Source organism: Myodes glareolus, chromosome 11 (assembly GCF_982192425.1).
Source record: "Myodes glareolus chromosome 11, mMyoGla1.1, whole genome shotgun sequence".
NCBI lineage: Eukaryota > Metazoa > Chordata > Mammalia > Rodentia > Cricetidae > Myodes > Myodes glareolus.
The window spans coordinates 72,015,585-72,144,618 of NC_142036.1; the positions used below are offsets into that span (position 1 = coordinate 72,015,585).

A 129,034-nucleotide genomic window follows, 5' to 3' on the forward strand; every position below is an offset into this window, starting at 1 on the left:
AGACAAAAAAAAAAAGAATAGTCTTAAACTGTTAATTTTATTATGAATTATTTGAGCCTGAATATCGTCTTGTGTGTTATTCCATCATAATTTGGTTTTGAGATGATTCTGTGTCATCAGTTTCACATTCGCATAAATCTTTGTTGGTAAACAAGACTTCCTTGGGTGCCCTCTGTGCTGCCTGTCAAGAATGAAGCACCCTTAATAAAAGCACTAACTTTTTAAAAGTCATCTTTCTATATATAAACAAACGGCTTGCCTGTCTAGATAGGCACTTGCGGCAGAAATAGAGGGCTTGTGTGGTACTCAAAGCAGTCTTCAGCTCCTCCTCCGGACTAGTCCATTCCCAGGTTCTGGCTTGTGTTTAGAACGCAGCTGCAAATGTTATCAAATTTTGTTCTTTCACCTTGATAGATGAACTTGGTGACCAATCTGGCACAGGATGGTGCTTCCTGTGGTTTTCATCAGGGACTTTGTGGCAGGAACAAACTGACAAACAGACCAAGGACTATTTCTGAATCCTCTCAGCTCCACTTCGGTGATTCCCCACAGACACCAACCTTTTCCCATAGTCCGCTCTGGATCCCATTACTCAGGCTGCTCTCCCCGGCCACTGCAGAGAGAGCACTGTTGCTGCCAGGTCGTCCTCTTGCTTCTGGAATTTTCTGTCTCGCTCCTTGCCCTTTCAGGGTCACTTCCTCCCCATCTCCCAAGGTAGCACTGTGTTAAAGCACCGTGCCAAAGACTGAAGTGCTGCTCTCCCATACTGACGGCATCTTTGCTCTGGCTTCCTAAAATCCCTCTCCCTGGCTTTCTGACTCTAACGAAGAGATGTGAAGTAGGGTGTAGAGGACATGGCACAGGCATGATGGTCCTCTAAGACTCAAACCCGTGGGAAACTGGTCCATGTGGTTTAAGCGCAAGAGAAATGGCAAAGCGTTTCTTCCGAGTCCGTGTCTGAGTGTTTATGAACGGTTGATCACTGTGTGCAACGACTGGAAATTGCATCTTCCTCCTCCTGGATTTCCTGAGACTGTTCAGCTCTGGAGACTAGCTAACTCTGTGCTGTACCTAATAAACACACAGGTTGGAGGGTAGCTGACCTCAGCTTCACTGTGTGAACTTGGGTCTGGGTTTCCTCCATTCCCTCTCCACGCCTAGCCACACACCCAGGACCCAAGCCTTAAGGGTGGCTGTTCTGATACCTATATCTTGATAAAATGCAACTTAAGGGGAAAGGGCTTATTTTAGCTCTCAGTTCAAGGTGGCAGAAACTTGAAACAGTTCCGTCTATATCAAGAGCAGAGAGAAAATGCATGCATGCATGCCTACTGCTCAACTAATGTTCTCCAATCTAGGGTGGAGGGAATAGTGCTACCCACGGTGGGTGGGGTTTTCTGACATCACTTAACATGATCATGACAGTCCCCCACAGACATGCCACAAGCCAACCTCATCTAGATAATCCCTCCTTGGGACTCGCATCCCAGGTGATTCTAGACTGTGTCAAACTGACAAAACTAACCATTATACCAGGTGTAAGGGAAAAGAAAAATCACAGCTGATTCGAGTCATTCTGAAACGGTCCTCACTGTTTGTCAATTATGTGTGTCTATACATAGGAGGTTAAGGTTCCCCTCCCCAATGTGTTGATGATGAAATTGATTTTCCTCTCAGGCTCATGCGGTTAAGTCCTATCAACATTATACCCATAAGTGTTGTTTATATGGCCCAAATCAATGAAATAACTGAGTCTAAAGTCGATATGCCACGTGCATATCACTATTCATAGATATGTAACTGTTGAAAGAAAGCCAAATAAGTGGAAATAATTGTCACGTAGAGGTAGTAGGATTATGATCAAGTTGATGCTGATATTTTAAGATATAATTTCATGCCTATAAAATGCTTTTTCACACTTAAAAAAACTTTTTATTTTAATTTTATTATTTTTGCACATGAGTGTTTTGCTTGTATGTATATATGTTCGCCATGTGTTTGCTTGGTGCCTTTGGGGGTCGGAAGAGGGTGTTGGATTCCCTGGGACTGGAGTGATGCTTGTGAGCCACCATGTGGATGCTGGAAATGGAACGGAGGTCCTCTTAAAGAGCAATCAAGGTTCTGAGCCACTGAGCCCTTGCTCCAGCCCTACAAAAAGCTTTTGAAGAAGGGTTAGTGCAAAACATTTTTCAGAACTTTGAATACATGTGGTCTGATAACAAGGAAAACAGCCAGCAATGATTCAAAAGGCCTAGTTTTAATATTTGAAAATTTCTCTTCTGGAGTCTTACTCCAAACATGCACAAATCGTGTGGCTTTCTGTAAAATGAGTCTTTTTCTGTCCCACCAGCCAGATCCCAAATGATGACACAGGGACTTATTATGAAAGCTTGGCCTTTAGCTTAGGCTTGTTCCTTACTAGTTCTCATAACTTAAATTAACCCATTTATAGTAATCTGCGTTCTAGCGCATGCCATCACCTCTCTTTCATCTCGCACCTCCTGTTTCCTCTCCATCTGGCTGGCGCCCTTGCCCTTCTTCCCAGAGTCCTCTCTGTCCCCGGAAGTCCCGCCTAACTTCTTCCTAGCTATTCGCTGTGCGGCTTTTATTAGAGCAACCACAGCAATACACTTCACCCAGTGTACAAACATCCCACAACAGCTTTCTGGGCTTATTTCTTCAAAATCACAACTCCTCCCTTTACCATAAAGAGCTCTTCTTGTAAGAGTAACAATAGAAAAATGTGAATTTATAAAGTGTAGAGAGGCTCTCTGAACACAACACATTCATTTTCCACAGGAAGAAAGTTCAAAGAAAGAGGTCAAATCCCTTACTTTGGAACAAAATCATAAGTTTCATGCACGTTTACTTTATTTATCTGATGAGAGATTGAGGGTTGGGAAGAAACCCAAGTGCCCTTAGTATCAAGTAGGAATGTAGTTGTAGCCCTTTTCTGTGTAAAATACTGTTAAGTACACTGTTGCAATATTTCCCTTTGCCCAGGCAGCCTGTGTAGAGTTCCTAGTGAATTAAACTGCTTCCTTTGAGAATCAACAGTTCAGGACTACTCACTTGCCATCGTGAGTCAAGTCATGTTGATATGTTTAAATATCTCTTTGGATATTTATAAATGTGCTTTGCCTACTGAGGGAATCCTGCCCAGCTTTATGTTCCTATTGGAATTTTTAAATTTTTTATTGTTTTTATTGAGCTATACATTTTTCCCACTCTCCTTCCTTTCTCCCCTCTCCTCTCCACCCTCCCATCTGCCCCCCCTCCACCATGTTCCCAATTTACTTAGGAGATCTTGTCTTTTTCTCCTTCCTAAGTGGATCCATGTATGTCTCTTAGGATCCTCTTTGGAAATTTTTGCAGTCAGAGAAGGAAATATAGCTGTAAGCATGTGTGTGAGTATATGCATACTGGTGACTCGTGAGTATGAATATATAAATATTTTCTAACTGCATCCATTGATACAGCCTGGGCAGTAATGCTTCTACTGCAGCAGTAAACAAACCTAATGCTGCAAGACATAATTATCCATTAAAAGGAACCAGGGCTTCTCAAGGAACTGTTGCGTTCATCCTGGTGAGCCTGGGCTATCTTAATTATGCCAGAAAGTAAAGGTGTGCCAAGAATATGGAGACATTTCTTAAAGGACACGGAATCTGGATGATTAGTCGAACAGGTACCCAAAGCTTATGTTATATGTTCTAAAATGTTTAGCCATAGAATGCCGGGAAACAACTCAAAACACAAGGACACAGAACTAAGAATGAATGACGCTCCTATTGAGAAAACTTGGGAGAATTTGATCATAAAAAGATTTGAAGGGCTGGGGAGATAACTCCATGCTGCTTTTGCAAAGGACCCTGGTTCAGTTTCCACAATGGACAGCTCACACCCACCTCTGACGCCAGCTCTCATAGCTCCAGTGCTGTCTTCAGGTTTCCATGCGTACACGTCCGTGGTACACATAAAAACAAGCACACATGCGTACATATGAAAGAAACAAAACTGGAAGGACTGAGCCCTGAGTGAATGTACATTGCTGACACGGCCATGGCCATGTCAAGGACCCAAAGCCTCAGGCCCGGGCAGTGACAAAGCCCTCTGCTGGTTCCAGTGTTTACTAATGGTTGACCAATGTGTGAGAAACCAGCAATTGCAGCTGACAATGCTGCCTACAGAGACCTCCTCTAAGACTAACTGGCCCCTCCCCCTGTGCTGAGGTTCCAGTGGGTTGTTGCATAGTTGGTGCCACTGTCAGAATGCTCACCCATTACCCCCACCTTCTCTGCACCTGATCTGTCCTTTCTTCATTCCCTCACTGTCAGAGAAGTGACAGTCAGGTTCCTAGGATTAAACTGCACAGGATGCAGCACAAAACAAAACAAAAAAAGACACTCACTGCTCTTGCAGAGGACCCCAGTTCAGTTCCCAGAACCCACATCAGGGAGTTCCCCACTACCTGTAACTCCAGTTCTGGGGGTTTGATGCCCTCTTCTGGTCTCTGTAGACACTGCATGTATGTGGTGTACATACACACAGGTAGATTCACACACATTAAAAAAAATAAATATAAATGTAAAAGTAAGTAAATAAATAAGATGGAAACCACCGGATCCAGTGTTATAAATATTATTAATTTCTAAACAAGGTTATTTACAGGTACCTTGAAACAAGACTCTTTAAAGACTCTTCCTCTGAAAATACATATTAATTACAAAGATGGAAAAAGTAACTTTACAGTACCATCTGATGGGAAGCAATGAAAATCAAACCCCGACAAATATTAGCACACAGTCACCTCTGAGAATCCTCAAAGACACCTAGTTTAAGTCTAATCGTGAATAAATATCAGACAAACTCTCAGTGGAGGCCATTCTATAAAAACAATGGGCTAATACTCTTCACAAGTGTCAAGGTTGTAAAAGTCAAAGAGAGACAAGGGAAGTATTCCAGGCTGAAGGCAACTAAAGATACACATTGCAGTTTCTAGAACACTTATTTTGGAAATGAAGACCTTTACTATAAAGAACACAATTGAGACAACCAGCAACACGGATGTTTTATGACTATGTAGAAGGTGCCCGGGGACAGTGTGACATAATGTTAGCAACTTAAATCTCAAAACTGTTCAGGGGAATAATGTTTTCATATTACGTTTGCAACCTTTTTGTAAGCTTGTTTCAAAACAAACAAAAAATTACACTCAAACTCCTGATTCTAAGTGGGAGCCACTCATTCCGTATACGATCTTCATACAATCATTTTACACTTTAGTTCCCATCGAGGCTCTTTGGGGTCCCTTCCCCGTGTAAGATTGCATCATTTCCTCCTCCAGCTCCGACCCTGCCTGAAGTTTTCCAGCCTCCTGTAGTGTCTTTGCCTTCGAAGCCCCAAAGCCGCAACCATAGACTCTGGCTGGTGACAAAAACAAAAATAGTCGTGGGCGGAATCTCGGGACAGCAAAACGGCTGCCATCCTAGATGTGACTTCGGCTCAGGCGGCCCCCATCGCGCTCTCGGCAATGGAGTAGTCACACCTGCCACAGCGTGCGCTCTCTGGCTCGGCGGGCGGCTGGCAGGCCTGGGCGCGGGAGGGGCCGGGCTCTCCCAATGGCCGCTCCCGCCGCGCTGTCAGCCCCGCCCGCCCGCTCGGTCCCGCAGTCGCCTGCGGCGAGCCGGGTGCCGCTGTGCTGTCGCGGAGCCGGGAACGTGGCAGAGCCGGGACAGGTGTGAGCTCAGGGCATCCCTGCCGGCGAGCCGGGGGACGCGGAGAGGTGGCTGGGGCCGGCGCGTTGAGGGGCTGGGGCGGGGGCGGCTGGAACCGGGTGGCGCGGGACCCCGGTGGGCGCGGGGCGGAGGCTGAGGACCCGACCGGGGTGGATGCGAGAAGGGGTCCACGGGGTCCCGGCAGCGGCCACAGCCCGGACACAGGGTCTGACTGCGACGTGGCTGGGTTCCCCCTCCGCACAACAGGTAGGCGGGGACGGCCGCTGCGGGGCCGGGAAGCGGCAGGGGAAAAGTCGGGGAGCAGGGCAGGTCGCCTGCCCCGCGGCCGGGGACCCGCCCTGCAGTGCCCTGTGGGGCCCCCAGCAGCAGGGAGTGGATGTCGCCTTAGGTTGCCAGAAGTTTCCAGTTTTTCCGAGGAAGGAAGGAAAGCCTGTACTGGGGGCGTTTGCGTTTTCCCAGGAAACGTCTGTTTGTACTTTTATTTATTTTCTTATTTTACCTCCCTACACGCCTTCGGAACTTCGTAAAGATGCTTGTGGTACTTGTTAACCATGACATTTTCCTCTGGCAAGTTAGTTCATTTGAACGGTCAGGTCAGATCAATCAGACGGCTTGCAGTCCTTCAAGCTATGGGTGTTTTATGTGCACGCTAGGCGCCCTTTAGGAACTTAGAGCCTAGAGGTGGAGAGAAGTTTAAGGAAGTGAAAAGGGCCCTAAACAGTTAGGGACTTTGAAAAACAATACTGTGAGATTCACTTAAGGAACATTAGCGCAGGGCTTTAGAAAGATGTGGCCAGAATTGTCTGGTTTTATTTCCCAAACATCTTACGAACTGTGTTTGAGGATGAGGTTTGATTTACTATTTATTTGAGACACCATCTCAAACCTGGCGCTGACTCCAGAATTAAAGGAATCTAACACACCAAGGCAGAGAGCGAGATTTTAGATAAGCACCCAAACTGAGATTTGCCTGTTTTAGAACCGTTAACTTTTTTCCTTAACAATTATCGCATACCTGTAGGTCTAGTGTTGAGAAGGTTGGAGGCAGGAACAGAGAGAGTTCCCAGCCAACCTGGGCTTATGCAGACCGATCCACTCCGGCTTAGGCTAAGTAGTGGAAACTCAGTTTCAAAAAATGAAATCAAAGAGACAGTTTAGTGTAATCCTAGGAGACGGAGAACACTGGATGGTTTGATTTGGTGTGCCTTGGAATGCAGTTCTTTTACATAGATAGCTGTAGGTTAGGAATGAACTCATGACTTTAACCTTTGGTCCTATTTATGGATCCTAGATTAGATCGCCTTTACTTGTTCTTTGTTTTAATGTTTGACTTTAGTAACAGAAAAATTCAGAATTCCAAAATAACTCTCTGTGTGTGTGTCGGGGTGGGGGGCGGTAGGTGTATAATATGCACATATATGTGCAGGCACTTGCACCCATGAATATATGTTGAGGTCAGAAGACAGGTGCCCTGCTTTCTTCCCCTTTTTTGAAACCCGCGTCTGCTCCCTAACTGGGGAGATAAGGTGGTGGCCTGCAAGCCTCAGCAGGCTTCCTCTCTGCCCACTGCAGTGATGAGTTAGAGGCTGCTACCCTCATCCTCTTTTAATGTGGGTTTAAACTCAGACCCTTGTTCTTACTCAGCCAGCCTTCTTACCTGCTGAACCATCTCCCCAGAATCCCAAAGTACCTCTAAAATTTTTTAATTATTATCTAAAATTAACCTCATCAATTTAAACTAATGAATATACTGTCTGTGGGGAAAATTAAGGTTCTTTGTCTTTGCTGTGTATTTTAATCTTCCTCTCTCCCTTCCTCCCTTGCAGCTTAATGTTGAAAAGGGCAGTTGCTAATGACCTTGATTAGTCTTTCTTATGACTAAACTAAGGAGTTAACTTCTGGACGTTCTAAATTCAACTAGTCTAAATTCTTGATAACCTGTTTAATGACATTTAGTCTTGTGTGATACATTAATATTCCCACAGATCATTGAAGAATTTGAGTGGCTTTTCACTAAGACCATAAAAAAAAGCTAAAGAAAGCCAGAGCTCCCTTGTGAGGCTCCTCTGAATTCTAGGTCCAGGATGGTGCTAGGAGGGTGTGACTTTTCTACTGTGGGTGCCTAGTTTATGGTTAATTCATTTCAGTGGCTTTGGTCTCTTGAGAGTGAAGAAAAGGGGGATACCTTTTATATTTTACCAACTGATTTTCAGTTTTCAGATCGGGTCTGTTTTTTGTTTGTTTTTTAATTTAACCACCAATCTCCCCGCCTCCCCCCCCCCCCCCAGTACTGGGAATCTAGTTCAGGGCTTGAGCCTCATCCCTTGCTTTTTAATATAAAAGTCATGATGTCCAGCCTAAGTTAGTGTTGCTCCTGACTTTTCCTTTAAACATGGCTGATGACAGTGTTGGATTACTAGATCAGTTAGAATATTATTGAAGTGTAAATGTAGACCTGAAATCGAAGGATTGCTTCTTGGCCTTTTGGCTAAGATCAAGTGTAGAACAGAATGGACTGTTAGAACTCTGAAGATTGAGATTGGGTGTGTCTCCAGAATGGTTTGTTGTTTGTTTGTTTAAAGCACCTGTACAGGTACAAAATCTCTCAACTTAATTCCAAATTCCAAAAGGCTGTGAAATGTTTTCTATTAGTCTCATCTGTTAGCATGGCTTGAACTGATTAAGACGCTATTTGTAGTCATTATGTATCTCATTGTATGTGGATATTCTTTATATATATATATATATATATATGCTTTAGAAATAACAGTTTGATCTCAGAGAGCTTCCCACATCAATGTGGAGATTTGATGCAGTAGACTGTGTTTTTACTCTGTAAGATGGGTGGGCCATGACAGAAGCTGCCGGAAGGCAGAAAAACAAGGAGTTATTCCAAGGAGCTGTCATTGCAAAGCAAGGCGTCTCGCTGGACGTCTGGCAGGGAGTAAGAAGCTCTGTCTGCCAAGAAAACCCTCAGGAAGGTGCGGCTCCAAGAGGCCAGACTGTGCAGAGCTCTATGCTGGGTATTCTGAGCAAGTTGTGTTATAGATTACACTGTGGAACCACGGTGGAGAGCCCTGGAGCTGTGGAACCAGAAAGCTGCGCTGGAATGCTGGGCCACGGTGTGGTCAAGGGCAAATCTGCGTGTTGACTAGAGTGAGAGCCATAAACCAGGGAAGGAAATAAACCACATCTAGTAGGGGAACGCGGAAGTTCTAGGTGGCGGATTGTGCAAGCAGCAAGTCCAAGGATAGACTTTGAAAAGTGAGTAAGAGTTCCTGTCCTGGCTTGTGAATTCTGCTGTGCTTGGGGTTGGGGTTGGTGGCATCTCATGTACTTTACAGTGCCTCGTTTCTCTGCTTTTAAAGATGCCCTATTGAATAGTGTTCCATTTCTTCCATCACTCTTAGCTGCCTAGCCAGGATTATTCCTCCTCTCGGGGGATTTGCCCTTTCACATTTAATGTAGTGCACTATTCCATTCTAGCTAAAATTGAGGTAACTGGATTATTAATCATGTCAGAATGGAATGAATAGGCTTTGAAGGATTTATGTCAGACTTATGAGTTCTCAAATAATGAATTGCTGTTTAGACCTCTTTGTTTTTATACTTTGTGGTATTGGAGTTTTGACTAGGTAGCAAGCGGCTAGGCTGCTGGACATTGTGACTGAGAGGAGTGTTGGGGAGAGGCTGACAGGTAACGCTTCCTTTACCTTAAAATGTCCAGAATGAGATCTCCCATCTCAAAATGAGACGGAAGAGTGTGGTATATGATACAGAGATGGTTTTTAAGGAGATAGAAGGCCATGGACACTGCACTAATACTTTAGGTGCTTACAGACCTGCTGTCTGGGTTGAGGAGGATATGGAAGCTAATTGAAAAACTTAGCACTTTAATGAAAAGCTCCAAAGTACTGGAGACATGGCGGAGTGAAGAGAAGAGAAAGAACAGCAGGTTGTAAAGTTTATTAGATGTGTCAGCACCTGTGTAGTCATTGCCATTAACAGCCGCCATTAGCAACAGTGTGGAGTAGATAAAGGAACGTAGATGTTGAAACTGGACATAGATGTCACTTTGTTGCACATAAATAGTATTTTAGCCTTGAGCAGGTTTTCTCCCTCTCTTCTGCCTTGAGAAGTTCTTTTTTTTCTTCATTTTTTCCTTTCTTTGCTAGTGATCAAACCCAGGGTCTCATGCCTGCTATGTAAGAGTTTTACCATGGAGGCACACCCAGCCTATAGACAGATTTCTTAATCCATTGTCTTTGTCTGTACTAATAATATGTAGACTCAGTGCCCAAGTCTGTAAATACTGACTGTTTTGGTGAGCTAAAGAGAGTGAGCTGGTTAGCTTTTGTCAACTTGATGCAAACAAGACTCACCTCAAGTGAAGAATTGTCCTGATTATTGGTTGATGTACGTGGGCACATGGACAGTGGGCAGTGCTATCCCCAGACATGTGGGCCTAGGTTGTATAAGAAAGGTGGCTGAGCAAGCCAGTAAGTAGTGTTCCTCCAGGCTCTGCTCCAGGTCTCCCTTCCCTTGATGACAGCCAACGATGGACGGATGAAGCAAATAAACCTTCTTTTCTCCAAGTTGGTTTTGGTCACTGGTTTGTTGGTTGAAAATCAAGACAGATTTTCACTGTGTAGCCCTGGCCATCCTGGAACTCACTCTGTAGACCATGCTAATTTCGAACTCACAGAGATCCTTCTGCCTCTGCCCCCTAAGTGCTGGGATTAAAAGTGTGCACCGCCACCAACCGGCATTGGTCAGTGTTTCATCACAGCATCAGAAAGTGAACTAGGGCAGAGGTTGGTACCAGAGGGTGGGGTGCTGCTGTCAGGGACCTGGCCTTGTGGACTGTGTTGTGCAGGATTTCAGAAGTTTGGGTTGGAGAAGCCATTCAGTGCTCAGAATCAGTGAGCTGTTGTGGGAACTTAGAAGAAGAGAATGCTGGGAGGAGTGCAGAGGCTGACTTGTGAAATTTCAGAGGGAAGCCAGAGAGTGTCTAAGACAATGAAGGCCATTTGTGTGATGTATTTGAATTAAGAATCTGTGGAAATAACACCTTTGATTTATGGACAATAGATGCTAATTAACTCAGGCTGAAGAAGCAGCTGTTATCAACAGGAGACCAGTACTACTGAGGTGAAATTTTCTGGCGAGCGTTTCCTCAGGGTCAGAACATAGAGGCTGTGGTTCAGAGCAGTTCAAGGCTGCATCTCCAACTCGCAGCTGAACCCAGTGATATGTGACTCCTGTGTAGTACTGGTTTGGGAGGCATGAAAGCGCGGAATTGGAGGGGATATGGCGAGAAGCTGAGGCTTGGCACCATGTAGCAGGTCAGAGTCTCTGAGAGCATGTTATCGCTGCCAGTGCCATGGGATGACCCCTGGGAACATCGGCAGGTGTGGAGTGGAGCTGGCCCGAGCCTGGGAGACAGGTGGTGTGTGTTGCAGGTGGCAGAGCAGCAGAAGTGGAACTAAGGAAGAGAGACGGCTGGCTCCGGTCACTCTGTCCAGACAGAAGCCCTGAAGTGCACAAGGAAGTGTTCTGGGTTGGGGAAAGATTGAACAATAGAAACCAACATTAAGAACATAATAATGAGAAACAGAAACTGTGTATCTGCCAGGCGTCATGGCGCATGCGTTTAATCCCAGCACTCTCACGGCAGAGGAAGATGGATCTCTGTGAGTTCGAGGCCAGTCTGGTCTATAATAGTGAGTTCCAGGACAGCCAGGGCTACACAGAGAAACCCTATCTTGGGAAAGAAAAACAAAACACACCTGCATATCTATTTTTTTTTTGAGGCTTTGCTAGCCAAAACTTTACATTCACTATGCCATTTAATCCTAACATTGAAATTTAACTAAGCACCACCAATGAAAACTGAATTGAACCTAAAGCCCCCTGCACACCCTAGACAAACACCCTACCGCTGAGCTACGTGCCCTCCTTTTACTTTGAGGCAGTCTCATGAATGAATGCTAAGACTAGCCTCAAACTCTAGTCTGGATAGGTTTTGGATTTGTGATCCTCCCTACCCTAGTTTTTTCTCCATTGCTATGATAATATACTGAACAAAACCAGCTTCGGGAGGAAAGTCAGGTCCATTTGACTCCATCCTTCCATCACAGCCCACCTTTAAGCCAAGGCAGGTGCTCCCGTAAGGAACCTGCAGTCAAGAACTGAAGCCGAGGCCACAAAGGAACACTGCTTACTGGCTTGCTCGGCTGCCTGCCCAGGGAGAGCATTGCTCACCTACATCAAGTAGCAGTCAGGATAGCTCTTTAGTTAGGTTCCCTGCTCAGGTGAGTCTCGTTTCTGTCCACTTGACAAAACTAACAACACAACTGACCACTTATCAACCTGACACACAAAGTCTTCTGTATTAAGCCATAACCTTTTCTTTCTTGTTTGTCCCTAAGACTTCATGTTAATTTCACATACATGTATGCACACACACACAGTCCAACCTTAAAAGTCCTCAGTCTTTAAATTTTTCAATGCTTTAAAAGTCCAAGTTCTCTTTAAAAATCCAACATCTCTGCCGGAGACTTGTCTCAGAGGTTAAGAGCACTGACTGCTCTTCCAGAGGACCCGGGTTCAATTCCTAGCATCTTCGTGGCAGCTCACACTTGTCTGTAACTCCAGTTCCAGGGCTTCTGACAGCCACACACAGACATACATGTGGATAAAATACCAATGAAAATAAAGCAAAAACAAATTACACATAAGAATCTGCCATCTCCACTGGGTGTTAATCCTAGCACCTGGGAGTCAGAGGCAGACAACTCTCTGGGAAGCCTACATTGAGAGTGATTTCTCCTCTTCTTTTTCTTTCTTTCTTTCTTTTCTTTTCTTTTTTTTTTTAAAGGATTTACTTATGTGTCTGAGTGTTTTGCGCGTGTGTGTGTGTGTGTGTGTGTGTGTATCGCCTGTATGTCTGGTACTCACAGAAGACATCAGATTTCTTGGAACTCAAGGTCTGGTCACATATGGCTGTGAGCACCATGTGAGTACTGGGAACGGAACCCAGGTCCTTTGCATGAACAACTGAGGCATTAAGGACTCTTAGCAGCTGAGCCATCTCTCCAGTCCTATCTGTGGTGCTTTGAATGAGAAATGTTCCCCCACAGTCTCCGGCATTTAAACACTTACTCCTGGTGGTGTAGCCTTGCTAGAAGTACAACACTGGCGAGGGCTTTTGCGATTAAGTTTGTGCTGCTTTGTCTTAGGCTTTCTATGGCTGTGAAGAGGCTCCATGACCACGACAGGGTGGCTGTTGACAGTCAGGGGTTCAGTCCTTCCTTACCACAGCAAGACATGGCGGTGTGCAGGCAGACATGGTGCTGGAGAGGTAGCCGCTACACGTTGATATGCAGGCAATACATTGGGAATCCAAGGAAGAAAGTAAATTCAGTGCCCACCCTTGACCCTTTCTCTCTCATTTCCTTCCAGTTATCTGTCCATGTGATTCCATTTCTTTCCTGGACCACCCTGTGTCCTATACTGTGGGCTGTGTCCCCCCGGTTCTTGGGGCATTGTGCATGTGCTGTCCCCTGGCCTTGTGTTGTGAAACGGTGAGAAAAACATTCTCCCAAGTTTGAGGAGAGTCTTAAAATCTCTGTCAGCAAGTGAATTTTTACTACATATGTTTGGTTTTTTTTTTTTTTCATTTATAGTAAAATAAGGTCTTTTGCTTTGGGAGTGTGGCAAGAAAACATAGACCTATTTGGTTATATTGGTGAATATTCAGAATTTCAAGAATCAAAATTTAAATTTATGATAACAGACCATTTGCAATTTGGAAAGGGTGTAAACATGCAGTTACTTAAAATAGAAGTACAGGATTTGGGGAGATGGATCAGCAGTCAAGAGTTTATACTGCTCTTGCCCAGGACCCCAAGTTTGGTTCCCAGCACCCACTTCAGGTGGCTCATAACCATCTTTAATCCCAGCTCCAGGGGATCTAATGTGAGCACCTAGAGTCAAAGCTATATACATTTCACACACATGCATAACTAAGAATAATTTTAAAATTTAACATTAAAAATAATTAAAACTTAGAAATTAGAAACAATTTCAGATAGCTGAAGTTGAAGTCAGTTGGTAAAGTGCTTGCCTAGGGTGTTGGAGATACTGGTTCAAACCTTGGCACCTAGTAAGCAGGCATGGTAGTACAAATCTGTGGTAGGTATGATGACTCTCAAGTTGTTGCCGCTAAAACGTCTGTAAAATAATTGCCCTTCTGCCAATTCTTTGACTGCAGAGCAGAAGCAATCGACAGCTTCTGAAGGGATCTAACACATACAGTTTATTTCTCAGGATTTTGAGACAAGGTCTTTCGTAGCCCAGGTTGGCCTCAAATTCTACGTAGCCAAGTGCAACATTGAACTCCTCACCCTCCGTCTCTTATCTCCCACGCATTGGAAATACTGGGGTAACCTTCCACCCCCAGTTCCATCTGCTTTAAAGCAGCTGCCTTAAGTGTCCTCAGATCTTCCACCTCTGTAAGCACTTCTTAGAAACCTCTCAGAAGCTGACTGAGGCCTTAGGAGATGAGGCAGGAGGATCAGGAGTTCAAGGCAATCCCGTCTCAAAACAAACACAAATAAGAAATTGTGTGTCTGGGTGATAGCCCTTGGCAAGTTTGCATGGTGCTTATGATAAAATTCTGCCTCGTGTCTTTTAAGGTCTCTTTTATTGGCATTTTTGTACTTTTCCTCACTGAGGCACAGTGACCTAGTACCTCAAGATATGCACAGTCAACCAGAAAGCCCCTCATTTTTCCCTCGTGGTGAAGCACCACCTAATGAATGCCTCGTGTGCCTTGGGAGAGCCTGTTCTGTGACCTGCTGTACACAGCCCTGATCACAAATGGGGATCAGAGGTGAGAAGGCTTGACTTCTGGCTGTGCTGTAGGTGATTACTGTTGATTTGGGGGTTTGTTTCAGTTTGAAAAGCTTAGATTTGTAAAAATGGTTTATATAGAGTTAATGTTTGTTCAGCCTGACTTTTAACAAAACCAGAGAAACTGAAGGCGGCAGCTGGGCTGAAGCTGCTCCGGTGCCCTTTGAGTAGAGAGAATAAAAGAAACGTGTTTGAAATGTAATCCAAGTGTCGTACAAGACTTGGCGGTTGACTCCTTCTGTACTTGGTTCCATTCGCTGATAGGTGGCTTACAGTACCTTATCTAGTGTCTGATGGGCTCCCGGTTGTTATTATCTTCTTTCCTTTAAAATAGTTTTATTTTATTATGTGTGCATTTAGGAAAGCTACCAGGTTTTCCACTTTCTTCCGCTTTCTCCTTTGTAAGGGAAGGCAATGAAAACACCTACTCCAAGGACTGGAAAACTGACTTGGTGCTTGAGAGCACATACTGTTCTTGCAGAGGACCCGAGTTCAGTTCTCAGCACCCAGGAAAGTTAAAGTGGATTAAACAAGGGGTGGGAGACATGGAATGGCGATTAAAAGTGCACTCTGCTCTTGCAGAGGACCCAGCACCCACTCAGACCGCTACAGCCACCCATAACCCCAGCTCCAGGGGTCCAACGTCTCTGACCTCCAGAGGCATTCACGTGTACACATAGACTTAGACAAATAATAAATTTCTGGAAAAATAACTACCTCATTGACATTATTATTTATACATTTATAAACATTGAGGTTTATTCAAGAAAATAAATGTTACACACTTAAAAGTATTAAGTAACCATCTTAGAAAGTGATCAGATTATATATTAGCAGCTGTTATAATTGCTGCTGGTGTTAGAGCTGGAACAGCAGTTTTATAAAGTCTTATTTCCAAGCGAACTAACTGTACTTTGAAAAATAGATCCCAACTAGGTGCTGCTTGGCTCTCGTCCAAACTGCTCAAGAGGAGAAAGTAGGAGGATTGCAAGTTTAAGGTTACCTTGACTAGCATATAGCAAGACTTCATCTACAAAAAGGAAGCTATGTCTAAAGATGTTGCTATATGTGTTCACTGTCAGTGGGTTAATCAGCTCATAGTCTCAACAGAAATATGAGTGGAAGAGGAAATTGGGAGAATGAAGTTCTTCGGTGTGTGTAGATAGAGTGTGGCTGTATTCCAGTTTAAAGGAGTCAGCACTGACTCTGCAGCCATCTTCCTAACGCCAGACTAGGTCAGAGCCTCTGTCTGCAAAGTGGTTTCCCTTCTCACCTTTGCCCGCAGGTGTGAGGAGCTCAGGAGTGGTGGAGATGGGTGGAAAGGTGAGGTTGCCAGAAGGAATGGGTGGCTGCTGCTTTTAAGAGTGGTTTGTGTGAGGGCTGCATGGGGGGCATTAGTGGGAACTCTGTGCCCTGCTTTGGGGCTCGAGCTTTTTTGCTGAATTATTTATTATCACATTGCGTTAGCTATTTTGCTTCTTGATAGATCATTTTACACCACAGTATTGCTGCTGTCTAAGGAAGGAAAAGGTCTTTGCGGCAGCACTGCCGGCCTCCTGATGAAAGGGGAATTTGATTCTTAAGATTGTCATTCGCCCTGGTGATTGCAGGAACATTTCTCTGTGTGCTAAGGTTATTTTCCCTCTAGAGTCTCAGATATTGAGGACAAAAGTTCTGTGTGCTTATTAGTAGGTTTATTCTAAGAAAAGTATTACGGGCACCTCTAAATTCCATCCTTAATTGTGACTATTTTAGCCAGTTCATTTTGGTAATTCTTTGCCCTTGTGTGAAAAAGCGTGGGAGACATGTGTAAGGGGGCTAAGCAGACAAATGCCGAAGCATGCTGTGATGGCCAGGAGGTGACCTGCCTTGTTCACTGAGGCACGGGCCCGTTTCTCCCTCCCAAAAGCAGGACTAATAGGCAGGTCGCCACGCCTACCTAGCATGTACAAGGATGGGTTCTAGGCTCCTAAATCTAATGATCACGCTTGTGTGGCAGATTCACTAACTACTGAGCCATCTCATCAGCCCCATTCTGGTAATTTATGAAAGGGAAAAGCTTTTTAAACAAGAAACTAGGATTCATGTTATTTCTGTAAAAATTTAGCAACATTGTTCAGATTGTTCTTTTGGTTGGTTTGTTTGGAAACAGGATTTCAGATAGCCCAGGGTGGCTGCAACTTAACTGTGTGTCTAAGGATAGATAATCCTTAGCCACTGCCTCTACTTCCCAAGTAGTGGGGTTACTCTACACCACCATGCCTGGATGTTTGTATTGTTCTTTGCCTGTATTGTGGTGTTCCCGCCAGATGAAATGGTGAACGGACGCTTAAAAGAAATCCCACACTAGCTCAGAACTGAGAGAGAGATAGTTATTTATTTAGGGGTAAACTTACAAATCAGGATTCTCTGCTTGGATGGTGGATGGAGATTGAATCCAAACAATCTGAACAAGCAAGAGGAAGGAGAAAAAAGGGAAGGACGCCGGTTCTGCTTCCACGTGTATAGTATAAGAGGCCGTGCCCCAGTTGGCGGGTAATCACAAGCAGCAGGTCTTCCTATAGCGTTTGCCCTTAAAAGTGACGCTTCTGAAAATAAGCTGAGTTGGGTTTTGTTTTGAGTGACTCTGGGTGCTATGTCATGGACAGTATTAGGCATGTGGGCAGAACTGTTGTTAGGGAAGAGGTCACCGATTGGGAAGATGGCTAAAGCACAGATGTGAGAAGAGATATAGCTGTACAGAGGTAGTTTTCTTCATCAAAGTTATATCCTGAACTCTAGACAGGTCCATAGCAGCTGACGTAAGATGAAGTGTGGAGTCTTCGTAGGTCTTTCTGATAGCTAGGAGTCACGGTCATCTGGTGGTGTAAGTGTGCTGTACTAGGAAGTGCTCAGAAAGGAATAAAATGAACTAAAAGCCTTCTTACATCTCACGCCTCCTTTTCTAATATATCTTACTGGCTCTTCTGTTAAGGTATTTAGTTTAGCTTAGGGAAACATGAGGCATGCATTTTTAATCTTTTAATTGCCTATAGCAGTCAGTCTATACTTCTGTGAAATATTTAAGTCATTTTTTGATGCATTAGAGAACTCATGTGTATGTGTACGTTCCTGTACATACGTGTGCTTAATGTTCTTGATAGCTGCTTCTCCTGTGAGCTGCTGTGGTTTCGTTTCCTAAAACGGGTCTCGCTGTGCTCCTAGCCAGGCCTCTGGCTCAAAAGCTACTCGCTCAGTTGCTTCAGTGCTGGGCTAGAGGTTTCCTCAGCACCTAGTTGTATTTTTGTTTGGTTTTTGTTCTGTTTTGTTTTTTTTTGAGACAGGGTTTCTCTGTGTAGCAGCCCTGGCTGTCCTGGAACTCCCGCTGTAGAACAGGCTGGCCTTGAACTCTGCCTCCCGAGTGCTGGGATTAAGGGTGTGCACCACCATACCCAACTAGAGTAGTAGTATTTTTAATAAAACTAATTTTACTTGGGGTGTGTGTGTGTGTGTGTGTGTGTGTGTGTGTGTGTGTGTGTGAAGTCAGAGGACAACTTGCAGGAGTCAGTCCTCTCTTCCTACTGTGTGAGCCCTGGAACCTGAACTTAAGCCGTCAGGCTAGGTGGCAAAGCCTTTACTTGCTGAGCCATGTCTCCAGCCCGCAAATGGTATATTATTTATTTATTTTGTGGGCAACTTTTAAAAACTGCTTAAATAATCCTTCTGCATTTTATTGTGATCTTTTTAAAGTACAAAAAAATAGAGACTAGTAAAGTGACTCCTCTCGTGTCCACTACTTCTTTGTTAATATTTTGCCATATTTTATGGGTGAATTGATCATTTAAAAATACGTTACTGCGGCATACTTAAGCACAACCTTCCTTAAAAATAAAACCATCCGGGCTGGAGAGATGGATCAGCGGTTAAGGGCATTGCCTGCTCTTCCAAAGGTCCTGAGTTCAATTCCCAGCAACCACATGGTGGCTCACAATCATCTGTAATGAGGTCTGGTGCTCTCTTCTGACCTGAAGGCATATACGCAGACAGAATATTGTATACTTAATAAATAAGTAAATATTTTTAAAAAATAAAAATAAATAAATAAAACCATCCCATGCTGATATCACCTGTTAAGATTAGCATGAATCTCTGTGCTGTGTGCAGTCTAGAAATACTTGGTGTACCAAGATGCCGGTGAATGTGTCTTGTTATCAAGGTTCCACTGGGTCTGGGTCACACAGATGTGACCCGAGCTTCACGGTTCTGGAGAAATCCCCCACGTACCCTCAGAAACATCTGTCACAGCTGAACTCCAGTAAAGTGACTCTGCTGGGTGCTCCTAAAACCCTCAAGCTGCAAATGTTCTTGATGAGACAAGACAGATGCTCCAGAGACCCACACAGGGTAGGTAGGTCAGCTTCTCCACAGAGTTTTAGTAGGATGGCTAGCTCTTTGGTCACTTGTTAAATACCTATGACACATTTTAATAAAAAGGTATCGAGCATGCAATGAGTACTGAAATCTAACACTGACCTCATTAGTTAACCCTGAAACATGGAGAACTTAAGTGGATTAACTCTTGGTTTTGGTGATTTTGTTTTGTTTTTGCCTGCTGGCAATCTGGCCTGTTTGACCCATCTGTACTTTTGAAAATAGATTCTGAATGGGAAGATGAATTTGGGTCAGCTAACTAGAACTTACTATTGGGAGCTTTCTGGGATTCACCCTGCAGCAGTTCTAAAGATAAATTTAGCTGTGCTTTCACTTCTTACAGAAACCTCCAGCACTCTGACTGCCTTCCTTTTACTCACCTTTCATAGTGCGTTGTTTTCCATTGCAGCTTTTGTTCCCTAGGTATCCTGACTGCTTTTATAAGTGAGAAGATTTGTGACCCGCTAAGAGAATTTGCTTCAAGGAATGGAACTAGCTCATAGCCTGCTGCTCAATGAAGAAGCATCCAACCAACTAGGTGAAGTCCAGAAGGCCGAGTTTATTTTCGAGTGGCTGAGATACTTGGAGAAGCTTTTGCTAGCAACCAACAGGGTGGGTAACATCACAAAAGCTGGTTTTGCTCTGTAATGTGCCAGAAATGTTTGGTTCCATTTGTTTTCTAGTTTTGTCTATAGTCCCCTATAGTTTGTGAAAGCTACAGTTTCTTAAGACTTAGCAGTGAAATATGGTAGACTCCTTGCCTCTTCTGAAATGTCACTTTAAACTTTACAAGTTTAAAAAAAAAAGCAAAAACCAATTAGCCACTATTTGTTGTTTTACTTTAAAAATATATGTAATGCTTGAACCGGGAATATAGTGTGCTGGCCTGGCACACGTGAAGCCTTGAGTCCAGCCTCCAGTACTGCAGAGCATGCGCACACACACATCACAACCCCTGTGTATTCTGTTTCATCTTCATTATCATTTGCAACTTGTGTTTCTCCAAATACATGAAGTCCTGATGTCCTGTGGTGCTAAATTATGCCCTTGGAATTTTCAGAAGCTGTGAGACCTGTGAGGAGAATAGGAGCTGAAAAGCTCTCTCTATTCCCTCTCCTAAAGCACATGATACAGATGCAAAGAAAGAAAACCGATTTCTCATGCTCTGTGCCTACACATTTGGACATGCTGCACACGGACAGGAGGTGGCAATCCTAGACACTCCAGCACCTAGCTCAAATGAGGACATTTTATATAACCACAGTGTTGTATGTAATGCAAAGTGATGGGAGCCTCGGTTGTACATACCCAGCATGCACACACGTGCGTCGCACACACGGATACATTTAGGATTTCGTAAAAGATAAATGTTGGTTAATTTAAAACTGATTTTAAATCATTTAAAAACCCTCCGAGCTCTGAAACAATTTATTGTTATCAGGCTCTATAACATATAAATATTTGATAAATTTGCTTATCTTCGAGAAGAAATTAAAAGCAAATTCTAGGTCTGGGAAAATAAGCTTAACAAAAGATAAAATTCTAGGGTTGAAAAATGGCTCAGTGGTTAAGAGCACCAGCTGATCTTCCAGAGGGCCTAGGTTTGATTCCCAGCACCCAAAGGCAGCTTCTAACTGTCTGTAACTCCAGTCCTAGGGGATCCAGTGCCCTCTTCTGGCTCCCATGGGCACTGGGTAACATGTGGTGCACCAGTACGCATGCGGTGCCTCTGCGCGGTCAAAATGCCAATATATTTAAGATTTAAAAAGAGACATCTTTTTTTTTTTTTTTTTCTTTGCCAGACAGGGTTTCTCTGTGTAACCCTGACTATCCTGGAACTGGCTCTGTAGATCAGACTGGTGTCGCTCAGTCAGTAATCCACCTGCCTCTAAGTTGTCCATCTAAGTGCTGGGACTAAAAGCATGTGCCACCACATCTGTCTGGAAAAAGTTTTTTTTTTTTTTTAGATAAAATTCTGTCTACTAATTGAACAAATACTAATTTGTGGAATTGAGGCCGGAGTGAGCACCTGAGTGTCATTAGTGTTGCAGTGACTTTTTCAGAGAGCACACTGTTAGATTTATACGCATTCACTTGTACAAAGAAAATTGCACTCTCTTTAGGAAGACTTGAATACATCAGGAAGCTGCTGCAGGATGAGCTCTTGTTTTGGGCTGTAGGCTGCTGCCTTACACCGATCACATAAGTGAATGGGGAGAGTTGACTCAGTAAGAAGTCACAAATCACGTGTCTTTCAAGTAGACTTAGAGGAAGGAGAACCCTGTCTCTGTTCATGGTCTGCGGTGTGTTTCAGAGTTTCCTTCTTGGTGACAACAAAGCAAAGAACCACTTGTTAGTATAGCACAGAACCTGCGTCTCCAGCTTACTTATGGGGATCCGCATTCAGAATAATCTGGAGTTTTCCTAGGGAAGGTCTGTACCGTGCAGTCACAGGGAGTCCTACTAACTTTCTGTCCTTTGTTACTTCCTTTGTAGGCCGATGTGAGGGAGAAGCAGAAGGCTCTTGTTGAACAGCTCTTGTCCTTACTCAACAGCTCCCCGGGGCCTCCCACACGCAAGCTCCTTGCTCAGAATCTAGCCATACTTTATAGTATTGGAGACACGTTTTCTGTTTATGAGACAATTGATAAGTGTAATGATCTTATTCGTAGCAAAGACGACTCTCCAAGTTACCTTCCTACCAAACTGTAAGTAAACATTAAAACCTAACAATACAAAATACTGTTTCTTTGTATGATTTTTCTGAATTATATATCCTGTTTAACACTTGTTTTGAAATAGAGCATAAATTCACTTTTTAATTTTTTTATATTTTTTAAATTTTTCTTTTATTTTATGAGACAGGGTCTCTCTATATAGTCCTGACTGTCCTGGAACTCCCTACGTAGATTTGACTGGCCTCGAACTCAAAGAAGTCTGCCTGTGTCTCCTGTATTTTTTAATTAAAGTCATTTATCACCTGCCCAGCTTGATTTCTAATCTATTAAAAAAAACAAATAAATAACATTCAGCCACGCAGTGGTGGCACACATCTTAATCCAAGCACTTTGGGAGACAGAGGCAGGTGACTCTGAGTTTGAGGCCAGCCTAGTCTACAGAGCAAGTTCCAGAACAGCCAGGGCTACCCAGAGAAAGCCTGTCTTGAAAAACCAAAACAAAGAAACAAAAGAAGAAGCACAATATTTTCCTATCAAGTAAGTCCTTTTGAACATATTTTAGGGGAGCTGGATAGATGAACCAGCAGTTAAGGTCCTTGTTGCTCTTGCAGAAGACCTAGCTTCCGTCCTCAGCATTTATATGTTGGCTCACAACTACCTGTAACCCCAATTCCAGGGGATTCGATGCCCTCTTTTAATCTCCACAGGCACCAAGAATGCATATGGTGCACATACATGCTTGCAGGCAAAACACCCTTACACATAAAATAATTCTTTAAAAAAAGTCAGAATCTAAGGATATACAACTCAGTAGTAGAAAGCATGCCTAGCATTCAGAAGGCACTGAATTAAGTAACAAGAATAAGATGGGAATGTCATTCATGGCGTAAAATGTACAAAAAGCCTTGGCTTCAATCGCTGATACTGTAATTAATAATAATAAACAAAAAAGACAATTAAGATGTGCCAAAAGTCTAGCTTTGAGTGAAAACATCTTCCTAAGTTTTTGGTAGGTGAGTGTTTAAGAATGTATTTTCAGTTCTTCAGATTTTGTTTATTCTTTTATTAGGTTCTTAGTAGTAAGCTAAGACAGAAGGAAATATAAATGGATGGCACTTCATCACAGTTAAAAGCATTCTAAGGAGGCGGAGAGATGGCTCAGTGGTGAAGAGTGTGAACTGCTCTTCCAGAAGACCTTGCTTGGATTCCTAGCACCTATAGTCAGGCAGTTCACACGTGCCTGTAACTCCAGCTCCAGGGCAAATCTGGTGTCTCCTTCTGCCTCTTTTGTGCACTTTGCTCACATGCACAAACCCAGGAACAGCCATACACATACCCACATAATTTTAAAAATTTTATCATTTGAGGAAACTCCCCCATAAAAAGCAGAACCACCGAGAATGGGAAAAGTTTGAATAGTCACGTTTACATAGTATTAAGATGTCTATACCACCACCTTTTTTGGTCGTGACTCTTTCCGATTTAAATGTTGTTTCAGTGCTGCTGTGGTGTGTTTGGGTGCCTTGTACAAGAAGTTGGGTAGAATACTGGCTAACGCCTTTACTGATACAGTGGGGAACATTCTGAAAGCAATGAAGAGTGCAGAGGTAAGTGCAACCAAAGAGCATCGTATGCGACTGTGCTTTCTGGAGTTAATAAAAGTTATATATTTTTTTAAACATGCAAAGATATCTGTGTAACTTTATCTATAAACTAAATATATCTAGACTGTATATGATGCCTGGAAAGTAGGTTGGTTATCTTACTGCCGCTGGAAAGGAATAAGCAGTGCATAGTTAGAGGGAAAGAGAAAAGGGTTGGGGGCGTACCTGGAGCCCACAGAGCACAGCCACAGCCTTTCCCTCCTGGTACTGCAGCATTGCTCCCGGGAGCACCTCTTGATTTTGAGACTGACTTAATTTAGTTTCCAAGATCCTATAATCTCGCAACAGCTATAGTCTATTTTAAATTAAACTCATCTGTTAATAAAAAAATTTAAGTTCTAGTATTTAAGACTAAATATTAAATTCCTAATATTTAGGGATAATGCTAAAAGATTACAACAGTTCTTTCTTTGTTTAGAGAAGCAGTCTAGAAAATAGCTCTTAAGTCGTTTATATACAAAGATAGACCAACTTCACATTTCTGAAATATTACAAGACAAAACACAAGGAAATGAAAAACAAACACCATTAAATTTAAGATTTGTACTAGAGTCAGAACCATAGGGTCTGAAGTCTGCATCACCAGACTGGTGAGGGCCCCCCAAGCAGATTACTTCCTAGCAGTGTTTTCCAAAAGACTGTAGATGTTTGGGAAGGCTTTCTGCATTGATAAATTGGGTTTCATTTTTGGAAGGGGAGATTCTCAACATGCCCCGCCTCTAGACAAAGAACTCCATACAGCTGATGTGTTCTGAGAGAGAATTAGTCTTCAGCAGTGCTGAGCCCACATCGGTTATCCAAGTGGTCAGCCCTGAAATTATACATATGAGCAAGCATGAAAAGGACTCACCAGGGTGTGAGTGTGTGGGTGTGTATGTGTGTGTGGGGAGGTGTAAAGGAGTCATTTTTATGAGTGTTTTTATTACTTGTATGTGTACCACATTCATGCCTGGTGTTCCTTGAAGGTCAGAAGAGGGATTGGATCCCGTGGAACTGGAGTTACATATGATTGTGAACTGTTGTGTGGGTGCTGGAAACCAAACCCGGGTCCTCTGCTAGAGCAGTCAGTGCTCTTAACCAATGAGCCATCTCTCCAGCCCCCATTCTTTGGGTTTTTGTTTTGGTTTTGGTTTTTGGAGCCTGATGCATGCTATTGATAAGGGCTCTCACTGAGGTGCAGCTGTGGTTCAGGTTTGAGCCTCAGAGTGCTGGGATTCTATTGTATTGAGATATGTACTGATAGTTCATTTTCAATAGAAAATTGTATGATTAGTGTTTGTTTTGTTTTTTGTGTTTTTGTTTTGCGAGACAAGATCTCTCTGTGTAGTCCTTGCTGTTCTGGAACTCGCTCTGTAGTCTTCCCTCTGCCTCCTAAGTGCTGGGATTAAAGGCGTGCACCACAACTGGTTAGTGTTTCCTAATGTCGGAATAAGTTGGTCAGTACATAAAGAAACCTGAATTTTCTTAAATCTGAAATAAATACAGTGTTTAGTGCTGCCCTTTGGGTGACCTTTCCCCGTTATTCTTTGCATTGTTCTTTTCTTTTTGGCAGTCTCAGGGCCGTTATGAGATCATGCTGAGTCTGCAGAGTATACTGACTGGCCTGGGTGCTGCTGCTGCACCGTGCCACCGGGATGTTTACAAAGCTGCTCGGTCCTGCTTAACAGACAGATCCATGGCTGTCCGTTGTGCTGCTGCCAAGGTAAAACCATCTGACTGCCACTTCTAAGCCGTGTACAAAGAGAGTGAGCTCCGCTATGGAAGCATTAGGGTGGCCACATGATGTTAGAGCTGTAGCCTTGGAAATTAGCTTGTGGGGTCTGGTGCTGATGTGAGGAACCACAGGCCAGAGGGTTCCCAGCTGCACCGTGTGCATCACCTGGATAGGAAGGTCTGGCTTCCACACTTACGGGTGCATTCTGCTTGTGTGTGCCCCCTCTCTGCAGGGCTGAACTGGATGTGTGTGTTAGTTATTGTTGCTCCAAATTGTTTTCATTTTTAAAAAGTTATCTTTGACGTAGTCTGGGCAGTAAGTACAGTGAAATCACTTACTGCTTGGATTATTACCACGTTGTCAGGTTTAGCAGGTTGACGCTGGGGGTTTGTTTGGTGTTTTTGTTTTCTTTTTTTTTTTAATGTGCTCTGAGAATTAGTAGGGGGTTGTTCTCTCATCTGAACCTAACATCTATATTTTGTTTTTTTTTTCTTCTTTTTCCTCACTAATCTGTGTGTACATTTGCATAGTGTCTTCTTGAACTCCAGAATGAGGCTGTCTTTATGTGGAGCACGGACCTAGACAGTGTGGCCACACTATGTTTTAAGTCCTTCGAAGGTTCCAATTACGATGTGAGGATTTCTGTTTCAAAGCTACTGGGCACAGTGTTGGCTAAGGCTGTGATTGCTAAGCATCCAGGAGCAGGTAAAGTTATTTAATTATTCTCAGAGTGTCTTCTTCACCTCTCCTCTGTTGATAAATACATGTAGAATTACAGCTACCTATTTTTAATATCTGAAAAGCAGACTATAAATCAGTTGCAGTTCATGAACATTGCTATAGGTCTTTAGATGCCATTCTCAAACAACTCAGTAAAAAACAGAGAGGAAAAAAACCCAAACAATTTTTGTGTGTGCTTTACTCAGTTATTGTCTTTTTAAAAAAATGAATTTTGCCTGGGTGTGATGACCTTTAACCCCAGCACTCGTAGGTGTGGGCAGGCGGTTCTCTAAGTTCAAGGTCAGCCTAGTCTGCAAATCAAGTTCCAGAACAGCCAGGACTACACAGAAAAACTGTATCTCAAAAACAAAACAAAACAAACAAACAAAGAATTTTGATGTAATTTTATTTAATAAGACATAAGGCCTAAAGCTTAAAAGTTATTTTAAGGCTATATTTTGTTATATCTGGCTTGTTAATGTCTAGATTGGTAAAGGGCATAGCTGATGTGGATAATTTCAAACAGATGTGTAGACTGTACTCTGTTTGGACAGTTTTCTTTTGTTAGTGTTGGTCCCTCTTTATATTCTCTGAGCTGTAAGCAAGGAGAGGATGTTTTTGAGAACGAAGATTCTATATACTATATACAGTATGTGCAAAGCGCTGATGAATAACTGAATACTTTATCCTGTATCCTCAAAGATAAAAACGCTCACAGAAATGAAACCGTAACTTCTCTAGACCTTGACTCAGATAACTCAGACCAGAAGGCATAGCCTGAGTGGTTTTAAGATGTGTGAAACCCTAAGGCCCATCCAGTTTAATCTAAATGCTTACTTTATCAGGCACTCTATGTAATTTGTATGTACATTATTTGAAAAACATTAATAAAGAAGTACTTCATTGTTATCTAGAGGGAAAGTCCACTGTTTCTCTAAAACATTGCTCCTCAGCTAGGGGTAAGAGAAGACGGAAGTGGCATCATGTTAGAATCATGGGGGAAACAATAGCAAACCTTTGGGTACAATCATCTCATTCTCCAAGTGAGACCCACAACCCTAACAGTCATAACAGGAAATTTCTTTTCACCGTGGTTTTTGTACTCTTGTGATTCACTCACACATTCTTATTTGGGGGGATCAGGCGGGCTATCCTGGGAAGAAGACACACACCCCAAACCAGAAAGAAAAGAATTGCATTTAAGAGATATAAAAACGGCACTGGGTCTTGTTTTGTCTGCATGTACTAGCTTTCTGGGATCCTAGTCTGTTTGGAAGCTCACCTTCCTAGACCTGTAGGGAGAGGGGAGGAACTTGCACTTCCCACAGGGCAGGAAACACTGACTGCTCTTAGGACTGGAGAGGAAGGAGGGGAAGGAGTTGGGGGGGGAGGAGAGGGAGTGGGGGAAATGGGAGGGTATGGGGAGGAGGGGAGGAAGTGGAAATTTTTATAAACAAATAAATAAATTTAAAAAAAGAGAGAGATATAAAAAGGAAGAAATTGAGGTTAGAACATATGTTTATTCAAACTCTCATAGCAATGTTAATTCCACACCTCCCTAGATTGTCCTTAGCAGTACTACACAGATGGAGTAAAAAGCACAGTGTAGAACTGCATAATAAAAGTGCAAAGAACTTAACCTCTGCCCTCCTATAGAATGAAATTCGACTAAGGAAAGGAAGAATCAGTTGTACCCACAGTGAAACTTTGGCCTATTCTTTTATTGGAGATTCATTTTGCATCTTTAAATTCTACTTTGTTGTGTATGATCTGCAAGTCTTAGTTGTGTTGTGTTTTTCACTTTGTTTTATTGAGAGTATCCCAGGGTAGCCTTGAACTTGTTACATAGTCGAGGATCATCTTGAACATCTGATTCTCCTCCATTATCTCCGAGTGCGGGGATCACAGGCATGTGTCAGCTTACAAGCTTTATGCAGTTCTGGGGATCAAACCCAGGGCTGTGTGCCCTTGAGGAAACTGTTCCAACTGAGTGCCGTCCACAGCCTGACTCACTTCCTACACGAGGTTCTTGTCATCTATCCATGCTTTGTGACACATTCCATAATTCCTTTGTAAAAAGACTCAGTATTATTCTGTTGTGTGTATACACTACATTTGATTTATCAGTGCACTAGTTGGTGGCCATTAAGATTGTTGCACATGTGTCTTAGCTGTTGAGAATAGTATTGCAGTAGATATAATTGCAGTAGATTAGTAGATATACTAATCTCTTTATTGGCCAGGCTTCTCTGAAGGAATGGACGTGATAGAATAAACATATCTATAAAAGGGATTTATTAAAGTGGCTTAGAGATTGTGGTCCAGATAGTTCAACAATGGCTGTCTCCTGACAGAAATGCCAAGGATCTGGTAGTTGTCCAGTCCACAAGACTGACTGCCTCAGCTGTCCTAATCTGGTGCCGGAGTCCCAGAGAGGTCCTAGAGAGCTGCCAGATTTCAGTCCACACTGGAGTCCTGAAGGCTTTAACACCAGGAAAGGAAATGGCTCAGCCACAGAACAGATGAACTTGCCCATAAGAATGAAGACAAACAGACAGAAATCAAAATCTTCCTTCTTCAGTGTCTTTTTATGTGGATGTCCACCAAAGAGGTGGCCCAGATTTATTTGAGGTCTTCCACCTCAAATATCCAAACAAGGAAAGTTCTCAGAATGTAAACATTTTCTGTCGTCAGCTGCTTCCAAATAAACACACTAAGGTTTATATTAATTACAAATGTTCAAACAATAGCTCAGGCTTGCTACTAGCTAACTCTTACATTTAAATTAACTCATATTTTCTTTTCCTTTTTTACCCTTGTATTTCTTGTCTATGCTCTGCCATCTAGCCTGGTACCCTTTCTCACTATGGCATCCCCATCTTGCTGCTCTCTGCATCTGCTGGTGACTCTAGGCGTCGTCCTTCTTTCCCGCATTCTTTGTCTGATGCTCTTGAGTAACCTGATTCTGTTGAGCTATTGACCTGTTAGCTTCTTTATTAAACCAGTCACAGCGACATATATTCATACAGTGTAAAGGAATATTCCACATCACAAGTGGTCCAGTTGCTTGAGTTTTAGTTAATTCTAGTTGTGGGCAAGTTGACAACCAAGATTAGCCATCATACTTTGGAATTCCAGTTTCAGTTCTCTCAAGTAAATAGTTACAAATGGGATGGCTATATCACACAGTGCTTCTAGTTTTAGTTTCTTATTTGGAATTTGTGGGTTTACCCCACCATGCCCAGTTTATAAAGCACCAGCGATAAAGTCCAAGGTTTGTCTGTGCTAGGTAAGCACTACATCCACAGAGCCTTCCTGGGTACTTAGTCCAAAATTCATGAGTCACCTTTGACTCCTCTGGTACTTAGCATCTGTTCAGCTGAACTATAAATTCATCCAGAGTTGAGACTCTGAAGCATGCTTAGTTCTGGGGCAGAGCCCCAGATTCAGGATGAGCCTTGAGCATCTGTAAAACCAGGAAGCATTTGTGTTATAGAGAGATGCGTCCAGCTCAAACCCAGTATCAAAATGGCTAGTGATAGAAACCCTTATAACTGTTGAATAAGAGATCTATGAGGCCATGCTGAGTCTAGGGCACCAGTAGACGGGAAGAGCTGCTTTCATGGGTAGCATGGCGGCTGGCCACTGCAGGGGGGGGGAGGGGTAAGACCTTTCTGCAGTTGTAGTGAAAATCTACACAGGTCTTCCTGGTGGATCCTGGATAGAAGCTATATAGCACTTTCAAATAATCTCAAGGCGAATACATTGAGAAGGCTAACCTTACCCAACTCTTCAAAGCTAAGCTACTTAGAGAAACTATTAGGTGGTTCTCCACCAGAACGCTGATGAAATACCGGACCCGTTGGAATCAGCCATTCTATAAAACAACTGGCCAAAAATCTATTCTTCAAAATGAAAAAGGAATGAAATGTGAGGAGCCTAGGTACAAAGTGTTTGGGAGTTGACTATACCCTTCTTGCAGCTTTTCTCTTTTTTTATTTTTGTAATTCGAGAAATGTAATCTTCTGAGACCCACCCTTCCCTTCCCTGACTCACCTTTGTCCCTTAGCTTGAATTTACAGATCACTTCTAGTGGCTCCATCTCGTGGCTCTGTCCCCTCTATAGTCTAGTGTCACCAGAGCAGCAGAAGGGTTGATAGCATCCTTCTTCTCCTGGCCTCTCCCCTTTGCTGTGCTGATCTACAAGGTCGATGTGCTCTCTCTTTGCCGCGCTCTCTCCCGTCTTCTCCTCTGGCCTGTCTGTTAGCTAACCTTCATGGCTCCATCCACCCTGCTTTGCTCGGACTCAGTGGGTACTCAGTATTGCTCTTTGAAACCTTTTTGCCTAGAAGAAAAGGCCTACAGACTGTTTCCCAGGTGTGCACATGCCTGATTGCCCTGCCCTTCTGCTCAGTTCACACACCCTGAGTCTATCTAGCATCACGCTCGCCGTCACCCAGTGTTCCCCACCTTACCTTCCGTCTCCGTGGCCAGGCACTGTTAATGGACTGTAATGTGTTGCTCGTATTTATTGTTCACCTTCCTGGGGTTTACACGCCCAGGGGAGGAGGTTTGTGCTGTTCATTGTGTTTCTTCAGATTCCTGCATAGATTCTCATTGGCCTCGGCTAGTTTTCTCTTCCTCAGACTCTGGAGTAGATGTTAATGAAAGTTAATTTCTCTGCTACTGTATGGTTTGAGTTTTGGGGTCTGAGCTTTTTACCACTAGTGCTCAGGTGGTAAGAGTAAAGATGGTAAAAATGAGGGTTTTTTTTTTTAAGGTCTTCTTTTTAAGGTGTTTATAATTAGAAATTCAGAAATATAGACAAAAGACATTCTTGAATTCCTGCCCTAACTGGCCTTTTCATTGTTAAAATCTAAGAACCAATTTTAGTAGTTGTTATGATCCTACTATTTCATTTAAGGGACTGATAAAATAATAAAAGTCATATTTGCCAGTTGAGAAATTTTAACAAGAAAGCATGATGGTTACCTTGTGTAAATTTTGTGAAAAGTTATAGAATATTTGGAAAAATTCATGTTTTGATTTTAGTATTTCTGTTTTTTAAAGATTTTTGTTAATTAATATATTTTTGGGGTTTTGTTTGTCTGTTTTTTCAAGACAGGGTTTCTCTGTGTAACAGCCCTGGCTGTCCTGGAACTAGCTCTCTGTAGACCAAGCTACCCTCAAACTCACAGAGATCCACCTGCCTCTGCCTCCCGAGTGCTGGGACTAAAGGCCTGCGCCACCACTGCCTGACTACTTTATTTTAATTGTGTGTTGTGTGTGTACAGGAGTTTGTGCCGATGAGTGTAGTTCCAGAGGCTTTGGAGTTGAAGTTACAGCCCCTACAGTGGCTGCTGGAACCAGTCTTGGGTTCTCTTAGAGCAGCCGTGCCATCTCTCCAGTCCCTTCTTCAGCTCTGCAGTGCGCTATCGCGTCGCGTCTTCATCTGTGATGATGCGTGCGCGTTTGGTTGGAGTTCCTCTTGTGCTGAGATCACTTGCTTGCCTTTTCATGTCTTTGAGGAAAGGAAGCCGTGGAGCAGGATCACGGAGTGGCGTAGCATGAAGATGTCCGTCAAAGGGCTTCGGGCTCTTTCCCCGGGGCTGAGGATTGAACCTACAGCTCTGTGTGTGTTCTAGGCAAGCATTGTACCGCACAGTACATCCCAGACCTTCCAGGGCTCATTCTGATAGACTGTTAAATCGTCATGTGCCTTTTTCTGTTTATTAATATATGGAATCTCCTGTGGACTTTGCATTACATTTGGATTTTTACTTTTTCTGTCAATATGCTTGCTTTGGCAACTAGAGGCCGTGTATGCCTGGCTGGAGGTGTAGCTCAGCAGCTGAGCATGCACTTAATGTGCACAGGTCCCTGGATGACTCTCCAGCCCCCAAAATAAAAGGATTGCACATTAAAGTTGAGTCTGTAAACTATGAATTGCTCTTTTGTTCTTTGTTGTAGCAGCCTCGAGGCAAAGTGCTCGCAGAGTCTCTCTGGAGGAAGTTCTGGAATTGCTGGGAACAGGGTTTCTGCGTGGGAGTTCAGGATTCCTCCGAGCCAGTGGAGATATGCTGAAAGGAAGCAGTTCGGTCAGCAGGGACGTGCGCGTGGGAGTCACTCAGGTCGGTGACCTACGGGTAACTCCCACTGGCCTGCACTGACAGTTTTAGTATCTGAGTCCATGGTGCGAGGTTGCTAATTATGTTCACCTTCACAGAGAGATACGGTGAAGCAAAAGTAGTTTTTGAAAACAAGGTTACAAGTTAAGAGACTCTTGTAACCCAAATATGATTTGTCATAAAAAGTTTTACTTATTTCCTTTAAATTATAATCAGTTTTTCCTCCTGGCACTGTCATGTATCTTAAGGCTTAACATCTCTTCCTCTGTGTTTATGTATGCTCATGCAGTACAGTTCAAATAGTAGTACTTATCATTTAATGTATCAAGATAACATGATTTTAACCCCTACAAAAGATTATGGTGTGCAGTCTATATTTTTGCTCTGTAATTTTCCATCCTAAGCACAAGTTTGGTTTTTTTTTAATATTTATTTATTTATTATCTATACAATATTCTGTCTGTGTGTATGCTTGCAGGCCAGAAGAGGGCACCAGACCCCATTACAGATGGTTGTGAGCCACCATGTGGTTGCTGGGAATTGAACTCAGGACCTTTGGAAGAGCAGGCAATGCTCTTAACCTCTGAGCCATCTCTCCAGCCCCCTAAGCACAAGTTTTAAAGCTAAATCCTTAGAAAGGTTTCTCATAATAAAACAATGCAAAAGGCACTGCATCCTCCTCCCAAGTCTTTTTCCTAAGTGTCATGATTCGGGAAGTTCATGCTGGACTGGAGGTGAAGCTCAGCTAGCAGGGGCACTTCCCTGCTGTGTACAGAGTCCTTGGCTGAATCCCTAAAATTTACTATGTCCAGCCAAAAATGAAGTCATTGCATGCTGAACATTTTAAATGAACAATTTAAAATAAACTAAATATCCACATGCTTCCTGATGGATTGTGCTGGATGGCCAGCTCCTGAAGGTGTGAGCTCTCCAGTGTGACTGTACTGTTTCCTTGTCATGTACTTCTTGAGAAGACTGCTGTCTTTGTACCTGGAGTCAGTAACTGTTGGCATTCTGGAGAGAAAGAGCAGCAAGATCTCACTGCAAACTCTCCCTCGCTTCTAGAACAATCCTTAGGAGTTACAGTGTTGGGGGTTAGCTCATACAATGTGCTCCTGTGTTTGAATTCAGCTTGCTTGTTCAGAAGGTTAAATAACTTCCAGCCTTTGTTCCCAGAAGCTAGGGACACATTTTACAAAGTATCTGGCAGTTTCTCTCTACTGAACATTAAACAGAGCCTGACAAAGTAGAGTAGAGGCACCACGTAGGTGGAGTCCGCATTGAGAGACTGGCGCGTCAGTCTTGCCATAGACAACTGCTCATGCTACACTAACGTCTCCCAAGTGACTAAGTCAGAAAGGAATATGATGTGTAGGGGAAATTCTGCACATTTTTGTGAACAAAAAAAAAAATGTTAATTTGAAATTGCTTTCTTTTTAGGCTTACGTGGTATTTGTTTCAACATTAGGAGGAGCTTGGCTAGAGAAGAATTTTGAAGTCTTTCTTTCTCATATCCTAAGCCTTGTGTCCCAGTTGAATTCTAAAGCCACCCAAACTCAGACTGATGCTGTCTGCTGTCGCCGTTGCGTTTCATTTATCCTTCGAGCGACTGTAGGAGGCCTTCTTGGAGAAAAGGCTCAAATTGCTGCTGCGAAGGATATCTGCCAGGCCATCTGGAAGCTAAAGAAAGTTGTGGGTATGGATCTACTAAGAGAGTCTGGCTCACCAGTATCAGACGCACCACCCTTTGAAAAAGCAGGGCTGCCATATTACTATAACAAAAATATTTTTAAAAACAGTTTATAGAAAAATATATAGCTCAATGAAAACAATAAAAAAGAATGAAAAAACCAGTTTATTATTTATTCGTGTGTATGTATAGCCGTATTCATGTGTGCTGTGTACACACATGCATGTTGAGTGCCCAAGGAGGCCAGAAGAGGGCATCAGATCCCCTGAATCTTGAGTGGTTGTGAGCCACCCAGCATGGGTGCTGGGAACCAAGTCCTCTGGAAGAGCAGCAAATGCTTTTAACAACTGAACTAACCACTTCTCCAGTCCCTTTACAAAAACTTTAAAATCTGGTCGTGACAGTTCCTCAGGATTCATGTTATGGTTCCTATAAAGTTCAAATTGCTGTTTTTAAACAGGCCATTTCAGGTTTTATATTGTCCACTCTGATCACCCTGATTTTCTTACACTTGGTCTTGGCTTAAAGGTGGAGAAGTATTAATCCTGAGTTTTCTTTTCCATTGTCCATAGCTGACAGGGTAACAAGGGATCTGATCATGTTGCTTGAATTGAATCTTAGTTTAGGGGCTGGAGAGTTGGCTCGGTGGTTTAGAGTCCTTGTTGTTCATACAGAGGACCTGGGTTCAATTCCCAGCACCCACATGGTGACTCATAACTGTTTGTAACTCCAGTCCCAAGGGATCTGACACCTTCATCTGACTTCAGGCACCAAAGCACATGCATGTTGCACACATATACATGCAGTCAAAGTGCTCATATGTGTAAGATAGTAAAATCAATGATCTAAAAAATTTTTTTCAAGATTTATCTTATTCCAAGGTCCGTTAATTTCCTATGTGATTGTGAATTTAAACACTCCACTTACCCTGGGTTTCCTACTGATCAAGTGGGTGTCCTGAATCACTTTGGCCCTTATGCCTTTTTGCTCTTATCGCTGACTTCCTATAACATTGTGTTTATAAATGTGATGCATAAGTGATTCCTGTGTTTCCATCAGATGCTGTGTTGAGTGATGGTAATTTGGAAACCCGGCTCAGTTCCACGGATGTAGCAGCCAGCCAACATGCGCTGGTTTGTGCATTACAAGAACTTGGAAATCTCATACACGGTCTTGGCACTACAGCCGCACCTTTGCTGCAGGAGTCCAGTACAGGTAACTGTTGCTTGTGACTATCTCAATACTGTATTCCACTTGTACTTGAGGAAGAAATCTCCTTCATATGAGTAAGCTAGAGCAAACATAAAGCAGCCATAGCTGGTAGCTTAGAACCACGAGTTAACTCAGCTCAAGGGATCTGATGCCCTCTTCCTGCCTCCAAGGGCACCTGCACATACACTCACACATAACACACACACAAAGTAAAACTTAAAAATGATAAATAAATGTTGTCCTCTTTTTTAATGGTTGTTGACTGAGTTTTCTGTTCTGCCCAGTTCCCACAGTCATTAGGTCCCAAAGAAAATCACACAGAGGTCTACATAAGTTATAAACTGATTGGTCCATTAGCTCAGGCTTCTTATTAACTCTTATAACTTATATTACCATTATTCTAGTATATGTTAGCCACATGGCTCGGTACCTTTTTCAGCAGGGCAGGTCACATCTTCCTTCTTCTGTGTCTGGACAGCACTGGGGAGGAATGGGCTTCCCAGAATACTCCTGCTCTTATTGACCCGCCCTCTACTTCCTGTCTGGTTGTCCCACCTATACTTCCTGCCTGGCTACTTGGCAATCAGTATTTATTTAAAACATAATTGACATATAGACCATTGTCCCATACCAAATGGTTTCTTGTAGTGAGGGGCTGTGGGCAGGCCTGCTTTTCGCCTCACCCGGCTCCCACACGGCTAGCTTAGTCCCAGAAAATAACAACACACAAATTGTATTCATTAAAACACTGCCTGGCCCATTATCTCTAGAGAGTTAGTTACTGGCTAACTCTCACATCTTGATTAACCCATTTCTAATAATCTGTGTAGCACCACGAGGTGGTGGCTTACCGGGAAAGATTCAGCATGTCTGACCTGGTGGCTGGCTCCATGACGTCTGGCTCATAGCCCTCTTCCCAGCATTCTGTTCTGTTTACTCTGCCTACCTAATTTTCTGTCCTATCAAGGGGCCAAGGCAGTCTCTTTATTGACCAATGAAAATAACACAATAGACAGATAACCCTCCTCCATCAGTTTCTGCCTTTTAATCTACAGCTATCCTAGTCTGCAACTGCAACTCACCTGCTCCCAGCAGTGGCTAGGCCACAAGAGCCTCAGCCTGGGAAATTCTGTTCCCTCAGGCACCAACCCTTTCAAAACTAAGAGAATTTATCTAAATCTCTGTCTCGCTAAAGAACTCAGATTCAAAGGTTGAGGTAGAATCCTGCTTCCCAGAGAGGCTGAATAGCAGTTCATCTCACATCTATCTCCCAAGGAGTCCTGTGCTTTTTCTTGCCCCTCCTTATAACCCCTTCTGGCTCCTCCTACGACTTCCTGTCAGCTAGTCACTGACTGAGCCTCTGGACTGCAGGTGAATTTTATTTAACCAAACACATCTTTGCATCATTAAACAAATGTTCCAGAGTATAAATAAAAGTAACACACCTTAAAATAATATTCTACAACAAACTAATGGATGGGTGGATATCTGAGGAGCTTTCTGTTGCTTTTTTTTTTTTTTAATTTGGTGGTTCGTTTGCCTTTTTCCCCTTTTGTAACTAAAGGTTGTTCTTTGGAGAGGTGTGATGAGATGCACACCTTTAATCTCAGCACTCAGAAGACAAAGGCCTCCATGGTGAGATCCTGTCTTTACAAAAAGATGAAAAAGTTATTTTCTAATTCTCCTCATTCCTCTTTCTGAAGACATTTACTGTAATGGAAAAACTTAGAAGAAAGCCTAGCCCTCTCTCCGCTGCAGTGGAAACCATACTATCTGTAGGGTTCCTCTCATCGGTGCCTCAAGGATCTTTATATAATAAGTAGTCTTCTGATAATAATTTTTCATATTTTAGAATAATTTGTCAACATTGTCATATCTTCAATAACAGGAAGTCCGCTGCTTTAAATAATGCAACTCAGTGGTTTCGAGAGTTCACAGTATATGATTACCACCCCTGCTTAACTACAGGATGTTTTTATCATCCCAAAAGAGAATCTGGCCCTGGCCATGCCCGCCGGCCCATCCCAGCCCCTGGTGACTCTACTTCCCAGTGCTGCCATTCCCTGCTTAGGGCCTCTCGTGTCACTGAATCCTGTAAGATGTGGTCTGTAGTGACTGGTGTCTTTTCTGTAATCCTTCCTGTGTCATGTTCCTGCTGAGTACCTTTGTGTTTGCATCATGTTTGTGTCTGTAAGCTCTTTAAATTTCTGTAGCAGTCGGCAGGAAACGTCCATATCTCAAAGGTCTGCTTGAATCATAGTAAAGAGAAACTTGTTCCTGTTCACTGTACTCTGTCATTTTGTAATGGGTTAGCGGGTTAGACCACCAAGGTCCTGGTGAAACCTCGATTTTAGAAGTTGCTCTTAGATAAGAGCCATGTGGTAAATAAGAAGCATTTTACCATGTCTGTAATGTGCTGGAGAGAGTTTTTAGAGGAGTAAGTAAGCTGGGAAGATGACTTAGAGGTGAAGAGAGTGGAACCCTGAGTTCCAGCCCAACACCCATGCAGGAAGCTCACAACTGCCTGCAACTCCAGCTCAGGGGATCTGGTGCCTCTGTCCTCTGCAGGCACCTGCACTCACATGAGCACACACATAATTAGAAACAGTAAAACAATCTCTTTTTAAAGGGGGGTTTGGACAAGGTCTGACTTCTTAAAGGTGATTTTGTTATGTACTGGTAATTTTTATGTTACTAGTACAGTACTGAATTACAAATGATCTAAAGGTAAATTATGAAAAACAGCAAGAAATAAAAGTTTTATTTGTGTATTGACTTGGCATAAGCCTATTTTAATGAGCTAATACGACAAGTGACCTCTCCATTAAAAAACAAAAACAGGTCAGTGGTGCTATGGCCTTTGATTCCAGCACTCTGGGCAGAAGCAGGTGGATCTCTTGAATTCAAGGCCAACCTGGTCTGCAGAGTTCCAGGACAGCCGTGGGTATTACACAGAAAAACCCTGTCTCAAAAAAACAAACAAAAAACAAAAGCAATTTAATTACATCTCACTTTTTTCATTGTAATTTGGTTTTTCATATAAGTAGTATATTTTATATATAGGTGGCTGTCTATTCTTTTGACTGTCTGGCTTAAATGAGTTCTGTCTGTGTACATAAGTTGTTTTGCTCTGTCCCTCCAGGCCTTCTGGATGGCGTCATTTCAATGACTCTGCACCCCAGCATTTCTGTTCGGCTGGCAGCAGCTTGGTGCTTGCACTGCATTGCTGTGGCGTTGCCTTCCCAGCTGACACCTCTCTTAGATCGTTGCCTAGACCGGATCACCTCACTTAAGTCTTCACCAGAAGCAGTGACTGGCTTTAGTTTTGCTGTGGCGGCTTTGCTAGGTGCAGTGGCACACTGTCCTTTGGGAATTCCTCATGAAAAGGGCAAGGTAATGATTTCATTCTCTATGTAGAGATACGTTCAGATTTTCCTGAAAATGGGTGGCTGTTGGTATGTCCCCAGTTAAAGTCATGTGCAACAGCTGTCTTAAACAACTGCCTGGTTACTCCTCATGTTGAACACTAGCAACAGTCTCTCTGGAAAATAATGGTTGTCCTCACTTTTCTCAAGGAATACTTCCTGACCTACAATGCAGGACTCACAGATGAGTATTTGTGTGGTGTGCGCAGGTCCTGGCTTTGACCCCACTGGGGTGGGGGAGGGGTTATGTCCCGTGCTTTGATTAGAAAGATCTCTGTGTAGTAACAGACTCTGCAGTATATCCAGCCTCGCCATGTATGTCTGTTTAAAATCCCACTGAATACTCTGCCTTCTCAATAGTGTATACATCTCCTGCTCTTTAAAAATACCATTACAAGCCTGACTGTGCTTACCTGTAAGGCCATAAGGATCAGGAGTTGGGGAGTAGCCTGGACTATTTAGTGGAACCCTGTCTCAAAAAAAAAAAAAAATGTAAAAGACAAATAGATTTATGAAAGAAAACCTAAGTGCCATTCAATAAACTTAGTTATTGTCAATATTGGTGTCGTCTGAATTAGTTTACATATAGTTGTATAAAGTAGATAAATAATTAATATTTTTAGGAGCTAAGATTTTCCATATAAAAAAAAGATGATTGCTATAATTACAGAATCAAGAATGTTAAATAGCCGAGCGATGGTGGCACATGCCTTTAATCCCAGCACTCGGGAGACAGAGATGGGTGGATCTCTGTGAGTTCGAGACCAGCCTGGTCTGCAAGAGCTAGTTCCAGGACAAACTTCAAAGCTACAGAAAAACCCTGTCTCGGAGGTGGGGAGAGAAAGAAGAAAGCTAAATAAAAGTTTATAAGTTAAATTGAAATTATCGCTGTGAACTCATAATTTTATTTCTTCTAAATAAATACTTACAGCCTCATTCTTTCTACTAAGCACCTAAAGCAGTAATTAACCAGTAATAGGGAATAGCTTAGTGATAAAACTGAGACTTGAAATGTCTTTTTCACTTCCCTCCAAAAGTAGTCAGGGTTCAGTGTGGTGGTGGCACACGCCTTTAATCTCAACACTCAGGAGGCAGAGGTAGGCAGATCTTTGAGTTCGAGGCCAGCCTAGTCTACAGAGTTAGTTCCAAGACAGCCAGGACTACACAGAGAGATCCTACCTCAAAAAAACAAACAAGCAAACAACAACAACAAAAGGAATCAGTTCTATTAAAAAATTCCAAACATCTCGTTAGTATTATCAGTGTCATTATAACAAACTAGGTAACTACTTGGAGAAGTACCTTTTCAAAATTTTCCTTTATCTTATATCTTATTTGTATGAGTGTTCCCCTGTCTGTGTATGTGTGTGCACCTCATTCATGCCTGGTGCCCACGGAGGTCAGAGGATAGTATTGGATCCCATGAAATTGGAGTTATGGATGATTGTAAACCACCATGTGAGTGCTGGGAACTGAACATGGGTATTCTGCAAGAGCAGTAGGTATTCTTACCTGCTGAGCCATCTCTCCAGCTCCTCCTCTTTTTAGTTATAATAGAGCTAACATGTTATCATCATTGTGTGTATTAATGAAGTTCGTCCTCAAATCTCATTAATTTTGACCTCATACATGTGAAATTTCTTCACATGCCCTCTTGTCCTGATTTGACTAAGTTGGACGTTTTGGCCTTTCTTTTTCTGAGTGTCATCTGTGAACTGTGGAAGCCGTGCTCAGCCTATAGGAACTGCCCTCTAGGAGCTGTGTATGCAGCTCCTGTGCTGCTGTCTGTCCAGATTGGTAGCAGAATCTTTCTCAGGCTCGGGACCCTTTAAACACACAGGATGCTCACCTTGGAATCCCTGATTATTCCCTGTTGTTTACACCATCTGGTTTAGAGACTTTTAATGTAATATTTTGTGGAATTCTGCTGCACTGCTCTTGGGAGGGCCATTATGAGCCTTTAAAGTCTCAGGTTTGTGTATAGAATTTTATAAAGGGAAGCTTCTATAATGAAGCTTTTCTGGTAATTACTGATTAAAGAGGTTAATTGCTTTAAGCGAAGTAAATGAGAAATCTAGACAGCAGTGTTTTGAATAGCCTACAGCATTGTCACGCATGCTTACAAAGAATTGTGCCTCTCTGTGTACAGTTTAGTCTTCTAGTATTTAACCTTGAAAACAATTGTTTGCAATTTCCTGTGTGCTCTCCTCCTATCATGGAGCCTGCACAGTTGGCCACTGTTGTACTTTATTATACATAAGAGTCCGTTTTCCCAGAGATTGTACTTAGTTTCTTTCACTTGCCTACTAATTTGTAAGCTGATTTTTATTACTTTGTTCTATACACAAACAGGTTATCATGGCATTAGCAGAGGATTTGCTGTGTTCTGCTGCTCAGAACAGTCGCCTGTCGCTACAACGCACACAAGCAGGGTGGTTGCTGATTGCTGCTCTCATGACGTTAGGTAACAGTGCCTTGAAGAATGTCCATAATAAGGAAATGATTTTGTTTTCTGGCTCTAAGGGTTGCTTTTAGTGTATATCAGGATTTAAATAACCAAACAAACATTTATCTTGCACTGGCTTTAAGAAGATGGCCAGGCTGGGCAGTGATGGTTCTCCCCTTGATCCCACACTCAGGAGGTAGAGGCAGGCAGATCTCTGAGAGTTCAACAGCAGCCAGGGCTTCATAGTTCCAGGCCAGCCAGAATTTCCTAGTGAGACCCTCTCTGAAAGAACACCTCCAAAAGATGCCTGACACAAACCAGAAGTAGCCTAGAAGCTCAACAACAGCCTGGGTAGCATAGGATGATCTCGTCTCAGACAAACAAGAAACCGGGTGAGCACTCACTACTTTACTCCCTAAAGTATTTGCAGATATCTTCCAGTTTCTCTGCTAGACCACCTTATCGGCCATAAATAGGAGAAATACATTTGTTTCATTTTTCAGAATCATACATGTCTATCTTTATAAGTTTCTGTAGTTAGAAGAATAGGCAAGAAAACTTCTCATAGCTTGGCAGTCTTCCTGCTCTGTGGCTGTTTTTTCATTCCTAACACCCACTGAGGTTCTATTCGGTATTAAAGGGTTGGAACTTTCTTAAGTTCCATTTATTAAACATCACTAACTGTTATATGGGTGTGGCTACTTACATCCAGTAACTATGAGACTTTAAATGTTACTACTCTGTCACAGTTAAGTTTCTAACATGAATTAGTGGAAGGATATGAAATAATTTGTAAGTTTAGGTAAATAAGTCATTGTGGATATGAAGTAATTTGATATAAAAAGAGCTTAAATTAAATAAGTAGTCTTCAGTAGAGAACAACTTCAATATTTTTAAGATTATTAAAGAAACTTATTAGACTAAAGAATCTGTTGAATCAGGTTTACCTGGCTTCCTCTGTAATGTGGACTTGTTTTGTTTTGTTCTATTTTGGTTTATTTGCCCCCTGATTTTCTGCCGTCTGTGAGCTGAGTAATTGCAGGAGTGTGTGGTATGGCTCTGGAAGTGTAAGGTGTTTACAGAGAATGTTGCTCCCTAGAATAAGTCTTCATTTTGCAATGTTTATTTGGTGTTTGGTGTTGTACTTGCCATGGTGATGGTGCTGATGGGTTAAAGGGGAAAATAAGTTTTTGTAAGATTTACTATTTGTTTTTTGTGTGCAGATATGTCTGTGTACTATATGAATGCCTGGTTCATACAGAGGCCAGAAGACGGTGTTAAATATCCTAGAACTGGAGTTGCAGATAGCTGTGAGCTGCCTTGTGGGTGCTGGGAATTAAACCCAGGTCCTGTGGGACAGCAGCCAATGCATTTAACTGCCTAGCCCACTTTCTGAATAAGTTATTTATTACTGTATTTTATGTGCATGTTTTGTCTCCATGTGTGTCTGTGTACCATGTGCATGCCTGCTTCCTGTGGAGGCCAGAAGAGGGTGTTAGAGCACCTGGAACTGGAGTTAGAAATTGTTGTGAACCACAATGTGGGTGCTGGGAATTGAACCCAGATCCTCTGGAAGAGCAGCTGGTGCTCTTAACCCCTGAACCATCTGTCCACACCCCCATACTCCATTAAGTTATTCAAAGTGTGGTGTGTGGATGTGGGGCTGGGGGAGGGGATGTGTGTTCGGTTGCAAAGACCTCAGGGAGCCTCAGGTATTTTCCTCCATTTTCACACCTTTTCACTTGAGGCTGGGTCTCTTTGAACCTGGATCTTGTGGGGCTTTTTATTGTTGTTAAGCTGACAGCCAGCAAAACCTGGTGATCCTCCTTTTCCATGAACTCAGTGTTGTAGTTCTAACCCTGGGGACATCTTCATCTTACATGGTCCTGAGACCCAACTTCCAGCCCTCATATGTGTGCAACAAGAACTCTTAACCCCTGAGTTTTCTGCCCCAGTAAATACACTGTCTTGAGAAAGCATTGCCCATGCAGTGTCATTGCCTGGAGGAAGGTTATACAGGGTTCTTTTCCTTAAAGCAAAAGAGAGGAGGAAGCCTGGCATGGTTGCAGAGTGGGCTGAGCTGAGATAGGAGGATTGCATATTTGAGGTTGGCATGGGCTAGTGAACAAGAGTTTATGTCAGAAAGAGGAGAGAGATTGATTTGTACATATTTATTGTATATCCATAACCACTACATAAAAATTTTAATTTCTTATGAATATTTAATTATTGTGTTTCCTTGGGCTCTATTTTTTGCGTTTGTCTCCCCACCCTTGAGTGTGTTAGATTTGTTGGGATGTGTGTGTCTTGGGATATATGTATATATGTTTATGTATATGCACACTTAGAGGAAGTGAGCATGAGTGTAAACACTAGAGACTGACATCTTACCTCTGTCAGCCACTAAAGTGTCTTTAGAAGCAGTGTATGTCACTGAATCTGGAGCTCACTGTTTGGCTGGACTGGCTGCCAGCTCCATAAACACACACTCACACACTCACACACACACACACACACACACACACTCACACACACAGAGAGAGAGAGAGAGAGAGAGAGAGAGAGAGAGAGAGAGAGAGACTGGGTAATACATCTTGCCCAGCTTTTTACATGGATGCTGGGTATCCTAAAGAGATCCTTATGCTTGTTCTGCAATTGTTAATAATTGAGCCATCTCCCTGGCCCCTACTCATTTCCTTTGTTATCAGTTTTTAGAATATTCTAAAATCCTAAGGCTAGGAACTCACCTCATGGTAGAGAACTTGCCTAGCATTCATAAAGTGCTAGGTTCAGTACCGAGTACTGCAAAAAATAAATTCATGGAATATTATATGTTCCTATGTTTCCAGTCAGTGCAGTCACTATTCCTTCTGACCCTTATCTTTGGCCAGCTGAAGGACCTGCAGTTTGTTCATATGTCCTTTTTTTCTTTTCTTTTTTACGAGACAAGGTTTCTTTATATAACAGCTCTGGTTGTCCTAGAACTCTCTCTGAGAACCAGGCTGCCTCGAACTCACAGAGATCTGTCTGCCTCTGCCTCCAAAGTGCTGAGATGAAAGGAAGTGTATCACCACTGCCCAGCTGTATGTCTTTTTTGAGACAGGATTTCTCTGTGTAGCTGTGGCTGTCCTGAATCTCACTCTGTAGACTCAGCCTCAAACTCAAAGATCCACCTGTCTCTATGAATCTTCAGACTGAATGAGTCAGAGATCCTGTCTCCACCCACCTTATATTCCTATTTCCATCTCCCTAGTGCTGAGATCAAAGACTTGATCCTCCCAAGTACTGGATCAAAGGCATGAGATCCCAAGTGCTGGATTCAAAGGTGTATGCCACCACTGCCTGACCTCTGTGACTAACTAGTGGCTAGTTCTGCCCTCTGATCTTTATGCAAGCTTTATTGGAGCACAGACTGTCACCACAGTAGCAGGCACCTTTACCTGATGAGCTATCTCGCCAGTCTGTTGTTGCTTTCAAATTTTGACCTCAGAGCAAATTGCTGTCAACATTTAACACTGGAAAGCTTGGCAGTGTGGTCCATGCCTGCAGTCTTAGCACTGGGAGGCTAAGGCAGGAGGATCATGAGTTCCAAGCCAGCCTGAGTTCCCAAATGCACCTCCCAAAATAAACAGGCTAGAGAGATGGCTCAGAAGCTAGGAGCGCTTGTTCTTACAGAGGACCTGAGTTTGGTTTCCAGCTCCCACAGTCGGGTAGCTCACTACTGCCTATAACTCCAACTTCAGGGATCTGCAACCTCTTCTGGCTTCCATGGGACACTGCACTTATATGCATACCCAAATACAGACACACAAATATACTTATAATTAAAAAATAAAACAAATTTACTCTGAGGATTGTCACAATGCTACTTGTTGCTGTAGCAATTGTACGTTCCACTTATATGGTACTTGTCAGTTTTTTCAAGGGCATTGAAATACATTCTGTCAGAGGAGACACAGTAGCTGGAAGTTGACACCCCAGCCCAAGCTTTGCTGTTCCATTCCTTGTTTTTTTTCTGTGCTCCAGCACTTCTAGTAGTGGTTCATTCAGTTGTAGATTCATTTGGAACCTGAAAACAGAAAGATACAAAACATTGCAGTTGTGAATTAAAATGCGTTCACCATAAGAGCTTCAGAGTCACCTTAGGTTCCTTTCACAGGCCCTGCCGTGGTCAGCCGTCATCTCGCTCGCGTTCTGCTGCTGTGGAAGTGTGTCTTTCCAGCATCTCCCAAAGATCTAGAAACAGAGAAAAGCCGAGGAGATTCGTTTACGTGGCAAGTAACCCTGGAGGGCCGAGCTGGCGCTCTCTGTGGTAGGTTGGCTGTCATCTCTCTCTCCTTCCCTTTATCTGTATGACCTGTGTGCTTCCTTTCACATAAAGAACAGGGTTCTGACTAGGGTCTCCATACCTGGATGAAATTGGTTAGCTGGTGACGACTGAGAGTGGCAGCTAGCCACATTAGAGAGGGGTGCCCTAGACTGAAAACTGTCAAGTACTGGGATTAAGTGCTTGGGCCACTATGCCCAGCTTTGACTTCTTTTTCTTTTTTTAAACTTCTGAGCTCCAGGGTAAATACAGCCCCAAGACAACAGCATTTTGTTAATTTACTAATTTCTTAGGGATCCCAGCATTTTTTTTAAATTATCTCATACAATACATATTGGCTATAATTTCTCCACTCCACTCCTCCATTTCCCTTCAGAAAAGAGCAGGCCTCCCAGGGGTGTCAACCAAACCCAACATAACAAGATACAGTAAGACTAGGCATGGGGCTGGAGAGATGGCTCAGCGGTTAAGAGCATTGCCTGCTCTTCCAAAGGTCCTGAGTTCAATTCCCAGCAACTACATAGTGGCTCACAACCATCTGTAATGAGGCCTGGTGCCCTCTTCAGACATGCACATAGACAGAATATTGTATACATAATAAATAAATAAATATTTTTTTAAAAAAAGACTAGGCACAAACCCTCATATTGAGACTGGACGAGGCAACCCAGTAGGAGGAAAAGGGTCCCAAAAGTAAGCAAAGAGTCAGAGACACCTCACTCCCATTTTCAGGAGTTCTTCAAAACACCAAGCTGACAACCATAGCATACATACAGAGGACCTAGTACAGATCATGCAGGCTCTATGATTGCTGCTTCAGTCTCTTTAAAACCCTATGAGCCCTGCTAGGTTAAGTCTGTGGGCCAAGGTCTCATGGTGTCCTCAACCCCTCTAGCTCCTACAATCCTTCATCCCTTTCTTTTGGGGTTCCCTAAGCTCCACCTAATGTTTGACTTGGTTCTCTGTATCTGCTCCCATCAGTTGTTGGTGATGATTGGGCTTGGCACCTATCTGTTCTTCTGCCTGACCAGAAAGTCTTGAAAAATATAGAGATGGAAGATACTAGCTTCCTTTTTAGCATTAGAATTTCAAGATGTTTTTTGTTTTGAGCAGTAACGTTGCTGATGGTATACATAGCTGAATGTTCTTGTTTCATGGCTGATTACACCATACCAAGTAAATGTCTGTTCTCATTTTCAGCTGTCAAGAGCCTCATTTCCCACTGTGGTGATCTCCTTACTGAGGAAGTAATTCAGCGCCTTCTGCCGCCACTTCCCTGTGCTGTGGATTTGCTGACTCAGTAAGGATTAACTGTTCGGACTGGTAGAGTTTCCTAAGAGCAGTTAGTTGCCCTCTGTATGCTATCCTAGATACATTGATAAGACAAGCCAATATGGTTGGTTATTTTTGCAGGGTAAGGCTATCATTTAGATGTGTGACTTTTCTTTTTTTTTAGGCTAGGATCTTGAGAGGAAATGCATATTAAAAGGGAAGGAAAATTACTTGGTGAATAATATACCTTCCATACAGGCAGATTTAACGAGAAATTAAATCTTAAGCCTGCTAACCTTTGCAGGTATGCATCTTATTGGTTTGTTAGTGCTGTTCTGTGTTCCTGAGTGCTAGATGCTTGTTAACACTTCCAGGTTTCTGTGTGCTTATCCTTCTCCTAAGCTGATTTAACATCTCTCTGATAAAGCGCAGGGAAAAGCCAGCACTTTTTATAGCATGTCTGTAAGTGTGAATGAGTGAGTGTATGTGTATATGTATATAAAACTTCCAGTCATAAGCACTAATTTCTAGATTACTAATGTATAGAGAAAAATCTTTCCAAAGGTTTTTAATGATATACTATTTTATGTATAAAGAAAATTACATTTAGGATATGACCTGTAAAGTACAATAATAGAGTAAACATCATTGAATCAAACACGGGTAGAGCAGGGGCCACAAACATTTGCTATTAAGGGCCTATTAATTTGCTATTAAATATATTTAGCTCTATAGGCTATAAGGCCTGCACTGAAATTGCTCAGCTCTTACAGCTCAGAAGGAATCACATGAGATGTGAGTAGAGAGACAGCATGACTTGACTTATGAGACGGACAAATGAGAACATAAGCAACAGGCGTGCCTTTGCTTTTAGGTTGTTTGTCCTCTTTGATTTATATGACTTTTTAGATATTTGCAATACTATTGCTATCCATTAAAATACTAAAATGTTTTTTATTAATATGTTCTTAAATGTCACATCTTTTACTTGTTGTTTTTTGGGAGGGAGGAGGTTGATTTAGGTGTTTTTGTTTTTTGATAGGGTCTCTCTATGTATCCCTGACTGTCCTAGAACCAGACTGACCTTGAACTCACAGAGATCCATATCTGCCTTTTCTCTCCAGTGCTGGGATTCAAGATGTGTATCACACACCAGCCCCCATCTTACATATTTTTGCTTTGATTTTCTTATATTTGAAGTTTTATTTTTTTATGCTTTACTCCATCTTAAGTTGGAGTTCCTGCTTAGAGTGAGGTAGAAGTCTGTCCCAGTGTATTTATACTGCTGTTCCTAAACGCTCAGCCAAGCCGACTCAGAGAACAGAAATATGTGTTTGCAGTGCTGGGGACTGCGAGTCTGCATCCAGGAGATGGCAGAATAATGTCTGGTAAGAACCTGCTGTCCATGATAAATTCTTCCTCCATCCTTTGAAAAAGGTGGATGGCATGTCCTCCTATGGCAGAAGGAACAGAAAGTCAAAAGGAGCAAACTACCTTTGTCAAAACATTTCATAAAGTCACTAATCATTCATGAGGGCAGAGGCAAAAGGCCCAACTGTAAGCAGAGACTGCTCATTTGTTTCCCGGCTGCCCAGACCTGAATAACGAAACTTTATTAATTACAACACGGTTTAGTCAATGGCTCAGACGTATTTCTAGCTAGCTCTTTATCCTAAATTAACCCATTTCTGCTACTCTGTGTATCATCACGAGACTGTGGCTTACCGAGTAATGTTCTGAGTGTCTGTCTCCTTTGGCAGCTATATAGCGTCTCCTTGACTCCTGCCCTCTCTATCTCTGTTCAAATTTCCTGCCTGGCTTTATTTACTCTGCTAAGCCATTGGCCGAAGCAGCTTTATTCATCAACCAATAAAAGCAACACGTATACAGAAGGCCATCCCACATCACCCAACCATCCAACAGTATTGGACTTAGAATTTATTTTTTATTAGTTAATTTCTTTGGGCTTAATGAATAGCATTTAATTAACTACCTCTGTGTGACTTTAAGCCACCAAGGCGCATTTAATCTTCTCTCACCTCTTCTGGAGAATTTGGAACCAGAAGTGCTGAGGCATGCCCTAATCCTAATAGGCAGTGCGGGTACCTCTATTTGCCCTTACCGCTCACTGCCCAGCACCCTCAGCTTAGCGAGGCTAATGCAGGCAGAGCTATGGACCCTCTTCAGCAGGAACGCCTTACAACAGCTTTCTCAAAGTCGCCTGGTTAACACTTGTGATCCGTATCCGTAGCATTCCCTCAGCACCTGGGTCTTCTGGTGTTAGCAGATGTGGCTGAGGCTACCCTCCTTCTGGATGGCGTGTCCACTGCCGAAAAAGGCAGGGGCTAAGTAAATGTTCAACACATGAGTTTTCAAGGACAGAAAATTCAGGCCAGGCAAAAGTCCGGTTTCATTTTCTTTTTCATGTGGGGAGCTCACTGTGCTTCACTTTAACAGTCTGCCCTTCTTCTGTGATTGCCATCACTCTCTCACGACTGCCTCCCGAAACACACGTGACTCTCTCTGTGCCCTTCATTGCCACCGCTGGTCTGCTTGCCTGCCTTTTTGTCAACACACCATCTTTGTAATGAATTACACCTTAGAGCAAGCCCTTCAACCTTCTTAAGATTTTTGGCATTTATACACTTTGGATCATCTCCTATTGAAATTTTTTTTGTAAACTGAATCTATACATAAATGTGAAGAAAATTTAAATTTTTATAGTACTTTGAACTTGATATTTCTCTATTATCGGGGTGTCTTACAAATAAAACTGTTATACTTTTAAAGACTCAGTTACCAGCTACTTTTGGTTGTTGCAGTTATTAAATAAGTGGTGTGTGTTTATATGATCTGTTCATTGGTACTGTATGAAAATGTAACTGAGTCACACGGCAGTGGCATACACCATTAATCCCAGCACCAGGAGACAGAGGCGAGTAGATCTCTAAGTTAGAGGCCAGCCTGGTCTACAAAATGAGTTCCAGGTCAGCGAAAGCTACATAGAAAAACGTTTTCTAGAAAGAAAGGAGAGAGGGAGGAAGGGAGGGAGGGAGGGAGGGAGGGAGGGAGGGAGGAAGGAAGGAAGGAAGGAAGGAAGGAAGGAAGGAAGGAAGGAAGGAAGGAAGGAAAAGAAAAACAATATATCTGATCTGTTTGTCAACCACCTTTCTGATCATTTCCATGTTAAAAACGAATGTGTAGGACTGGACAGATGCCTCAGAGGATGAAGCACTTGCTGCATGAGCACGAGAGCCAGAGTTTGGATCTTCTGATCCCATCCTAAAACCAGGGAGGCACACTCAGGAGGAGAGGTGGTGGGTCCCTGGGGAGAGCCATCTAGTTAGAGGGGCTAGAACTGGCAAGCTCTGGGCAGAGAGTAAGAAAACACTTGTTACCTCTACATACTCATGTACACACCAGTGTACCCACACATGTGTTGACACATGCACACACATAATTGTAGATCTAGATTTTGCCTCTCATAGTCCTTACTGTCATATTGTGTCTTCTAAGTGCTTATTCATTCTGTAAGTGCACTTGGCCACTTCATAGAGGCAGTGTGGATTTACAGGTAGAGCACACTTACAGTTCCAGCACATAGGAGGCAAATAATCACCACAAATTCAAAACTAGCCTGCACTCCAAAGCAAATTGCAGGTTATCCTGTCTTGCATAGTTAAGATCATGTTTTTAAAAAGCATACAAGTGAGTTGGGGAGATGGTTCAGTGGTCAAAAGCACTGGCTGCTCTTCCAGAGGACCCAGGTTCAATTCCCAGCATGCATTTTGCAGCACAAAACCATCTGTAATTCCAATTCCTGATGACTTGATGACCTCTTCTGGCCTCTACAGCACCAGGCATGCATGAGAAAATTTTGATTTATATTAAATTGTTAAATGTGATAAACTTTAAGAAACTTACTGATCAGTTTTATGAGCTTCTGGATATGGTTTTGTTATGGATTTCTTTATATGTAGTCATAGGTATTCTGTCCTGTTTCTTTCTTATATTATCTTTTCCATGAAGTATTGAAATGTTATTAACCCCATAGAATAAGGTTTCATCGAGAGAGTTTGTGTGTGATTAGAATGATCTGCCACATAAAAATTACTGAGGCCATCCATTTGAAATGTCTTCATTTTTTTGTTTGTTTTTTGTTTCGTTGTTGTTGTTTATTTTTTGTTGTTTGAGACAGGGTTTCTCTGTAGCTTTGGAGCCTGTCCTGGAACTAGCTTTTGTAGACCGGGCTGACCTCTAACTCAGAGATCTGCCTGCTTCTGCCTGCTGAGTGCTGGGATTAAAGGTGTGTGCTACCACCGCCCAGCTGAACCAGCTGAATTTTTTTTTTTTAATAATGCAAAATCCATTTCTTGTTTCTGACTTTGTAAGGTCTATTTGGGGAATGTTCTGTGCTCTTTGTCTGTTTCAGTAAAATTTGGCAAGTAAATTTTTCTAAAATATTTCCTAATACATCGTTATCTTTGGAGGTTTTGGCATGAAGTTGTGCCTAACGTTATCTCTTAAAATCTTACGTTTAAAGTTTTCTGTAACTGTAGTGTCCCTTTATTCTGTAGAAGTTTTAATCATGCTTTTTCTTGTCTTTCCTGTTGAGTCTCACTAAGGGCATACCTGTTAAGCTTTCTGAAAAATAGCCTTGTTCGTGTTAAAGTTTGGTTTTTTTTTAAATATTTATTTATTTATTTATTATATATACAGTGTTCTGTCTGTGTGTATGCTTGCATGCCCGAAGAGGGCAGAAGATCTCATTACAGATGGTTGTGAGCCACCATGTGGTTGCCGGGAATTGAACTCAGGACCTCTGGAAAGGCAGTCAGTGCTCTTAACCTCTGAGCCATCTCTCCAGCCCTAAAGTTTGTTTTTTATGTCTTCATTTTCCGTAACTTCTTTTTCTTAAACTCTTGTTCTTTTTTAAAAACCTTAGTTCTTTCATGACTATCAAGATGAAGTTTATAAAATAAAACCAATGTTCATTTTACTTTATTTATTGAATTAATTTTCTACCTAATAGATCTTTGTTTCTGGCAAGTGCCAAGTTGTAACTTTTGAAATTTTATAATAGAGTTTACGGTTTCCAGTATAATAAATACTTAACAGCCTTTGAAATAAAAGCTGACTTTTTGGTTTCACTTTATGAAGTCTGTCAGAAAAATTATTATTGTCGTTGTTTTGTTTGATTGTTTTGTTGGTTTGATTGCCGTGGCAGGAATAAAACCCAGGCCACATATGTCAGACAGGCACTTTACCCCTGAGCTGCATTCCTAGAATTTCGTGTAGACTTATGATGTCACCTTATTTTAAAACCATAAATTAGCACTAATGTTCATTAGCTTGTGTTTATATGTTGACCTTTTCCATGTTTATACATTTCCATATAACATACACACTAAGATACACTTTTTCTTTTGTTTTAAGGCTTTCTTCAATACTAAAAACATATGGAAATTCTTTGAAAACACCATCAGTAGTTTATAGACAGAGGCTTTATGAACTACTGATTTTATTACCTCCTGAGACCTATAAAGGTATGTGCCTTAAACCAAAATGTTTTGTTGTTTGTGACCAGTTTGATACCTAGAAATCAGTAGATGTTAAATGCTGACTGAGTGAATGAACAGTGATGGTTATTGTTTTTCTTACGTGTGTGTAGCTGAGGATGACCGTGAATTCCTGATCCTCCCACTTCTGCTTCCTGTGTGCTGGGATTGCAGGTTTGTGCCTTGTGTAAACCGTGGTTTTAAACCCGATGATGGTGGTGCACACCTTTAATCCCAGCACTCGCAAGGCAGAGACAGGTGGATCTCTGTGAGTTCAAGACCAGCCTGATCTACAGAGTGGGTTCCAGGACAGACTCTAAAGCTACAAAGAGAAACCTTGTCTCAAAAACCAAAAACAGACAGACATGGCTTTAGGATAATGCGTTGCTGCTCTAACTGAATAGTTGAAGGTGTTTATTTCAGAAGTTGAAACTTGACGTTTATACTCCTGGGACGTCTGTCTTCTTTTGAATACTTAAGCCATGTTTAGTTGCATGTTACTTCCTGCATTCTTTATGAAGCTCCATGTTTTTGCTCATCTCCTTTTACACATTAAAGTAATATAACATATGCCACATTAATTCAGAATACTAATATACAACACACTGTCTTGACTTTCATTATTATGTTTGTGTATGTATATACCAAAATGTTCACTATTGCCATGTGGGTTAAATGTCCTTAGAAAGAACTGCCAAAATTAGTTCATCACCATTACTCAGGAGCTATCAACTAACTCATTGTTTTATGTTCAGTGCTGCTCTAGAAATAGTAAATAACCATTACTTCATTTATCCTAGGATAATGTGATGGTCTGGTTACATTTTCCTCTCATGGTAAAGGCTTAGAGAGTTTATGAGTGTACTCAAACTTGTATCTAGTACATGGTGGGATTGAGACTGATGTATGAATTTGTCGGCTGGGTTTAGTGGCACACATTCTAATCTTTGAACTGGGAGCCCAACCTAGAATTGAGGAGATTGTGAGTTCAAGGCCAGCCTGTACTGCCCTGTACTGCATGGTGAGCTCTTATCTTAAAAAGACAAACCAAAAAAAAGTTTGTTTCATACTGCACTGCCTCCGCTAGAAACCTCAAAGGCAGTCCTATAATGCTGCCGATGTTTTTCTTAGTCAGTGTGTAGTGTTTTCAGTCTCTGCTGTGCTGTAAACCAGTTTGTTCCTGCTTATCTGTCTTCCTTTTTCTTTTGAGATGAAATGATGGTGGGTGTCCAGGAAGGCTTCCTTCCATGTCCTGGCTTCAAGCAATCCTCCTGTGTCATCCTCCTCCTTAGATGGAGTATACCACCTTGCCAGGCTAAATTTTTCTTCCTTGATGCTAATGAGTGAACCTAGGGACTTAAACATGCAGGGCAAGTGTCATAGCACTGGGCTACATACCCAGCGTTTTCAGTTGTTTTATTTTGTATGGAGATAACATCTCTATAAAGCCATGGCTGTCCTAGAGTCCCAGGCTGGCCTCAAACTCAGAGATCTGCCTGCCTCTGCCTCCAAGTGCAGGGATTAATACCATGCCCTGCTAGGTGTAGGTGTTTAGTTCTACAGATGTGTTTATACACAGTTATTAAATGCTTAAGGCGTGAAAGAATTGGACTCATGTACTTTTGTTCTTCCTGTAGTTTTATTTTAAGCAGTGGTAACATGTACTAACTGCTGCAAGTATAAGCTTCACGTTGTCATTTCACTATTGTGGATAACAGCTGAGCTGTTCATGTGTGGTGCAGTTACTGAAGATGAGAGGTAGAGTCTTAGGCTGTGAGACTTTAAAGTCGGTCAACCTGAGCTTTCCTTTATCCCATACTCTAAGGACAATAGCTACCAAATTGCTAATTGTTCTTTTTCTCTGACTCTACAGGGAACCTCAGTGCTATCCTCAAAGAGCTGGCTGCTGAACTGACTGCCCCTGACGCCCAAGCAGCAGCCTCTGCATGTTTACTTCCAGCCCTTTGTCACCCAGATGACCTTTTGATATTGAGTCCTTTGCTTCAAGAGACTGACCACAGGTTTATTGAAGAACAGGTATAATGGCTTTAGAATAATTCTTGAGGAGATTTTTGTCTTGAATGATTTTTTTTAACCCTTATTTACTTTTTCTGCCCCCATCCAGCTCCTGCTTGGTAATGGTGTTGCTTGTGGAAGTCTAGAATACGACCCTTACTCCATCTATGAGAAGGACGTAGGAGGAGACTCCGTGCCTAAGCCCCTGCCCCCAGCACTATCGGTGTCTAACTCCGCATCCAAGCTCTTCGGGGTTGTCTGTGCTAATGTAGAAGAAGCTGAGGGGTAAGTCTCTTCTGTGACTGCTTATCGTGAAGTGTGGCGTCTGTCTAACGAACTCAGAGGTCAGTCTCTTCTGTGACTGCTTATCGTGAAGCGTAGCGTGTGTCTAATGAACTCACTGCTGGTGGGGGAGGAGTGCCGTCAGAATGTCACCGGCGACGGGTGAGGTAAAGTCTGTTTTCACTGTAGATAACATTGATAAGAAATTACTAGATGCATCTGCCATAAGCCTGGCACACAGGAAATGGGGTTTTGAAAATACCAAAGGCTAATGAATGATTTCTCATTTAAGATGCCAGGTTCTTACCTGGTGACCTGGGCATAAACCTACGTCAGGGATCAAAGTCCAGTGCTCAGGAAACGCTGTTCTCAGAGAAACTAGACGACTGCGCTGATCGGGAGTTTACGGATTATCCCTCTTACCCACTCATGTTTTCTCTCCTTCCCTCTTCCCCCAACGTTTCACTCTAGACCACGACGCATTTGACTCAGATCGTGGTCTCTATTCTGTCATTTCATCTCATCGTGTCCCCTAGTGGATAGCAGTTCGATCCCTTGGTGGAAACTTCAGCAGTAGTCTGGCCATGGAGTAGTTTCTGAAGCAAGTCCAGTAGTTTGCTATGCATGGCCCACGTCTTCTGCAGACCTTCTAGTACCAAGAATGTCCTTCCCTTTACGACAGAGTGACTTTCTCTTGTAGACAAGTTTCTGATGTATTGTCTAGTTAGAGTTTCAAGGAGATGGTTTCTTATTTTATTACATTTAATGAAGTTTAAATTATTCTCGTCTTCCCTACCTAGGTTATAATAATATAATGAGTATTCAAGTATTTGAAAGGAGGTTTTATTTGTTGTAATTAAAATGTTCAGATATAACAAAAACAAAACCTGTTATCTGTTTTGATTTTTTTTTTTCTGTTTTGATTTGATGTGAATAAAAACAGTAGGCCATAGTTTGTGGCTTTTTGTTTTTTAAAGGAAATGGCATTGCAGGATCCCAGAAACAGAAAGTAGGTTGGCATAACTCGGTGGCTGTCATTAGAGAAACAGGAGAGATGCTGGTGACTAGAGTACCTGGTCTCTTGTGTCCCACTTTGGGCTCTCACTCATGACCGGTCTGACTGGACTCGTGTCTGTACAGGTGCATGTGCATGCGTATAGCGGCCAGAGGATAACCACCAGGTCATTTTTCAGATCACAGCCTACCTTCATTAAGTCTCTCAGGATGGGGGAGCCCACAGAGACAGCTGACCTGAGCTTGTGGGAGCTAATGGACACTGGACCAACAGTTAGGGAGCCTGCATGGGACCGACCTAGGCCCTCTGCAGGTGGCTGACAGTCGTGTAGCTTGGTCTCTTAGTAAGACTTCTGACAGTAGGAGCAGGCTCTCTCCCTGGCAGTTAGCTGACTTTTGATCACCTGTTCCCCATACTGGATTACCTGGGTATAAAGGGAGGAGCTCAGTTCTGCCCTGATTTGTGCCATGCTTTATGCAAGCCCACAGAAGGCCTATCCCTCTCTAAATGGAGATGGAGGAGGGGTGGATGGGGAGTGGGGTAGATGGGAAAAGGGAGGGGACTAGAGCAGAGAAGGGCAGGGAAACTGGTTGGTATACTAAATAAATGGAAAAAATGTTATTTAAATAAAATTTAAAAAAAAATAAGTCTCTCACTGGCCTGGAACTAGCTAAGTCGACCAGAGACCTTCTGTCTCTGTCTCCCCAGCACTGGGTTTCAGGGCCACCACTGGTTTTATATAAGTGCAGGGCACTAAATTCCTAACTGAGCATCTCCTCACTACAAATGCTTTCTTTTTCTTTTTGTGTTCTATTCTTATATTTTTAGAGAAGAGTGAGCTTAATTAAAGTATCTCTACTTAGCCAGTGTGGTGGTGCAGACCTGTGATCCTAGTGCAGGAAGGCTGAGGCAGGATAGTTCTCAGTACCAGTGGAGCATGAATAGACTGGGGGACCTTCTCCCCCTGAAAATACCAACAAACAGGCCGGGCGGTAGTGGCACATGTCTTTAATCCCAGCACTCGGGAGGCAGAGACAAGTAGATCTCTGTGAGTTCGAGGCAAGCCTAGTCTACAGAGCAAGGTCCAGGACAAGCTCCAAGCTACAGAGAGACCCTGTCTCAAAGAACAAAAAAAAAAACAAAAATAAAAAACAATCAACAAGTAAAATGAAAAAAGAAAAGTATCCATTTTTCAAATGTTTCAGAGCTTTTTATTCTTATTGTGACTGGTATTATGTTTAAACAGTAAGATTATTCTAATTTTAAAATAAATTCTTTACTGTATTTATGTACTTATAATTGAAATTATTGGGACTGGAAAGATGCTCAGAGATTAAGAGTGCGTATTACCCTATTAAAGGACCAGATTGTGAACCCCAGCAGCCACATCAACAGCTCCCAAGCACCGTAACTCCAGCCCCAGGAGTCTGAAGTCTGCTTTTGGCTCCTCACATGCTCATGCACAACATGTCCAGACACATATAAATAAAATACATTTTATACGGTGGGAGTCTGAGGACAGTTTGCAGGGGTCACTTCTCCTCTCCACTGTGTGGGAAGGGATTGCACTGGCTTTCTCAGACTTGGTGGCGAGCATCTTTACCCACCGAACCATCTTACTCCCCCAATCTTTTTTTAAAAGAATCTAGTATTATTATTTCATTCCGTTAGTTAGCGGTGAGGCGTGTGGAAATCAGTTTCTCCTCTGCCACGTGAGTTCCAAGGATCAAATTGTGATCCCATCTGTCCTGATGGTTCCATACGTTCCTGAGAAGGGGAGTGTGGTTTGAGGAAAGAAATAGACGAGGAACAGACAGAGTCAGAAGGGCATCCAGTGAGTACTGTGATCAGCCCCAGGTTTATTCCTCAGAGTTCTTATAATACCCGATCACGAGAGGAGGGCACAAGACTCCCGTGATACATAGAGCAAGCAAGTATAATCACCTCCCTACAAGTCAAAGCATCCTGTTGACTGGCCTTTGAAGAGTAAGGCATCCAGTAACCACACCTTTAGTCAAACATCTTGTTGTTTAACCTTGAAGGAGCAGGAATAGGTCTGAACTCTGACCTTTAGTCAAGATGGAACAGATCCACTTCTGTGGGCTCCACAAGAGTGAAGGCAACAAACTTTCCTTTATCCTCTGTTTATCTCATGGAACGGAAATTTTCTTTTGGACTAGGTGACTGTATTCTAACCATAGAAATCTAAAAATAAGAAAAGTTTACATTGCTAGTACTAAAGCACAAATGTTTATGTTTAAAGGGTGGGGTGGTTTATGTTGTTAATTTTGAGAGAGTCTTACTGTACCGTCCTGGCTACCTGAAGCTTACTGTGTAGCCCCGGCTGGCCTCAAATTCAACAGTCCTTCTGGGTTGGCTTCCTGTGTACTAGCATTGCAGTACCACCATAAATAGCTACCATATTTTTTATTAAGAAAAATTGCTGCCGAGCAGTGGTGACTTACGCCTTTAATCCCAGCACTTGGGAGGCAGAACCAGGAGGATCTCTGTGAGTTCAAGGCCAGCCTTGGCTACAAGAGCTAGTTCCAGGACAGGCTCTAAAGCTACAGAGAAATCTTGTCTCAAAAAACAAAACAAAAAAATTACAAATGGGATGGCGGCGGCGGCTGGGAGCGGGACGCCCAGAGAGGAGGAGGCTCCCGGAGGGGAGGCCGGGGCTACGCAGGCCCAAGCCCAGATGACTGCGCCCGGGGCTCGGCTCTCCAGGCTGCCTCTGACCAGAGTGAAGGCTCTGGTGAAGGCGGACCCTGACGTAACGCTCGCGGGACAGGAAGCCATCTTTATCCTGGCGCGTGCCGCGGAACTGTTCGTGGAGACCATCGCAAAGGATGCCTACTGCTGTGCTCAACAAGGAAAGAGGAAAACCCTCCAGAGGAGAGATTTGGATAATGCAATAGAAGCTGTGGATGAGTTTGCTTTTCTAGAAGGTACCTTGGATTGATTACGGAGCTGGATGACTCGGTGAGCCTTTGCTGCGTCCTTCATCTTTCCCTGTGCAAGCCTCAGCTTTGGAGAGAGTCTGCGCGTGCGCACAATCTTCTTCTTCTACTTTCCCCAAGCTGCAGAGATCTCCACAAAGTCTTCCCTTCCTCAGTCTGTCTTCCACAGCCTGGATGTAGCTGATGCTGCTTGGGGCAGCCATGAGAGGACTGTTCCGCATAAGTGTGGCTCAGTGAGTGAGGAGACCAGAATAAAGGTCTTTGGTCAGCTTCATTCCTGTGTTTTATGGTCCTGCCTTTGCTCTTGCCCTGTGACTGGAGAACCCTGTGGTCAGGCACAGACTTTTCCTCATCTACCAACCATCCTGAGTCAACGTTTTTATTAACTTTGTTCTTTCTCAGCATGTCATTGGAATGTGGGTCTATAATTTATGGGATACTGTACTCTTAGGAGTACAAATCAATAATTCATGTGTCATAAACAATTTCAACTGTAAAGTTCAGTGTTTTTTTTAATATTCATAGGTATATATAGCGACATTTTGAACATCTTGTGAACAGATTCACATGAGTCTTTTGTTTGACAAGATTTAGATTATGTTATTTAAATTTTATATATGCTATCGTATGTATTTGTACCTTTTCCTTTAAGTTGTGAGATATACATAATATAAAGCTTCCCATTTGAGCTGCTTTCCAGTGTGTTGCTCGGTGGCATTGACTATAGAGTGTCAACCGTTGTCCTCCTTCGCCTCCGGAGCTTTGTAGTAACGTTCTCAGCCTGGAACATGAGGTACATGGAACAGGGACTTCCTTTCCCTTTCCTTTCCTGTGCCTGTGTGAGGTGTGGGTGGTGTGTATGGAGTACTTAGAATGTTCAGGAAGGCAGCAGAAAGCCTTGGCTGGTGCTTCTTATAGTATTCTACAGTGTAGATATCTTTTAATACCAAGTCTGCAGGCTGTTTTCTCCAGAATAATAAACTCAGTTTTGTAACATGTTAAAAATAAACTTTCAGAAAAATACTAGGTTTATAGAAAAGTGTGTTTGGGTCCTGCTTACAGAGTTCCCATGGTGGACATTTCAGTGTTACCAGGAACTGACATTAATGGGTTACTGTTTGTTCAGTTCAGGTTTTTATTTGAATTTTGCTACTTTCCCATTAGTATCCTTTGTTTGGAGAGCTAATCCAGAGTATTAAATTATTCTTGCTTCTTTTGTCAAAAAAAAAAATTACAAATGGTCTCAAGCTCTCAAACAAAGACATTGGCAAAATAAATTATTCTATTGATAGACTGATACTAATATTTACTTAAAAGTGTTTTTCTGTAATCATTAATAAAATGGGGAAATGTGGGACAGTATGCTTAGAAAGAAAAAAGTAAGTCATAACACTGAAAAGTGCAGTGTAAGCCCAGTTTTCTGAAAATTATTTCCATAATCCTGGAGTGGGGGTCTAAAAATAAAAATAAAGATTCTGAAATCTTCCTAGATGCCAGGGTTGGAAGTGAACTTTGGAGTAGTGAGATGCTCTCAGCCCTTGGTGACCTGCAATTTTTATTAGCCTTCTTTTTCCATCAAACTTCCTGCACTTTTGGGCTTTTAAAAAGATCACACCCATATCTCCTTTACTTTGATAACAAAATTGCTACTGGACAGAACTGTAAGCCTTGTGACCTCAACACTCTGATAGAGATCTGGCCTGCAAGATGACTGGGCGTTGGGGGAGGGGTGAGGCCCCTCGCTGCTGTATTGACATCCTGAGTTCCATCCCTGGGATTCATGTCTAGGTGGAGAAGAGAGCCTGAAGGGCATTTCTCTGACTACACACATGCTGTGGCATACATATGTACTCCTCGTAAACAAGCAAATGGGAAGAAAAATCTCAAGGTAGAAAGAGAACCAGCACCATAAAGTTGTCCTGACACCCTTGACACACACACACACACACACACACACACACACACACACACACACAAATACACAAATAAATGAAGGTTTTAAAATGACAGAGATCTGATTCAGCACTCAGGGACACCCGAGTGTGGTAGGGTCTCCCCAGCTGGCACTGTTTGTACCTTCCTGATGCAGCTCTTTTATGCTGGTGTGATGGGTGCATGACCTCCAGCCACATCCCTAACACACGGGACATTTCAAGGTGCTGTTGCTGCCATCTTAATTCCAAGCCTACAAAATACTTCTTAGTATTGTTTCTGCTTTCTTAATTTAAATGGAGAGAAAGTGTTAACCCCAGAAACAGTGTTTTAGGGGGAAATTGATAGGGTGGTGGTATGGCTTGCCTCACAGGTAAAAGTCTTGAATCTCAACATAAGGAATTAAAACTTCTTTTTAAAAATTATTTATTTTATATGTATTGGTGTCTTTGCCTTCATATATGTCTGTGTGAAGGTGTTGGATCCTGCAGAACTGGAGTCACAGACAGTTGTGAGCTGCCATGTGGGTCCTGGGAATCGAACCCTAGTCCTCTGGAAGAGTATCAGTGCTCTTAGCCGCTGAACCATCTCTCCAGCCCCCAAAACCTCTGTTTTTAAATGGCATTAAAAAAAAAGAATGCCTTGAACTCACTACACAGCCCAGGCTGGCCGTAAACTCAGGATCCTCCTCTCTCATCCTCCTGACTATTAGAGTTGCAAACTTTGTGCCTTTCTGCCTGGTTTACATGAGCTCTTTGTAAAGAGGCAAAATTCTGTAATATTAAAGAGGTCATGTGTTACAAATGTTTGTGTAATTGTCAACATTGAATATATGAATTAGGATATTCTCAAATAATAGCATTCAGTTGGTCAGCTTTCTCTGAGTCTAATAAATACCTGTGATAACCAATTTATAATAAAGAACGTTTATTTTTGCTCACAAAGTGTTCAGTCAGTGGTTGATGCATGTCATGTTGGGACTGCCTGCCAGGGCAGAACCCCTACCACACAGCCAGGATGCAAAGGACTTGAAGACCCCGGTCCTTAGTCTTCTTGGAGGAGACAGCAGTGACCCAGAAACCTCCTAGTAGTTCCTACTTTACCTTGGCTCTAAGCTTGGGACCACGAACCCCTACCACACAGCCTTGGGAGCACCAACTACTAGAGTGTGTTCTCACAATTACAGCTACCGCAGGTAACCTAAGGAGCATAAAGTATGAGTTTTGAAAATGTTAAGGACTACATTTAAAGAGTTTTCCCCATGTTTCATAGACTGAAAGTCAGGAAGAGTGGGCAAAAAATTGTATGTAGATTACAGGTAATGAGTGAGGTAGCTGAATTTCCCAAGGGAAAAATAAAAAAATCTCTTGAGACAAGACAGTAGTAGTCTTTTTCATAAAACAATGGTTTTTTCCCCTGCTGCTGGAGTGGCCCTTTATAAAAATATTTTCCTATGGTTATGATGTGTCTTTTTTTTTCCTTGAAATGTTTAAGGTGTTGGATAACAGCTTCTCACTTTAGTAGTTGCCACCAAACAGGAACAGAATCAGCAGGTGTCCGGCGGCTCCGCAGCTGGTTGGCCAGCAGTCTCAGCTGCAGTTAACTCCTGTGGCTTCTGATTTCAGGACTCTGATACTGGAGCAGCTCTTGACCAGCATAAAGCACAGCAAAGGAGCGCGTCAGCAGACAGTTCAGTTGCATGTTGTTTGTGCCGTTTCTAATTTATTGAAGGTAATTTTACTTAAATTACTATCTACTTGGTATTTTGGAATTAAGTAAGTTTGTAGCTAAGTAGGCTTTATTATGATGCGTCTAGAGAAATTTATTATTCATTTTTCTTAATTTCTGATAAAAATATTTCAGGATGGAGAGTTGTCCTTTACTTTTTCTTCATATAAAACTTGTTAGTAAGCCAGGCAGTAGTGGCGCACACGCCTCTAATCCCAGCACTTGGGAGGCAGAGGCAGGCAGATCTCTAAGAGTTCAAGGCCAGCAAAGAGTTTCAAGGTCTGCAAAGTGAGTCGCAGGACAAGCCTTGGTTACATAGAGAAAACCTATCTCAAAAAAAAAAAAAAAAAAAAACAACAACAACAACTTGTTATCAACTGACCTTGACTCAGTGCAGCACCTTAGCTGACTAAACCTGACATCCTAGAATGGGCACCTGTGAGCTGTGGTCTATGGACCAAATCCAACTGCTGCCCTACAACATCTTACTCAGTAAAACATGATAGTGTCCATTTATTCATTTTATGGACCTCGTGAGTAGTGATTTCTGTGTTCTGTGTTTTCTTAAGTGATGAACTTACTTGATTGACAAGAATATATATTTCAAACTAAATCAGAAAATTTGCTGTAATTATACATTTTAATTGTTTTTCATCTACTTTAGTATGTGGCTGGCTCTAAACGAAGTTTAGGTCCAGAAGTAAGAAGACTTGTCCTTACATTAGTGTTGGGAGCCCTAGAAAGTCCCAACCCCCTTTTGAGATGTGCGGCTTCGGAAGCATGGGCTAGATTGGCCCAAGTGGTTGATGATGGAGCTTTTACAGCCGGATTAGCTCAAGTTAGCTTTGACAAGTAAGTGCGTCTCTTAGAGTTCCTGGGCTGTTAACAGAATGGGGTGTAGTCTGCTGTTTAATGGAACTCGTAAGAGTGTTGGCCTGCACTTTAACTAAAAAAGAAAATGTGTTGATGTGGATGTTATCAGATGAAAGGAAGCATCTTGGTCTGAAGACGGGAAGCTTTATGTGGATGTTATAGTTGGCCATATGCAGTCAGTAAATAGACTCTAGGCCAGTGGGGCAGCTCTGCCACATAAAGTCCATCTGCTACATATCAGGAGTCTGTAGGGAGGGAAAGCTGTAGGCTGCAGACCACAAGACCTTGTAGCCTTGGGAGGTCACTTTGGGAGGTTCAGTTATCTTGAACCATTCTGACGAGGCGGTCAGTAATATGATCCTACTTATTTAAGACTGTTTATTGAAAATGATACTAAAACAATTACAAATAAAGTCCATGATTATACCGGGTGTGGTAGCACATACTCATAAACTCCAGAAACAGAAGCCAGGCAGTGCTAGCACGTACCTCGGGAGGCAGAGGCAGGCAGATCTTTATGAGTATGAGGCCAGCCTGGTCTACACAGCAAGTTCCACGACAGCCAGAGCTACACAGAGAGATTCTGTCTCAAAATAAAAAGAAAGAAACAGAAGTAGAATTGCCACTGGCTTCCTTTCAGACAACTCCAGGCCTCATACCAAGACCCTGTCTCCAAAATGTTCATGCTTCTGAGTTTACTGTAAACACAATCAACTTGTTAGTAGCTGTGGTGGTAATGTGAGTACTTTGGCCCTGGCTCCATATTACTCTGTGGGATTCCAGCTGTCCTCTTAAAATGCAGCAGTGACAGCATAATCTCAGGGCCATTTGGAACAAAGCCAAGGAGCCTGAAGAGCATGTGAGACAGTCCCAGTAAATAATAATTTCCTTATAGTTTTACTATCAGCAGTCCTGAATTGAAGTGAGGGAATTAAAATGTAACCAAATATTGAAATATTACTAATGCCTACCCTATAAACTATGTATATACATATATACGTCACATATGATGTATATTTGTAGGTATGTTGTATGTAGTGTGTATATATGTGTGTGTGTGTATAGTGTGTGTGTGTGTGTGTGTGTATATATATATATCATGTAAGCACATATACTAAATTGTGTATATCTCTGAAATGGTATGGTGAGAAAATGGTAGGCTATGGTGGTGCACACCTTTAATCCCAACACTTAAAAGCAGAGGTAGGCAGATCTCTGTGTGTTCAAGGCCAGCTTGATCTACACAGTAAGACCCTCTCCTCTATTTTGGGGGGTGGGGTGGGGGACAGGACTTTTTGAGACAGGGTTTCTTCACGTAGCCTTGGCTGTCTGGAACTAGCTTGTAGGCTCACCCTGAGTGCTTTCATTAAAGGCATAGTCGATTAAAGGCATAGGCCACCACCTCCTAGCTTGAGACCCTGTCTTAAACTTTTTTTTAAAAGGAAAAGAAAATGTCTTACTTAGGGTTTCAATTGCTGTGAAGACACCATGACCACGGCAGCTCTTATAAAAGAAACCATTTAGTTGAGTGGCTTACAGTTTCAGAGGTGTAGTCCTTTGTCATCGTGGGAGACAAGGCAAGTGCAGGTAGACATGGTACCGGAGTAGGAGCTGAGAGCCAGCCCTACGTCTTGCACAGGTAACAAGAAGTGGTCTCTCTCACTGGATGTAGCTTTGGTATATATAAGACTTCAAAGCCAGTCTCCACAATGACATACTTTCTCCAACAAGACCACACCTATTCCAGTAAAACCACACCTCCTAATAGTGCTACTCCCTTTGGGGACCGTTTTCCTTCAGACCATCACAAGAAAGATACCTTTCTACTTTTCTGATGTGTGTGTGTGTGTGTGTGTATGTAGTTTTTCAAGACAAGGTTTCTCTGTGTAGCTTTGGAGCCTGTCCTGGAACTCACTCTGTAGACCAAGCTGACTGGCCTCAAACTCACAGAGATCTACCTGCCTCTGCCTCCCGAGTGCTGGACTAAAGGCATCGCCATCACCCAGCTTCTAATTATTCATATGAAAAGTTTCTAGGGTTAAACTTGGATAGTTGGCCCTCCCAGGCTAAGCCCTGCAGGCACTTTGGTTCAAGTTTATCTTTTCTGTACTTGTTTATATTTTTATTTCTGTAATTGCAGATTGAAGTCAGCAAGAGATGTGGTTACCAGAACAGGCCACTCGCTGGCCCTAGGATCCCTGCATAGGTACTTAGGGGGCATAGGGCCTCAGCACTTGAGCTCTTGTATTGGAGTCCTTTACACTTTGTCTCAGGACAGTACTTCTCCTGATGTGCAGGTGAGTCTCCTCACGGAACAACATCCTTTGAATCTGTGACTTCTTCATTCAGATTCTGCTTTTACTGACAACTGATACTCCATGTTAAATGTCAAAGCTGCTGTTAAGTTGGATAGATTTTAAAATTCAAATCTCTCTTCCACTCATACTCATGAGAGCCTAAAGTCAATCACATTCAGTGTCTTTGAAAAAGAAATCAGGGGCTGGAGAGATGACTCAGAGGTTAAGAGCACTGACTGCTCTTTCAGAGGTCCTGAGTTCAATTCCCAGCAACCACATGGTGGCTCACAGCCATCTTTAATGAGATCTGGTCCGCTCTTCTGGCCTACAAGCATACAGACAGACGGAACACTGTATACATACTAAATAAATAAATCTTTAAAAAAGAGAGAGAGAAAGAAGAAGGAATCAGTCTTTCATTAGACTAATAGCACTGAGCTTCTTGGGCACAGGACTGTGCAATGTTCTTCCAAACACACTGGTGGAGTTAGTTGGTCCTTCATGGGCTAGTTGGTCCTTCATGGGCAGGAAGCTTCTCCCTTAGAGGGGATCTGAGGCTTTCAGAAGCTAAGTACTTCTTCATGGCTGAGAACCTAATTGTTAATGAGATTTAAAAAAATAAAAATAAGAGATTCGAGACTGAAAATCCACTTTGACCAGTATACCATACATTTGTGTGTATTAGACTGTTTCTATCAACGTCACCATTCCTCTGGCATCTTAATCAAATGTAGAGTGATCTCTGCTCTCCTAATGGCCGTTCTGTAGTCTCACTACGTAGCCCTGTCTGACCTCACACTTGTAATCAGCTCTGCTGCCTCAGCCTCCTAAGTATCCCGCACTCTGCCTGTCTTCCTTATCCCTCCCACTTGTACATGTCCCTAATTTTCTCAGTAGCCTTCTAAAGGACCTTACTATTTTTTGATTGTTTGCTTTCCAGTCCTTTCTGAATGCGAAACCAGATTTGTCTAAAATGTTTTATTTTGTAGCCTCTCTGCTAAAGAATTTGTTAGGCTGCTTGTGACTTCTTTTGGTTTGTTGGTTTGGTTTGGTTTGATTTTTTTTTTTCAGGTGGGGATTGAACGCAGGGCTTTCTGTATGCCAGCAGCCCAGTGCTCTACCAATGACCCACATCCAGATAGGTACTCATTAAGTTCCCCAGGCTGGCCTTGAACTTGTTACTCTTATCTCCCAGCAGCCAGCTAGAAGCTCTTTTGTAGCAGTTTAGGTTTTGTAATACAAAATCCAATTGCTGTGATGACGGAGGGGAAATGTCCTGTTCACGTCTGACAGAACTCTTTGTTCACTTTGTATAATGAAGAGTCAAGCATTCACGAAAGTAGGGAAAGCCTGTGATGTACCTATTTCCTTTCTATTCAAATTCAGAAGTTAGCAGACAAGGCCACTTTGGCTCCTCTGTCCTAGAATATGCATTGTTATATGTGAAGGCACACACCTGTTATAGTGTACATGTATTAAGTGTACATGTCTGTGAAGAAATGCATAGACTGAAAAGCCATCACAGGCAGCTGGATCAAAAAGCTACACTCCGCTGGTGCTGTCTCATGGTGAACTGTCTGCCCCACAGAGATAACAGCTACCCTGTGTGAGACAGTCAGACTAGCTTTATTGTCTTATAGTTTACATAAATGGAATTATACAGAGTATACTCTCTGATGTCCAGCTTTCTTTGTTCATTCTTATTATTTATATGAACAGTAAACAAAGTATATTTATTCAAGCTGCTAGCCAAAGTATCATTGTCTTTGATAGTGTTACTGCTCGGCTATCTCTAGGTGTATCATTCTAAATTTGATGATTGTCTGAATTGGCTTTGTATTTGATATTTAAAGATAAGGATTTTCTTGGCTAGAGAGATGGCTCAGTGGTTAAGAGCAATTGTTTTTCTTATAGAGGACCTGAGTTCAGTTCTCACCACTCACAACCATCTGTAACTCTTGTTCTAAGACACCCTATACCCTCTTCTAGCCAATCTGGCCACCAGGTTTGCATGTGGTACACCTATATACATGTAGACAAAATACTCATGCACATGATATAAAAATAAATAAACTTGGGGCTGGAGAGATGGCTCAGAGGTTAAGAGCATTGCCTGCTCTTCCAAAGGTCCTGAGTTCAGTTCCCAGCAACCACATGGTGGCTCACTACCATCTGTAATGAGGTCTGGTGCCCTCTTCTGGCCTGCAGCATACACACAGTTCAAATATTGTATACATAATAAATAAATAAATATTTATAAATAAATAAACAAACAAACAAATAAACTCATAGGGTTCACTTATTCTCTTTCCAAATTAGCAGTGACACAACCATCTGCTTTTTCCATTGCTTTTTAATTTGCTAAACAAAGACCAGTTTGGTGCCTTTTGTGTTTTGCGATGCTGCTATGGCATGTTTATTTCCTTTCTGCCTTTGCAGACCTGGGCCCTTCATTCTCTCTCCCTGACCATCGACTCCGCCGGTGCACTCTATCACGTCCATGTGGAGCCTACCCTGTCTCTCATCACCATGCTGCTGTTAAATGTGCCTCCAACACATGCCGAAGTTCACCAGAGTCTTGGCCGCTGCTTGAACGCCCTTATTACCACATTAGGCCCAGAGCTACAAGGTATGCAGAGGCCGTTTCCATGGTGTTTTACATGGAGGTACACACATGGAGATAAGTTCACGTCTTAGTCTCTGTGCTTAGCATGTAGCAGGGGCTCGATATGTCTTGTCGGATGAAGTTTTCAGTTCAATCGGCCTGTTGTCTCTCTCCTACCCTGAAAAGATAAAAGTGCCATATTTAGAGAGATTTGTCTTAAAAATACTTGCCTAAATAATTTAAGTGGCAAATATGAAGTACAGTAGCATAAAGAACTCTTCTCTCTGAGAAATAAATAAATCTGAAGACTCAGATAGTTAAACCTCTTCAAATCACATGGAATATGATTATAATGTATGAAAATAACACTCAAATAATACCAGCAATGTTCAGTTGATTGGCAGTGTCTAATTCTACTTTTTACCAAATTTTGCTTTTCATGAATATTTAATAAAACCTGTAAATAGTTTTGAATTCTTCTAACAAACACTTCATTTAGAACAAACTCATTAGGCTGATGAGATGGCTCAGAAAGCAAAGGCACTTCTTGCCACACCCCTGAGTTTGAGCCCCATGATCCGTCTGGTGGGGAGAGAGGACCAGCTGCTCCCCAGGTTGTCCTTTGACCTCCACACACTGACTGTTACATGCTCACCTGCCCACGTAAATACGCAAAAAAAGAGTCATTTTTTAAAAAGGTTTAAGAATAAGATAATCTATCAGTACTATCTTACTATTCTTCATCTGCCGTGTGTGTGTGTGTGTGTGTGTGTGTGTGTGTGTGTGTGTGTCATACAAAGGCCTCCCACATTCTAAGCATATGCTTAGCCATTGACCCATGTCCCAGTCCATGTTTCTGCTTTTGAGGTAGAAATTTGATTTGACAAATCTATGAAGTAATTTTAATGAATTTTAAAGTCTTATATATGTTTAAAGACTAATAGTTTTATAGGCCAGTAATTATTTTAAAAAAAAAAAAAGCTCTGGCTTTTAATAACGTCAGCTTTTGGCTTTTACTGATTTCAGGTAACAATACTTCCATGTCTACCTTAAGGACTTCCTGTCTGCTGGGTTGCGCAGTGATGCAAGATAACCCAGGCTGCCTGGTCCAGGCTCAGGCCATCTCTTGCCTTCAGCAGCTTCACATGTTTGCTCCACGGCATGTCAACTTGTCTAGCCTGGTCAGCTGCCTCTGTGTGAGTATGAAACGAGTTCCTAGTTTGTGAGGCTTGAATTTATTCCAATTTGATTATTTTCTAGACTGTGTAAAAAATATGCTATACATATGGCTGTTAGTTTTAGAAAAAGGAAGGGCCACTTTCATGTATCTGCCTCTAAGCCTGACATACATGGGTTCACTTTTCTGCTATTGGTGTTGAACATAAGTCCTGGAATATTCATTCGTGAATGGGGACACTTACCGCGAGTGTTTGTGTGGCCTCTGCTGCTCTGAGCACATCACAGTTCTGTCTCAGAGCGGTGACGGAGTTCGGAGATGGCAGAGTGGGTGAGAGTGCTTGCTCTGTGAGTGTGAGCACATGAGTTGAGCTCACCGCACCCACATGCAAGCTCAGCTGCAACTCTGGCATAGAGACAGGTAGGTCCTGGGAGCTCACAGGCCAACCAGTGCCACTGAAATATCAAACCCTAGGCTCAGTGAGGCTCAAGGGAGTAAATGCGGTAGAGCGTCATAGAGTAGGACACTGGAAGCTGTGTGATGACCTACAGCCTTCCATACAGTCCCACACACACATACACAGAGAATGAGAATGAGAAAATAAAATACCTTTCTGTAACATTTATATGTAACACATCAATATCTGGGTCTTTATCTAACAAATGCAGAAAAATAAAGCCAGCCAACCAGAAGTTCTGATCAAGTGGTTCATTAACCGTCTTCACTTTTATGATTTTCTTTTGGCATAGCCAGTGTCCATCTAAACTTGCCTCAAAAATTGAGCTCCAGGATATCAATAAATATGGTCCAACACAAAATTGCAAGCCTACCTAAAATGTTATTTGTAGGTTCTTTTTGTTGTTGGAAGGGCGTTGTTTTTGTTGTTTTGTTTCTATCTTGACTGTGTAGTTCCAAGCATGGATGTCGTAGGCGGTGTGTCACGGCGTCAGCTTTCATTTCAAAGCTTGAGGCAAAGTATGTAGTATTTCAGAGCTTAAAAGATGCACCTAAAACTCTGTTAGATTATCCCATCTTTTGTAAAATGATATGTGTATGATTAAAGCAAGTCTTTAAAGGATAGTCTGAGAACCACAGCATCAAGCCATTTACTAAATTTAGTCATGGCTTAGTTTGCTCTCCTCTCTCCTGAATTCCTTGCCCAATTGCTATCTTCATTATTTATTACTGTCCTGGTAAGCTTTATGGCCTGATCATAGGCATACTTTTGTCACTCCCTAGTCTTCCATACCCTCTTCCAGGCTTGGCCATGTCATTTGTTAAATCAAGGATTACACAGATGCTGATATAGTGAGACATGGACTACACATTGAAATAGCATTGGCATGTCTGAAGCAATGCATAATATTAATTATTGATGCTAATTGTCATATAAAACTTTAAAAAGATAATATGACTAGCAATGATATGATATGAATCTGTTGTGTGCTGGGAACAGCAAGGGAAAAGATTTTTATCTTCACTATTCAAAAGCAAGTTCTCCCAAGATATTAATTTCTACATGCAAGGAATTTTTTCAGACTTGTTATTGAAAAAAGTATTTTATTTATTGCAAGTTGATCTGACATTAAGGAAATGGTAGTGCTTCTGTATTTAAATGAAGATTAAGCCCCTGCCTGATACGTGAACTCTTTTACTGAAGTTTACTAAGAAGCAGAATAAGATTACCACCCACTAATCCATGATGACTGAGGCCTCATCAGGGTTATTACCTTTTTCCTTTCTCATGCCAAAAAAAAAAAGCTACGTGGCCAGCAGTGGTGGCACACGCCTTTAATTCCAGCACTTGAGAGGCAGAGGCAAGTGGATTTCTGTGAGTTCGAGGCCAGCCTGGTCTACAAGAGCTAGTTCCAGGACAGACTCCAAACCTACAGAGAAACCCTGTCTTGAAAAACTAAAAAGAGGACTGGAGAGATGGCTCAGTGGTTAAGAGTATTGCCTGCTCTTCTGAAGGTCCTGAGTTCAGTTCCCAGCAACCACATGGTGGCTCTCAACCATCTGTAATGAGATCTGGTACCCTCTTCTGAAGTGCAGACATACATGCAGACAGAATGCTGAGAATACTGTGTACATAATAAATAAATAGATTTAAAAAAAAAGAAAAACTAAAAAGGAAAAAAAAGTTACATATGGAAAACAGTCTGCTACATTTAAAATAGGAATCATATTTTAAAATGGCTTTCATTATGTTATATTAAAGTAATAATTTGATTAGCAATTTATTCTAAATTTATAGATTGAATTTATTATATTTTACAGTATTTCCCTAAATAAAGAAATTGTATGACATCATTGGGCAGGAGTCATACACTAAAGGATCCCTGCTAACTACACGCTGTCTCTCTTCTGTCTGAACTTGGACTTGGCGACACTAGCGCTTCTGAGCACTGTGCTGAGGTGAACTGTGTAAGCGCAGTCCAGCTTGCTCCTCCCACACGTCTCCTGGGCCTGCTTTGGCTCTGAGGCATAGGAGCTTCAGGGAGAGCCTTATTAGTAAAGTGGGCATTCATCCAGTCCTTGCCTGGTTCATATCTTTACATCTGGAATTTGTAATTCATCTATTTTCAAGATCTTAGCTCAACTCTTACCAAGTTAGAAAATAAAATGTTTGTGGCCTCGTTTTTAGACTGACGCTAAGCCATTTGAAGGGTAGCTCAGCCTTTCTATTTGAACGCTTAGCTGATGTTGTCATAGTCGTCCTAATACTTATCTTTTGATTTTGTCATGACTGGTCTGTCATTTGTTTTTTGTGCAGGAGATCTTGTTGGATAATTCTGTGTTGGTAGGTCCCTGACCCCTGACCCCTGACCTTGTTGAGATTTGCAGTGCTGTTTTTCATATTGTTTTGGTTGCAGATGTTTTCCCTGCATTTCTGTGTTAACCATTAATGCACAAGCCAGTATGCATAGCATGTTTCTTGGTGTTTATTTAATATTCGTGTCAACAAATCCTTCCTAACCTTCTGCAGCTGGTACACTTGCTCCTTGCACTAAATTTTGCAATATTTTATTTAACATATTCATTTCATAAAGAAATTATAATTATGGTTTGATTTGATGTCTGTGTTTTGCCTGCTTCGTTTGCCTGCCGTAACCCAGCCTACATTTCTTTTCCCAGTTGACATGCTGGAGAATGACATAGAGATGTGAAGCCTCTCCTTTGCTCTGTGTGATCGCCCCCAACTTCTTTTATGAAACACATGAAGAGTATTTCTCAGCATGCTTTATTTTTTAAAGGATTGTTTATTTGATGAATGCTGCACCTTCCTTGTGTTACATGCTCGTAAAATTCCAATCAAAATAACTAATATATTATTTATTTTTACTTAAATTTTCATATACAGTACTGTTTCTAATCATTGGCGTTAACTACGACAATAATCTGGGGCACGAGTAGACTTGCTCTTTGTGTTTTAACTTCTGTGTGGTTCTGTATAGTAGTTCTAACAAGAGAAGCCTTAAACCTGACTGTGGTGGCATTACCTTGAGGAATCTGTGTTTCACTGATGACTACCTAATACCTTTGGCTTATAAACTTAGAACCGGGCCTTCTCTGCATGTGTTCCTATACAGCGGACAGAACCTGCCACCACCCGTCTTGTTTTCCTCTGAATTTAGGCTCACTTTCTGCAGCAAATCCACCCACTTCAGTCCTGTTTTCCTGCATACACCACATCACCAGGTCTCTGTCATAGCTGTGCCATGTTTGTCGAGTTTTCACGTGAAAATCACTGTGTCAGTGCGCAGTGAACTGAAGTGAAGCTCTGCAGAAAACACACGTGAGGCTCTGGGTCCAGCCTTCCGCTCCTCCGGACATAAGTTATTGTAGGGAAAAATACATTTTATGTTACTCAGGAGAGCCTTAAGTCAGCCTTTGTCTCCAGGATTGGGGTTTTAAGTAGAGGCTGAGACAGGAAAATTGTGAGTTTAAGGCCAGCCTGGGCTGCATGGCAAATTCCCACTCAAAAGAAAAAAAAAAAAAAAACTAGCCCAGCAGTGGTGGCACATATCTTTAATCGCAGCACTTGGGAAGCAGACACAGACAGGTATCTGTGAGTTTGAGGCCAACCTGATCTACAGAGTGAGTTCCAGGACAGCCAAGGCCACACAAAGGAACTCTGTCTCAAAAGAAAAAAACAGAAAAAAAGAAAGAAATTTGTATCCAGAAACTTCTGACTTACAATTGATTATTTGAAGTACACTGCCAAGCTTATCATTTGCTACAGAGAAATATATATAGCTGCTGCCAAACCCATTGTGATTTTCATATGTTATCTGTATACATATGTTACAAGTATGTAGACATGTATGTAAAAGTTGCTGTTCTTTGGTGTTACTAAAGCATTTTTTCTGAGAGACTGGAGTACTGGCTGCTCTTCCAGGGGACCTGAGTTCAATTCCCAGCACCCACATTGCAGCTCACAGCTGTCTGTAATTGCAGTTCCAGGAGATCCAGCACCCTCACACAGGCAAAACACCAGTGCACACACAATAAAAAGAAATAGGTCGTTTTTAAATTTTTTTAATTTAAATATTGTTTCTGATCAATTTTCCTGAGTGAAATTTATTTGAAAATGCACTTTCTCTGTGATACTGTTGTGAGGAGCCACACCTGTCAATCACTGAGTCTCGAGTGTCCCTGTTTGTGGGTCCGGTGGCAAGCACTTGGCATGTTACTCTATGTTAACTCGGCAGTAGTTCTGTGGAAGTAAGATCCAGAGAGGCTAAATAGCTTGCCCAGGCCACACAGTGAGCAAGTGATAGGTGGAGGGTTCATACTGAGGCTTCCTGACTCCAGAGCTTCCAGCTGAACCCATGCACTGTTTTGCCTATGTCACTGTGAATGTGTTCACTTCATAGGGAGCCATAAGCATAATTGCATGAATACAATGTGTAAGTCCTTCCCATTGTGTTTCTTTTATCTCAAAACTATTTTTATCTTTGCCTTCTAAGTTTGTCATAGCTGTTGCTTGGGTGTGTGTGTGTGTGTGTATGTGTGTGTGTGTGTACTGAATAATTTAGTATGTGTATTATTCTGAATACTCATATTCAATGTGTATTGAGCTGTTTTGAGTTGTAATTGTGTATTCTAGAACAGTTGAAAAAGTTTCACTGTATTTGATAAATTGTGTCCAGCCCACTAATAAGCTAAAAAGAATCAGAAAGTCCAGTGAATATGTACTGAGTGCCACCAAGAGTCTTAGCTTTCATTCCCCACATCTCATCTTTCAGGTGAATCTTTGTAGCCCCTACCTGTTGCTGAGAAGAGCGGTGCTGGCTTGTTTGCGGCAGCTGGTGCAGAGGGAAGCAGCTGAAGTTTCAGAGCATGCGGTCCTGCTGGCCAGGGACAGCAGGGACCTGGCTGCAGGTGATTCTTTTCTTCAGTAATAAGGATTTCCATGTATACATGAATTTTCAAGTGATGAGTGTCTTAGGGTTTCTCTTACTGTGAAGAGACACCATGAGCATGGCAACTCTTATAAAGGAAAACATTTAATTGGGGTGGCTTGATTACAGTTCAGAGGTTTAGTCCATTAGCATCATTAAGGGGAGCGTGGCAGCGTGCAGGCAGACTTGGTGCTGAAGAAGTAGCTGAGAGTACTACATTTTGCAGGCAACAGAAAGTGGTGTGAGACACTGGGCGGTGTCTTGAGCATTTGTGAGACCTCGAAGCCCACCTTTAGTGATAGTAGCACAGTTCCTCCAACAAAACCACACCTGCTCTAACAAGGTCATACTCCTAATAGTGCCACTCCCTTTGGGGAAACAATTTCTTTCAGACCACCACAACTTGTAAAGGCTGGGCAGCGGTGGCGCACACCTTTAATCCCAGCACTCGGGAGGCAGAGGCGGGTGGATCTCTGAATTTGAGGCCAGCACTGTCTACAGAGTGAGCTCCTGGACAGCCAGGGGTATACAGAGAAACCCTGTCTTAAAAAATAAAAACAAAACCACAATAAAGTATATGTAAAGCTTAATGCGTAGGGAGTTTGAAACCCGCTGCAAAAGTAACCCCTTACAGTTACCATTTCACCTCGTGACAACAGCGGCTTAGACCAGTGATTCTCAAATTGCGGCTAACCAGCAGTGTCTCCCTCATGTGAGAACTTGTTAGAAATACCTATTAGTTCTTAGCGGGGTGGTGGTGGTGCACACCTTTAATCCCATCTGGAAGGCAGAGGCAGGCAGATCTCTGTGAGTTCGAGGCCAGTCTGGTCTACAAGAGCTAGCTCCAAGACAGGCTCCAATGCTATAGAGGAACCCTGTCTCAATCAACAAAAAGGAAAAAAAGAAAGGGGGGGGGGAGAAAAGAAAAAAAATACCTTTTAGTTCTTACCCCAGCTCTGGACTTGAAATCTGGGAGTCAGAGCCCGGCGAGCTGTGTCTCTGTGAGCTGTGTCTCTGTGAGCTGTGTTTCTGTGAGCTGTGTCTCTGTGAGCTGTGTTTCTGTGAGCTGTTTTGCAGTCCTTCATTGATAGCTCAAGGATCCTGACTGACCTCAGGGGTTGTTCACAGCAGCAGGATGTCTGAGCAAAAGGCAATTGCCACCAAGCCTGATGACCTGAATGTGGTCTCAGAACTCATACAGTGGAAGGGAAAACTGAGTCCCGCACATTGTCCTTTGCCACACATGCACAGTTGTGCCTAAACAGCACTAAGTAGACAAACATTTAAAGAATTGATAAATGAAATTAGTCCCCAAATAATTTTTCATACATGCTTGCCTTCCACCAAAACAACGCTTTAATAAAATGGAGATGAATCCTGCTATACGTTAAAAGATTTTTTTGTCCCTTCTTCATTGTAAAGCAGAATTTAATATTGTTTAGTAAAATTTGTTGGTTTTCTTCTTTATTTATGCGCAGCAAATGCTCTTAACTATAGAGCCATTTCTATAACCTCAGTAACATTTAAATATATGTCCAGTTTTATTTTGTGCATTGCTAAGAATTGAACCTAGCACCTCAGGCATTCTGGACAAGTGCTCTGTCACTGAGTCACATTCCTGACCCATATCCCTCCATTTTAGAACTGATAAAAGTAACTCAAACTCAATATAATTTTAACTGTAAGTAATAATGTTATCATATTCTTGTATGTATATTTCCAAAAATACTGTCATACATTTCAAAAGTCACAGCTTTTGCAAAGCTTCCCAGCTAAAACTTTCAGGTCTGTAATGTGTTTATCAAAGCCTCTCCTGATTATTCTGTTAGTACATTGAAATGTTTGTGCTGGGTGACGGTGGGTCTGGAAGGAATTAGGGGGACGAGTGGAAGGGCAAATATGAATCAAAATTGTTGCATGCATGTGTGCTGGCTTTTACACGTTAGCTTGACACAAGCTAAAGTCACCTGAGAGGAGAGAACCTCAATTGAGAAATTGGCTCTATAAGATCAGGCAGTAGGCAAACCTATAGAACATTTTCTTAATTGGTGATTGATTGGAGTGGGGGTATCCACCCATTGTGGTGGTACCATCTCTGAGCTCATGGTCCTGACTGCTATAAAAAGTCAGACTGAGCTAGCCAGTGAGCAGCACCTCTCCATGGCCTCTGCATCAGCTCCTGCCTCCAGGATCCTGCCCTGTTTGAGTTCCTGTCCTGACTTCCTTTGTTGAGGAACAGTGATATGGAAGTGTGAGCCAGATAAACCCTTTCCTCCCCAAGTTGCTTTGGTCATGGTGTTTCATCACAGCAACAGTGACCCTAACTAGGACAGCATGTGGGAAATTCTTACAAGTTAATAAAAATAGTACGTTTTGGAAAAACTCTGCTGACTTAGGTTACTCAACATGACTGTTGAGTTGTATTAACATCAGATCTTTCCCCAAAGGAACTTTTTAGTTTTTATTTACAACCAAAATTGTCCGTATCTATTGCTTTAGCTTTTGCTGGTGTAAACATGTTCTTAGTAGTATTAAGTTATGTGCGCACACACGCATATACATACAAACATACACAGAGAAGTGGAAGAGGGAGTAGTTAGGAAGGCAATTTGTTGTTGTTGTTGTTGTTCGAGGCAGAATTTCTCCCTATAACAGCCCTAACTGTCTGGGAACTCGCTCTGTAGACCAAGCTGGCCTTGAACCTCAAGTGCTCGAATTAAAAGCATGCACCATTACTACACACACACCCCAGGGGGGCAATTTTCTGTATTTTTTTAAAAGGATGTATTTATTATGTTTTATTTTGTGTGTTTGCAAGTGAGAGAGAACATCAGCTGCTGAGCAAATGCGCGTCCTCGGCGAGAGCAGCCAGCGCCCTTACCCTCCAAGCCGCTCTCCATCTCCAGAGCCTTCATTTCTCTTTACATTTTTTTAAAAATGCTTTTTGGCCAGGAAAAAATAAAATACTGCATTAGCTATGTGAGTAAAATTACAGTGGGAAACTCATTTTCTTATTCCTTTAAAAATTTTTAATGCTTGGTGCTGGAGAGATGTCCAGCAGTTCAGAGTGCTTGTTCTTACAGAGGATCCAAGTTCAGTTCCCAGCACTCACATGGTGACACACAACCATCCATGACTCCAGTCAATGGATCCAATGCTCCCTTCCTGCCCCTACAAGCCCCAGGCACGCATATAGTGCATACATAGACATGCAGACAAAACACTCATACATATAATATAAATCTAAAAAATTTCTAAATAAAAATTTAATATTTAAAACTAATTGAAAAGTTAAAAGAACCATGCAGTGAATACATAATTGGCCTTATCTAATATCTTTATGATGCTCACTGTATATGTGTCTCCATCCATATTTACAACACTGATTTTTGTCATGTCATTTCAAAGCAGGCTGTAGGCCTCACAGTTAAGTCTACATCCTTCACCTTGCATTCCCAAGAAGGGCATTGTCTTCCACGCAAGACCCTATTTTCCAACCCAAGAAAATCAACAGTGATTTAGTACTATCATGAATTTATAGTCCCAAAGCCCCAGTCTGTGACTGTCTTTATTCAACATTAGTTAGTATATCTTCTTATGCTAATCTGAAATATCCCTACTGCTCCCTTTTGATCTTTAAAAGATAATTCTACTTTTAGAATGTAAGTGATTTCATAAATGCTAAGCTGAGCTAAATCTTCAAGAGAAACTCTACTGGTTTTTGACTTTTTCAGAATTAAAGAAGTAAATGAAAGATTGAAGCTGTTTTTCTCCTTTGAGTTGCTGTGTTACTCTTTGGTGGGAATATTGTATAATGATGTATATTAATTCAAAGGTTGAACCCTATTCACCAATAAGTAGTTGTTTTCTGTTTAATGTGTTTAAAAAAAAATTAAGGAACTAGCAGGGTGGTTCAGTAGGGATAGGCTCTTGCCGCTAAACTTATGGCCCGAGTTCAGTTCCTGGAACCCACACTTGTCATCTGACCTCCACACGTGCATGATGCACACACAACCACTAATTAACTAATTAATTAGATGTGATTTTTTAACTATTTAGATCCTTTAACTGGATTTGGTGATACAGTCCTGTAATTTGCCTACTCGGGAGACTGAGGCAGGAGGATCTCAAGTTCAAAACTTAACCTGGATTCATTCCCCAGTCGCACTCAACAAATCAGAGCCTGTATACTAGAACAAGGAAACTTATTGATCGTGTTTACTGGTTTGAATTTAACTTTAAACCAAAAAATAAAAGAATTCTAATCAATAATAGATAAAATATGTGTATGCATTCTGAATTGCTACATTGATCATTAATTAGATAATATTTACTTAATTAAGATGACATTAACAACTTTAAAATTTTTTCATTGCACTTATATGTGGGTTTGTACACGTGTGAAAGTCAGGTGTTCTCTCAATTCACAGATAGTCAAGTGGTTCTCTCATTTCCTTCATGTGGGTTCCAGGGTCGTCACACTTATCAGCAAGGATCTCTATCCACTGAATTGTCTGGGTGGCCTTATATCATTAGCTCTTAAAAGAGTTAATAAAGTTTCTTTTTTTTTTTTAACGACTATGCAGGATTGTAAGTAACACCAGAGGTCGACTGTGAATTAGTTTCAACTTCAGTAGATTAAGCACAATGTCTAGGCTAATCTTTGAAGTACATTGATAGGTTGTATTTAGTAACCGCTGAACTTGTGTGCTTCCCAAATGACAGTTCTGTCTTCTGTGTTACTTAGATCATCGGTTTTCTTCTTGGCAGATGCTAACATCAAAGAAGTGGGCCTTGAAGGGGCGCTGCTGGCCTTACTAGATAAAGAAACAGACAAAAGCTTATGCCAGGATATCAGAGAGACTTTACATCACATGCTGACCTCTATGGCAGTGGAGAAGCTCTCCTTTTGGTTAAAACTTTGTAGAGATGTGCTTGCTGCATCAGCTGGTGAGTACTGGGAATTGCTAATTACAGCAGTAAAATCAGAAGAAGAAGCCTAGTTGGAAATGGTCTGCCATTGACAACTGTTTCACTTCTCTGTTTAAGTACTGTGTGGTCATTGCTTTCTTCAAATGCCGTATCTTATTAGAGTTCTCTTGAATTTCCACAACATAAATATAATGATTAGCTTGTTTTTTTCTTCTTTTGTCTTAAATAATTTTTTTCTGTAATAATTTTTTTGTCTTTTTGAAAAAAGATTTATTTTTGTATGTGACTGCGTAGGGATTTGTGCATGTGTGGGTGTAATGCTCTCAGAGTCCAGAAAAAGGCATTGGGTCCCCTAGAGCTGGGGTTGCAGGTGATAGTGAGTTTGGGTGTTGGGAACCATTTTTTTTTTTTTAAACCAAGTCTTACTATGTAGGCTAGTCTCACAGGCATCTGCCTGGTTTTGTCTCCCAAATGCTGGAATGAAGGTTGTGTACCACCACACTTGGCTTTTTGTTTTTGTTTTTGTTCTTTTTGTTTTGGTTTGGTTTGGCTTGATTTGGTTTGGTTTTGGTTTATTTTATTTTGCTTTTAGAGACAAGGTTTCTCTGTGTTCCAAACAGCCTTGATTGCAGGAACTGACTTTGTCAAGCAGGCTGACCTCAAAATCAGAGCTCCCAGGCCTCTGCCTCCCAAGTGCTGGGCTAAAGGTATTCTCCCCCAGGCTGCAGAGATGACTCAGAGGTTAAGAGCACTGACTGCTCTTCCAGAGGTCTTGAGTACAATTCCCAAGGTGGCTCACAACCATCTATAATGAGATCTGTTGTCAAGGCATATATGCAGACAGAACACTGTGTATATAATAAATAAATAAATTTTTTAAAAAAAAGGTATTCACCACCATGCCTGGCAGCTTTTTTTGCTTTTTGACCAGAATTCCTGTTCCACAGGCAGGCCTTAATCTGTGTGACTCTTGAGCTCCTCACCTGCCTCCACCTCCGGCAGATGGGGCTCTAGGAATGCACCGCCATCAGGGCAGGAAGCATGACAGTGTGCAGGCATACAGGGTGCTGGAGAGGGAGATGAGGGTTCTACATCTTGATCCACAGACAGCAGAAGGAGACTGTGTGTCACGCTGGGTGTAGCTTGAGCATAGGAGACCTCAAAGCTGGCCCCACAGTGACACAATTCTTCCAACAAGATCACAAGAAGACCACGTTTCCTAATAGTGCCCCTCTCTATGGGCCTATGGGGGCTATTTTCTTTCAAACCACCACATAGTTATATCATTTCTTTGCATATATTATAAATTATTGAGAGATTGCTACATGTCATCATAATAGAAGAGTTACCATAGTTCACATTTTGTGATTCTGTGAGGCCTTGTGCTGTGTAATGATTCGACAGTACCAACACCCAATTACTGTTTTTTGTTTTGTTTTGATTCTTTATTCTTTGGGTGCCCACCACCCAGCTTCCAAATAAATCACATGGAGTCTTATTCTGTCTTTATTCTTTCTTATAAATGACTTAGGTTGGCTTGTTTCTAATCGTTTTTTGTTTGGTTGGTTGGTTTGGTTTTTTGAGACAGGTTTTTCTCTGTGTAACAGCCCTGACTGTCCTAGAACTAGCTCTTGTAGACCAGGCTGGCCTCTAACTCACAAAGAACCACCTGGGTCTGCCTCCTGAGTACTGGGATTAAAGGCAGGCGCCACCACCACCCTTCTCTAGTCAGCTTTTCTTAAATTAGCTCATCTACCTTTTGCCTCTGGACTTTTACCTTTTTCTGCTCTATATTCTCTTACTCCATGTCTGCCTTACTGGGTGGTGGGGTGACTGGGTGGTGGGGTGACTGGCCCCACGTGTCCTCCTCCTTTTCTTGCTCCTCTATCTCTCTTCCCAGATTTCTCCTCCTGTTTATTCTCTTTACCTGTCAGCCCTGCCTATTCTTTCTTCTGCCTCGCTATTGGCTGTTCAGCTCTTTTTTAGGCCAATCAGGTGTTTCAGATATGTTCCACAGCATAAAAGAATGTAACACATCTTTAGCTAACATTGCACAACACTCAGTAGTTGACATTTTGAACAGTCTGCTCTCTCCACAGTTAATTATGATATTTTCAAATGGTGTTAGATCTGTATTAGTCAAGAGTAACAGGATTTGCAGAATGATCCTGTCTATGTGTATATATAGAAAGGAGATTTACTAGAATGGCTTGCAGACTGTGGTACACCTAATCCAACAATGGGAACCTACTAATCGATAGTTCAAGAATCCAGTAGTTGTTCAGTTTGCGAGGCTGGATGTCTCAGCTGATCTACAGTGTATGCCAGAATCCCAAAGAAGTAGGCTTTGATGCCACTGAAGTAGCCGACGTGCTAGAAAGGTGAGAGCCAGCAGGCAAAGAGCTGCAGCTTCCTCCTTCCGTGTCCTCACACAGGCTGCTAGCAGGTGTCGCCCAGAGTAGATCTCGATTAAAGGCTTGTCCTCCTACCTCAAAGATCTGGATTAGAAGTGATAGTCATTCTTCAAATTAACCGGAAATCCCTCACAGGTGTGTCTCCCATTGTTGGGTTTTAGTTGATTCAAGATGTAGTCAAGTTTACACCCAAGAATAGCATCACAGATGCCCAATGTGGGCTGCATGCCTGTGATCCCATCCCGTGGAGATACTGGCCGAAGGATATGGACTTCAAAGCCAGTCAATCTCAACTGCATAATGTGTTTGGGACCAGATAGTCTACCTGAAACACAAACAAAGCTGGGATGACGGCGCATGCCTGTAATCGCAGGTCTGGGGAGAAGGAGGCAGGAAGATCAGAAATTAAATGTCATCCTTAGCCACATAGCAAGTTTGAGGCCAGCCTGGGATGCATGAGAGACCCTGTCTCAAAAAAAATTAAATTAAATTTAAAAATAAAATTAAAGAATTCAATAAATATTGAAAACCATGTTATTTAAGTAATGTCTTAGCTTAATAAAAAAATGTGTGTTTGAGGTCTTAAACTGTGTCTCCTTAATTTAAGTGAAAATGAGAAGAGAAAAAAAATTTCATTGTCAAAATGATTTTTTTTTATATGCATTAGTGTTTTACCAGCATGTGTGTCTGTGTGAGGATGTCAGATCCCCTAGAACTGGAGTTACGGTTTAAGCTGCCACGTGGTTGCTGGGAATTGAATTCAGAACCTCTCTGGAAGAGCCGGTGTTCTTAACCACCAGTCTCTCCAACCCCAAAAAGTAATTTTTTTAATCTAATGTATTTTTTTTGTTTTTGTTTTTTAAAATATTTATTTATTTATTATGTATACAATATTCTGTCTGCGTGTATGCCTACAGGCCAGAAGAGGGCACCAGACCTCATTACAGATGGTTGTGAGCCACCATGTGGTTGCTGGGAACTGAACTCAGGACCTTTGGAAGACAGGGCAATGCTCTTAACCTCTGAGCCATCTCTCCAGCTCCCTTGTTTTTGTTTTTTGAGACAGGGTTTCTCTGTAGGTTTGAAGCCTGTCCTGGAACTAGCTCTTGTAGACCAGGCCTCGAACTCACAGAGATCCTCCTGCCTCTGCCTCCCAAGTGGTAGGATTAAAGGCCTGCACCACCACCTCCTGGCTCTGATTTAGCCTTTTAACTCACCCTCTGAATAGGCTGGATTATTCCCTTTTACGGAGGAAGCTTTCTTGAAGAAATTAGTAACTTACTTAAAGACACAGATTCAGCTTTTTCGTTGTCTGTTTCACTTTCAAACCTACTTATTTTCTCAGTGTCCCGACACCTTCCAGTGTAGTCAGCAGAGGTCCCTCGTGGGTAAACTATGTGAAAGGAAAAAGTACTGTGGCATTCCTAGAGATTTTATCTGTTTTGTCTGATTTGACTTCTTTTTTTTATTTTTTTAATTTTATTAATTATATATACAGTATTGTGCCTGCATGTACACCTGCATGCCAGAAGAGGGCACCAGATCTCATTACAGATGGCTGTGAGCCACCCGGTGGTTGCTGGGTATTGAACTCAGGACTCTGGAAGACCCAACCTCTGAGCTATCTCTCCAGCCCCAATTTGACTTCTTAGTGGTTGATCCTCCTGTGACCTATATGTCTATAACTTAAGACCTGGTAAGGACTTCTGCTTTGAAAGAAAATGTAGCTCTGGCTGGGGATCTAGTTCAGTGGTAGAGCACTGCCTTCCACATGTGCTAGCCCGAGGTCGTCCCCAGGGAACGAAGAAAAGAGCAGTCTCTAATTTGTGGGGACAGATGGTTCAGAGTCAGGTTCGTCCTCAGCTACATAGCGAATTCATTGCCATCCTGGGCTGCATGAAACCCTATCTCAAACCAAAAAACTTAATTTTTAAAAATATGTACATAATTAGATTTATTTTTTTCTATTATTTTTTATATTTAATTTTTTTCTGCTCTTTCTGCCTCTACTCCCTGACTGGGATCCTGGTGTGCACCACCATGCCCAGCTTTTCTTAAGTTTGAATTTGTATTCCCTGAGGCTCCCGACTCAGCTGTGCTTTGTCAATAACATTTCATTTTGTTTGCTCTGGCACCTCCCTGACCAAAAGTCACAGAAAAGGATCCCATACCTAACGTTTTCATTCAGTAGCTCATGGCTTCTGGGAACAGTAGCCATCTAATACCTAAGCAGGTTACCTTCGTTCAAACTCATTAACACACACATACACACACTTAATTAACAACCCAAAGAAGGTCACTTACCATGATATATATTTACTATCCCTGCTTCGACTCCTTTTCCCCCAGTATTTTCCACCTCTGCTTTCATATGACATTTGTTCCACTCTCCTCTCACCCTCTCAAGGGCCTTTCTGAACTCCTGGCATCTACAGACACTCCAAATTAAACATACAAATCTCAAAATTTGAAACTAGGATCCTTATGAGAGAGAACATGAGCCATTTGTCTTTCTGGACCTGTTTCAACTCAGTATATTTCCAATTCTGTGTTCCTACAGAGTTCATAATTTCATTTTTCCTTTCAGCTGGATAAAATCCCATTTATACATACACTGTATGTATACATACCACATTTTCTTACCCATTCATCAGCTAACAATATCTAGACTGACAGAGCAACAGTGAGCCTGGGTGAGCAGGAACCTCTGTGCTAGGACATGGAGTCCTTGGGGTAATTCCTAGAAATGGTGTAGCTGGATCATCTGGTAATTCCCTTCTAGCCTTTTAAGAAAGATACATGCTGTCGGGCAGTGGTGGCGCAGGCCTTTAATCCCAGCACTCGGGAGGCAGAGGCAGGTGGATCTCTGTGAGTTCGAGGCCAGCTTGGTCTACACAGTGAGTTCCAGGACAGGCTTCGAAGCTACAGAGAAACCCTGTCCCGAGAGAGAGAGAGAGAGAGAGAGAGAGAGAGAGAGAGAGAGAGAGAGAGAGAGAGAGAGAGGGAGGGAGGAAACTTCCATGCTGATTTCCATAGTGTCTGTCTGTTTGCACTTTTGCTAACAGTGAACAAGGTTCCTCTTTCCCCACGTATGTGTAAGAGTGGAGATTAAAGAACAGGAACCAGAGGTGGGAAGAATACTTAGGGAGCTAACTGCTGCCATCGTGGGAAACATAAGGTCTCTGTGGTTCTAGCAGACTGCATCTGGTACTGTGTGAGGGGCTGAGTGGATACCATGTTCACTGCAGCCCTCTTTTGTTCTGGCATGTGGAACGGGGGGGACTATAAATCTTTTCCTGGTGATTTCTTTATACCCCTGCCTTCTATCTTGACCTCTTTTGATACTGCAGGTCTGGTTTGTTCTCTCATTGGTGTTTTGTCTTTTTATTAATGCTCTGTAGGTTGACTTCATCCTTTCTTATTGGGAAAATGTTTTTCCATCTCTGTAAACTGTTTTTTTGTTTTTGTTGTTGTCGTCGTTGTTAGTGGCTTGAACTCATCTGCTTGTCTCTATCTTCACAAGGAACTTTCTGGTTCTCATCACCACATCTGGTTCTGTATAGACTTTGTATTCACAGTGTGTTCTTGGCTAAAACTTTGTTAGTGAGTTCTTTGCTATTCTAACACACACCAAAAAAAAATGTGGAAAATATTGACACATACAAGATACTTTAAGAATAATAGGTTGGGGGCTGGAGAGATGGCTCAGAGGTTAAGAGCACTGGCTGCTCTTACAAAGGTCCTGAGCTCAATTCCCAACAACGACATGGTGGCTCACAGCCATCTGTAATGAGATCTGGTGCCTTCTTCTGGCCCGCAGACATACAAGCAGGCAGAACACTGTATACATACTAAATAAATAAATAGTCTTTTTATAAAGATTAATAGGTTGGTTTGTTTTATGGCATTCATTCCATTTAGTTTATGAGGTTAACAGTAGCCAGTTAGCAAGTGCAGGCTTGATGGTGTATGTCTTTAGTCCCTATACCCTGCAGGCAGAGGCAGGCAGATCTCTAGGAGTTCAGAACCAACTACCACACTGACCCTGTATCAAAAGAAAAAGTTAACAGTTAATAAGAGACAGTTCCCTAGTTGGTAACTAGAAACTTTGAGACTATAATGGTCAAACAAAAGTGTGTGTGTGTGTGTCCCCAGACTATTTCAGTAGGTTCAAGAATCTCCTTAAACCCACTTAAGGCCTTAATGTTGAGATTTTGAATTTTATTAAGTACAGCCATCTTCATGCAAGGGATTAACAATTATCACAGAACGTGGTAATTTTGTCAGCATTATTGGGGTGTGTGATGATTGGGGTGCACATGGACAAGTACACATCTGTGAGGTCAGAGTGACAGCTCATACTGTTGCCAGTTGCTGTGAGACCTAATTATCTCATGTTATCATGAAGTTCTATGATTGATTAATAGTAATTCTAGTCTGCATTTGGAGTTGTGTTTTATGTTCTTTAATAGCTGTGTCTTCCAATTAATTGTAATTACTTATGTTTTCCCTTGACGAAGATTTCACAGCTGTAACTTGCCTGGATACAATGCAAGAGGAAGACGGAGACAGAGGTGACGATGCCTCGGTTTTGACCAGCAGAAGTGATGGGAAACCACACCCTTTCAGTAATCCTAGATGGGCCACCAGAGTCTTTGCTGCCGACTGTGTCTGTAGAATAATTAACCAGTGTGAAAATGCAAACCGCGCCCATTTTGACATCGCTTTGGCACAGGAAATGAAAAAAAGTGATTCGAGAAGTAAGTGGCCCGGGAGCGGAACAGCCGAGGTGAAAGCAGAGAGCTGACTGCTGTGGTTCCCACCTAAAGTAAAGCCTCGGCACTGCCGGGCCTTCTCGCTGGACCAGCCCACCGCCTTCCTGCAGTGTATTCAGATAATAAGATATTATTACAGGTTCAGTTCCTGGAACCTGTGTGGCAGAAGGGAAGAACCAGTTCCTGGAGGTTGCGTGCACTGTGGCACACTTGTCCATGATACACATGTGCACATGCACACACACACACATTAGGAAATGTAGTATTTTTTAAAAAATTTAAATCAAAATGTTGATATTACCAGTCTGAATATACATTGTGTTTATAGTTTTCAAGCAAGCATTTATTTATTTTTATTTTTTAAAAAAGAAAGTAAACTATCTTTTTTCATTACATACCAATCCAAGTTCCCACTCCCTCCCTTCCTCCCATTCCCTCCACATACCCTCCGACCCTACCCCCACCCAGTCTTCAGAGAGGGTAAAACACATTGCTTTGGGGCCGGTCCAAGGCCCTCCCTACTATATATAGGCTGAGCAAGGTATCATCCAAAGGAAATCAGTTCTCAAAAAGCCAGTACACGCAATAGGGATAAATCCTGGTGCCACTGCCAGTGGTCCTCAGTCTGCCCCAGCAATTCAACTGTCAATCACATTCAGAGGGACTAGTTTGGTCCTATGCTTATTCCCAGTCCAGCTGGAGTTGATGATATTTTCATGTATGTTTGGGATGAATGTAGTTTTAGACACTAACGATACAAAATCAGTGTGCTATTCACTGATACTCTCTGACTCCATGCTAGAAATGAAGACTGTAGTTGGCTTTTACTAAGAGGTGGTGGTTTTTATTGTGGACTCTAACATGTTTTCTAGGTAAACGCTGGTTTCCTAAGTACTACTGGAAAACTTAAATGATTTACTTTTGTTTCTTCTCAGAATTTTTATAGCAAGAATATGCTTTAGGAATGAAAGGAATTTGCATTTTTCATTTCTGTAGCTAGAGTTGTTTTTATATATTTCTGTTTGACAAGACATGAAAAACATAATCCATATAAAGAGCTACATGGAATGTTTTAAAGTCCCTTGTCACCAACTTGGCATAAAGAGAATGAATTACTGCCAAATTTGTCACAACCCAAGCTCTGCTAAGTACAATTAATGTGCTTTTATCAGACAGTCTGGACAAAGTGTTTATTGAGGAAACTGCTAGCACTTGTTCTTAAAGACTGTTAATTCTGCTTTGGGCTTTTGCATAGCTATATATATAGTTTTTTGGTTTCAGATGGTTTTGTGTATATTTGAGTGTACATTAAATTTAGCCTGAAAGTCTATTTAACACAGGATGAAACAGAGCAGTAAATCAAATCAAGAGAGCCTAAAAGCAAGTGTGGGCTGTGAAATAAGGAGAGAACATTATCACGTAACGCAAATCTTAGTTTCAGCTTATTATTCATGATAATGCAGATTTATTTATCTTCTAGATGATTTTTTGGTGCTCCATCTTGCTGACCTAATTCGCATGGCTTTTATGGCTGCGACAGACCATAGTGACCAGCTCCGTCTCTCTGGCCTTGACACGCTCTTGGTTGTTATTCGGCGGTTTGCAGATATTGCAGAGCCCGAGTTTCCAGGTCATGTTATCCTGGAACAGTATCAAGCCAATGTAAGCGTCACCTGTCCAGGCTCTCCTGGTACTACTACTAACACACCGATGACAGCTACGAAGTCGTCTCATGTCACCTTTTAGTTCATAAAGACTCTCTTCTAACCGTGGTCCTTAACCAGTGCAGAGAAAATATAGTATTTGTAGAAAAAGTCTAATAGCTAGTGTTTGATAAAAGCTTCAAGTAAAAGCAAAATCACGTGTTTAAAATAGTAGCTTATAACCTTAAGGATTAATTTGTATAACTAAAACCTTTTTAATTTACAGGAATGGACATTTTTTAGTAGGAAATTTTTTTGCAAAATTTCTGAGTAAGCAACATAACAATAAATAATCAGGCTACGTACATGCTTTGCCTTCCTTACTCTTAGACTAGAGTACTACATGCAGCCTCCCTTGGGATTTATTTTTCTACATTTAGAAAAGAACCTGATTTCATCTCTGATGTTATGATCTTTCTGTGTTTAATAGTCCAAAAATAGAGGTAGAACCGCCCATTTTGTAATCTGTCGGTTGACTGACAGGTAGTTTGTGATGGTTAGAAGTAAGCAGACTTCTGTAGAAGTCTCAGAACAGTTCTGAGTCTGTAGAACAGTTCTCAGTTGGGTGACCAGCTCCATCACTTCTTCCCAGCAAACAAAACCAGTGTGAGCATGGGGATATAGCCAAAGAGAGGGGCTGCAGTGCATGGAATTACCATGTTGGAACAGTACTATACCAGCTTGGTTATGTCCTCACAGAACTCCAGGTGCACGAAACACAGTTTGGCAAGAAACTGGGGGATTCTCCACTCTGGCTTTACTCCAAGTACACTCCCACACACACACACATACACACACACACACACACACACACACACACCTCTGATTGGTAACAAGACGATTCTTCCCACACTCAGATCTTTACACAGAAAATAATCCCTCTTTAGCAAAAGTCTTGAGAGATTTGGGTACCTGCAGCCAGTTACTAGCTCCACAGCAAAACGCAGACCTTCCCTAAAGGCAGAAATGTGCTGTCCCACGGGGCAGACAGGAGTAATGGGCCGTGAAACCTATCCTGAATGGATGATTTCCAGTGTTGATGTTTGTCAAATCCTTTGATTCCTTATCAGGTTGGAGCAGCTCTTAGACCAGCCTTCACTTCAGAGACACCACCTGACATCACTGCCAAAGCGTGTCAGGTAAGCGGTTACAAAGTGGAAACTTAAGAGGCAGAGTCCAGAGCCAGCCTGGGCTACGTTCTGAGTTCCAGTCTCAAGGCTGTTCCTTACAGTCTCAGAGTCACATCGGTACACCCTTTTCCTTTCCTTTGGACATTTGGGAAACAGCCAGCTTCTTCCCCAGTGATGGTGCCCCAGGCTGCGAGAGTCCCAGTTTACCAGAACAGTGTATGTTGATGAGCTTGTCAGTGTTTCTTCTGTTCCTGTCACAACTGGGTGTGGTGGCGCATGCCTCTAATCCCAGCACTCAGGAGGCAGGCAGATCTAACACTGATTTCCAGGCCAACCTGTTCTACACAGTGAGTTTTAGGACATCCAGGGCCAAAACCCTGTCTTGAAAAACCAAAAAATAAAGTAAAAATATTGCCACAGTAAGTCATCCCGCATAGGGCCTGTCAGTGGATACACTACAGAAAAGTCATCCCGCATAGGGCCTGTCAGTGGATACACTACAGAAAAGGGGCAGATTAATAAAACACACCAGCAATGTATGCAAGCAAGCACCTGCTTTCCCCATTATCCAGAGCTATGTGATACAGCTGGAAACAGCAGGCATCCTTGGCATATGGTGTCAGCCACTTAGTGTCCAGCCCATTAGGCGACCTGAAGGAATAAGTTATAGACAGAACACAGAAACTTAGCTTGCAACAGTTCCTTCATCTTTCTTTTTCTTTTCATTATTCTTAGAGGATGTCTCATGCTACAGTTGAGTGCGGGCCCTCATGTGTGCCATCTACAGTATGTGTTCTAACACCGAGAAGCCTTCCCAGCATCTACCTTGTTTTTATCTGGTTGAATTTTGGAGCTATTTGAGTGCAGTCAGTATTAAGGAAATTTTGTTCAAAGCCCTTAATTTAGCATCTCTTTGTATGAGTGTTCTTTTTATAAACCACCTGAAATCTTAGTAAATGAGACAAGAATTAAATAAATATATGTAGGCTAGGTGGTGGTGGCACATGCCTTTAGTCCCAGCACTCAGGAGGCAGAGGCAGGCGGATCTCTGTGAGTTCTAGGCCAGCCTGGTCTGCAGAGTGAGTTCCAGGACAGGCTCCAAAGTTACACAGAGAAACCTTATCTTGAATAACCCCAAATGAATAAAGGAATGAATGAATGTGTAGGTGTTCTTCTCTATGTAAATAGAGTTCTCTTCTGAGCAGTGGTGGCACACACCTTTAATCCCAGCATTTGGGAGGCAAAGGCAGGAAAATCTCTGTGAGTTCTAGGCCAGCCTGGCCTACAGGGTTCCAGGACATCCAGGGCTATTACACAGAAAAACTCTGTCTTGAAAAACAAATAAACAAAATGGGGTTCTGTATCAAGGACTCTATCACAAATAGAAAATACATGTAGTGCCTCAGTTCCAGCCGCTGTTCCTGGGCACCAGAGCAGCTGACTTGCTCCCCTTGTGATGGTGTGATTGAGAGTAGGGCTGTGACTTTCTGCCTCCTCCCAGAATCACAAGAGTAGATTTGTGCTCCCTGTTGGTAGAAAGTACAGTTTTTCTTAACTTACTGCCTTTGCAAATAATAAAGTTTAAAAATAGCTAGTCAGAGCAACTGTATATGGACAAGGCAAAAATATTTTTCTCTAGAAAGAGAGCTACCATGGCATCTGGAAAAACACAAAGTCCCTTAAAAATTTAGCAAACTTTAGTTAGACATTGCAGATTTTACTCCCTCTGGTTTTGCGTTGTGAGTTTGTCAGTTAGTTTAGAACCAGGGTCTCTCTCTGCTGTCCTGACTGACCTGGACTCACTATATAGGTCAGCCTGTCCTCAGATTCACAGAGATTTTCCAGCCTCTGCCTCCTGAGTACTGAAATTAAAAGCATCTACTTCCAGACCTGTTGTAGCCCTGGCTGGCCCTAAACTAGCCAAATCTGACCTGAAACTCCTGCCTCTGCCTCCCTACTGCTGGGATGTAGGCATAAGCCACAATAGTCGACCTGCATTGCAAAATATGAATAGTGTTTAGTTGTGGTGATTTTGACTTGTTTTTTAAATAAAAATAAACTGTTATTAGAAGGATCAAAATCTTTCTTAACATCCAGGATTGTTGCTCAGTAAGAGAACACTTGCCTGGCATGTGTGAGAGTCTGCGTCCAATCCCTCGCACTGCTAAAACAAAAATGAAAATGAAGCCTTCCTTGGAGTGTTGTGTTTTGTTTTGCTTTCTGACGGGGTCTCACTGTGTAGTTCTCATGACCTGGAACTTGCTATGTAGACAAGGCTGACCTCACAAAGATCCCCCTGCCTTTGCTTCCCAAGCGCTGAAACTAAAGGCATGCACCAACACACCCAGCTTCGTCAGGGTTCTAAATGTTAAGTCTTTGTCTTTTAACTAAGTCACATTAGTTAACTACATAGTCTCTTAATTTTAAATACTGAGATAAGATACTAAAGATTAGAATGTTATTTAAAATATTTATCCAGAAGTTTGTGGTTATGGATTCATGGTTTACTTTATGTGTATTGTCTCTCACGCTCTTCATCTTACACCCTAAAGAGCACTGTTTTATTGCTTCAGCCTTAGTCTCTGTTCATTTTTGAAGTCTCAGCTTTTCTTTTTTTTTAATATTTTATTTAATTTTATGTGCATTGGTGTGAGGGTGTCAGATTCCCTGCAACTGAGTTACAGACAGGTGTGAGCTGTCATGTGGGTACTGGGAATTGAACCTGGATCTTCTGGAAGGCAGCCAGTGTTCTTAACCACTGAGCCACTTCTCCAGCCCCCGAAGTCTCAGCTTTTGATTCTTTGTCTGCTGCATTCTATTAGGTTTTTTGATTTAAAAAAAAAAAATTTGGACTGGGAAGATAGCTCAACAATTAAGAGCACAGGATGCTCTTCCTGAGGACCCGGGTTCAATTCCCAGCACTCACACCTGTGTGTAACTCCAGGTCCAGAGGATCTGACATATTTACACAGGTGTAGAAGCAGGCAAAACACCAATGCACATAAAATAAAAATAAATAAATCATTTAAAAATAAAGAAAAACATATTTCCATGGCTAGTTCCTAAGATTTGGGTGGGCTCTGCTAAGCTCACTACTACTGACTACTGCTCTCCTCGAAACCAGGTTTGCAGCGCGTGGATAGCCAGTGGAGTTGTACGCGACCTCAGTGATCTCCGCAGAGTCCATCAGCTGCTTGTCTCCTCCCTGATGAAAGTGCAGGCTGGGAAAGAAGCTCTCAGTCACCTGTATAACGAGAGCGCTTCCACCATGGAGATCTTGGCTGTGCTGAAAGCCTGGGCGGAGGTTGGTGTTTGCAGTGGGAATTATGGCAGGTGTCAGACACCCGTAAACACTGTGGGCTGTAAATACAATTATACAAAGTCCTATTTGTTAGGATTCCGGATGGGAGGAACCTTGGCAGCACGTGGGAGCCCACAGCTAGTGAGGGACAGACAAATATGCTGTGTATACAGAGCTTATGTGGAGAATTTATTGAGAGAAGAGGGAAGGGAAGGAGAGAGGGATGGGGGGGGTAAAGACCTGCTTGCAGAAAGAGAGCAGGAATGGGTGGATCTTGTCTCTTAAAGGGACCCTGGTCTGGCCAGGGTGCTGCCTCAGTGAATCCTGCCAGGTAGCAGGGGCCAGCATAATGCTTGAATCCTAACACTGTTGGCAGGGGAGGTTTCTTGTTGATCTCTATGTGTTTGCCAAGAATTGAAGCCAGGTCCTTGATTGAACCAGGCATGGTAGGTAAAGCCCATAATGCTGAGCCATACCCTAACCTGGGTTGGTTTAGGGCATTTGGTTTGGTTTGGTTTGGTTTGGTGGTTGTTTTGGTTTTGTTGTTGGTATCGTTTGGAGTTTTCGTTTTGTTTTTGAGGCAAGGTCCTCCCATGTAGCTGAGACTGGTGAGGAGACTGATTCTTTCCTCTGCCTCTCCAATGCTGAGATACCACCTGTGTCACAGTGCTGAGTAGTAGCCAATTGCAAGGAAACCAAAGAAGTCTAAGTGAGATGTGCTTATATATTAATTGACAAGTGGCAAGCAGTCTAAAGAGTCAATGAATTAAAGCAGTTATGAATTAAAGATAAACTATAGAAACCCGGGTAGTGGTGGTGCAAGCCTTTATTCACAGCACTTGTAAGGCAGAGGCAGGTGGATCACTGAGTTCAAGGCCAGCCTGGTCTACAGAGCTAGATCCAGGACAGGCTCCAAAGCTACAGAGAAGAGAAACTAACTGAATTAAATTCGTCACTTTTTTTTAAGTTTTGTTTTTGTGGGTTTTTTTGTTTGTTTGTTTGTTTGTTTTTTGAGACAGGGTTTCTCTGTAACTTTGGGGGAGATCCACCTACCTTTGCCTACTGAGTGCTGGGATTAAAGGTGTACGCCGCCATCACCTGGCAAATTTGTCCAATTTGCCATTATTTTGGCGTAACACCACGTACGTATTTCACAGTGTTTTCATTTGTTTTGTTTCAAAGTTAGCTCTTTTAGGTTTTAGTGTTACAGGACTAAAGTTATTCTTTAGTTCATGAATCTACTTAAATAAACCTTTTTATAGTGGCTTAATGGTGATTTTAGTAAGCGTATTTTCAGCACCCGCAGTTGAATAGAGAAGTGGCTGTCTGCAGCCACGTGACGAGGGGATTAGGTTAACCTGGAGTGCTGTTGTTTGTAGCTGCCGTGGCTGTTGAAGTGCATGGTGGCAGGATGTGTATGTGATGTATGAATGTTTTGCCTGCATGTATATGTGTTCACTACACGTGTGATTGTTGTCTGTGGAGGTCAGAATAGTGCATTGGCTCCCCAGAACTGGAGTTACAGATCGTTGCAAGCTACCATATAGCTGTTAGGAATTGAACCCAGGTTTTGCAAAAGTAGCCAGTTGTAACATGGTGGGCCTGCTTATTGGGGTTTCTGTCCTGCCCAGTTTCCACAGCTGGCAATTCCCAAAGAAAATCACACAGAGATCTTCATAAGATTATAAACTGATTAGCCCATTAACTCAGGCTCCTTATTGGCTCTTATCACTTATATTAGCCCATTATTCTTATCTATGTTAGCCACATGGCTCGGTACCTTTCTCAGTAGGGCAGGTCACATCTTGCTTCTTCCATGATCTGGGTAGGACTCGGAGGAATGGGCTTCCTCCTTCCCAGAATTCTCCTGTTCTCATTGCCCACCTCTACTTCCTGGTTGACCCACCTATAGCCAGTGCTCTTAATTGCTGAGCCAACTCTTCTTTCCCAGAAATGATTTTTTTATCTTTCTACAATCTGTATGTATTTATACATACATGCCTTTTTTAAATAATTTCAACACTTTATTTTTGCTAATCATAATGATGTGTGTTTCTTTTGAGTGTGTGCTGCCAGTGCATGTGTGGGTGGTGGTAGATGCCAGAAGAGGGTGTGAGGTCTACTCACTCCCGCCTCCCCCCCCCCCCCCCCCCCCGCTCGAGTTACAGGTAATGGTGAGCCACTTGATGTAAGTGTTGGGAATCAAACTCAGATCCTCTAGAAGTGCAATGTGTGCTCTTAACCACTGAGCCATCTCTCCAACCCTACATGCCTTCTTGATACCACAGTTCATTTCAAGTTGAATGTTCTCACATGATAATATTGTATTGCTTCATCAGATACGAGATTTTACTTCTACCTATAAACTTTTAACAGGTCTACATAATTGCTGTACAAAGACATAAAAGTCACAAACAAACTTCAAAGACTCCTATTAACTCAGAAGACAGTGTGAGAAGTGGGTCCCCTTCCGCTGATGGTCTTCTTGACTTGGTCTGCACAGACCTGGGCACACTAAGCAAACTCTGGCTTGCTGCCCTGCAGGATTTTGCTCTCTTAACTTTGCCTGCAGAATTTGCCTCTCAACTTCCTGTTGAAGGTAAGGAGGTAGAATAAGTTGCTAATTCCTAGAGTGACAGTAACTTTTACCCCAATATTTCTCCTAGAGTATGCGCGTATGTGATGCTTAGCTGAAATATTTTCCCCCGGGACAATGTGTATTCCTGGGGTAAGCAGCTAAGAGTTGCATTAATGTAGACAACTAGAAATTTGCTCTATTTTGTTTTTTGAGACAGGGTTTCTCTGTGTAATGTGGCTGGCTGTCCTGGAACTCACTCTGTAGACCATGCTGGCCTCTAACAATAAGATGAGTCGGAAAGCTGGGCATTGGTGGCCCGTGCTGTTAATCCCAACAGAGGCATAAGGATCTCTGTGAGTTCAAGGCCAACCTGGTTTATAGAGCGAGTTCCAGGACAGGCCCCAAAGCTACAGAGAAACCTTGTCTCAGAAAACAAACAAACAAACAAAAAAAGAAAAAGAAAAGCAGATGAGTCACCAACAGAGTATAGAGAAGGTTTATGTGTGTCAAGCCTGAGAACAGACAGCTCATCAGTGCTGATAAAATCAGAAAGTACCTCCTGGGGGGTGGGGGAGCTTGGGCACTGCCAGGGAGAGTTACAGAAGCACTTGCTGAGCAGCAGAGGTTAGCCACAGTCTTTCCCTGTTCCCACCTCTGCTTCCTCCTTTGGCAGGCGGTACTTTCTACACAGCGGAGACGAGTGAAAACGCAAAGCTGCATTACCACAGCTCCTGGGCACTCATCCTCCATGCTGCAGCGCTGTGGCTCACCAGCACAGGTTTCACTGACCCCGATGAAGGCGCTGCCAATCTCTCCAGGCCTGTAACTCCTACGTCCATGTGTCAGGGCTCATCGTCGTCTGGGGCTGCGGTGAAGTCCCCGGAGGATGTCTACACTGACAGGTTCCATCTGATTTTAGGTCAGCAAAGGGGCTGGCAGTGCTAGAGGACTTTCCCTTGAGTTGTGCCTCCTGCTGTGACTGTCACCTCGTTCCTTGCTGGGTGTTAGTGACATCATTAATGAAACTAGGTATTGTGTTGTTGGGCAGTGGTGGCACACGCCTTTAATCCCTGCACTCGGGAGGCAGAGGCAGGCAGATCTCTGTGAGTTTGAGGCCAGCCTGGTCTACAAGAGCTAGTTCCAGGACAGGTCCCAAGGCTACAGAAAAACCCTGACTTGAAAAAACAAAAACAAAAAAAAAGAAAGAAAGAAAGAAAGAAAGAAAGAAAGAAAGAAAGAAAGAAAGAAAGAAAGAAAGAAACTAGGTATTGTGTATATTTTATAAAATTAAAAATTGTATTATAATAAGTCTAAAATCCTATTACAAGTTGGCTTCAGTGTCAAGTTGATAAATAACAGAAATTACAAGAGAAGTTTAGTCCCTTTCTACAAAAGTTTTGTTTGATTGGTCGAAGAGGGGGGTCGTTTTGTGACAGGATCTCAGTATGTAGCCCAGGCTGACCTAGAACTCCTTCCTCATCCCCAAGTCTGAAATTACAAAATTCTGCCACCCCATCCGGCTTTCCTTAGTTTTGTTTGTTTTGTTTTATGTGTATGTATGTGCGTGCCTGCCTGCTGTGACTGTTGACTGTGCCTGTGAGCGTGCACGTGTGTGCGTGCCTGCCTGCTGTGACTGTGCCTGTGAGCGTGCACGTGTGTGCGTGCCTGCCTGCTGTGACTGTGCCTGTGAGCGCATACACCCACTGGAGCCAGGAGGCAGCTCTGGTCCTCTAAAGGGCATTGTGTGCACTTGACCACTGAGCTGTCTCTGCAGCCGTTCCACAGTTTTTACAAGAGGAGTGCTCCTACTGATATTCTGAATTTCTCACTATATACATTTAAAAAAATGGAATGTACAGGCATGTTTTCATTGTGTTGCTCCGAAAAGTTTCAAAAACGTATGCCCAGTGACTTTTTAAAAAGAACATCAGGAGGCTCCATGGTTACAAGCTATTGCTGCTTCTCTAGGACCTAAATTCAGTTCCCAGAACCAACTTCAGGCTACCGACAGTCGCCTGTAACTCCAGCTCCGGGTCTCTGTAGGCTCAGCACGTGCGCGCGCACACACATGCACATACACACACACACACACACACACAGATGCTTTTCTAATTTTAAAATTATTATTTTATTCTATGTGTACGGTGTTTTGCTTGCATGTATTCTGCCCACCACTTATAATCCAGGTGTCAGCTGCTCTGGAACTTGAGCTGTAGTCAGTTGTGATCGCCATGTGGATGCTGGAGATCAAACCCAGGTCCTCCGGAAGAGCAGCCGGTGTTCATTAACCACTGAGCCATCTCTTCAGCCACTAAAATTATTTTTAATTAATAAAGAAACAAAGAAAATTATCCAAGTGTGGTAGCATATACGTTTAATCCCATCACTTGGGAGGTAAAGACAGCAAGATGCGGAACTGAAGACAAGCCCAAGGCCAGCCCCGACTGGGTGACTGTGACTGCATGTCACACCCACACACAGATCTAAAGCTGTCTTACTATTTCCTTGTGTGAAGTCGCTGCGTGTGTCTTCCCGCACTGCACTTATCCAACAGTCTGGACGAAGACTCAGACTTCTTCTCTGCCTTCCCCAGGAATCAGCGTAGAGTTCCTGTGCTCCCTGCGCTCAGATGCCGCCATGGAGAGCATCACCGCCTGCCTGCGGGCACTGCAGGTCCTTCTCGATGTCCCGTGGCCCAGATCTAAAATCGGCAGTGACCAGGTGATACATTGTGCTGTGCGTAGGCCTCTGTGGGCTTCAGAGGACAGGAATGTGTTCGGGTTACTACGGTAGGCGAGCTCAGCAAAGACCACTGAAGGAAGAATGGCACAGCTGGCCCTGCCATGCCACGAGGACTTGGTAACCCGGGAACAGCCAAGCCTCTGGCCGTGCAGGGAGGACCTGTGTTGCTTTGTCCAGCATAGTAGCCACTGTTGTGTGTGGCGATCATTTTTCTTTTCTCTGGACCCCAGTCTGTTCACTGTCTCCAGCTCATCGTGCATTTCCCCTCAGAGACAATGTACATGGTGCACATCGCTGTCCCTTTGAAAATACCCGTCGTCCGGGTCCTCTGCCTGCTCTTCAGTCTGGCTATGGCACGAGGATGGCTGCAGAGTGCGGCCCTTCCTCTGCTTCTTAGAGGAAATGGGGGCTGGGGAGGCACTTTAGCAGTGTGTACCGTTTGTCTTACTGCTGGTTCTGTGATTTTCTAAGCTCTTACTTAATTAGTACTACCACTACTTAAGCTTAAAGCACGAGTTGGAGTTTTATCTGAGTTAAATTGACCTTGACTAAATTATAAACTGTGTTGTGATTATTTCCGTTTTCTTTTTTTCTGGTGGGAGGTGGCTTTTTTTTTCAAGATAGAGTCTAAGTAACCCTGGCTAACCTGGAACTCACTATGTAGACCAGGCTGGCCTCGAACTCATAGGTGCATCTGCGTCTGAAAGATGTGTGCTTCTGCATCTGGCTGCTTTCTGTATGCATTCAAACAAATATTTTTTTACATTATTTGTAAATGGGAGCCCTCAGAGGTATAGGCCCTTGTGAGCAGCCCAAGTGAGTGCTGGGAACCAAATGCCAGTCCTCTGCTGCAATAAGTACTTTCAACTCCTAAGCCATCGCTCCAACCCTCAAACAAGCATTTATTAATGACAAATTCACTCAGTTTATTCCAAAATGAAAGACAGCAACCAGAATAACTAATGACAGAGAAGGGAGGTGCTGGAGAGAAGGAGGCGCTGGAGAGAAGGGAGGTGCTGGAGAGAAGGAGGCGCTGGAGAGAAGGGAGGTGCTGGAGAGAAGGAGGTGCTGGAGAGAAGGGAGGTGCTGGAGAGAAGGAGGCGCTGGAGAGAAGGAGGCACTGGAGAGAAGGAGGCGCTGGAGAGAGGGAGGTGCTGGAGAGAAGGGAGGTGCTGGAGAGAAGGGAGGTGCTGGAGAGAAGGAGGCGCTGGAGAGAGGGAGGCTCTGGAGAGAGGGCTCCAGTGGTTAAGAACATTTGCTCGCTGTGCAGAGACCCCGGTTCAGTTCCTAGCACCACTCACAACCACCTGTTCCTCCAGTTTCACGGGATCTGATGCTCTTTTCTGACCAACTCCAATGCCATATGTTGGTTCAGGTGAAATATTCATACACATAAAATAAAACTCAAGGCCAGGCAGTGGTGGCGCATGCCTTTAATCCCAGCACTTAGAAGGCAGAGGCAGGCGGATCTCTGTGAGTTCGAGGCCAGCCTCGTCCACAAGAGCTAGTTCCAGTACAGGCACCAAAAACTACAGAGAAACCCTGTCTCGAAAATCAATCAAAAAAAAAAAAGAAAAAAAATTTAAAAAATGAAACTCAATAAAATCTTAGAGAAAGGAAGGGGACATGGAGCAGGGATTTCCCAGGGTGTTATAAAGAACTACTTTAGCATTACTTCTCCTTTGTTCTTTATTACAAGGAAGCTTTTATATTAGCCATAGAGTCTATGTGGCAGGCAGCCTTTATGCATTTGTCTGTGACTCCAGTATCCTTTTCGAACTTGAATGGAAACGATCTTTTATTATAGTACCATCTCCCACCAAAATGAGCCAGGAAATGTTCTGAGATTGGTTAAAATGTTACAAACCAGACATGGTGATGTACACCTGAAATTCTAGCATTGTGGGGACAGAGGCAGGAGGATTGAGAGGTCAGGGTCATCCTTGGCAAGTTTGTGGTCAGGCAGGGCTACACAAGACTGTCTCAAAACTAGCAAAAGAAGTGTTGATATCTACCATTATTGCTATGGTAATAAATTTATTTTTAAAAAAGAATTTATTGGGGCTAGAGAGATGGCTCAGGTTAAGAGCATTGGCTACTCTTTCAGAGGTCTATGTTCAATTTCCAGCAACCACATGATGACCTACAGTCATCTATAATGAGGTGCAGTGCCCTCTTCTATGGTGCAGACATACATGGAGGCAGAATGCTGTATACGTAATAAATAAATATTTTTTTTTTTGTCACGGCACTTAGCGTTGTTACTTTTGCACACACAGAAGTGTCGTTTCCAGTAACGTCCACATCCACTCTGTGTTCTGACAGGACTTGGTTAGCATTGTTACTTTTGCACACACACAAGTGTCGTTTCCAGTAACGTCCACTTTGTGTTCTGGCAGGACTTGGGTATTGAATTGCTGAATGTACTACACCGAGTAATTCTGACCAGAGAGTCGCCTTCCATTCAGTTGGCTTCTCTTGAAGTGGTAAGGCAGATTATCTGTGCTGCTCAAGAACATGTGAAGGAAAAGAGACGAAGCGCAGAAGGTAAGTATTAACTCTTAGTGACACAGCACCCCCCGTATTCCAGTTCTGGAGCTGCAGTCAAACCGAGCACTGTACAGTGCAGTGCAGCGGTGTTTTTAGGAGTATTGCTCGGTATTGTTGTGCAGTCTTAATCCTGTTAGAACTAGGGCAGAGGGAGCATATGCAGAGATAGGCAGCGAGGGACAGGGTACAGCTTCTAATGGCGTCAGAGACATGGATTCTGATCTTAGTGTGCAGCCTCTGTCAATCCTTAATTTGACAGAGTCACCGTTGGAGTTACTATTGTCAGGTTCTCATTTGTAACGAAAGGAGCTAAGTTCAAACCAGCACTGTTTAAGGCTGAATGAATTATAAAGATTGTTTTGTTTTGTTCTATCCATTGCAGTGGGAAGTCATAGTGAAGGCAGCACGTTTAACTTGAGAACTGCTTTTTCCTTCAGCTTTTCACACCTCACACTTGAGCCACTACATGCATTTCCCTCCAGAAATAAGGACATTGCCATCTACTTGAAGCCAAACAGCAGCATTTCTCAAGCCACTGTTCCCTGTCTTTTAGTTGATGATGGAGCCTCCGAAAAGGAAACCGTGCCAGAATTTGGTGAAGGGAAGGACACAGGAGGACTTGTGCCTGGGAAGTCGTTGGTCTTTGCGACCCTGGAATTGTGTGTCTGCATCCTCGTTAGACAACTCCCAGAACTAAACCCTCAGTTGACAGGTAGCCCAAGAGTAACAGCTGCAAAGCCACAGACCCTGTCAGAGGAAGGAAGTAGACTGGTCACAGCTGCCCTGGTCATCCTCGCTGAGCTCCCTGCGGTGTGCTCTCCTGAAGGTATGCTGTGTAGTGCAGTTGTCCCCAGAGCAGTGGCTCTCAGCCTTCCTGATGCTGGGCCCCTTTAATAACAGCTCCTCATGCTGTGCTGACCCCCAACCATAAAATTGTTTCATTGCTACTTCATAACTGTAATTTCTTTACTGTTATGAATTGTAATGTAAATAACTGATATGTGGCCCCCAGTGAGGCTGTGACCCACAGGTTGCAAATCACTGCCCTAGAGGGCGAGAAATGGCCTAGTTGCTGGTTATTTCCCATTGAATGACTACAGATCCAACTATTTGAGTAGTTTTTTATAATCTGATAAGGTTAATTTTATAGTTTTTGTTCCACCAAAAAGTAAAAGTGAAATAAGTATCTAATATGACAGATGAGCACTTTTGCTGTGAGTGACATTGTTACTCTGGCGCAGGCACTGAACCCAGGTCTGACAGTATCGTAGATCAAGCAGTAGTCCTGGGCATCCTTTCAGTGCACAGTGTCTGGTGGATAGTTCTGGCTCGGCGATGACAGATTTGTCCCGGTGCCCTGTTCTGTTGGAGACCAAATCTGTTCAGGTCTTTCAGAGCTTTTAGGGCTCTCCGTAGGTGCTGCTGAATCCACTGCGTCCCAGAAGGCTTCTCTTCATCCTGCTGTTTGCAGGCGTTCATGCTCTCTGTGAGCCAGAATGGCCTAATGCTGGGTCAGGGAGGCCCACTCGGCCACCACATACGTGCTGGTCAGAGACAACTTTTTGGGAGTCCGTTCTTCCTACTCTGTTCCTGTCACTGTGGTGTGTCCCGTAGGCAGCTTATCTACAAGCTTCAGGTGACTCTGCCTCCATCTCGCTAGGGATGTTAGAGCTGCACATGCCCACCACTACATCCAGCTTTGGTTATGGTTCTAAGGATTAAGTCCAGGGCATCAGGCTTTTCAAATGTCTTCTTTCAAGGTTCAGCTCCAGTCTCACTGTATAAGAAATTGTTTCCCTGAAACCTGCTCATACTGAGTTTTCTTTGTGTGTATATATGCTATTTCTATTCCAAGATCTATAGTGTTCTCCAACATGTAAATGCATTATATGTAGCTAATGTATATAAAAGTTAATATGTATATAAATGTATCTTAATTCCAATTAAAATTTGTGTTCTATACCAAATCTAGCACAGGAACTGAGAAAGTCACTCAGTTGGTAAAGTGCCCGCCATGCAAGCCTGAGAGTTGAGTTTAGATCCCCAGAACCCTCATAAGAGCTGAGCATGGCAGGGCAGTGCACATCTGTAACTCAGAAGAGCCAAGCAGGGCAGTGCAGTGCGCATCTGTAACTCAGAAGAGCCGAGCATGGCAGTGCACATCTGTAACTCAGAAGAGCTGAGCATGGCAGTGCAGTGCACATCTGTAACTCAGAAGAGCTGAGCATGGCAGTGCAGTGCAGTGCACATCTGTAACTCAGAAGAGCTGAGCATGGCAGGGCACATCTGTAACTCAGAAGAGCTGAGCATGGCAGGGCAGTGCACATCTGTAACTCAGAAGAGCTGAGCATGGCAGGGCAGTGCACATCTGTAACTCAGAAGAGCTGAGCATGGCAGGGCAGTGCACATCTGTAACTCAGAAGAGCTGAGCATGGCAGGGCAGTGCACATCTGTAACTCAGAAGAGCCGAGCAGGGCAGTGCTCATCTGTAACTCAGAAGAGCCAACATGGCAGGGCAGTGCACATCTGTAACTCAGAAGAGCTGAGCATGGCAGGGCAGTGCACATCTGTAACTCTGAAGAGCCGAGCACAGCAGTGCAGTGCACATCTATAACTCAGAAGAGCCAGCACGGCAGTGCGCATCTGTAACTCAGAAGAGCCAGCACGGCAGTGCGCATCTGTAACTCAGTGCTGAGGGAGAGGGAAAAGGCAGAAACAAGGAGACTGCAGGAGCTCATGGGGCAGCCATCCTAGCCGTTGATGAGCTCCAGGTTCAGTGAGGGACTGTCTCAGAAAATAAGGAAAGAAAAGATACCCAGTATGACTCTGGGCTACACACACACACACACACACACACACACACACACACAAATATTTTTTAAATCTGTCACATAGTGTTGGTAAAGGTGCTTTCCACCAAGCCTGACAACCCAGAGTTCAGTCCCAGAACCAACATGGTAGAAGGAGAGAACTGATTTCTGCAAGTTGACCTCTGACCTCCATATGCACACTGTGGTGTGTATGCACCCCTACACATAATAAATAAATACAAAAGAATTTTTAGTTTAAAGATCTGTGGGCCAGCAGTGATGGAATCTCAGCACTCAGGAGGCAGAGGCAGGTAGATCACCAAGTTCAAGGCCGGCCTGATCTAGAGACAGGACAGCTAGAGCCATACAGAGAAACCTTGTCTAGAAAAATGGGTGGGTGGGTGGGGAGAGAAAGAGAGACAGAGAGAAGAGTTGAGTTTTACTAAGAAATGGCCAGAAAAGTTTAATTTGCTTTTTCCTGGTACTGTCGGGCTTCATGTTCTTGAGACAGGTACCTGGCCATTGTGATATATCCCTGCTCTCTCCCCCCACCCACCCTTTTTTTTTAACCTACATTTTGAAACAGGATCTCACTAACTTGCTTATGTTGATCTTGAATTTTGTCTCCAGCTCAAGCTACAGAATGACTCTGTTACCTCAGACTCGAGTGTCCTGTGCCCCCATGTTAACATTAAATTGACCTGATGTCAACTCTTTAGTGGCTATGAAACCTGTTTCTTTGCTGTTTTGTTTTTTCTCAAGACAGGGTTTCTCTGTGTAGTCTTGACTGTCCTGAAACTCACTCTGTAGACCAGGCTGGCCTCATTCACAGAGATCTGCCTGCCACTACCACCCGGCACCAACTGTAAAATCTTAGTTGATGGGGAGATGGTTCAGATGAGCAGATGATTGTCTTGCAGGCTTAAGGACTTGAGCTGGATCCCAAGAACCACATTAAAGAGAGCTGGGCATGCCAGCACACACTCGTAGTACCAGTACTAGGAAGGAAGAGAAGGCTGGGGGCTAGCCAGTGTAGGCTGATGACAGACTCTTGTTTTTGTCTTTTTAATTTAATTGAGTTACTGAATTCTGTGAACGGTTGTACTTTATACGAAATGCTCTAGGGTTTTTTTCTGTGGGTGGTGCTGAAGAACAAACCCACAGCACATGTGCAGTAGTGCAGAGCTGTGTGTGCTCTGGGCCCAGAGACATGGTAGCCGACACAGGAAGCCTCTAAGACTGGTACTCCTTGACAACTGTTTTTCTAGCTGTATGTATTTCATTTTATGTGTATGGGTGTTTTGCCAGAACATATATCTGTGTACCATGTGCATTCCTGGTTCTCATGGGGGTCGGAAGAGGGCATTATCCCAGGTCGGTGCAAGAGCGGCAAGTGCTCTTAACTGACGAGCCGTCTCTGCAGTCCTCCTTGAGGACTTTAGAAAACATACCTGCTGAAAGGCGTGTTACTTCTTTCTTTCTTACAGGAAGCATCTCAATTCTCCCTACTATATTGTACCTTGCAATTGGAGTCCTCAGAGAAACTGCTGTGAAGTTACCTGGGGGCCAGTTGTCCTCAACAGTCACAGCCTCCCTGCAAGCTCTGAAAGGAATATTAACTTCTCCGATGGCCCGAGCAGAGAAGAGCCATGCAGCTTGGACCAGCCTCCTGCAGAATGCCCTAGCGACCGTGCTTGACTGTTGGAGTCCAGGTCAGCAGAACTGTTGGCAGGTTTGAAAGGGAAGGGCGCAGCTCAGCTGATTACATTTGGTAGATTGTGTTGTGTATTCAGTGGATGTGGAGGAGTTCAGAGATACCTTAGCCCCGCCTTCCCTGTCCTCTTTCCGGTTGGCATGATTCACTCAGTTTGAGTTTGGGCAGCAGGAAGAGGACCCAAATCAAGATGGGAAGAGATTCAAAAGAATTCAGTCCAGAAGCCTAAGGAAAGAAAAGTGCTGGCGCAGGCCTTTAATCCCAGCAGAGAGGCAGGCGGATCTCTGAGTTCAGAGGCCAGCCTAGCCTGATCTACAGAGAGTTTTCCAGGGCTACACAGAGAAACCCTGTCTTTGAAAACCAAAAGAAAAAAGATAAATAAAAGAGTCAGAGCAGAGTGACGAGCAGGGGATGCTTTGGTGCAGGTGAGAGCTGAAGACAGAAGTCCAGATGGGCTCCTCCTGGACAGACCTCAAAAGGAAGACAGATAGGGTCGATGTGTTGTTGTTTCCCAGAGACAACCAGAGTCTTGCTGTGAACTCAGCAGCACCCGGCTTGGTGCTTGCATTGGAGGACCATGTCATCACATCTGGCAAGAAGGTTTTATGTTCAGAGCCCCACTAGTGAAACTTCATATTTAAGAGATAAAAGGAGTTGAAGAATGGACTGAACCAGGATTAGAAAGCAGGATGGAATAAAATACAGCACAGTTTGACTAAATTGACAACACATTGAAATCGTTCCCCTCTGCCAGCATAAGGGAGGAAGGCAGGGAAAGAGAAGAGTTAGTTTTCATGTTATCCATCATAGCAAACTTCCCTTTCTGCACAGATCATAATATGTTTGCTCTCAGCTGTGTATCAAGCCAGGACTTAGATATTAGACCAACTATTAACATCGATTATTAGGAGCTGATCATAAATGGTAAGCGTTTGCCGTGTGACAGGTCGCTTCCCAGCTGGGCCTACTGCTATCTGTCTTCCCAACTTTTGGCAGTAGAAGCAGGAAAATCAGGAGTTCAAGACCATCCTTGGTTAAACAGTGAGTTCAGGGCTAGCCTGCCCAGGCCAGACCCTGCCTTATACAAACAAACAGAAAATAAATAAATAAGTTTAAAATTTTTTTTACAAAATTAGTGGCATAAAAGAGAAAAACATGTATTACTTATTAGGCCCAAGACTTGACCTCTCCTGAAGTCACTACTAGGACCTTGGCCTGGTTGCCCCTCGCAGATCAGATTCCAAGATGACTCACTCAGAGAACTGTTGGCAAGGGACTGTTCTTTACTTCGTGGACCTCAAGAGAGGCCCACAGCTAAGCACACTTTACATCCATCCCCAGTAAGTGAAGGGCCAGTAGGGGAGATTAGGCATGGGAAGAGGACCCAGGTGATGTTAAAGCTGGGCTGATGAGCTGAGGATGCTGCAGTTTCGGGTTGCTGCTGATGAGGAGCAGGAGAACCACCTGGAGCCACTGTCTTCTCTGGAGTCAGACTACTTTCCTGCCTTCGTGTGTCGTGAGCAAATGACCAAACTTCTGTTTCTCACACATAAAGTGCCGCTGCTGGGGTTAAATGTCACCTGGTACCTGGCAGCACTCAGGCCCTGCCGTGTGGTTTCCTTTGCTGCCTGCGTGCCGATTCACTCACCCATGAAATGCCCTTTGATGGCATTTCTGTCTCGGTTGTCCGCCTCAGTGGTCCCCTCCAGACTCCATTCACCCGATGTAGCCCTGGCTACCTTTGACTTCTCTTGCAGATGGCCTTAAATTCCAGACTCCACCACCCCAGCCTCCCAAGTGCTAAGATTACAGGCTTGAACCGCACATTCCTGCTTCCTGTGGGTTTTGTTGTTGTTGTTTTGTTTGTTTTCATTTGATTTGGTTTGGTTTTTCAAGAGAGAGTTCTTTGTGTAGCCTTGGCTGTCCTAGAACTGGCTCTGTAGACCAGGCTGGCCCAAACTCGCAGAGACTAGAAACTGCAGGGTGTTTCTGGTTTTTGTTTTTGTTTTTTTTATGTTTTATAGGCATGGACCTTGTTACTAGATGAACCTGAAGTCAATATTTGATCCCCACTTGATAGTGAAGTTGTAGTCTCATCGCCTAAGAGGACTGAGTGCCTGGCGCATGTTTTTTAAGTATTTATTGAATTAATATAACCGATCTATGCTTATGCATGTCATTTGTTTCTATGCAACGACCTTCTCATGGGCTGGGTGTGCAGCTCAGCTTATGGAGTTCTTGTCTGACATATATGTGCCCTGGATTCTGTCCCTGCACTGCATACACTTGCCATGCTGGCCCCACCTGTAAACCCAGCACTCAGGAGCTGCGGGAGAGGAAATGTCATCAGCCACATATTAAGGCTATGTGAGACCTTGTTTCCTTGGTGGTGGGGATTGTTTTTAAATCATATCACTTGATCTTAGGCAGAAGCCCAAGAAGCTTTAAAAAAAAAAAACTTAATTTAGTAAGTTAAGTTTGATACTTTTCCCTTTCAAAATAATATGTAGCTACTTCACTAAAAATATTTAATTAGAATATCACTATATTTAATTAGAATATCACTTTGAAAAATGAAGATAACTTATTTAAACAAAAAATGGTACACACCTGTAACCCTAGTCTAAGCACTGGGCAATGGACAGGAAGACCACTGAAAACTGAAGCCAGTCTGGTATGTGTATTGAGATCTAGCCAAGGCTACAGAGGGAAACCATGTCTCAAAAGTAGACCACAAATGTAGGCTAGTAGGCTAGCATGCATGAAGCCCTGGATTCAGTCCCAGGAACTCATAAACCAGCTGTGGTATTATATACTTGTAATCTCAGCATTTGAGAAATGAAGACAGGAAGATCAAAAATTCACTTCTTTAATCCTAGGAGGCAGGCAGATCTCTGAGTTCAAGGCCAAACCTGGTCTACAGAGAAACAGGGTTATCCTCAGCTACAGAGCAAGTTGAAGCTAGCCTAAGCTACATGAGACCCTGCCTCAAAAAAAAAGAAAGAAGGAAAGAAGGAGAAAAAGAAATTCATTCACACCGCAGTGTGGCCTCCACACTCCTGAGGAGTGGACTATGTAGACAGAGCGCTGAGATAATTACCCGGCGCCAGTATTAACAACATGCGGAGGAAATACAGAACAGTGGTGCAGGCACCAGCAGGCACCTACAGCAGCGACAGCAGGCCGTGTGTAGTGATGTGTATGTGCCAGTCACCCAGGAGGATCTACTGAGGCCTGCATAGCCCATCTGTCTCAGAAACAAGCAAAAACTCACATCATAGAGCACTGTACTAATACATGGGAGTAACATGTAACCTACACATAAAGGTTAGCTCACCCAATCCTCATGTCCCACTGACTATGAGAAAACTGAAGATAGACATATATGTCCAAAGTCAGCCGGTCTCAGATGTGAGCTAGTCCACCCCCACTCCGCGCACCCGAGAGGCTTAAAAACCTAGGGCCTTGCCTGTGCCATCATACTTCACCATGGAGCTGCACCCCCAGCCTTCAGGGGTTCTTAGAGTCGGTTTGTGTGGGGGGGACAGAAATGGAGCTACCAAACTAAAGAGAGACGCAGCAGTGAATAGGACCTCCTAATGCCCATTTCTCTTCAGTGGACGGAGCGCGTCAGGAGCTTGATGAAGTCAGTCTTCTTACTGCCGTCACGGTGTTTATTCTGTCTACCAGTCCGGAAGTGACGACCGTCCCCTGCCTTCAGAAGAGCTGCATTGAGAAATTCAAGGCTGCCCTGGAGAGCAGAGACCCTGAGGTAAACATCTTTTATAGTAGAGAGCTCTTTCCAGTAGGAATCTGTCTAGACGTGCAGACTTTGTCTTTATGATTGTCATACATACACTGTGCTTTGTGATTTTGCTTGTTTCTACAAAAAGTATCCCGGGAGGACTGGATTTGTGGCTCCATAAGTAGGGTGCATCTCTAGCACACACAGCCCTCGGAGTGATCCCCAGCACTGTATAAATACAGCATGGTAGCACAGGCCTGCAATCCCAGCCCTAGGGGATAGAGGCTAGTATCGGAAGGGAGTTTAAGGCCAGCCTAGGCTACAAGAGACTGTCTCAAAACAAGAGGAGCCGCTGGGCAGTGGTGACACATACCTTTCTTTAATCCCGGCACTCGGGAGGCAGAGGCAGACGGATCTCTGTGAGTTCTGAGGCCAGCCTGGTCTGCAGAGCGAGTTCCTAGACAGCTAGGGCTACACAGAGGGACCCAGCCTTGAAAAAGAAAAGACAACAAACAAACAAACAAAATGGTGTAACTTGCCAGGAATGGTAGCCATTTCTGTAATCCTAGCTCTGGGGACACTAAGAGGAGGAATGAGGAATGCCCTGGACCCAAGACCAGTCCCGTCCACACGGGGTGTTTCAGGCCAGCCAGGATTCCCTCCCCAGTGAAAACTGTCAGGGGAGGGGAGATGGCTCAGCAGTTAATAGCACTCCCTGCCCTCCCAAGAGTTCAGTTCCCAGCACTCACACTGGCAGCGCACAGCATTTGTATCCCCAGCTCCAGAGGGCCGATGCCTCTTCTGGCCTCCATGGACACTTCACTCGTTCCCATATCCACACACATACACACAATTAAAAATATAATCAATCATTCATGCGGCTTTTTAGATTTACAGTTTATTCTTGTCTGACCTCACTAGGTACAAATGAAGACCTATCAGCTCCTACATTCCATTTTTCAGTATCCAAATCCAGCCATTTCCTACCCGTACATTTACTCTCTAGCGTCTTCCATTGTGGAGAAATTGCAGGAGATAGACAAGAGAAAACCTGAAGACACCGCGGAACTGCACATCTTTCAAGAAGGAATAAAGGTCCTAGGGGCTTTGGTCACCGTTGCCGAAGAACAGCACCGTGAGTGTCAGCGCTAAGTCCCAGCTCTCTCCCCGGTGTCTGTGAACACACTATATTTCTTGTCCTTTCCTCAGAAGGCTCTTAGGAGAGACCACAATGGCCTCTGTAGTTTCTCAAAATCTAGTTTCTCAAGTGCCTGGGGGAGCAGGATCTCTTGGGGCTAAGGGTTTGTCAGGACCCTGTCTCAAAAACAACAGATAAAAAAGATCACCAGAGCCTGGTGGTGGTGGTGCACGCCTTTAATCCCAACACTTGAAGAGCTGGTTCCAAGACAGGCTCCAAAGCTACAAAGAAACTTTGTCTTGAAAAAAACAAAAAAATAAAAAAGATCACCAAGTATGGTGGCACGTGTCTGTAATTGTAGCACTCTTGAAGTGGAGATAAGAGGACCACCACCAACCTGGGCTACAGGAAGAGGCTGTCCTAAAAAGGATAAAGGGACAGGGCGATCTCAGGGGGCCCAGCCCTAGATGCAGAGCTACAAGCAGCTAACACTGAGAGAGTACACTCAGTCTTCCCTAGAGATGAGCCCCCAAAAGCAAGTGCTCAGCCCTGAAAACATTATGTGCGAGCAACATTAAATCGACTCAGCAGGTTTTATTTATGTATTCATTTTTGACGTGTACACACACACACACACACACACACAAAACAATTTTTCTTAAAAAGGAGCCATGACTTTGAAATAGAGTTGGGAACATGGGAGAGGCTAAAAAGAAATGATGTGGATATAGGAGACATGAAATTTTTAATTAAGTTAATTTTTAAAAGAGAGAGCTGGAGAGCTAGCTCAATCATTGAAGTTCTTGCCTTGCCAGCGTGAGGACCTGGCTTCAATCATCAGAGCCCAGTAATCCCAGCGCTCAGGGGATAGGAAGCCTTCGTGTCATCTTCGGTGAAGTTGGGGCCAGACTAGTCCTGAAACCAGAAAAGGCCGGGTGGTATGTTGGTGAAGGTTGCTTGTAATCCCAGTGCCAAAGAGTCAGAAACAGGCGATTCCCAGGGCTTCCTGGCAGCCTAACCTACATGGTGAGCTCTGGCCTCCACCTGCCATGTGCTCTAAACACGCATGCCCACACGCACACGCACCATAAGCAGGTATGATAATCCCATATTCAAATAATATAATGTGAGGAGAGTTGGGGTTATTTTCGCCCCAAGTGAAGCTCATTAACCTTCCTGGTTCCCCCTTCCTCCCCCACAGGCTCCCAGCTGGTGGCCTGCCTTCTGCCGGTTCTTATCTCCTTCCTTCTGGATGAGAAGGCGCTGGGATCCGCATCTTCAGTTAGGAGAAGTCTGCACGACTTCGCTTTGCAGAATCTCATGCAGATTGGGCCTCAGCATTCATCAGTGTTTAGGAATGTCATGGCTTCCTCCCCAGCCCTGAAAGCCAGGCTGGAGGCTGCTGTGAAGGGCAATCAGGAAAGCATCCGAGTGGAGCCGCCTTCTAAGCATGCCAAGAGCCTGGGCAGGAACTCAAGCATCCAATTAAAGACTAACTTCCTGTGACGCTGCTCCTCTGGAACACTGGGCACCTTAATGTAACACTTGATTGTTTCCTTGTTCGGGGGACAAAAGTGAAGCTGGAGACACAAGTGCACTTGGAGATCTGACCGATGGCTCTAACTCAGGAGTGACTGAAAACTGAACATTCCCGGCAGGTTTGGTTTGGTTTGGTCTCCCCTGACTGAGACCATGGAGCTGTCAGAATTCTTGCCAGGCATTTCAAGAAAGTGCCAAAGATCCCAATTACTAAGTAATCCACAGGTTTGCGAATGAGGGAATTTCCTCTAAGAGTCCGTCTGTCCGACTCTGACAGACGTCAGTGTACTGTCTCAGCTCCCACCCCGCACCCCAGTGCTAGTGTGAATCCTGCCCTATTCAGTACTAGCATCAAACTCCATTGCGTTTCTCAAGCCACATGCAGGATGAGAGCAGGGAATGAGGCAAAGTTCTACACCAGCTGGCTCCAGACCAGCTAGGACTATATAAGACTTCCCGCAAAAAAGAAATTAATTAACAAACAAGCTCATTAATATTAATAATGGCAACAGTAAATAAGTGGTCGAAACACTATTTCAGAACCAGCTCTAGAATTACCCACAGATATTGGGGCAGGTAGCTTCAGCGTCCCCGTAGGGCTTGAGGCTGCGCTCTCTTCAGCCAGTGTACACAGGGCTTTTATATTTGTAAGCCTCCCGCCCCCCGCTGCTCCTCAGTGGATTTCCTGTCACCTCTGTTCCATTCGTTTGTCTCCCATTCGTGGAAGTCATTCATATTGAGAGCTTAATGTAGATTCGTGTCTATATCGATATGGGATTATATGAATGTCAAATTTAGTACGGCAAATTTAGAATTTCGATGAATACAAATATGTTTTTTAACACAGAATGTATTTTAATATAAAATATAATGATAAAATCATATTGGTGGAAAAATATTTTTGGCTGTGTTCATGACCACTAACTTGCCTCCACTTCAGTATTGTACTGCGTGAGTCAGCCGTGTATCAGAGCAATGCAGTGTCCTGTTCTGATCTACAGACTGTAGGACAGGCATGCGCAGAGCTGAGAAGACTGCTTCGAGCAGGAGCCACGCGATGGACTCTATTTTATTGTTTGTATGTAAATTCTGCTGTAAAGCTTTCAGAGTACAGAACATCTGATGGACTCTAACACTACGGTCAACTTTTCTATGTTCCACAAATAAAGCTAATTTCTGTAATGTTCTTGTGTCTTGAATTATTTCATCCAGGAAAGGTGACCAGTTTTTCTCACAGGCTCATAGCAGTCCCCCTTAACTTGGCTTTGGTCCCCCAGAGAGCCCTCTGCAGTGGTGTAGAGTGTCTTCCTGTCGGGCTCGGAGATTGGTTTGCTGTTCTCCTCATCTGAAATGCCCTTCATTCTCCCTGGTTCTTTCTGTGGCTGTGGAATCCATCTCCTTCCAGGCCTGGGTTAACGGCGTCTTGTGTTGTACCAGGTTTAACTTCTAACCTCACCCGTCTGTGTTGCTGTCTGTCACTACTCCAGTATAGTCCATCAGTCCAGTGTACTGCCAGCTTACCTCCGTCTGGATGGCTTCCTCAGAGGGAGAGATTGTGCCCAGTAATCCTGCCTCTGGGTCATCAACTATGGGCATCATTCTGAGTGATGGATGACCAGCAACAGCACCTACATTGCTCTGGTGTGAGCCAGAGTTGGGCTCAGGAGCATACCCCTTTACTAAGAAGAGTGCAGCCTTGGTGCTCTCCAGATAGAATCTGTTAGTTTGGCTGTTAGACGCTGTCTTAGTGACTGTTCGCTCACTCGCTGTGAAGAGACACCATGAGCAAGGCAATTCTCATAAAAGAAAGCATTTCACTGGGGCTTGTGTACAGTTTCAAAGGGGTAGGGTAGTCCATTAACCTCATGGCAGGAAGGATAAACACGCATCTGGAGCAGGGACTGAGAGCTACCTCCTGCTCCCCAGGCAGCAGGCAGAGAGACATTGGACAAGGAGTGACTTTGGAACCTCAGAGCCCACCCCCCAGTGACACACCTCCTCCTCTGAGGCCTCACTGAATCCTTCCAGACAGCCCATAGAATGGGAACTTAAGCATGCAATATATGAGCCTGTGTGGGGGTAAAGAGGCTTTTATTACTTTATCCATTTTTAATTGTTTCATTTGGTTAATATTATGATTTCTGCTCATTTTGGTGGCATAATGCTTTTAAATCCATCATCTTAGTTGACAGTGCTAACTCTTTAGATTTATCTGAGAATATTACTGATAAGAAAACTGTTAATGGCCGCGAGCTTGAACCTGTCTTTACTGTGCTGGCATCCGCAATGGAGACTTGCAGCATGACCCTATCAAACTAAGGCTTCCTTTAGGACAGCTGTTCTCAACCTGGGGGTCACGATCCCTTTGGAGTCTGATGACCTTAAAACCATCAGAAAACATAGATGTTTACATTATGATTCATAACAGTAGCAAAAAAACACAGATGTTTACAGTAGCAAAGTTACAGTTAGCAATGTAAATAATTTTATGGTTGGGGGCATCACAGCATGAGGAACTATATCTTGAAGGGTCCCAACATTAGGAAGGTTGAGAATCACTGTTTTAGGGGCTTATGCATTCCTTGTTGAAGGACTTTCAGTGAACTATCTTGGTCAAACTTTTCTTTTCTTTTTAAATATTTATTTATTTATTATGTATATAATATTCTGTCTGTGTGTATGCCTGCAGGCCAGAAGAGGGCACCAGACCCCATTACAGATGGTTGTGAGCCACCATGTGGTTGCTGGGAATTGAACTCAGGACCTTTGGAAGAGCAGGCAATGCTCTTAACCTCTGAGCCATCTCTCCAGCCCCTCAAACTTTTCTTGTAACCAAACTTTCTACTAATAAAGTAGTTTATTCTATGTAACCCATTGCTTAAAAGTTTGTCATAGAAGCCGGGTGGGTGGTGGTGGTGCATGCCTTTAATCCCAGCACTCGGGAGGCAGAGGCAGGCAGATCTCTGTGATTTCGAGGCCAGCCTAGTCTACAAGAGCTAGTTCCAGGACAGGCTTCAAAACTACAGAGAAACTCTGTCTAGAGGGGAAAAAAAGAAGTTTGTCATACAAAGGGTTAATATTGGGTATACATACAAATTTCTACTAATAAATCATGGAAACAGAATTTTTAATTCTGCAAAGTAAACAGTCACCAACAACTTGTGAAAAGAACATTAAGTCACTTTTAAAAGGAAAAGGGTAAGGGACTAGAGAGATGGCTCAGCGGTTAAGAGCATAGCCTGCTCTTCCAAAGGTCCTGAGTTCAATTCCCAGCAATCACATGGTGGCTCACAGAATATTGTATACATAATAAATAAATAAATATTTAAAAAAAGGAAAAGGGTAGCCTGGGTACAGTATGTGATGGCACACATCTTTAATCCCAGCACTCAGGAGACAGAGACAGGTGAATCACTGTGAGTTCAGGCCAGCCTGGTCTACCTACCAAGTTCTAGGAAAGCCAGGGCTACACAGAAACAACAAAAAGGAAAGGGGCTGAGGATGTGGCTCAGTTGGCAGAGCGCCTGCCCAGCATTCCTGAAGCTCAGGGTTCAGTCCCCGGCTCCAAATCAGGAGAATCAGAAGTTCAAGGATATCCTCAGCTACATAGTGACTTAGAGACCACTAGGAAGTCTGCAAGGATAGAAAGGAAACTGAGCCTCCGGAGAAACTGCAGCGAAATAATTCATAGGATTGAGTTTAGGGAGCAGCACTTGGTGGAAAAGACTCCAAATCCAAGAGCCTTTGCTACAGTTTGCAAGAGAATCCCCTTTGGCTTCTAATTGTAGTATTGGCTTTGGTTATGAGGGAAGAAATTCTTTTCTTAAACTAAACGGATACAAAGACTCCAAAAACCTATAAAATTAAAATGTATCAGGAGCTGGAACGATGGTTCAGTGTTTAAGAGCCCTGGCTGCTCTCACAGAGAACCCAGGTTCGATTGCCAGCATCCAGAGGGTGGCTCACAAAGTCTGTAACTTCGGTCCATGAATGTAGCGCCCTCTTAAGACCTCCTTGGGTACCGCACCTGTGTACACAAGAGCCTTTTTTTGTCAAGTTGTTTTCCTTCCTTATTTTTACATTTATTTAGTGTATGTGCGCATGAGCAGAGGTCAGAGAACAACTTGCAGGAATCAGTCCTTCCATTGTGTAAGTCCCAGGGATCAACAGACAGGTCTAAAGGAAGCGAGCTAAAGTGCCTTGGCTTGAGAACCACCATTTTGACTCCATTTTACCTGCAGGGTGAAGTAAAACTCAGGTTCCCAAGCTCTAGGGGAACTGAGAACTTTGCAGTGATTGACCAAGCTCATCCTGAAGCCATACGAATGTCATTGGTTCTCCAGAGGCATTGTGGCTGTTCCTAACATCAGAAAGAACAAATGAATCAGATTGGTTGGACAGAAAGGCCAACTGTGTCTGCTGACAATGATGGAACCCACAAGGAAAGTCCCAGTCTTTGATTCATGATTAGGAAAAATCATAACTGTAACTTGGAAACAAAGGTTTGTGGGTTTTGTGCTTATAAGCCCTGCTTCTGCTGCTGCTCGGGTCTGCTGGGAGAAGCAAGGTTCCCGGGTCCTTGGCCTGGAGCGCTGATTGATTGGTGACTCACTTGTGTGATCATTATTAAAATCCTTAGAAATCTCTAAGTTTTGTCACTCTTCCTCATGGCACACAACAGGCGAGGTATAACAGACCATCAGGCTTGGCAGCAAGGCCTTTGCCCTTGAACCATCTCGCCAGCCAAAGCCTTATGTTTTATAATCAATCAATCACGACGGACTGGGGGTAGGAGGCTCCCCACTTCTTGAGCCATAAGGGACAGCAGCTAGATTTTGTTTCAACCCAAAGCTTTTCTAAAAATAGACCCCCTAGCTTAGGGAACTAACTGCTTTTGCTTTGCTGATCAACAGGCCTATTGTGAGCCCACATCAGTTGGAAACCAGTCAGGCCTTGCCCTCGAGCCCGGATCACTGCGGCTCTGGTTGCTGGGCTTTCAGGGCAGATTCTCTTCATTGACAGCCATTCTTATTTATGAATCTTGAGAAAATTTTCCAGGAACTGGGTGTGTGTGGTGGTTCATGCCTGGAATGTCAGGAGACCGAGGGTAGGGAAGATCACTAGTGTCACCCTGACTAGCTTGGAACTCACTACATAGACCAGGCTAGACCAGGCTGGCCACAAACTCAGAGACCTACCTGCCTGCCAAGTGTTGGTACTGAGGGTCTGTGCCACAACATGCAACTGGTTTGCAGGTTTAGGCGAGGTGAAAACATATTGTGTACATAGGAGGCTTTTGTTAATTTGTTTACATTGATTTATTATGTACGTATACAGTGTTCTGCCTGCATGTATGCCTGCAGGCCAGAAGAAGGCGCCACATCTCATTGCAGATTGCTGTGAGCCACCATGTGGTTGCTGGGAATTGAACTCAGGACCTCTGGAAGAGCAGCCAGTGCTCTTAACCACTGAGCTGTCTCTCCAGCTATATATAGGTTTTTACCAAAGTCTAAAGCTGTATTGCTTAGAAGCCAGTTTTGGTAGCAAGCGGATAGCCTACCTTTAGCTGCCTTGCTCAGTGGTGCTATTTCAAGTCTAAAACACAACCGCTCCTGTGCTGTCTTCCTATGCCTGATAACCACAGTATGGTGCTGCGGCTCCTTAGGGCACCACCCTGCCTTCTGAGTTTCACTGTTCTCATCTTCTGACTTAGGGTTCCTACTGCTGTGAAGACACACCATGACCACAACAACTCTTAGAGAGGAAACATTTCACTGAAGCGGCAGCTCACAGTTGCAGAAGTTCCGTCCATTACCATCATGGTGGGGAGCACGACCACATCCCCACAGACAAGATGCTGGCTACGTCTTGATCAGAAGGCCACAAACAGGAAGTCACTTGTGACCCTGGGAATACCTTGAGCATAGAACTTCCTCCAACAAGGCTGCACCTACTCCAACGAAGCCACACCTCCTAATAGTGCCATCCGCTGCCAGCTTATAGGGGCCAATTACATTCAAACCATCACAGCAACGAAACATTTGTCCATGTCCCTATTTAATAGTGGGGGTTCCTTGAGACAGGGCATCTGAGAACACTTAGCATCTGAAAACTTACTCTCCCACTGCTGTGAGCTACAGGTATGAGCTGGGCTGTACAGAGGACCTCAGAGCCCCGTTTATAAACATGCCTGAGAGCAAGAATGACCTGGAGAGTCATGCCACCCCACCCCATAAGGGACATGTCTGAATCCAGAGATGCCTGACACAGCGCACTGCTGAACCCTTCCTATACATACAGCTCCCATAAAGTTTAACTCATAAACTAGACTTGGTGAGATATTAGCAGTGACAATGTAGAACATTTATAATAATGTAATGGTCACTGAAAGTGGATAAATCGTTTCTGTAGGGCCAGTGGGATGACTTGGCAGGTTAAGGCACTTGCCACCAAGTCTGATGTCGTGGGTTTGATCCCATGGAACCTATAGAGTAGAAGAAAAGAATGAACTCCTGAAACTTGTCCTCTGACCTCCACAAGTAAGCCATGATACATGTATATACACAATAAATCAATGTAAAAATAAAGATTTTTAAAATGGTCATTGCATGGTGATGTATGCCTTTAATTCCAGCACTTGAGAGAAAGAGGCAGGCAGACCTCTGTGAATTTGAGGCTAGTTGGGGCTACATAGTGAAACCCTATTTTTAAAAATAAAAAAGCCAAATGGTAGTGGTCCATGCCTTTAATCCTAACACTTGGGAGGCAGAGGTAGAGGATCTCTGAATTTGAGACCAGCTTGGTCTACAGAGCGAGTTCCAGAGCAGCCAGGGTTACACAGAGAAATCCTTTCTTGGAAAAAACAAAAACAAAACAAAAGATTATTTCTAGAGTTTTCCTTTTAATATTCTAGACTTGTCAAGGATAACAACAAGACATTAGAAACAAAACCTGGGTGAGGGCAGAATGTAATTCTAATAAATAAATCAGGAATTCACAAAAGTGAGTAAGTCTCTTTTTCCACTTTTGTTGGGTTGTCCCTTGTTTGTTTTGCTTTTTTTGTGACAGAGCCTTATCATGTAGCCCAGGCTGAAACTCCACATCCTCCTACCCAAGCCCAGGTTCTTATGGGACACTTAAGATCCCAAAGATAGGGGTTAGAGAGATGGCTCAGAGGTTAAGAGCACTGACTGTTCTTCCGGAGGTCCTGAGTTCAATTCCCAGCAACCATATGGTGGCTCACAACCATCTGTAATGAGATCTGGTGCCCTCTTCTGGCCTGCAGGCATGGAGGCTGAACACTGTGTACATAATAAATAAATTAATTTAAAAAAATCCCAAAGATGATGTCTCTCCCATGTTGGTGCGGATTTAAGCATAGTATGCCTGGGAAATCTTAAAAGACTTATTTCATTTTCTTGTAGATGTCTTAGTTAGGGTTTTTATTGTTGTGAAGAGACACCATGATTATAGCAACTCTTTCTGTTTGTTTGTTTGTTTTTCAAGACAGGGTTTCTCTGTAGCTTTGGAGCCTGTCCTGGAACTCACTCTATAGACCAGGCTGGCCTCGAACTCACAGAGATCCATCAGCCTCTGCCTCCCGAGGGCTGGGATTAAAGGCATGCGCCACCACCACCCAGCTAGATCATGGCAACTCTTATAAAGGAAAACATTTAATTGAGGGGCTTGCTTACAGTTTCAGAGGCTCAATCCATTATCATCATGAAGGGGAACATGGTGGTGTGCAGGCAGACATGGTGCTGGAGTAGATGAGTCCTTCATCTTGCAGGCAACAGGAAGTCAACTGTCACACTCAGGGAAGCAAGCTTGAGCAAAAATCATCTCAAAGTCCACCCCCACAGTGACACATTTCTCCCAACATGGCTGCACTTCCTAATAGTGCTACTTCCTTTGGGGGCCATTTTTTTCAGATCACCAGAGTGGTGGTAGTGGGTTTTCCTTCTCTCTCTCTCTCTCTCTCTCTCTCTCTCTCTCTCTCTCTCTCTCTCTCTTCAGACAGTACGGTATAATTGGGTAGCCCTGACTGACCTACAGCTGGATAGGTAGCCCAGACTGGCCTCCAACTCAGAGATCTCCCTGCCTCTACCTCCCAAATGCTGGGATTACATGATGGTGCTGCTACACCTGACTGAGGACGCAGTTTAAAGGAGAATAGGCTTGTATGTTCTGAATGGTACATTGATCTTGTGTGTGTGCGCATGCACTTGCCATGGAGCACACATGGAGTACATGGGGTTCTCCCATGGGGTTCTCCCCTTCTCCTATGGCTTTCAGATCAAACTCAGGGTGTCAGGCTCAGCAGTCAGCACCCTTACCCATCTCACTGGCCTGGATAGTTCCTTTAGACTCCTGGTTTAAGGATAGGGCCCTTTGAGGCAACCATAGCACACAGCTGCTTAAGGTAGATCAGGAAGCAGGGAAGTGGATGAGAGTGGGCTCCAAACCTCAAAGTCCCCAGTGACCCATCTCATCCAGCTAGGTTTCCCCTCCTAAAGGCGTCACAGTCACCCAAAGCAATCTGACCCACTAGGGACACGGTACTCAGTCAAATGTAGGAGCCTATTGGGGGGGCATCTTAGATCCAAAACTGTAATACTCTGACGCTACTGCCATGAATAAGTTCAAGTTCAGCCTGTACAATTCAGAAGACCGTCTCAAAGAGTCACAAGCATTCTGGGGATGCGGCACTACGGTAACCCTGATTAGGTTTGACGGTCAATTTGACACAGCCTAGAGCCTTCTGAGAAGGGAGCTTAGATCAGATTGGCCCTTGGGTATTACTGTTGGGAGTTGTCTTGATTGCTTACTGATATAGAAGAGCCAAGTTCTTTGTGCATGGCAACATCCCTAGGTACGCAGTCCTGAACTGTGTAAGAAAGGTATCATTTAAAAAAGAGAGAGAGAGAGGTTGGGCAATGGTGGCTAACACCTTTGATCCCAGCACTTTGGAGGAAGAGGTAAATAGATCTCTGAGTTCAAGACCAGCATGCTTTACAGAGCAAGTTCCAGGATAGCCAAGACCACACAGAGAAACCCTGTCTTAAAAAACCAAAATAAATAAATAAATAAATAAAAAAAGGAAAGAACTGAATAGAAAAGGAAAGAACTGTCGGGTGGTGGCAGCACGTGCCTTTAATCCCAGCACTCAGGAGTTCAAGGCCAGCCTGGCCTACAAGAATGAAGCACGATCCCCCTCTGTATGCTGTGAAAATGTTTTATTGCCATTGGTTAATAAAGAAGCTGATTTCAGCCAAAGGCTTGACAGAGTAAAGCCAGGTGGAAAATTTGAATAGAGATGTAGAGAGAGAGTAGGCAGAGTCAGGGAGACACCATGCAGCTGCCAAAAAAGACAGATGCCCCGAACCTTACAGTAAACGACAAGCCTCATGGTAAAATGCAAACTAATAGGAATGGGTTAATTTAAGATGTAAGAGTTAGTTAAGAAGAATCCTGAGCTAACAGGCCAACCAGTTTTAATTAATAGAGTTTCAGTGTGATTATTTCGGGTCTGGGCGGCCGAGAAACGAATAAGCAGCCTCTGCCTACACAAGAGCTAGTTCCAGGACAGGCTCCAAAGCTACAGAGAAACCCTGTCTGGGGAAAAAGAAGGAAGGGAGGGAGGGAGGGACGGAGGGAGGGAGAGAGGGAAGGAGGGAGGAAGGAAGGAAGGACAAGGAGCAGAAGAAAGCTGGTTGAGTATAAGTGGGCCTGCCAGTGAGCCAGCAGCCAGCAGGCAGCATCCTCCGTGATTTCTGCTGTGCTTCTTTGGGTGTGAAGTGAATTCCTTGGTTGGAGGTAACATGCGGACCAGTATGCCACCAGCCTTCAGTTCCTCCCTTGAGTTTCCTCAATGATGGACTGTGATCTGGAATTATAAATTGAAATCAACCCCTTCCTCCTCTAAATTGCTTCTCACAGCATGAGAACAAAACAGAACAGTGGTGCGGCCTTTGCCCACCAGGCATAATTGCCCTGGGTTCAACTTTCAGTGACAGAAAGAAGGGGGGGGCGAATGGGAGGGAGGGAGGGAGGGAGGGAAAGAGGGAGGGAGGGAGGGAAAGAGGGAGGAAGGAAGGAAGAAAGGAAGGAAGGAAGGAAGGAAGGAAGGAAGGAAGGAAGGAAGGAAGGAGTAAATAAAGGGAAACATACCCCCACACACACACCAAGACACTGCCAAGCTCACCAAAAACAAGGACAGGAAGCAACCTGAAGAGCTGCTGCATCCATGAGATGCCGGAGGAGACACAGGGCTAAATGTTACGTGGCATCCTCATCGCTAACCTGCATAAAGTGTGAGCACGGATTCAAAGGCGGCAAGGGCACTATAGTACCGTGAGATGTTAGCAGTAGGGCAAGCAGGCATGTGGTATATGAAAAACTTCACAATTTTCTTTTTTTCTTTTTTATTTTATGTGCCTTGATGTTATTTTGTCTGCATGTGTGTCTGTGTGTGCATGTCAGATCTTGGAGTGACAGACAGTTGTGAACTGATATGTGGGTGCTGGGAGTTGGATCCAGACCCATTGGTGTTATGCCCAAATCCACGAAGTCCCCCAAAAGCCAACAAGGAGACCGAGTCCTGTGTGTAAAAGCAAAAGAGCCTTTATTTTATGCAAGTTTGCAAACTTGGTCTCTCCGTATGTCCAACGTATAAATGGAATTAACGGACAGCCCCAAGCTCAGTTAGAATAGGGTTTTATAGTAGTAAAGGTGGGGGTGAGAGATTTCTGAGGTTCAGGACTCCTGATTGGCTGACATTTGTCTAGGGGTGTCCTGGTGAGTGTGTGCTGGCAAGTGGTCCTATCTACAGCGTTTGGAACGTCAGGCATTTCCTTTGGACGGTCTGTTTTTGGGTGGTGCTCAGGTAATCTCAGCTTGCTCTTCCTGCAGCCAGGTATTGCTTCAGGGTAAACTGAGACTGAGGCCTCTTATTAAACTGAGTCCTACTCTGGCAGGTGATAATGGTTGGAAGTAAAGAACTTCCTTTGGGTGGTCTGTTCATATTTAGCTTATCATGGCTGGCTCCTACAGCTGGAAGAGCAGCCAGTGGTCTTAACTGCTGAGCCATCTCTCCAGCCCCCCACAACTTTCTTTTCCTTCAGCACTAGGAAGAGAGGGTAGTGTACATGCTGGTTCTGCCGCTGAACTATATCCCAGCTCCTTTTCATTTTGAGAAACAGTTTCCTTAAGTTGCCTAAACTGACCTTGAATTTATAATGGTCCTTGCCTCTGACCCTAGAGTAACTGGGGTTTCAGGAGAGTACTGTCAGGCCAGCTTCCGTACAGCCTTTCTGTAAACTGGAAACTATTCTAAGTGGAAAAGCTTGGGGGTTTTGTTTGTCTGGTTGGTTGGTTGGTTGGTTGGTTGGTTGGTTTTTCGAGACAGGGTTTCTCTGTAGCTTTGGAACCTGTCCTAAAACTCATTCTGTAGACCAGGCTGGTCTTGAACTCACAAAGATCTGCCTGTCTCTGGCTCCTGAGTGCTGGAATTAAAGGCGTGCACCACCACCGCCCAGTAAAACGCTTGGTTTTTGGAGTGCTGACTCAGCACACAGGTTATATTCTGCTGCCCTTTTACCTCACCCGTCTTTTCTCATCCACCCGCCCCCAACTCCACACACACCCCAGTGCTAGGGATCAAACTCAGGGCCGGTGCAGGCTAAGCAAGCGCTCTACCCCTGAGCTACACGCCAGACCCTGTTTGCTTGTGATAGGTCATCCCAAGCTCACTCGTTTTGTATGCTGTTGGTAGCTTTTAGAAACAAAATCTTGTGTAGCCCAGGCGAGCCTCAACCTCACTGAGGACTCTGAACTCTTGATCTTCCTGCTTTATCCCGCAGCATCAGGACTGCAGGAATCTGCCACCACACCCAACTCCACAATCCCATTCTTTCAGTACTGCCCTAAAGTCGGCGGCCGGTCCAGGCATCCACCCAAAGCAGTAAAGCTGCCTGCTAAGTTTGCTGATTGACATCATCACACGGATTTGCAAAGTAGGTCAACTCAGTTTCTGTTCACCCGCATTGTCAGAGATTAGTCGGAACGGGTGACCTGTTTCAGGTCACCAGCAGGAAAAGGTGTGGTGGGATGGAAAAGGAGGTACTCCGCTTCCACTTGAGGAGTAACACCCCAAACAAGTGTCAGAAGACCTTAGTCACTTCCAGTTTGTTTACACCGCTGCCTTCAGACGGATCGCTTCCTCGGGCTTCCTCCCAAATCAAAACCAAGTGTCATGCCATGATAAAAAGTGTGTTCCCAACCCCTGGCTGCCAACAGGCGTTCTCCTGGTTTAATTCCCAGCAGGTCACATGTCTCATGCCTTGCCTGTTCCCTCAGCGCACATGGCGCCGTGCCTCTCCAGGCAAACAGCCCAAACACACGCACAACCTCAGAGAGACACAGCGGTGCTCAGTGAAGGGATGGTAAAGAGCCCTGCATAACAGATTAGTGATCCCTTCGGAATCCATGCTGCTTTGTGAAATCTGTGTCCAGGGGAGAAAACTGACAAAGAAAACATCAAGCCCCAGATCTGGAGGGACAAAGGGTACTGCTGGGCTCCCTCGCAGACCTCAGGAAACACGTGCACATGAATGTCAGGTGATAACCATGTCTCCTTACGTGGTCATGACCACATGGGGGTGTCTCCATGGTTACCTTTCTTCTCTTGTCAGAAGAACTACAATGCTTTTCTATTGACCATGTTTTTTCTCTGAGCACAGGAAAATAATACTTCCTTGTCTTTGGTGTTTACGCCCTCCGCCATATTCCTTTGTGTGCTCTGCCGTGGCGTTGCTCGGCACGTAGTCTTTGCACAATCCTGTTTGCTTACCCACTGCTGTTACTCACTGAGCTGCCTGCTCCCTGCTCACACTGTTTTGTTCCGAGTCCAGAAACAGACTTCATTTCACCGTTGCCTAATGAGTACCTGAGTGAACTCCATCGCTAATTAGGGATGAGTGTATCTGTGATAAACATGTCCCTGAATGTTGAAAACAACCAGGACAGAACCATGAGCCCCTGTTCTGTACAGTGCTCCACTGGAAAACAAGAATGTCCCAGCATTACAAAGAATGTGAACCCTACCACCCTGGGATCTGGCCTCTAGACTTAGGTCTGTTGATGCCAATTTGTACTAGCGTGGGCAAGTGGGCCTCCTGGCTTGTAGTTTCTTTTCTGCAGAAGAGTTGAAGGCTGGCCAATCATTTCAGGTTCCGAAGGCTCCTAGTTTTAGACTAAAAGGTCTGTGTATCCCAAGGGCCTTCTCAGTCCCAGCTAAGCTTGCTCGGGGCAGTGCATGTGCTGGGTACCAGACAAGCAGAGAATCTTTCTGGTTCTGATTCTTGAGAATCTAAGCCACAGATGTTTCTCCAGGCAAGCTGGGCAAGCCGTGGAGAGGTGAGCTGAGTCACAGGGAGGAGGTTTGGTGGCTGTATGCAAAAATCTTGGAAGACGTCCTGCCCCGTGACCTCTGACTCACCTGGGGCAGGACACCGACACGTCACTAACATCTTACAGGAAGAGATCAGTGAAGACTGAAATGCTCAGGCAAAAAGGGCCCTTGGGTTTTCCAATAGAAAAGGAATTCAAAAACAATCGACTAATATGTTTGTAAGAAAGGCGGCTGCTGGCCTCCTTGCAAGGGATCCAATAACCTCGGAGGCTCCATCTTCAACTGGCTGGTATCATGGCCTCCATCCCTGGGAAGGTTCCTTCCCCTGTTTAGACTGTACTCGAATGGCTCAGCGGTTAGACCTAGCACCCCCAGACACAGATGTCAGCACAAGAGATTTCTAATGGAGGCTAAAGTGACCAGACAGGCAAGTGAGCGTCGGCCGCAGTGTGGACAACTGAATCTGTTGTCCTGTTGACAAGACTTTTGGCATCCAGCTCTTCGGGTGCCTTGAATCAAGGAGCAAGACAGCTGAAGTCAGGTTTTGAGCAGATTGTCTACTCTGCAAGGAGCTACGGAGTTGCCAGCTGGCCCTTCGTTGGCTGGAAGAAATATGGCTTGCCTCCGATTCATATTTAATTTAAGAGCAAACTTCATAATCATCTTTTTCATTTTCTTTGTGCCTGATCTAATTTTGGCCTCCTGCTTAAGTCAACTCCTCATTTCAGTCTCACCTCATAGAATAAATCTGGCCCAACTGGCTCCTCAGAAGGTCCTGCAGCAGCTGGATCCCAAACAGCCCCCCGATTATTGAGCAGCAGTGACAGATCGCTCACAGCTCGGGGAGAAAGTCAAAAGAGAGAGATTAACGCCAGCTATTTAAGGAACCAAGTAGCAAATCAAAGAACTTTTGAAACTCAGCAAATTAAAGTGCAGCTATTTCAAGTCTCTTCCCATTCCCTGACCAATGTGAGACACAGTTTAAAAAAAAAAAAAAAAAAAAAAAAAAAAAAGGCAAGTCAAACTGGTTCAAATGCACAGTAAAATCAAGCCAAACTGGTTTCGGAAGCAAGCAGACCGAGTCACAATACTGTCCCCAAGAAGCGTTTCCTCACCTCCTTTTCTGTGAGCTCAGTGTTAACAAAATCTCATGTTGCTAGCAGAAGAAGCATTAACCACCAAAGTCCACGAGTTAATTATCTGGAGACCAATTATGACTCAAATGAAAAAGCTTGTTTACCCACAACCAAGATTAGTCCAGAGGATTCTAGACAGTTCCTTCTTTGGTCAGCACAGAAGAGACAGGCTGAATGAGCATGCTAGGCATTGAGCACATTCCGTGTTCCCTAATGGACTGTGAACATAGTAAAAGGAACCTCGTTCACAGGCTCTGCGTACCCAGGCTGCCAAGGTTCTCATCATTGGCAGGATTGTGCTACCTTGTGCCACCCTTGAGCTTTTCATTCCTCACCTGTGGTGATGAGAAAGCATCTTTAAACCCCTCTTCAGAGCCAGGAGGTGGTGGCTATGCACACCTTTAATCCCAGCACTCAGGAGGCAAAGGCAGGTGGATCTTTGTGAGTTCAAGGTCAGCCTAGTCTACAGAGTGAGGTCCAGGACAGTCAGGACTATGAACAGAGAAACTTTGTCCTGAAAAACAGAAATAAAACAAAAACACTTGTTCAGTCATGTTTCTGACAGTTAGAGGACTGAGCAGTCCTGGTAGGGAGGGCCTCACCAGATCCACGCCGGGGTTTGTGCTGTTCACATTTCCCTCTGAGGTACGCTGATTCCTGCCCATCTGCTCTTCCTGAAAGATTGAGACCGTGGAGAATGAGCTCATGAAAAGTCTTGGTTTTCTCAGCACATGGATTGCTTGTTTGAGATGTCTCATGTAGCGCAGGCTGCCTTTGAATTCTCCATCTTCTTGGCTCCCCTTCACTGGGCTTATGAGCACCAGTGAACCTGGTTCCATCTAGAAGCCCTGAGCCACTGCGTCACCCAGAGCTGGAAACAGTAGGTCTTGAGTCGGTCTTTCTACAGTGAATTTGTACTCTTCCCTCTCTTTGGTTTTCTCTGAATCCAGGGTTGCTCTGAGGCTTTTTTTGTTTGTTTATTTTTTGGTTTTTCTAGACAGGGTTTCTCTGTAGCTTTGGAGCCTGTCCTGGAACTAGCTCTTATAGACCAGGATGGCCTCGAACTCACGGAGATCTGCTTGCCTCTGTCACCACTGCCAGGCAAGGCTCGATTTTGTAGTGAGTCATGTAATTGACCCTGACGTTGTTCATCCACCCTTTACCCGAGCTATTTCTCCATTTCGTTGGTTGGTTTGTTCATCTGAGGAAGGTGTTCGAGTCTAGATCTCTCTAAGACTCCAGAGGCTGTAAACCTGGAGCATGTTTTAAAAGCAGATGTTAATCTGGGTAACAGGAAAAGGTTGGGACCGTCCTGGGCAGTTTCACGTGACAGCCTTCCTTGTTCAAGTCACGTCCTCCTGTGTTTATGCCTACATGGGCCTTACACACTGAAGTCAGAGAGGAGGGCCCCATGGAGATTTTCTCTCTCTACCTTCCTAGCCGGCTTTAGAAACACCCTCCACATCGCTTGTGTTTTGGTATACAGAATTTAGGTCTTTCTTTTCCAAGGAGTAGTTTCGTCACCACGGTCTGTACTACCTAGCCTTTCGACCAGTAAGTGGAACAGCAACAATAACAAAAAGACAGTCGATATGTCTAAAAGTTGTGGGGTTTTTTTTTTCTGATGTAATGAACGGGGATGGGAGAGGGTGAGGCGGCTCAGTGGATAAAGGTGCTTGCTATCAAGTCTGAGGATCTGAGTTCAGTTCCCAGAACCCATATAGTGGGAAGAGAGAGTCAACTCCAAGTGACCTCCTTACATGTCTCCCTGACCCCCCACAAATAAATCAACAAGTATATATTTTTAAAAGGATATGCATGTGAGCTGTTTCTTAAATCATCCTGTTTTTGTCTTGTGTGTTCTGCTCTTGCGTTTCCTCTCTCTCTCTCTCTCTCTCTTTCTCTTTCTCTCTCTCGCAGTGTTTCTCTGTGTCACAGTCCTAGCTGTCCTGGAACTAGCTCTTGTAGACCAGGCTGGCCTTGAACTCATGGAGATCCATCTGCCCGAGTGCTGGAAAAAGTGTAAGGCACCATGCCCAGCTTTCTCTTGTCTCTCTTACCTTGTGGTTTCTTTCGCCCATTTTTTTTCCTTTTTTCACCAGGGGCATGGCCAAGGCTTACCAGCCATACTAGGCAGGAGCTCCAGCACTGAGCTATATCCTCAACCATTTTTTAATTCTTTTTTAAATTTTTTATTTATTTTATGTGTGTGAGTGTTTTTTTTAAAATATTTATTTATCATGTATACAATATTCTGTCTGTGTGTATGCCTGTAGGCCAGAAGAGGGCACCAGACCCCATTCCAGATGGTTGTGAGCCACCATGTGGTTGCTGGGAATTGAACTCAGGACCTTTGGAAGAGGAGGCAGTGCTCTTAACCTCTGAGCCATCTCTCCAGCCCCGTGTGTGAGTGTTTTGCTCCCATGTATGTCTGTGCAACTCGTGAGCATGTCTGGCACAGACAAGGGCATTGTACTCCCCAGAACTGGAGTTATAGACAGTTGTGAGCCAACATGTGTGTGATGGGCCTCAAGCCCTGGCCCTCTGTAAAGAACTGCTGAGCCATCTCTCCAGGCCTTAACTGTTGATGGGACAGAGTTTCTCTGTACAACCCTGGCTATCCGGGGCTCACTCTGTAGACCAGGCTGGCCTCAAGCTCAGAGATCTGCCTGCCTCTGCTGCTGTGAGCCAACATCGCCCAACTTTCAGCCCCTAATTATTTTAAGATCGAGACCTGCTAACTTATGCAGCCTGACCTTACTCTGTAGCCCAAGTGGTCCTCAACTTTTGATCCCCCTGCCTCAACTGCTGGAGCAGCTGCGAGTCCCGTCAGGCCTGTCCTTCCTCTCACTTCTGTCTTGCTTGGCTCACCTTTCCTCCTCTTTTTCTTTCATCCTACTTTTTTTGTGTGGGGAAAAAATAAGGATTTGCTTCTGTGTTCAGAGGAACAGCTCAAAAGAATACACATAAGGAAAACTCGACTCCGGAGAGCAGAGGGGTGGGGGCACGTGTCGGCTGCTCTGTTCAAGGCTGATTCTCACCGCCCTGCGCTGGAGAGCTAGCCAGCCCCCTTTTCCTGTCTCCTTAGCTGTAACTAGGCGTCAGGTGCCAGCAGCACTTTTATTTCTCAGGGATATTGTTTAAAGTCTTCATAGCCATGCCTGGCACATGGGAACTGTCCGTTCTTGGGACCATTTGGAGTCCTGGCCTCCAGCTGCTCTTCCTTGC

General features: G+C 43.4%; 2 protein-coding genes and 1 long non-coding RNA gene across 11 annotated transcripts; 2 read left to right on the forward strand and 1 right to left on the reverse strand.

Moving 5' to 3' along the window:
* Positions 1-5,632: 5,632 nt before the first annotated feature.
* On the forward strand, positions 5,633-112,441 carry Heatr5a (HEAT repeat containing 5A). 9 transcript variants are annotated; one of them, XM_085697659.2, is made up of 38 exons: positions 5,654-5,738; positions 18,850-19,041; positions 19,474-19,676; positions 21,561-21,772; positions 23,241-23,349; positions 24,959-25,108; positions 25,651-25,825; positions 31,811-31,971; positions 33,409-33,664; positions 34,718-34,873; positions 38,013-38,263; positions 40,648-40,759; positions 44,901-45,053; positions 46,269-46,368; positions 51,777-51,886; positions 53,772-53,935; positions 54,024-54,199; positions 61,729-61,834; positions 62,496-62,683; positions 64,845-65,001; positions 67,441-67,630; positions 68,633-68,802; positions 71,557-71,583; positions 74,033-74,168; positions 78,959-79,138; positions 86,055-86,294; positions 87,790-87,971; positions 89,083-89,151; positions 92,267-92,446; positions 94,820-95,042; positions 95,695-95,940; positions 97,615-97,742; positions 100,163-100,310; positions 100,867-101,139; positions 104,611-104,835; positions 108,455-108,609; positions 109,504-109,717; positions 110,922-112,441. In XM_085697659.2, exons 3-38 carry the CDS (start codon positions 19,551-19,553, stop codon positions 111,224-111,226), a joined length of 6,153 nt encoding a protein of 2,050 aa, XP_085553785.2. In that variant the 5' UTR covers positions 5,654-5,738; positions 18,850-19,041; positions 19,474-19,550; the 3' UTR covers positions 111,227-112,441. The 9 variants fall into 9 exon arrangements, with proteins under 9 accessions (XP_085553788.1, XP_085553784.1, XP_087767929.1 ...); XM_085697663.2 differs by having other exon boundaries at positions 18,850-19,037; XM_085697662.2 differs by lacking the exon at positions 18,850-19,041 and having other exon boundaries at positions 5,633-5,738.
* On the forward strand, positions 57,811-58,864 carry LOC148120538 (DNA polymerase epsilon subunit 4). Its single transcript, XM_087911804.1, has one exon. The coding sequence runs from the start codon at positions 57,826-57,828 to the stop codon at positions 58,171-58,173; it is 348 nt and encodes a 115-aa protein (XP_087767930.1). The 5' UTR covers positions 57,811-57,825; the 3' UTR covers positions 58,174-58,864.
* Positions 110,447-111,080, reverse strand: LOC146892423 (uncharacterized). Its single transcript, XR_015004475.1, has 2 exons — positions 110,942-111,080; positions 110,447-110,635 (listed from the first exon to the last, which is right to left on the reverse strand). It is a non-coding gene; the product is annotated as an uncharacterized LOC146892423 (long non-coding RNA).
* Positions 112,442-129,034: the final 16,593 nt, after the last annotated feature.

Bases quoted from the DNA above. Each gene is read 5' to 3' on its own strand.
- Heatr5a (XM_085697662.2), top strand. From the start codon at position 19,551: ATGGAACTAGCTCATAGCCTGCTGCTCAATGAAGAAGCATCCAACCAA. The intron at 19,677-21,560 runs GTGGGTAACATC...CTTCCTTTGTAG, and splicing joins TTTTGCTAGCAACCAACAGG to GCCGATGTGAGGGAGAAGCA. The intron at 95,941-97,614 runs GTCAGCAAAGGG...TGCCTTCCCCAG, and splicing joins CAGGTTCCATCTGATTTTAG to GAATCAGCGTAGAGTTCCTG.
- LOC148120538 (XM_087911804.1), top strand. From the start codon at position 57,826: ATGGCGGCGGCGGCTGGGAGCGGGACGCCCAGAGAGGAGGAGGCTCCC.